Source organism: Ranitomeya variabilis, chromosome 4 (genome assembly GCF_051348905.1).
Source record: "Ranitomeya variabilis isolate aRanVar5 chromosome 4, aRanVar5.hap1, whole genome shotgun sequence".
NCBI classification, from domain to species: Eukaryota; Metazoa; Chordata; class Amphibia; order Anura; family Dendrobatidae; genus Ranitomeya; species Ranitomeya variabilis.
Genome location: NC_135235.1, coordinates 533,680,028 through 533,824,206, shown reverse-complemented (window position 1 = coordinate 533,824,206; position 144,179 = coordinate 533,680,028). Strand labels below are relative to the sequence as shown.

The following is a 144,179-nucleotide window of genomic DNA, read 5'->3' as shown; positions in this document are numbered from 1 at the left end:
CTGCGTGGGCTGTGTTATATACTGCGTGGACTGTGAAATATACTACGTGGCTGTGCTATATACTGCGTGCCTGTGCTATATACTACATAGCTGTGTTATATGCTGCGTGGGCTGTGTTATATACTGCATGGGCTGTGCAATATACTACGTGGGCTGTGCTATATACTACGTGGCTTTGTTATATACTGTGTGGGCTGTGTTATATACTGTGTGAACTGTGCGATATACTACGTGGCTGTGTTATATACTACGTGGTCTGTGCTATATACTACAAGGCTGTGTTATATACTGCGTGGGCTGTGTTATATACTGCGTGGGCTGTGCAATATACTACGTGGCTATGCTATATACTACGTGGGCTGTGTTATCTACTACGTAGCTGTGCATTCTAGAATACCCAATGTGTTAGAATCGGGCCGCCATCTAGTATAGAAATATATTTATTTATTTATTTATTATGGTATTGAAAAAAGGAACATTGCCAGCAGTAATAAATATTTCTAACACATCCTAAGTTTTTAACATTAGGTTATTTTCCGATGATACCTTCCCTTTAAGTTCTTTCAGCAGCCGATCCATTTGTTTTCCCTGGAGATATACCACCACTGTAGGAGCCTGTCAGTGGCTCTATCATATTGAATATACGAGCGCATGGCTATGCCTACCCATCCTGTTTAGGGAGAATCAGCAGAGATAGATTTGAGACCTTTGCTTCAAAAAGTTAATTACCGTAATTCAGAAAATTAAGTTTTTCTCCCCAAAAACATTGCAATTACACATGTTTTGTTATACACATGTTTATTTTCTTTGTGTGTATTGGAGCATCACAAAAAAAACAGGGGAAAAAAAGGCAAATTGGACATATTTTCACCTAAAACTCCAAAAATGGGTCAGACCAAATTGTTGGCATCCTCAACTTAATATTTGCTTTCACACCTTTTGGAATAAATAACTGCAATCAATTGCTACCTATAACCATCAACAAGCTTCTAACACCTTTACAATGGTCATCTTTTGCTATCTGCTCCAGGTCTCTCTTATTTGAAGGGTGCTTTCTCCCAACAGCAGTTTTAAGATCTCTCTACAGGTGTTCAATGGGGTTTAGATCCGGACTCATTGCTGGCCACTTCAAACCTCTCCAGTACTTTGTTCCATCTATTTCTGTGTGCTTATTGAAATATATTTGAGGTCAATGTCCTGCTGGAAGACCCATGATCTGGGACGCAAACTGTTGTGAATTCTGCTCTTGGGCTCCCTCCGGTGGTTATAAGTGGTAGTGCTGCTGTCTTTGGATCACAGCAGTCAATAGGTGTGTCCACTTATTGCAATTCTGACTGGGCTATTTAGTCTTGCTTGACCCTTTGGTTAGTGCCAGTTGTCCATTGTTTCCTGGAGGATTCACTTCCCTGCCTGGTCTCTCTTGCTTGCTGTTCATTTCAACAAGATAAGTGCTGGCTTTGTTTTCTGCAGTCCACATGCTGTGGGCCTCATCGTTCTAGTTATTTTCCATGTTTTGTCTTGTCCAGCTTGGTCTGTATAAGGATTTGTTTAGCCAAGCTGGTATCTCTGGAGATGCAGATATACCCTCCATGCCTTTAGTTAGATGTGGAGTTTTTGTATTTTCTGTGGTGGATATTTTCTAGTGTTTTAATACTGACCGCATAGTACTCTGTCCTATCCTTTCTATTTAGCTAGAAGTGGCCTCCTTTGCTAAATTCTGATTTCAGTCTGCGTATGTTATTTCCCTCTCTTCCCACAGTCAATATTTGTGGGGGGCTGTCTATCCTTTGGGGAATTTTCTCTGAGGCAAGATAGTTTTCCCTTTTCTATCTCTAGGGGTAATTAGTTCTCCGGCTGTGTCGAGATGTCTAGGGAGTGATAGGTAAATTCCACGGCTACTTCTAGTTGCGGTGTTAAGTTCAGGGTCTGCGGTCAGTACAGGTACCACCTTCTCCAGAGTACGTCTCATGCTGCTCCTAGGCCACCAGTTCATAACAGTACAACTGGCCAACAATGAGTTAATTGCATCTCAGAAGAAGGAAAGGAAAGTGCTGAGCCATTTTTTTTCTGTAGTCTGTTGTGCCTTCTCTTTCCTCTTTACCTCTGGGTGGTTCAGGAGTTTGGCGCTGGTATGGACGTTCAGGGATTGGCTTCTCGTGTGGATCAGCTTGCTGCTAGAGTACAGGGTATTTCCGATTATATCGTTCAGACTCCGGTTTTAGAGCCTAGAATTCCAACTCCTGATTTGTTCTTTGGAGACAGGTCCAAATTTTTGAGCTTTAAAAATAACTGTAAACTGTTTTTAGCTCTGAAACCCCGTTCGTCTGGTGATTCCATCCAGCAGGTTAAAATAGTCATTTCTCTGCTGCGCGGTGACCCTCAGGATTGGGCGTTCTCCCTGGAAGCTGGAAATCCTGCTTTGCTTAATGTAGACACCTTTTTTCAAGCGCTAGGGTTATTGTATGATGAACCTAATTCAGTGGATCATGCTGAGAAGACCTTGTTGGCCCTGTCTCAGGGTCAAGAAGCGGCAGAATTATATTGCCAGAAATTTAGAAAATGGTCTGTGCTGACTAAGTGGAATGAGGATGCCTTGGCTGCAATTTTCAGAAAGGGTCTTTCGGAATCTGTTAAAGATGTTATGGTGGGATTTCCCACGCCTGCTGGTCTGAGTGATTCCATGTCTCTGGCCATTCAGATTGATCGGCGCTTACGCGAGCGCAGAGTTGTGCGCGCTGTGGCGTTGTCTTCCGAGCGGAGTCCTGAGCCTATGCAGTGTGATAGGATTGTGTCTAGAGCGGAACGACACGGATTCAGACGTCAGAATGGGTTGTGCTTTTACTGCGGCGATTCTGCTCATGTTATTTCTGATTGCCCTAAGCGTACTAAGAGAATCGCTAGTTCTGTTACCATCAGTACTGTACAACCTAAATTTCTGTTATCTGTGACCCTGATCTGCTCATTATCGTCATTTTCTGTCATGGCATTTGTGGATTCAGGCGCCGCTTTAAACTTAATGGACTTAGAATTTGCCAGACGTTGTTGGTTCCCTTTGCAGCCTTTGCAGAATCCTATTCCTTTGAGGGGCATTGATGCTACACCGCTGGCTAAAAATAAACCTCAGTTTTGGACACAGCTGGCCATGTGTATGGCGCCAGCTCATCAGGAAGATTGTCGTTTTCTGGTGTTGCATAATTTGCATGATGCTATTGTGCTGGGTTTCCCATGGTTACAGGTGCATAATCCGGTATTAGATTGGAAATCTATGTCTGTGACTAGTTGGGGTTGTCAGGGGGTTCATTGTGACGTTCCTTTGATGTCAATTACCTCCTCCCCCTCTTCTGAAATTCCGGAGTTTTTGTCAGATTTCCAGGATGTATTTGATGAGCCCAAGTCCAGTTCCCTTCCACCGCATAGGGACTGTGATTGTGCTATCGACTTGATTCCAGGTTGTAAGTTCCCTTAGGGCCGACTTTTTAACCTGTCTGTGCCAGAACATACCGCCATGCGGAGCTATGTTAAGGAATCTTTGGAGAAGGGACATATTCGGCCATCTTCTTCACCATTGGGAGCAGGGGTTTTTTTTGGTGCCAAGAAGGATGGCTCCTTGAGACCCTGTATTGATTATCGCCTTTTGAATAAGATCATGTTCAAATTCCAATACCCTTTGCCTTTGCTTTCTGATTTGTTTGCTAGGATTAAGGGGGCTACTTGGTTTACTAAGATTGACCTTCGAGGGGCATATAATCTTGTTCGTATAAAGCAGGGTGACGAATGGAAAACTGCGTTTAATACGCCCGAAGGCCATTTTGAATACCTTGTGATGCCATTTGGGCTCTCTAATGCCCCATCTGTGTTTCAGTCCTTCATGCATGATATATTTCAGAATTATCTTGATAAATTCATGATTGTATATTTGGATGATATTTTGATTTTTTCAGATGATTGGGAGTCTCATGTGAAATAGGTCAGGATGGTATTTCAGATCCTTCATGATAATGCTTTGTTCGTGAAGGGGTCTAAGTGCCTTTTTGGAGTACAGAAGGTTTCTTTTTTGGGCTTCATTTTTTCTCCTTCATCTATAGAAATGGATCCGGTTAAGGTTCAAGCCATTCATGATTGGATCCAGCCCACTTCTGTGAAGAGCCTTCAGAAATTTTTGGGCTTTGCTAATTTTTATCGCCGCTTTATTGCCAACTTCTCCAGTGTGGTTAAACCCCTGACAGATTTGACGAAGAAGGGCGCTGATGTGGCGAGTTGGTCCTCTGCGGCTGTTTCTGCCTTTCAAGAGCTTAAACGCCGATTTACTTCTGCCCCTGTGTTGCGTCAGCCGGATGTCTCCCTTCCATTTCAGGTTGAGGTTGACGCTTCTGAGATTGGGGCAGGGGCCGTTTTGTCTCAGAGGAATTCTGATGGTTCCTTGTTGAAACCGTGTGCCTTCTTTTCTCGGAAATTTTCGCCTGCGGAACGCAATTATGATGTCGGCAATCGTGAGTTGTTGGCTATGAAGTGGGCATTTGAGGAGTGGCGTCATTGGCTTGAGGGGGCCAAGCACCGTATTGTGGTCCTGACTGATCATAAGAATCTGATTTACCTCGAGTCTGCCAGACGGCTGAATCCTAGACAGGCCCGTTGGTCTCTGTTTTTCTCCCGTTTTGATTTTGTGGTCTCGTACCTTCCGGGTTCTAAGAATGTTAAGGCGAATGCCCTCTCTAGGAGCTTTTTGCCTGATTCTCTTGGGGTCCTGGAGCCGGTCGGCATTCTGAAGGAAGGGGTCGTTCTTTCTGCCATCTCCCCTGATTTGCGACAGGCTCTTCAGGAGTTTCAGGCCGATAAGCCTGATCGCTGTCCAGTGGGGAAATTGTTTGTTCCTGACAGATGGACTACTAAAGTGATTTCTGAGATTCATTGTTCTGTGTTGTCCGGCCATCCTGGGATTTTTGGTACCAGAGATTTGGTTGGTAGGTCCTTTTGGTGGCCTTCTTTGTCACGGGATGTGTGTTCTTTTGTGCAGTCCTGTGGGACTTGTGCGCGGGCCAAGCCTTGCTGTTCCCACGCTAGTGGGTTGCTTTTGCCTTTGCCGGTCCCTGAGAGGCCTTGGACGCATATTTCTATGGATTTTATTTCGGATCTACCGGTTTCCCAGAGGATGTCGGTTATCTGGGTGGTTTGTGACCGGTTTTCTAAGATGGTTCATTTGGTACCTTTGCCTAAATTGCCTTCCTCTTCTGATTTGGTTCCGTTGTTTTTTCAGCATGTGGTTCGTTTGCATGGCATTACGGAGAATATTGTGTCCGACAGAGGTTCTCAGTTCGTTTCTAGGTTTTGGCGAGCCTTTTGTGCTGGACTGGGAATTGATTTGTCTTTTTCTTCTGCGTTTCATCCTCAGACAAATGGCCAAACCGAGCGAACTAATCAGACTCTGGAAACTTATTTGAGATGCTTTGTGTCTGTTGATCAGGACGATTGGGTGGCTTTCTTGCCATTGGCCGAGTTTGCCCTTAATAATCGGGCTAGTTCTGCTACCTTGGTTTCACCCTTCTTTTGTAATTCTGGTTTTCATCCTCGTTTTTCTTCAGGGCAGGTGGAGTCTTCTGATTGTCCTGGGGTGGACTCTGTAGTTGACAGGTTCCAGCAGATTTGGGCTCATGTTGTGGACAATTTGGTGTTGTCTCAGGAGGAGGCTCAGCGTTTTGCTAACCGTCGTCGGTGTGTTGGTTCCCGGCTTCGGGTTGGGGATTTGGTTTGGTTGTCTTCCCGTCATGTTCCTATGAAGGTTTCTTCCCCTAAGTTTAAACCTCGGTTTATTGGTCCTTATAGGATTTCTGAGATTGTCAATCCGGTGTCTTTTCGTTTGGCCCTTCCGGCCTCTTTTTCCATCCATAATGTTTTTCATAGATCTTTGTTGCGGAAATATGTGGTGCCTGTTGTTCCATCTGTTGATCCTCCTGCCCCGGTGTTGGTTGATGGGGAGTTGGAGTATGTGGTTGAGAAGATTTTGGACTCTAGTTTTTCGAGACAGAAACTTCAGTATCTTGTCAAATGGAAGGGTTACGGCCAGGAGGATAATTCTTGGGTTTTTGCCTCGGATGTCCATGCTACTGATTTGGTTCGGGCCTTTCATCTGGCTCGTCCTGATCGGCCTGGGGGCTCTGGTGAGGGTTCGGTGACCCCTCTTCAAGGGGGGGTTACTGTTGTGAATTCTGCTCTTGGGCTCCCTCCGGTGGTTATAAGTGGTAGTGCTGCTGTCTTTGGATCGCAGCAGTGTCATGATCTCTGCAGGCAGAGATCATAGCAAGCCTATAGAGGGACAAGCTCTCGGAAGATGGAACTATACTGACCATGAACTAAGCCTGCCGCGCAACTAGAAATAGCCAGGTAGCATTTCCTATTTATCGCTAGATGCCCAGCTCTGGCCTAAGACCTAAATAGCTAGCAGAGGGAAATATAAGACCTGGCTCACCTCTAGAGAAATATTCCAAAGAAGACAGTAGCCCCCCACATATAATGACGGTGAGTTCAGATGAAACTACAAACGCAGCAGGAAAATAGTCTTAGCAAATTTGAGGTCCGCTTACTAGATAGCAGAAGACAGATAGTGTTTTTCTGCTGACCATGAAAGTATACTAACAAAACACCATCCAGAGATTACCTTAAACTCTGGCATTAACTCATAACGCCAGAGTAGCAATCCCTGATCAACGAGAGCTTTCCAGACACAGTAACAAAACTTCAGCTGTGAACTGGAACAAATAGGCAAAACAAAACATGGACAAAAGTCCAACTTATCTAGTAGTTGTCTAGAAGCAGGAACAAGCACTGAGAGGCATCAGATAACATTGTTGACCGGCAAGAAACCACCAGAGAAATGAGCTTAAATAGCGACACCCACTACTGATGGAACCAGGTGAAACAGGAAAGAGGATGACAAGTCCAATTCCACAAGCGGCCACCGGGGGAGCCCAGAATCCAAATTCACAACAGTACCCCCCCCTCAAGGAGGGAGCACCGAACCCTCACCAGATCCACCAGGGCGACCAGGATGAGCCCTATGGAAGGCACGAACAAGATCAGAAGCATGAACATCAGATGCATTGACCCAAGAATTATCCTCCTGGCCGTAACCCTTCCAGTTGACCAGATACTGGAGTTTCCGTCTGGAAACACGAGAGTCCAAAATTTTCTCCACAACGTACTCCAACTCACCCTCAACCAACACCGGAGCAGGAGGCTCAACTGAAGGTACAACAGGTACCTCATACCTGCGCAATAACGACCGATGAAAAACGTTATGAATGGAAAAGGACGCAGGGAGGTCCAAACGGAAAGAAACAGGATTAAGAATCTCCAATATTCTATAAGGGCCGATGAACCGAGGTTTAAACTTAGGAGAAGAGACCCTCATAGGGACAAAACGAGAAGACAACCACACTAAATCTCCAACACAAAGCCGAGAACCAACACGACGATGACGGTTGGCAAAACGCTGAGTCTTCTCCTGGGACAACTTCAAATTGTCCATAACCTGCCCCCAGATGTGATGCAATCTCTCCACCACCGCATCCACTCCAGGACAATCCGAGGATTCCACCTGACCGGAGGAAAATCGAGGGTGAAACCCCGAATTACAGAAAAACGGGGACACCAAGGTGGAAGAACTGGCCCGATTATTGAGGGCGAACTCCGCCAATGGCAAAAAAGCAACCCAACCATCCTGGTCAGCAGAGACAAAACACCTCAGATATGTCTCAAGGGTCTGATTAGTCCGCTCGGTCTGGCCATTAGTCTGAGGGTGAAAAGCAGATGAAAAAGACAAATCTATGCCCATCCTAGCACAGAATGCCCGCCAAAATCTAGACACAAATTGGGTACCTCTGTCAGAAACAATATTCTCAGGAATACCGTGCAATCGGACAACATTCTGAAAAAACAGAGGAACCAACTCAGAAGAAGAAGGCAACTTGGGCAGAGGAACCAAATGGACCATTTTAGAGAAACGGTCACAGACCACCCAGATGACAGACATCTTCTGGGAAACAGGCAGATCTGAAATAAAATCCATCGAGATGTGTGTCCAAGGCCTCTTAGGAATAGGCAAGGGCAACAGCAGTCCGCTAGCCCGAGAACTACAAGACTTGGCCCGAGCACAAACGTCACATGACTGCACAAAGACTCGCACATCTCGTGACAGGGAAGGCCACCAGAAGGATCTTGCCACCAAATCCCTGGTACCAAAAATTCCGGGATGACCTGCCAATGCAGAAGAATGTACCTCAGAGATGACTCTGCTGGTCCAATCATCCGGAACAAACAGTCTATCAGGCGGACAACGATCCGGTCTATCCGCCTGAAACTCTTGCAAGGACCGCCGCAGATCAGGAGAAACGGCCGACAAAATTACTCCCTCCCTAAGGATACCTGTGGGTTCAGAATTACCAGGAGAGTCCGGGTCAAAACTCCTAGAAAGGGCATCTGCCTTAACATTCTTAGAACCCGGTAGGTATGACACCACAAAATTAAAGCGAGAAAAAAATAAAGACCAGCGCGCCTGTCTAGGATTCAGGCGTCTGGCAGTCTCAAGATAAATCAAATTTTTGTGGTCAGTCAATACCACCACCTGATGCCTAGCCCCCTCGAGCCAATGGCGCCACTCCTCAAACGCCCACTTCATGGCCAAAAGCTCCCGATTCCCAACATCATAATTCCGCTCTGCGGGCGAAAATTTGCGAGAAAAGAAGGCACAAGGCCTAATGACGGAGCAGTCGGAACCTTTCTGCGACAACACTGCCCCAGCTCCGATCTCCGAAGCGTCAACCTCAACCTGAAAAGGCAGATTCACATCAGGCTGACGCAACACAGGGGCAGAGGCAAAACGGCGCTTAAGCTCCTGAAAGGCCTCTACAGCATGAGGGGACCAATTAGCAACATCAGCGCCTTGTCTGGTCAAATCAGTCAGTGGTTTAACGACATCCGAAAAACCAGCAATAAATCGGCGGTAAAAGTTGGCAAAGCCCAAAAATCTCTGAAGACCCTTAAGAGAGGAGGGCTGAGTCCAGTCACAAATAGCTTGCACCTTGACGGGATCCATCTCAATGGAAGAGGGAGAAAAAATATACCCCAAAAAGGAAATTTTCTGGACCCCAAAAACGCACTTAGACCCCTTCACACATAAAGAATTAGACCGCAGAACCTGAAAAACTCTCCTGACCTGCTGGACATGAGAGTCCCAGTCATCAGAAAAAATCAGAATATCATCCAGATATATTATCATAAATTTATCCAGAAAATCGCGGAAAATATCATGCATAAAAGACTGGAAAACTGAAGGGGCATTAGAAAGACCAAAAGGCATGACCAAATACTCAAAGTGGCCCTCGGGCGTATTAAATGCGGTCTTCCACTCATCCCCCTGCCTGATCCGCACCAAATTATACGCCCCACGAAGATCAATTTTAGAGAACCACTTAGCACCCTCTATACGAGCAAACAAATCAGTAAGCAATGGCAATGGGTATTGATACTTAACAGTGATCTTATTCAGAAGCCGATAATCAATACATGGTCTCAAAGAGCCGTCTTTTTTTGAGACAAAGAAAAACCCAGCTCCCAAGGGAGAAGAAGATGGACGAATATGTCCCTTTTCCAAAGACTCCTTTATATATTCCCGCATAGCAGCATGTTCCGGCACAGACAAATTAAACAAACGACCCTTTGGATATTTACAACCCGGTATCAAATCTATGGCACAATCGCACTCACGGTGCGGAGGTAACGACCCAAGCTTGGGTTCGTCAAAGACGTCTTGATAATCAGAGAGGAACTCAGGGACTTCAGAGGGAATGGACGACGAAATAGAAACCAAAGGTACGTCCCCATGAATACCCTTACATCCCCAGCTCAACACAGACATTGCTCTCCAGTCCAAGACTGGGTTGTGAGACTGCAACCATGGCAATCCCAGTACCAAATCGTCATGTAAATTATACAGCACCAGGAAACGAATAATCTCCTGGTGATCCGGATTGATACGCATGGTTACTTGTGTCCAGTATTGTGGTTTATTATTAGCCAATGGGGTGGAGTCAATCCCCTTCAGAGGAATAAGAGTCTCCAAAGGCTCTAAATTAAAACCACAACGATTGGCAAAGGACCAATCCATAAGACTCAGAGCGGCGCCAGAGTCAACATAGGCGTCCGTGGCAATGGATGACAAAGAGCAAATCAGGGTTACAGACAAAATAAACTTAGACTGAATGGTGCCAATGGAAACAGACTTATCAAGCTTCTTTGTACGCCTAGAGCATGCTGATATAACATGAGTAGAATCCCCACAATAGAAACACAATCCATTCTTCCGTCTAAAATTCTGTCGCTCGCTCCTGGACAGAATTCTATCACACTGCATACTTTCTGGCGTCTTTTCCATAGACACCGCCAGATGGTGCACCGGTTTGCGCTCCCGCAGACGCCTATCAATCTGAATAGCCATTGTCATGGACTCATTCAGACCTGCAGGCAAAGGGAACCCCACCATAACATCCTTAACGGCATCAGAGAGACCTTCTCTGAAAGTTGCCGCCAAGGCGCACTCATTCCACTGAGTAAGCACAGACCATTTACGGAATTTTTGGCAGAAAACTTCAGCTTCGTCTTGCCCCTGAGATAGTGCCATCAAAGTTTTTTCTGCCTGAAGTTCCAAATGAGGTTCCTCATAAAGCAAGCCCAAGGCCAGAAAAAACGCATCCACTCCGCGTAACGCAGGATCCCCTGCTGGCAATGAGAAGGCCCAATCTTGAGGGTCACCCCTGAGCAAGGAAATCACAATCCTAACCTGCTGAGCAGGGTCTCCAGCTGAACGAGACTTCAGGGACAAATAAAGCTTACAATTATTTCGGAAATTCTGGAAGCTAGCTCTATTCCCTGTGAAGAACTCCGGCAAAGGAATTCTCGGCTCAGATACCGGAGCATGTACCACAAAATCTTGTAAATTTTGTACTTTCGTGATGAGATTATTCAAACCCGCAGTTACACTCTGGAGATCCATTATTGTCAGGTGCACACAGAGCATACAGAGATTAGGAGGAGAGAGAGAAAAAAGACTGCAGCAAGGCAGACTGGAGGAAAAAAAAAAAAAAAATTCCAGCAGACTTCTTATAACTCTCCTTTCTCAACCTGGGTCTTTAACACTTTATTGGCCGGTCAAACTGTCATGATCTCTGCAGGCAGAGATCATAGCAAGCCTATAGAGGGACAAGCTCTCGGAAGATGGAACTATACTGACCATGAACTAAGCCTGCCGCGCAACTAGAAATAGCCAGGTAGCATTTCCTATTTATCGCTAGATGCCCAGCTCTGGCCTAAGACCTAAATAGCTAGCAGAGGGAAATATAAGACCTGGCTCACCTCTAGAGAAATATTCCAAAGAAGACAGTAGCCCCCCACATATAATGACGGTGAGTTCAGATGAAACTACAAACGCAGCAGGAAAATAGTCTTAGCAAATTTGAGGTCCGCTTACTAGATAGCAGAAGACAGATAGTATACTTTCATGGTCAGCAGAAAAACACTAACAAAACACCATCCAGAGATTACCTTAAACTCTGGCATTAACTCATAACGCCAGAGTAGCAATCCCTGATCAACGAGAGCTTTCCAGACACAGTAACAAAACTTCAGCTGTGAACTGGAACAAATAGGCAAAACAAAACATGGACAAAAGTCCAACTTATCTAGTAGTTGTCTAGAAGCAGGAACAAGCACTGAGAGGCATCAGATAACATTGTTGACCGGCAAGAAACCACCAGAGAAATGAGCTTAAATAGCGACACCCACTACTGATGGAACCAGGTGAAACAGGAAAGAGGATGACAAGTCCAATTCCACAAGCGGCCACCGGGGGAGCCCAGAATCCAAATTCACAACACAGCAGTCATTAGGTGTGTCCACTTATTGCAATTCTGACTGGGCTATTTAGTCTTGCTTGACCCTTTGGTTAGTGCCAGTTGTCCATTGTTTCCTGGAGGATTCACTTCCCTGCCTGGTCTCTCTTGCTTGCTGTTCATTTCAACAAGATAAGTGCTGGCTTTGTTTTCTGCAGTCCACAGGCCTCATCGTTCTAGTTATTTTCCATGTTTTGTCTTGTCCAGCTTGGTCTGTATAATGATTTGTTTAGCCAAGCTGGTATCTCTGGAGATGCAGATATACCCTCCATGCCTTTAGTTAGATGTGGAGTTTTTGTATTTTCTGTGGTGGATATTTTCTAGTGTTTTAATACTGACCGCATAGTACTCTGTCCTATCCTTTCTATTTAGCTAGAAGTGGCCTCCTTTGCTAAATTCTGATTTCAGTCTGCGTATGTTATTTCCCTCTCTTCTCACAGTCAATATTTGTGGGGGGTTGTCTATCCTTTGGGAAATTTTCTCTGAGGCAAGATAGTTTTCCCTTTTCTATCTCTAGGGGTAATTAGTCCTCCGGCTGTGTCGAGATGTCTAGGGAGTGATAGGTACATTCCACGGCTACTTCTAGTTGCGGTGTTAAGTTCAGGGTCTGCGGTCAGTACAGGTACCACCTTCTCCAGAGTACGTCTCATGCTGCTCCTAGGCCACCAGTTCATAACAGCAAACCCAACTTTCTGACATTGGCAATCTTCAGATTTCATAATGCATTTCACATAGTCAAGGCATCCAGTACCAGAGGCAGCAAACCAACCCCAAAACATCTTTGAAACTTCACAATATTTGACAGTAGGTATTGTGTTCTTCTCTTTGTAGGCCTCATTCTGTTTTCAGTATGGAGTAGAAAAATGTAGAATTATTTACCAAAAAGCTCTATCTTGGTCTCATCTGTCCACAAGACACTTTCCCAGAAGGATTTTAGCTTACTCATGTACATATTTGCAGACTGCAGTCTTGCTTTTTTATGTCTTTGTTTCAGCAATGGGGTCCTCCTGGGCCTCCTGTCAAAACATTTCATTTAATTCAAATGTCGACGGACAGTTTGCGCCGACACTGATGCAACCTGAGCCTGCAAGATTGCTTAAATTTCTTTAGAACTTGATTGGGGCGGCTTATCCATCAGCCGGACTATCCTGATTTGCAACCTTTCAGCAATTTTTCTCTGCTGTCCATGTCCAGGGAGATTAGCTACAGTGCCATAGGTTTTAAACTTCTTGATTATGTTGTGCACCATGGACAAAGAAACATCAAGATTTCTGGAGATGGACTTGAAACTTTGAGATTGATAATAGCTTTCAACAATTTTGGTTCTCAAGTCTTCAGACAGTTCTCTTCTCCTCTTTCTTTTCTCCATGCTTACTGTGGCATACACATACACACAATGAAACAATTGAGTCAACTTCTCCCCTTTTTATCTGGTTTCAGGTGTGATTTTCATATTGGCCACACCTGTTACTTGTCACAAATGAGTTTGAATGAGCATCACATACTTGAAGCAAAGTTGTTTACCAACAATTTTGGAAATGTGCCAACAATTTTGTACTGTCAATTTTGGAGTTTTGAGTGAAATTAAGTCCGATTAGCCTTTTTTTCTCACAGTTTTTTTTTTTTTGCGTTGCTCCAATACACACAAAGGAAATAAAGTGCCAGGGGTAGCCAAGACACACCCCACATATGGGTTATTAGCGTACTCAGGAGAAATTGCACAACAAATTTTGTGGTCCATTTTCTCCTGATACCCTTGTGAAAATAAAAAAAAAATAGTTCCAAATTAATTTTTGGGGAAAAAGTAAAATGTTCATTTTTTGCTTCCACATTGCTTTAGTTCTCGTAAAGCGCCTGAAGGGTTAATAAACTTCTTGAATGTGTTTTTGCACACCTTGAGGGGTGCAGTTTTTAGAATGGTGTCACTTTGGGGTATTTTCTGTTATATTGACCCCCCAAAGTCACTTCAAATGTGAGGTGGTCCTTAAAAAAATGGTTTTGTAAATTTTGTTGGAAAAATGAGAAATTGCTGATCAACTTTTAACCCTTATAACGTCCTAACAAAAAAAAATGTTTCCAAAATTGTGCTGATGTAAAGATGATATGTGGGAAATGTTATTTATTAAGTATTTTGTGTGACACCACTCTCTGATTTAAGGGCATAAAAATAAAAGTTTGAACATTGCTAAATTTTCAAAATTTTCGCAATATTTCAGTTTTTTTCATAAATAAATGCAAGTCATATCAAAGAAATGTTATCACTGACATGAAGTACAATATGTCACGAAAAAACAATCTCAGAATCAGTGGGATCTGTTGAAGCGTTCCAGAGCTATAACCTCATAAAGTTACAGTGGTGAAAAGTGTAAAAATTGGCTTGGTCATTAAAGGGAATCTGTCACCTGAATTTGGCGGGACCGGTTTTCGGTCATATGGGTGGGGTTTTCGGGTGTTTGATTCACCCTTTCCTTACCCGCTGGCTGCATGCTGGCCGCAATATTGGATTGAAGTTCATGCTGTGTCCTCCATAGTACACGCCTGCGCAAGGCAATCTTGCCTTGCGCACACGCAGTATGCTTTGCCCAACTGCGGGCAAAGCCGAAAAGCATTAGTGCGCATGCGCCGGCACACTATGTCCCAGAAGTATTTTGCTGTGTTCTGGGACATAGTGCGCCGGCGCATGCGCACTAATGCTTTTCGGCTTTGCCCGCAGTTGGGCAAAGCATACTGCGCGTGCGCAAGGCAAGATTGCCTTGCGCAGGTGTGTACTATGGAGAACACAGCATGAACTTCAATCCAATATTGCGGCCAGCATGCAGCCAGCGGGTAAGGAAAGGGTGAATCAAACACCCGAAAACCTCGCCCATATGACCGCAAACCTGTCCCGCCAAATTCAGGTGACAGGTTCCCTTTAAGCTGCAAATTGGTTCTGTCACTAAGGAGTTAAATATTTCATTTTCTGGAGCAATTTCAATGGTGCCAACACTTTCGGCCATGACTGTATGTTGTCAGAAAGGAAACCATTTCAGCTATTTTTTTTAAAAGACAGTTTACTGGCAAATATCAGGTTCTGGATTAGGCGAGATTGGCTGGTGAACTGCAGCTAGTGTAATTTTTATTTTAAAGGATGTGGATTTGGCTGAAGCGGGGTTCTGGATTTGAAGTTATTGCAAGTCAAATACCAGTTGCTGTAACTTGTCATTTTGCTCAGAGTTCACGGACTTATAAGTCTCATGTGTTGGTGGAAATTGAGGATTTTTTTCTCAAATGAACAATAAATATTTAGGTTATGGGTTTTTTTCCACACAGATTTTTTTAAATGCATTTTTCCAACTGTAAAATCCACATTCAAACACTGCATCAAGAAATTAACTTTTTGAAGCGTCTTTTCGTGTGTTTTATCACTGTTTTTGTGTATAGGGCATTCTTTCTACATCAGTTGATTTAGGTGTCAAATTTGGAGTGTTTTTTTTTTCTCAAGCAGACACACTTTGACAATTAACATATTCCTTCTCTTCTAGGATATGTTGACACACTGTTTTTGTGGCGCCCCAGGGTCCTGGTCATCACAGTAGCATTGCTTTCCTCACGGGGAGAGTGATGTTACGCTTGAAGGCAAGAAGGGATAACTGCAACCAGGTACCACAAACATGCAACACATTCACACTCCAGGTCACCAGGGGGAACTTTTGATCCTTCTTGCTAGGTGACTCCCCATATATATATAACTGGTAGTCTGTAGGGAAAGTCAGTCAGTTCTTACCAGGAAACAGACTGGATCAGTCTGAGGCAGCAGAAGGGTTTTACGGAGCTGTGCTGGCACAGTGCAGCAGGTCCTGGAAAGAGACATTGAGAAAGTCGAATACATTGCAGAGAGCATGCAGGAGAGCAAAGCACAGGAGAGGATACCAGGGGGAGACCAGCCCCGAGCAGGCTGCCTCCTTCTGAGTGCAGAGACCGGTAGCTGGAACACCGAGGTTGTAAGGACCTCTATGACTTATATCAGAGACCGGCAGGACAGCTGAACTTTACGTTACCTGTTCGACCTAACACCCAGGAGGCACAGTGGCACCCCTCAGAGGCCGGGGCATGCTAGAGTCCCTATAAACAGCCTCAAGCCACCAGTCATACGGGTTATGTCCTATCCTACCGGGGCGACAGAGAGAGAGATAACATCTATGAGGACCTTATGTGGAGCTTTAAGCCATAAGGGATTACACCACCGCAGCGATAGAGGAAGGCTTTTGATTTCCACCTGGGTAAGGGGACTCCTAACTTGCCTTCAAGCCGGCCTGACCCTGCCTGCCCTGTGATCTGGTGCTCTGGACTGCAGATGCTGAAGTCTTCAGTAAACCAAGGTAAAGAGACTGCAAACCTGTGTCCTCATTCTTTACTGCACTCCTCACCATCTACACACCGGGAGCCCTGGGGACATACTTCACTTGTGGGAAGTTATACCATCTAGCTGCCATAACATCACCCCAGAGGACCCCTTAAAGCAGCGTCGGTCCCCACTGACCGAATACCACAGGTGGCGTCACGAACACAAACTTTATTCCCTTTAAAGACCTTCCTCTTTTACATGAGCGCCCAGGGCCACGGACTGGGTCGCAGCCACCGTGACATCCCCCTGTGAACACCGGACCCAGTACCAAGTATCCCACGGCCCTGGCGGGGCGACTCATTTTTACATGGATTTTGGAGTGGTTTTGATTTTTTCATGTATTTTTTCTACATCAATAAAGAAACACTATTGGATAAAAAAAAACAAAAAACCCATACACGAAAACTGCATAAAAAACACTTTAAAAAACTTTTAAAAGTACTTTTTGACAGTCATAAAAATCTATGTAAGAAAACAAAACTCAGTATGAACATACAGTACCCAGGGCCGGCCTGAATGGTGCCATATGCAAAACTACTGTTTGGTGCCCCCACCCTATTCATTTTTACCCAGTTTCCCAAGACACAAACAAGGCATTTTTTTAAGCTGCAGAACCTCATATTAGAAACCTGAGCTGCTGCAGAACCTCATATTAGTCACCTCAGCTGTTGCAGAATCTCATATTAAGAACTCACCTGCTGCAGATACTCAGACACCTCAGCTTCTGCAGAACCTTATTAAACACCTCAGCTACTGCAGAACCTCATACTACATGTACCTCAGCTGCTGCAGAAACTCTTAATACACAGCTCAGCTACTGCAGAACCTCATAATACACCACACATTACCACCACATAGTGACTGAATCATACCACATGCAAGGAACAAATGCCACCACACCATGACCAGACCACATATTACCACCACATAGTGCCTGAATAATACCACATACAAGGAACAAATACCATCACACCATGACCAGACCACATATTACCACCACATAGTGACCGAATAATAAATACAAGGAACAAATACTGCCACACATGACCAGATCACATAGTGACCAAATAATACCACATACAAGGGATAAATACTGTCACACTGTGACCAGATCACATATTACCACCACATAGTGACTGAATTATACCACATACAAGGGTCAAATACCGCCACACCATGACCAAACCATATATTATCACCACATAGTGACCAGTAATACCACATACAAGGAACAAATACCACCACACCATGACCAGACCACATATTACCACCAAATAGTGATGGGAAAATAACAAATACAAACAACAAATACCGCCACACCATGCCCAGATCACATATTACCACCTCATAGTGACCGAATACTACAATACTGATCATTAATAAAAAAACACAACGCTAATATTACCATAAGTGCCATTATACACAGGAGCTCTGTACATAGTATACAGTGCAACAGGAAATACAGAGATCAGTGAATTTATATACAGGAGCTCTATATATAGTGTACAGGTAATACAGTGGTCACCAGTGACATTATACACAGGAGCTCTGTATATAGTGTATAGTGTACAGGTACTGCAGTGATTACCAATGATATTATACACAGGAGTTCTGTATATAGTGTATATTGTACAGGTAATACTGGTAATATTAATACAGTCCCATGATTCTGTCCCAACTGTCCCATGATCCCGCCCCATCTGCACGATGATTCTGTCCCATGATCCTACCACATCTGTCCCATGGTCCTGTCTCATCTTTCTAAATCCTGCCCCATGTGTCATGATCTCAATGGCAAGAGAACATAGCATAAGCATATATAGGAACTAGCTCTTGGAAGATGGGAACTGAGCTGACCATGAACTAAACCTAACGCACAACTAGCAGTGGCCGGGTAGCATGCCTACGTTGATTCTAGATGCCCAGCACCAGCCGGAGGACTAAATAAAGCTAGCAGAGGAAAATATTAGTCCTAGCTCACCTCTAGAGAAATACCCCGAAAGGAGACAGAGGCCCCCCACATGTATTGGCGGTGAGTTGAGATGAAATAACAAACGTAGTATGAAAATAGGTTTAGCAAATTTGAGGTCCACTTACTACATAGCAGAAGACAGAAAGGACACTTTCATGGTCAGCTGAAATCCCTATCAAAAACACCATCCAGAAATTACTTTAAAACTCTGGCATTAACTCATAACACCAGAGTGGCAATTCCTGTTCACAAGAGCTTTCCAGACACAGTAACGAAACTACAGCTGTGAACTGGAACAAAAATGCAAAAACAAACATGGACAAGAGTCCAACTTATCTAGTAGTTGTCTAGGAGCAGGAACAAGCACAGAGAGGCTTCTGATAACATTGTTGACCGGCAAGCAACTAACAGAGCAGCAAGGTTATATAGCGACTCCCACATCTTGATGGGAACAGGTGAACAGAGAAGATGAAGACACCAGTTCAATTCCACCAGTAGCCACCGGGGGAGCCCAGAATCCAAATTCACAACAGTACCCCCCCCTCAAGGAGGGGGCACCGAACCCTCACCAGAACCACCAGGGCGATCAGGATGGGCCCTATGAAAGGCACGAACCAGATCGGAGGCATGAACATCAGATGCATTCACCCAAGAATTATCCTCCTGGCCGTATCCCTTCCACTTGACCAGATACTGGAGTCTCCGTCTGGAAACACGAGAGTCTAAGATTTTCTCCACAACGTACTCCAACTCACCCTCAACCAACACCGGAGCAGGAGGCTCAACGGAAGGCACAACCGGTACCTCATACCTGCGCAATAATGACCGATGAAAAACGTTATGAATAGAAAAGGATGCAGGGAGGTCCAAACGGAAGGAAACAGGGTTAAGAATCTCCAATATCTTATACGGGCCGATAAACCGAGGCTTAAACTTAGGAGAAGAGACCCTCATAGGGACAAAACGAGAAGACAACCACACCAAATCCCCAACAGAAAGCCGAGGACCAACACGACGGTGGCGGTTGGCAAAAAGCTGAGTCTTCTCCTGGGACAACCTCAAATTGTCCACCACCTGCCCCCAGATCTGATGCAATCTCTCCACCACAGCATCCACTCCAGGACAATCCGAAGATTCCACCTGACCAGAGGAAAATCGAGGATGAAACCCCGAATTACAGAAAAACGGGGACACCAAAGTGGCAGAGCTGGCCCGATTATTGAGAGCGAACTCCGCCAATGGCAAAAAAGCAACCCAATCATCCTGGTCAGCAGACACAAAACACCTCAGATATGTCTCCAGGGTCTGATTAATCCGCTCGGTCTGGCCATTCGTCTGAGGATGGAAAGCGGACGAAAAAGATAAATCTATGCCCATCCTAGCACAGAATGCCCGCCAAAATCTAGACACGAATTGGGTCCCTCTGTCAGAAACGATATTCTCAGGAATACCATGCAAACGAACAACATTTTGAAAAAACAGAGGAACCAACTCGGAAGAAGAAGGTAACTTGGGCAGAGGAACCAAATGGACCATCTTAGAAAAACGGTCACACACCACCCAGATGACAGACATCTTCTGAGAAACAGGCAGATCTGAAATAAAATCCATCGAGATGTGCGTCCAAGGCCTCTTAGGAATAGGCAAGGGCAACAATAATCCACTAGCCCGAGAACAACAAGGCTTGGCCCGAGCACAAACGTCACAAGACTGCACAAAGCCTCGCACATCTCGTGACAGGGAAGGCCACCAGAAGGACCTTGCCACCAAATCCCTGGTACCAAAAATGCCAGGATGACCTGCCAACGCAGAAGAATGAACCTCAGAGATGACTCTACTGGTCCAATCATCAGGAACAAACAGTTTATCAGGTGGGCAACGATCAGGTCTATCCGCCTGAAACTCCTGCAAGGCCCGCCGCAGGTCTGGAGAAACGGCTGACAATACCACTCCATCCTTAAGGATACCTGTGGGCTCAGAGTTACCAGGCGAGTCAGGCTCAAAACTCCTAGAAAGGGCATCCGCCTTAACATTCTTAGAACCCGGTAGGTATGACACCACAAAATTAAACCGAGAGAAAAATAATGACCAGCGCGCCTGTCTAGGATTCAGGCGCCTGGCGGTCTCAAGATAAATCAAATTTTTGTGGTCAGTCAATACCACCACCTGATGTCTGGCCCCCTCAAGCCAATGGCGCCACTCCTCAAAAGCCCACTTCATGGCCAAAAGCTCCCGATTCCCAACATCATAATTCCGCTCAGCGGGCGAAAATTTACGGGAAAAGAAGGCACAAGGCCTCATCACGGAGCAGTCAGAACTTTTCTGCGACAACACTGCCCCAGCTCCGATCTCAGAAGCGTCGACCTCAACCTGAAAAGGTAGAGCAACATCAGGCTGACGCAACACAGGGGCAGAGGAAAAACGGCGCTTAAGCTCCCGAAAGGCCTCCACAGCATCAGGGGACCAATCAGCAACACCAGCACCCTTCTTAGTCAAATCGGTCAATGGCTTAGCAATATCCGAAAAACCAGCAACAAATCGACGATAAAAGTTAGCAAAGCCCAAAAATTTCTGAAGACTCTTAAGAGAAGAGGGCTGCGTCCAATCACAAATAGCTTGAACCTTGACAGGATCCATTTCAATGGAAGAGGGGGAAAAAATATATCCCAAAAAGGAAATCCTCTGTACCCCAAAAACACACTTAGAACCCTTCACACACAAAGAATTAGACCGCAAAACCTGAAAAACCCTCCTGACTTGCTGGACATGAGAGTCCCAGTCATCCGAAAAAATCAGAATATCATCCAGATACACAATCATAAATTTATCCAAATAATCGCGAAAAATATCATGCATAAAGGACTGGAAAACTGACGGAGCATTAGAAAGACCAAAAGGCATCACTAAATACTCAAAGTGGCCCTCGGGCGTATTAAATGCGGTTTTCCACTCATCCCCCTGCCTGATTCGCACCAAATTATACGCCCCACGAAGGTCAATCTTAGAGAACCACTTGGCCCCCTTTATGCGAGCAAACAAATCAGTCAGCAACGGCAATGGGTATTGATATTTAACAGTGATTTTATTCAAAAGCCGATAATCAATACATGGTCTCAAAGAGCCGTCTTTTTTTGACACAAAGAAAAAACCGGCTCCTAAGGGAGATGACGATGGACGAATATGTCCCTTTTCCAAGGACTCCTTTATATATTCTCGCATAGCAGCATGTTCAGGCACAGACAGATTAAATAAACGACCCTTTGGGTATTTACTACCCGGGATTAAATCTATGGCACAATCGCACTCTCGGTGCGGAGGTAACGAACCAAGCTTGGATTCTTCAAAGACGTCACGATAGTCAGACAGGAACTCAGGAATTTCAGAGGGAATGGATGATGAAATGGAAACCACAGGTACATCCCCATGAGCCCCCTTACATCCCCAGCTCAACACAGACATAGCTCTCCAGTCGAGGACTGGGTTGTGAGATTGCAGCCAAGGCAATCCTAGCACCAAATCATCATGTAGATTATTCAGCACCAGAAAGCGAATAATCTCCTGGTGATCCGGATTAATACGCATAGTTACTTGTGTCCAGTATTGTGGTTTATTATTAGCCAATGGGGTGGAGTCAATCCCCTTCAGAGGAATAGGAGTCTCCAAAGGCTCTAAATCATACCCACAGCGTTTGGCAAAGGACCAATCCATAAGACTCAAAGCGGCGCCAGAGTCGACATAGGCGTCCGTGGTAATAGATGACAAAGAGCAAATCAGGGTCACAGATAGAATAAATTTAGACGGTAAGGTGCAAATGGAAACAGATTTACCAAGCTTTTTAGTGCGCTTAGAGCATGCTGATATAACATGAGTAGAATCACCACAATAGAAACACAACCCATTTTTCCGTCTAAAATTCTGCCGCTCGCTTCGGGACAGAATTCTATCACACTGCATACTCTCTGGCGACTTCTCAGTGGACACCGCCAGATGGTGCACTGGTTTGCGCTCCCGCAAACGCCTATCGATCTGAATAGCCATTGTCATGGACTCATTCAGACCCGCAGGCACAGGGAACCCCACCATAACATCCTTAATGGCATCAGAGAGACCCTCTCTGAAAGTCGCCGCCAGGGCGCACTCATTCCACTGAGTAAGCACAGACCATTTACGGAATCTTTGGCAGTAAATTTCCGCTTCATCTTGCCCCTGAGATAGGGACATCAAAGTTTTTTCTGCCTGAAGCTCCAAATGAGGTTCGTCATAAAGCAACCCCAAGGCCAGAAAAAACGCATCCACATTGAGCAACGCAGGATCCCCTGGTGTCAATGAAAAAGCCCAGTCTTGAGGGTCGCCCCGGAGCAAGGAAATCACAATCCTGACCTGCTGTGCAGGGTCTCCGGCAGAGCGAGATTTCAGGGACAAAAATAATTTGCAATTATTTCGAAAATTCTGAAACCCGGATCTATTCCCCGAGAAAAATTCCGGCAAAGGAATTCTCGGCTCAGATACAGGTGCATGACAAACAAAATCTTGCAAATTTTGTACCTTCGTGGCGAGATTATTCAAACCTGCAGTTACACTCTGAAGATCCATTACAAACAGGTGGACACAGAGCCATTCAAGGGTTAAGAGGAGGTAAGAAGCAGCTAGACAGCAATTAAGGGCTAGGCAGCAAAACTCTGAGGGGGAAAAAAAAAAAAAAAAAAAAAAAATTTCCCTTCAACACTTCTTTTTCTCCTGCTTCAGCCCAAACAATTAACACTTTGAGGGCCGGTCAAACTGTCATGATCTCAATGGCAAGAGAACATAGCATAAGCATATATAGGAACTAGCTCTTGGAAGATGGGAACTGAGCTGACCATGAACTAAACCTAACGCACAACTAGCAGTGGCCGGGTAGCATGCCTACGTTGATTCTAGATGCCCAGCACCAGCCGGAGGACTAAATAAAGCTAGCAGAGGAAAATATTAGTCCTAGCTCACCTCTAGAGAAATACCCCGAAAGGAGACAGAGGCCCCCCACATGTATTGGCGGTGAGTTGAGATGAAATAACAAACGTAGTATGAAAATAGGTTTAGCAAATTTGAGGTCCACTTACTACATAGCAGAAGACAGAAAGGACACTTTCATGGTCAGCTGAAATCCCTATCAAAAACACCATCCAGAAATTACTTTAAAACTCTGGCATTAACTCATAACACCAGAGTGGCAATTCCTGTTCACAAGAGCTTTCCAGACACAGTAACGAAACTACAGCTGTGAACTGGAACAAAAATGCAAAAACAAACATGGACAAGAGTCCAACTTATCTAGTAGTTGTCTAGGAGCAGGAACAAGCACAGAGAGGCTTCTGATAACATTGTTGACCGGCAAGCAACTAACAGAGCAGCAAGGTTATATAGCGACTCCCACATCTTGATGGGAACAGGTGAACAGAGAAGATGAAGACACCAGTTCAATTCCACCAGTAGCCACCGGGGGAGCCCAGAATCCAAATTCACAACACCCATGTGTCCTATGATCCTGCCCCATGTATCCCATGATCCTGCCCCATTATCCTGCCACATCTGTCCCATGATGCTGCCCCATCTGTCCCATGATTCTGTCCCATGATCCTGCCCCATTTGTCCCCTGATCCTACTCCATCTGTCCCATGATTCTGTCCCATGATCCTGCCCAATCTGTCCCATGATCCCACCCCATCTGTCCGATGATTCTGTCCCATGATCTTGCCACATCTGTCCCATGATGCCGCCCCATCTCCTCCCATGATTCTGCCCCATGCTCCTGCCCTATTTGTCCCATGATTCTGTCCCAACTGTCCCATGATCCCGCCCCATCTGCATAATGATTCTTTTCTATGATCCTACCACATCAGTCCCATGATCCTGTCTCATCTTTCTAAATCCTGCCCCATGTGTCCCATGATCCTGCCCCTTGTGACCCATGATCCGGCCCCATGTGACAAGCCTACAACCTGCAGAACCACCAATCGACCAAACCACTGCAGGACCAGCTCTATCCTTACCTACTGTATCCTCACCCATCCCTTGTAGATTGTGAGCCCTCGCGGGCAGAGTCCTCTCTCCTCCTGTTCCAGTTGTGACTTGTATTGTTCAAGATTATTGTACTTGTTTTTATTATGTATACCCCTCCTCACATGTAAAGCGCCATGGAATAAATGGCGCTATAATAATAATAATAATAATAATAATGTGTCTCCATCCTGCCCCATGTGTCCCATGTGTCTACATCCTGCCTCATGTGTCCCATGATCCTGTCCCATGTGTCTCCATCCTACATCCGCATCTGTCTCGATCCTGCCCCAGCTATCTCTATCCCGCCTTGTGTCCCATGATCCTGCCTAATCTGTCTACATATTGCTACTTGCCGCTTTCAGCAGAAAAAAAAAAAACTTTCTCCTTACCTGGCCGTGATCCAGCGGCATAGTCTCCTCAATCAATTTTATGCGTGGACTCGGCGCATGACAATGGAAAAATACGCCGGGGACATGCCGCCTACGTCAACTACCAGCCTGTGATTCGCTGGTGGCTTATAACTATTGCCAATAGATTGTAACTGAACATGAGTCCGATGATGCATGTTCAGTTACTGAACTGGCAGGATCCTCTTGCTTCTGGAGCTGGTGAGCAGGGGGGTCCAGTGCGCTAGTAAGGGCCATAAAGCCCTGATGGAGGCCCTGGTCCCTGCAGCACCCCATTTCAGGCGGCTGGTGCCTTGTGCCACTGCACCACTTGCATATAGCTAAAGCCGGCCATGAACATACCCTAATTAGAGGGTAAGTGCACAAGGAGGATATTTGCATGAATATTGGAACACATGAAATGCCTATAGTGGACACAATGCTGTTTTTATTCCTTCAAACTATATTTTTCTGAAACACCAGGGTGCCCCTGATTAAAATATACCTGGCTGCAATTGCACAGCCATGTTCTGATTCACACTACCATGGTTTGAGCTGCAGGGATTTAAAGGGAGCCTGGCAGCTGATACATCCTGTGCAGTATCAGGCACTGGCTACATGGTTTCAGCCGAGCTCCCACTAGCGAATCACATCTGATGTAAGAGCATAGGATGCGATATGATAATGACACTCGGCTCCTGCTTCGCTGCGAGCGTGAGTTGAGTGTCAGTGCTCTGATCCTCTCGCATGAGAGAATCATAGCACAGCTGCGAAGGAGGAGGAGAAATTAATTTCTCCATCTCCTCCGCTGGCAGCGGCAGTCGCACTGTACTCGGATGATATCCGAGTGCAGTGCAATGTTTCACACTCACCCATAGACTTATATGGGTGCGTGTGATCCGAATTTGGCATGCAATCGCAACATGCTGCGATTTGTTTCCTATCCGATTAGAGCAGGAAAAGAAAACATTACTGAGAACAGAACGATAGGGTTACATTGGTACGAATGCAATCCCTAACTCTGAAACGCTGAGATGTTCCATGGGAAAATATATTTTCATCAACACCACATAGTAGATTAGTTGGACAGCATGGATTGGGCTGCATGCATCAGCTGTCAGGTTCCCTTTAATTATAAGATCCCTTTAGGCTTGTCCCACACGTCCAGATAATTCCGGTGCCGGAAAAAATCGGTACCAGAGTTATCCGTGTCCGTGTGTCCGTGAGCTCACGTAGGCCATCCGTGTGGCACACGTGCAGCAGCCGTGTGCCGCCTGGGTACCACACGGACCGTGCAGGAGAGACAGCGCTACAGTAAGCGCTGTCCCCCCAGCATGGTGCTGAAGCCGCCATTCATCCGTTCTCTCCAGCGCTCGCTGGGGAGAAGGGATGAAAAACCTTTTTTTTTTGTTGTTTTTATGTGTTTAAAATAAACTTTAGGGCATCCTCCCCCCTCCCACCCCCTGTGCGCCCGGCCGCCGGCATTAAAATACTCACCCGCCTCCCTCGACGCTTGCTCTCCGCCCAGCAGCTTCTCCTGCACTGAGCGGTCACGTGGTGCCGCCCATTACATTTGATGAATATGCGGCTCCACCCCTATGGGAGGTGGAGCCGCATATTCATCAACTGTAATGGGCGGCACCACGTGACCGCTCAGTGCAGGAGAAGCTGCTGGGCGGAGAGCAAGCGTTGAGGGAGGCGGGTGAGTATTTTAATGCAGGCGGTCGGGCGCACAGGGGGTGGGAGGGGGGAGGATGCCCTAAAGTTTATTTTAAACACATAAAAAAAAAGAAAAAGGTTTTTCATCCCTTCTCCCCAGCGAGCGCTGGAGAGAACGGATGAATGGCGGCTTCAGCACCATGCTGGGGGGACAGCGCTTACTGTAGCGCTGTCTCTCCTGCACGGTCCGTGTGGTACCCAGGCGGCACACGGCTGCCGCACGTGTGCCACACGGATGGCCTACGTGAGCTCACGGACACGGATAACTCTGGTACCGATTTTTCCAGTACCGGAATTATCTGGACGTGTGGGACTGCCCTTAGATATATTCTCCAGTAAGGCACAAGAGGATTGAAAGAAAAAAAAAACTCCGCTTGTATTTAATCCAACCATAAAAAAATGCATTGTGATGTTTTGACCTTTAAACCCAAACTGGTGTAAAATAAAACACAGCAGATAAATTAAATGATCATTTCCCTAGAAACGTTTTCAGGACTAACATTTTGCTCTTTACATTTACATTTTTTATTGATGCTTCTATAGATCTCCTTCGATAATCATACAGTCGTAACATACAACAAGAAAACTATGTCAGACAAGATGGGGAAGAACAGAAACAAAAAATAAATCCCTCACAGGTCACCTGTCCCACCACCATAGCTCCATACATCTGGTCTTCACACATTTTTTTGGGCTCTTCAGTTTTCCTCACTTATCACCGAGTAGGCCCCTGTCGCCCAAGGCCTTGTCAGCACCTCAGACGACAGGACGTCATGACGTGCACCACCCGAGGTGCTGACTAGACACTGTCGTGACATCATGACACAAATTGTGGCTTCTGAGGCCTACTTGTTAGAAGATGTTGAAAGCTGAAGCTGACATTGGGGAGCTAAATGGTTGGGACAGGTGAGTGGCGAGGAGAGGTTTCTGTTTTTATAGCCTCCTATAATTCAGCAGAGATGGTGGCCGACTGCCCACCATTTTGCTGAATTCAAACAAAGCGAATCACCAAAAATTGTAATTGGGGTTTTGGTCAAATTCGAGGAGAATTGAATTAAGAGTCTCTCATCTCTAATATATATCATATATGCAGTATATACAGTACATACAGTGGTATATACAATGCAGTTTGTAGTAACAGCCATGATATCTCAAGCCCCCCAGAGGATGGATTCTGATGGCGTCCTGTTATACTGTGTGCATATATATATATATATATATATATATATATATATATATATATATATATATATATATATATATCATGTCCCCTTTAACTGTCATTTTAACACTGCTGTTAATATAGTACATACTGTATATAGGTAGGTCACAGCATGCTGGGAAGTGTAGTGTCACACAGCTGGAGAGCCACAGGTTGGATAGCAATGCAGAAAACAAATATGTAATAGGAATTTTTCATAAGCAGATAAGAATTAATGTGGTTTTATGCAATATCCGGACATAGTTGCCACATGTCAGGCAGTGCTAGAGCATGACAGAACAGATACAGGCAGCATCTGGACTTCAGCAATGGCGTCCCATTTATTAATATCGGCCGGATATTCACATTTCAGTCTGGCATGTTGCGGTGTATTTCTCATTTGTTATATATTGGTTGAGACAGTAATCGCGCTGCATGACTCATATCCTGATCACTGCTGCTCCCTAGTGGATGTTTCTTGAAAAGAGCAGTTCTCTTTTTTTTTATCTATTGCATCTGTTTAAAGCTGTAGAAAATATTAAAGGGGTTGTCCATATTTTTTTTTTTTGACTTAAAGGAATTTTCCAGATTCGGAAAAAACACCTTTTTCGTGGCTGCAAAATAAAAATCTTTACTCACCGTACCCGGGTCCAATAAGTGAGCTCAGCGTCACATCTCGTCAGCTTAGCAAAACCGCTGAGCTCAGTAACGTGACCGCTGCAACCAAGGAACAGAGACTGGGGCAGCGGCTGAGATACTAAGCTGGACCACGGAAGGGTAAGTAAACGACAATTTGTTTTTTTGTTTTCTAACAACGGACTGTACATCTCAGGAGGTTTTCTGAAGGGGGACAACCCTTTTAAGCTGAAGATTTTATGGTGCCTAAAATATACTTACGTTATGCTCTTGGGATGTCCCCAATGTTGCGGTATCGTAGTAAGCGGCAGACATGCCAAAAGTGAACACTGCCCTGGTGGGGGTCTGAACTGGACACTGGACCAGGGCAGTGAAAATCTATTTGGCATTAGTATGGAAGCGTCATGTCTCCCATATATCTCCAGCAATCAGTCCATCTAATATAACTATATAGGTTGTTGGCATGCCATGCAAACCTTTAGGCTATGTGCACACGTTGCGGATTAGCCTTAGGAATTTCTGGTGCGGATTCTGCCTCTCCTGGCAGAAAACGCAGCTGCGGATTTTGTGCGGATCCGCAGCTTTTTTTGTGCGTTTTTTTTTTTGCGGATTTGCTGCGTTTTTTTACCCCTGTGGATTTCTAGAATGGAATGGGTACAAAAACGCTGTAGATTCGCAAAAAAGAAGTGACATGCTACTTCTTTTAAACTGCAGCGTTTCCACAGCAGATTTTCCGCAAAGTGTGCACAGTTTTTTTTTCTCATTGATTTACATTGTACTGTAAATCAATTGCGGATCTGCAGCGTTTCTGCACCTCAAAAAACGCTGCGGATCCGCAGAGAATCCGCAACGTGTGCACATAGCCTTACTCCAGTCAGTGGTGTTAATCAGATTTTTCTAAACATTGTCCTTCTAAACCACTGCAAGCAAGACCATGTTTTTGGCAAATTTAAAGAAAGTCATGACATTTAGGCTGTGTTTACACCAGATTTATTGCCTCCATTTGACATTCATACCGGAAAAGCTTTTTTGGGGGATTCAGACGGAATCTCCGGATTTAGAAACAAGCAGTCTGAAAAACAAAGCATGAACAGGCCCTACCATTGACATCTGCCACGCACATACTTCAATGTAAAAAAAGAAACACAATAAATGAATAAGTTTTACAAGATTTTATCTTTTATTCCATACATTTTTTGCAGTATACTGACATATTACATATCACATAAAAGTATTTCACTCCAAAATGCTTTTTTGCCTTTGATCTGGCAATAGACCCCAATGGATGCGTTTAGCAAGTTCAAATGATCAGGAGCTTTCCCTGCATAACATAGAGGCAAAAACGTTGTGGACATCGCCTGCACTTGTAATAAACCCTCAGGAGGGCATTCCAGATGGAACTCTAGGCTGATTTCTATATAAATACAATTATGCAGAAGTTTTATTACAAATCAGATCTCGCTATAAGCTAGATGTCTCATTGACAGTTGCTATTCCTCTCATTGACAGTTGCTATTCCTCTCATTGACAGTTGCTATTCCTCTCATTGACAGTTGCTATTCCTCTCATTGACAGTTGCTATTCCTCTCATTGACAGTTGCTATTCCTTTGGATGGATTCATGGGGGCAGAATGTTGGATCTCATGATGTCTTAGAAAAACATCAGCAGTCTCGGTCAAAATGTACTCTTTAGCTTCAGACCTGCAGCACGCTTTGCTCCATGCTTGGCCTGTGATTGTGTGGTTGGGTGGCCTTTATGTTGCATCCTATCATGGTGACACTGGACCTCTGGATTATTGTCATTATAGAGGACATTATCGCCTCATCGTTCACTTTCTTTTATCATCTTGCACATTTTCTCCAGAGCCTCATGAACACCTTCTCCGGTGATGCCCGAGCAGCCACACACATCCCATTTCCTTGAAGGCAAATCGTGAAGTTTAAGATGATGCTCAAGTTCAGAAGGACTACAAGCACCAGCCAGGTCCTGCTTATTGGCCAGTACAATGAATGGTAAGTCCTGTGAGTCCATATAGACCGCATAGAAGAGGTCATCGCGGGCATCATAAAATCTCTCGGTGTCCTTACTGTCCACTACAAACATAAAGCCTTGGCACGTTTCCAAAAAATGTCTTTTCAAGGGCCCACCTTTGGCTCCTAGACTAACGTCCCATACTACAAGTGATAGGTCCTGAAAGATGTCCAAGGTCTCTACATTGTAACTAACGGTTGGAATGGTTTCCAAAGCTTCTTTGTGCTTCAATCTGTACAGTATTGTGGTTTTGCCACTTCCATCAGGTCCAATGATTACAATAGTAGCCTTCCTTAGCTGTGCCCTGCCGCACAGCCCCTGTACCCGGCTCACCAAGGTGCCCATATTCCCCACTGCCCCCAAAATGTGACCAGAGAGGATGCACTTCACTATTGAGTCACAGTAGGAAACCCTTCAGACTAATGACACGTGATGATATCTTCTACTCCCACCTCTTCCTGCTTCCTCCTAGTCATCCTTGTTCTATGCCAAACCCTCCATGCTGGAAGCTGCTGTGAACAAGAAAAACCTTGTTAGTTCATACAGACACAAAAGCATTGGACTTTAGACAGGTGCCAGAAGGCTACACAAAGGGCTCTAGATAGGAGACGGAATTTAACTCTTTACTGCATAACCTCAATGATAACCAGAAGAGCTAAAGGTACCGTCACATTAAGCGACGCTGCAGCGATAGCGACAGCGATGCCGATCGCTGCAGCGTCGCTTGTCATGATTCTCAATGGCGAGAGAACATAGCCCAGCATATATGAGAACTAGCTCTTGGAAGATGGAAACTATACTGACCATGAACTAAACCTGCCGCACAACTAGAAGTGGCCGGGTAGCATGCCTACGTTTTTTAACCCTAGATGCCCAGCGCCAGCCGGAGAACTACCTAATCCTAGCAGAGGAAAAGACAGTCCTGGCTCACCTCTAGAGAAATTTTCCCAAAAGGCAGACAGAGGCCCCCACATATATTGGCGGTGATTTTAGATGAAAAGACAAACGTAGTATGAAAATAGGTTTAGCAAAATCGAGGTCCGCTTTCTAGATAGCAGGAAGACAGAAAGGACACTTTCATGGTCAGCAGAAAACCCTATCAAAACACCATCCAGAAATTCCTTTAAGACTCTAGCATTAACTCATAACACCAGAGTGGCAATTTCCGATCACAAGAGCTTTCCAGACACAGTAACGAAACAGCAGCTGTGAACAGGAACAAAATGCAAAAACACACAAGGACAAAAGTCCAACTTAGCTGGGAGTTGTCTAGTAGCAGGAACAAGCACAGAAGGCTTCTGATTACATTGTTGACCGGCAAGAAACTGACAGAGGAGCAAGGTTATATAGCGACTCCCACATCCTGATAGGAGCAGGTGAACAGAGGGGATGATGCACACAAGTTCAATTCCACAAGTGGCCACCGGGGGAGCCCAGAATCCAATTTCACAACAGTACCCCCCCCTCAAGGAGGGGGCACCGAACCCTCACCAGAACCACCAGGGCGATCAGGATGAGCCCTATGAAAGGCACGGACAAGATCGGAGGCATGAACATCAGAGGCAGTGACCCAAGAATTATCCTCCTGACCGTATCCCTTCCATTTGACCAGATACTGGAGTCTCCGTCTGGAAACACGAGAGTCTAAGATCTTTTCCACAACGTACTCCAACTCACCCTCAACCAACACCGGAGCAGGAGGCTCAACGGAAGGCACAACCGGTACCTCATACCTGCGCAACAATGACCGATGAAAAACATTATGAATCGAAAAGGATGCAGGGAGGTCCAAACGGAAGGACACAGGGTTAAGAATCTCCAATATCTTGTACGGGCCGATGAACCGAGGCTTAAACTTAGGAGAAGAAACCCTCATAGGGACAAAACGAGAAGACAACCACACCAAGTCCCCAACACAAAGCCGAGGACCAACACGACGACGGCGGTTGGCAAAAAGCTGAGTCTTCTCCTGGGACAACTTCAAATTGTCCACCACCTGCCCCCAAATCTGATGCAACCTCTCCACCACAGCATCCACTCCAGGACAATCCGAAGATTCCACTTGACCGGAGGAAAATCGAGGATGAAACCCCAAATTACAGAAAAACGGGGACACCAAGGTGGCAGAGCTGGCCCGATTATTGAGGGCGAACTCCGCCAAAGGCAAAAAAGCAACCCAATCATCCTGATCCGCAGACACAAAACACCTCAAATATGTCTCCAAGGTCTGATTAGTCCGCTCGGTCTGGCCATTAGTCTGAGGATGGAAAGCAGACGAAAAAGACAAATCTATGCCCATCCTAGCACAGAATGCCCGCCAAAATCTAGACACGAATTGGGTCCCTCTGTCAGAAACGATATTCTCAGGAATACCATGCAAACGAACAACATTTTGAAAAAACAGAGGAACCAACTCGGAAGAAGAAGGCAACTTAGGCAAGGGAACCAGATGGACCATCTTAGAGAAACGGTCACACATCACCCAGATGACAGACATCTTCTGAGAAACAGGCAGATCCGAAATAAAATCCATCGAGATGTGCGTCCAAGGCCTCTTCGGGATAGGCAAGGGCAACAACAATCCACTAGCCCGAGAACAACAAGGCTTGGCCCGAGCACAAACGTCACAAGACTGCACAAAGCCTCGCACATCTCATGACAGGGAAGGCCACCAGAAGGACCTTGCCACCAAATCCCTGGTACCAAAGATTCCAGGATGACCTGCCAACGCAGAAGAATGAACCTCAGAGATGACTCTACTGGTCCAATCATCAGGAACAAACAGTCTACCAGGTGGGCAACGATCAGGTCTATCCGCCTGAAACTCCTGCAAGGCCCGCCGCAGGTCTGGAGAAACGGCAGACAATATCACTCCATCTTTAAGGATACCTGTGGGCTCAGAATTACCAGGGGAGTCAGGCTCAAAACTCCTAGAAAGGGCATCCGCCTTAACATTCTTAGAACCCGGTAGGTACGACACCACAAAATTAAACTGAGAGAAAAACAACGACCAGCGCGCCTGTCTAGGATTCAGGCGCCTGGCAGACTCAAGGTAAATTAAATTTTTGTGGTCAGTCAATACCACCACCTGATGTCTGGCCCCCTCAAGCCAGTGACGCCACTCCTCAAAAGCCCACTTCATGGCCAAAAGCTCCCGATTCCCAATATCATAATTCCGCTCGGCGGGCGAAAATTTACGGGAAAAAAAAGCACAAGGTCTCATCACGGAGCAGTCGGAACTTCTCTGCGACAACACCGCCCCAGCTCCGATTTCAGAAGCGTCGACCTCAACCTGAAAAGGAAGAGCAACATCAGGCTGACGCAACACTGGGGCGGAAGAAAAGCGGCGCTTGAGCTCCCGAAAGGCCTCCACAGCATCAGGGGACCAATCAGCAACATCAGCACCCTTCTTAGTCAAATCAGTCAATGGTTTTACAACATCAGAAAAACCAGCAATAAATCGACGATAAAAGTTAGCAAAGCCCAAAAATTTCTGAAGACTCTTAAGAGAAGAGGGTTGCGTCCAATCACCAATAGCCTGAACCTTGACAGGATCCATCTCGATGGAAGAGGGGGAAAAAATGTATCCCAAGAAAGAAATCTTTTGAACCCCAAAAACACACTTAGAACCCTTCACACACAAGGAATTAGACCGCAAAACCTGAAAAACCCTCCTGACCTGCTGGACATGAGAGTCCCAGTCATCCGAAAAAATCAGAATATCATCCAGATACACAATCATAAATTTATCCAAATAATCGCGGAAAATGTCATGCATAAAGGACTGGAAGACTGAAGGGGCATTTGAAAGACCAAAAGGCATCACCAAATACTCAAAATGGCCCTCGGGCGTATTAAATGCGGTTTTCCACTCATCCCCCTGCTTGATTCGCACCAAATTATACGCCCCACGGAGATCAATCTTAGAGAACCACTTGGCCCCCTTTATACGAGCAAACAAATCAGTAAGCAGTGGTAACGGATATTGATATTTAACCGTGATTTTATTCAAAAGTCGATAATCAATACACGGCCTCAAAGAGCCGTCTTTCTTAGACACAAAGAAAAAACCGGCTCCTAAGGGAGATGACGAAGGACGAATATGTCCCTTTTCCAAGGACTCCTTTATATATTCTCGCATAGCAGCGTGTTCAGGCACAGACAGATTAAATAAACGACCCTTAGGGTATTTACTACCCGGAATCAAGTCTATGGCACAATCGCACTCCCGGTGCGGAGGTAGTGAACCAACCTTGGGTTCTTCAAAAACGTCACGAAAGTCAGACAAGAATTCAGGAATCTCAGAGGGAATAGATGATGAAATGGAAACCAAAGGTACGTCCCCATGAGTTCCTTTACATCCCCAGCTTAACACAGACATAGCTCTCCAGTCGAGGACTGGGTTATGAGATTGCAGCCATGGCAATCCCAGCACCAAAACATCATGTAGATTATACAGCACCAGAAAGCGAATAACCTCCTGGTGATCCGGATTAACACGCATAGTCACTTGTGTCCAGTATTGTGGTTTATTACTAGCCAATGGGGTGGAGTCAATCCCTTTCAGAGGTATCGGAGTCTCCAGTGGCTCCAAATCATACCCACAGCGTTTGGCAAAGGACCAATCCATAAGACTCAAAGCAGCGCCAGAGTCGACATAGGCGTCCGCGGTAATAGATGACAAAGAACAATTCAGGGTCACAGATAGAATAAACTTAGACTGTAAAGTGCTAATTGAAACAGACTTGTAAGGCTTCTTAGTACGCTTAAAGCATGCTGATATAACATGAGTTGAATCACCACAATAGAAGCACAACCCATTTTTTCGTCTAAAATTCTGCCGCTCGCTTCTGGACAGAATTCTATCACATTGCATATTTTCTGGCGTTTTCTCAGTAGACACCGCCAAATGGTGCACAGGTTTGCGCTCCCGCAGACGCCTATCGATCTGAATAGCCATCGTCATGGACTCATTCAGACTCGCAGGCACAGGGAACCCCACCATAACATCCTTAATGGCATCAGAGAGACCTTCTCTGAAAATCGCCGCCAGGGCGCACTCATTCCACTGAGTAAGCACAGACCATTTGCGGAATTTTTGGCAGTATATTTCAGCTTCATCTTGCCCCTGAGACAAGGACATCAAGGTCTTTTCCGCCTGAAGCTCTAAATGAGGTTCCTCATAAAGCAACCCCAAGGCCAGAAAAAACGCATCCACATTGAGCAACGCAGGATCCCCTGGTGCCAATGCAAAAGCCCAGTCTTGAGGGTCGCCCCGGAGCAAGGAAATTACAATCCTGACCTGCTGTGCAGGGTCTCCGGCAGAGCGAGACTTCAGGGACAAAAACAATTTGCAATTATTTTTAAAATTTTGAAAGTGAGATCTATTCCCCGAGAAGAATTCAGGCAAAGGAATTCTAGGCTCAGACATAGGTGCATGAACAACAAAATCTTGCAAATTTTGTACCTTTGTGGCGAGATTATTCAAACCTGTAGCTACACTCTGAAGATCCATTTGAAACAGGTGAACACAGAGCCATTCAAGGATTAGAAGGAGAGAAAGAGAGGAAGGCTGCAGTATAGGCAGACTAGCAAGTGATTCAATTAAGAGCACACTCAGAACTAGAGGAAAAAAAAAAAAAAAAAAATTGTAGCAGACTTCTTTTTTCTCTCCTTTCTCAGCCAGTAATTTAACCCTTTTTTGGGCCGGTCAAACTGTCATGATTCTCAATGGCGAGAGAACATAGCCCAGCATATATGAGAACTAGCTCTTGGAAGATGGAAACTATACTGACCATGAACTAAACCTGCCGCACAACTAGAAGTGGCCGGGTAGCATGCCTACGTTTTTTAACCCTAGATGCCCAGCGCCAGCCGGAGAACTACCTAATCCTAGCAGAGGAAAAGACAGTCCTGGCTCACCTCTAGAGAAATTTTCCCAAAAGGCAGACAGAGGCCCCCACATATATTGGCGGTGATTTTAGATGAAAAGACAAACGTAGTATGAAAATAGGTTTAGCAAAATCGAGGTCCGCTTTCTAGATAGCAGGAAGACAGAAAGGACACTTTCATGGTCAGCAGAAAACCCTATCAAAACACCATCCAGAAATTCCTTTAAGACTCTAGCATTAACTCATAACACCAGAGTGGCAATTTCCGATCACAAGAGCTTTCCAGACACAGTAACGAAACAGCAGCTGTGAACAGGAACAAAATGCAAAAACACACAAGGACAAAAGTCCAACTTAGCTGGGAGTTGTCTAGTAGCAGGAACAAGCACAGAAGGCTTCTGATTACCTTGTTGACCGGCAAGAAACTGACAGAGGAGCAAGGTTATATAGCGACTCCCACATCCTGATAGGAGCAGGTGAACAGAGGGGATGATGCACACAAGTTCAATTCCACAAGTGGCCACCGGGGGAGCCCAGAATCCAATTTCACAACAGTCGCTGTTTGGTCGCTGGAGAGCTGTCACACAGACCGCTCTCCAGCGACCAACGATGCCGAGGTCCCCGGGTAACCAGGGTAAGCATCGGGTTGCTAAGCGCAGAGCCGCGCTTAGTAACCCGATGTTTACCCTGGTTACCAGCGTAAAAGTTAAAAAAACAAACAGCACATACTCACCAGCGCGTCCCCCAGCCTCTGCTTCCTGACACTGACTGAGCTCCGGCCCTAACAGCACAGCGGTGACGTCACCGCTGTGCTTTCACTTTCAGTTTAGGGCCGGCGCTCAGTCAGTGTCAGGAAGCAGAGGCTGGGGGACGCGCTGGTGAGTATGTGCTGTTTGTTTTTTTAACTTTTACGCTGGTAACCAGGGTAAACATCGGGTTACTAAGCGCGGCCCTGCGCTTAGTAACCCGATGTTTACCCTGGTTACCAGTGTAAAATATCGCTGGTATCCTTGCTTTTGCTGTCAAACACGGCGATACACGGCGACCTAGCGACCAAATAAAGTGCAGACCTTCTAGCAGCGACCAGCAATTTCACAGCGGGATCCAGATCGCTGCTGCGTGTCAAATTCAGCGATATCGCTATCCAGGTCGCTGCAACGTCACGGATCGCTGGCGATATCGCCTAGTGTGACGGTACCTTAAGTCTCTGCAGTTGTCCCCAGAACCCATTACATTTATAGACCCTAATAATGTGTCCTGCCATGGAATTTTATAGGGTAACAGTCAGTGACCTCCACTAAGCTGTGTGCTCTGGAGATGATAGTTAAAAAATACCACACTCCGGCAGGCAGGTATACCTCATTGACCTCATTAGTAGGTTTTTATAACTCTTTACTTTCCAGAGTGTAAAAGCAGGAAAAGCAAAACAGGCGAAACCATGTAAATCTACCAATCATGATGTTACCACCAAATATGGATAGAAGGTAAATAACGCCCGTTTAATGGAATATTACAGGACACACCAAATATTGCCAACGCAAAAACACAAATAAATTGGTGCAAAGAAGTCCAAAAAAGGATATCAAAATCTTTATTGAATATAGATACAACAAAAGAAAAAGTGCAAGGTAAATAGTGGGTTTAAAAACTGCAGACATAGTGCATAGTACGCATGGAGACAGAGCGCATACCCCGCATCAGCAGTCAGGCAAAGTACACAGGAAATGTGCAATAATATTAATAATAACTGTGCACTCCATAGACAATAAAATGGGTCAAGACAACCCTATAACCAAAGTCCGCAATGGTAAGTAAAGGATAGTACACATACATGAAGTGAACACAGGAGGAATAACTTGCCGGGTGACGATGAAGGGGAAGCGTCCGCTCCAGACCCACCCCGACGCGCGTTTCGGAGATGTCCTTCCTCAATCTTGCCTTACGCAGGCGTGTACTGTGGAGGACAGAGAATGAACTTCAATCCAATATCGCAGCCAGCATGCAGCCAGCGGGAAAGGAGTGAATCAAACACCCGAAAACCCCGCCCCTATGGCTGAAAATTGTTCCCTCCAAATTCAGGTGACAGAGTCCCTTTAAAGGGTTGCCTTAGCAATATTTTTGTAAGATGGGCAATCTGGAAAGTAAAGAGTTAACACAACCTTACCAATATCTCATGTTCCACTGATGGTTTATACTTCCTCATACAGCAAAGATGTCCAGTCACATGGGCACATGACCGCTGCAGCCAAACACTGGCTCTAGTGAAGCACTACTGTAGTTATAGATTGGCTAGAGCAGTCACATGTTCCTGTGACTGAACGTCATCACTGGAGCAGGAAATGTGAGCATTTACTCCCTATACAACCCCTTTAAAGGAAGCTGTCGGCACATTTTTTTCCATATGGAAGTAGTAGTGCAGCGCCCCAGAGTCCTGGTCGTTGCAGTACTGACGCTCCGCCACTAAGGGGAGTGATGGTACGTCTGATGGCACTTAAGGAGGTCACCTGACCAGGTATCACAGTCACACTTTACACTTCACATTCTGGCCACCAGGGGGAGCAAAGGGTTCTATGCATTAGGCCACTCCTCACAATCTGGTAAAACTGGGGGTTGGATAGGAAGTTAGTCAGAAGCTGACTGGGTTGGAACCAGGCAACATCCTGTGGCAGAGGTTGTTGCGGGGGGAAGATTCAGGGGGGTCTCTGTCAGGGGTGGGATCCTGACAGTGGCCTAGCGAACAGAACGTTACGGAGCCGCGCCTGCACTCGAATGCGGTGGCATCCTAAGAAAGGAAACAAAGCGAGGTTTATTGTGGAGAAGTGAGAAACGAGATCGCAGCAAAAAGGAGATAAAGCCAGTAGGAGTCGTGCCGTAAGATCGAGGCAACATCCTACTGAGGCGCGTAGACGCTGGCCGGAACGCCGAGGAAGTATTGGGCTCCAAGCATTACTTCAAACAGCGGCAGGACAGTTAATTTTAGGTTGGCTGTCTCACCTAAATCACCTAAGCAGACATAGGGGGCAATTGTGGGAGAGGGGCGACGCTAGGGTCCCGGAAGAACTCCAGGCCTACCCGTCATACGGGTGCGTCCTATCCATATCATCTGGGGGACGGAGAAGAACATCAGAACAGATACGAGTTGTGAGAGAAGAACATCAGAAACAAACACAACAGTTGTGAGGACTATCCCGTGGTGCTCAGCAGGGAAGTACTACAACACACAGGCTCTAGAAGGTAGGCACTGATTTCCACCTGCAAAGGAAACTCTGGATGTGCCTTCGGACCGGCCGGTCTCAGACAGCCCTGTTAGCAGTACTCTGGATTGCGGATCCTGAAGCCTTCAGTAAAGAGGTAAAGAGACTGCAACCCTGTGTCCTCGTTATTCATCGTGCCTTGCACCACGCACCATCATCACATCTTTCATTGGACGCCCCTTAGCAGGGTCACAGACCGGGTCTAGCCACCGTGACAACCCCAGGACCAAGACAGAGAGGCCCGGTACCGAGTGCCCCGCGGCCCTGCGTCTGGGGGTGCTCCAGTAGTATGGCTGTGTAGGCATATCAATGTTATCTTTTCAAGGCATAAATCTGATGTGCTTGTCATGAGAAATCAATAAAGAAGTCAGATGCAAATCAGGCTTGAAGTGCACTGTTGAGGGTGTGTTGGTGCACTAGGTACACACAGCCCAAAATGCACTTTTAGGCTGGATTCACACAATGCCCGGACTGACCGTGAGTTTCCCAAGCTGAATATACAACCTCATACAGTATGTGTCTATGAGGCTGAAATATGTGAAATCTGCCCGTGAGCCCGACCTTAGAATATCAGCAGCATAAAGACCATATTACAAGGCAGTTTTAGGTCACGTTCACACGGTCAGTATTTGGTCAGTATTTTACATCAGAATCTGTAAACCAAAACCAGGAGTGGAACAGTCAGAGGAAAAGTATAATAGAAACACGTCACCACTTCTGTATTTATCACCCACTCCTGGTCTTGGCTTACACATACTGAGGTAAAATACTGACCAAATACTGATGGTGTGAATGTGGCCTTATAGCTAGCAGGTTATGTGACTTGGAATCGGCATATACTCGCTTTTTATGGATCCTATACCAAGGATCCAATGTAATGTGAAAGCAGTGCAAAAATACCATCTACTAGTGAGCAACACACGAGGGATGCTAGGATGTGCAGCATTCTCTGCAGGCGAGATACCTGCTCTTGTTATTTTGTGGCTTCTCCTCTCCGTCCATATCAGTCACCGCCCTGTCCCTGAGATCACTTCCCGTGCTGCACTGTCACAATGGGTTATATAACAAATTCCAACACTACACAAAGTGACAAGGCAATACGGAAGTCTTTCACTACTACCATCATCAGGTCTGACGGATCTGTTTAAACCCCTGGATAACCCCTTCTTAAATGAAACAGTGCGCCATGTAAAATAAAATCAAATACTCACCTACTGGACCCACATGCGAGACTGGGCCGTATTCCTCACATGTGTGATCCTGGCCAAAGGGTGCTGTTCAGGCAGGGCTGCCACTAGGAATTTCAGAGCCCCATACTGGCAAAATTTTCGGGCCCCCTTGAGACTCCGCCCCAGTCCTGCCTCCACCCCTCAAACCTTCCAAGTCCCACCGTCCACTCTTGGAAAAACTCAACTTCTGCACTACATCCTCACCAATCAGATATTAACAGCTCCTATTGAACATCATATCGCATACATAGCCAGCAGCTTTTGTTTTGGCCAAAAGAGTTTTTAACCCCTTCACGCCACAGCTCATTTTTGTTTTTGCATTTCTGTTTTTTGCTCCCTTGCTTCCCAGAGCCATAACTTTTTTATTTTTCCATCAATATGGCCATGTGAGGGCTTGTTTTTTGCGGGACGAGTTGTACTTTGTACCATTGGTTTTACCATGTCATGTAACAGAAAACGGGAAAAAAATTCCAAGTATGATGATGAAATAGCAAAAGAAGTGCAATCCCACACTTGTTTTTTTGTTTGGCTTTTTTGCTAGGTTCACTACATGCTATAACTGACCTGCCATTATGATTCTCCAGGTCATTACGAGTTCATAAAAATAAAATGCCCGTAGCGTCTCCATTTTTCATGCTTTGGGGTGGGGTGAGGGCTTAATTTTTGCATGCCGAGCTGACGTTTTTAATTATACCACTTTTGTGCAGATGTTTTTTTGATTGCCCGTTATTGCATTTTAATGCAATCTCATGGCCACCAAAAGAAACGTAATTTTGGTGTTTTGATTTTTTTTCTCGCTACGCCATTTAGCGATCAGGTTAATACTTTTTTTTTACTGATAGATCGGGCGATTCTGAACACGGCAATGCCAAATATGTGTAGGTTTGATTTTTTTTTATTGTTTTATTTTGATTGGGGCGAAAGGGGGGTGATTTGAACTTTTATATTTTTTTTATTTTTTTTATATTTTTAAACACTTTTTTTTAAAATTTTGCCATGCTTCAATAGCCTCCATGGGGGGCTAGAAGCATGCACTACTCAATCGTCTCTGCTACATAGAGGTGATGCACAGGGTGGCGCTCATAGCAATCTGACATCAATAACCATAGAGGTCTCGAGGAGACCTCTGGTTGTGATGGCAACGTGACTGGGGTCAGCAGTGCGAGTACTTCCGGCCGCGCAGCCGGCAGCGCTTGTTAAATGCCTCTGTCAGAGTTTGACGGCGGCATATAACTAGTTAATGAGCACGGGCGGATCGCGATTCCGCTCGCGCCCATTGCAGGCACATATCTGCTGTTGAAAACAGCTGACATGTCGCGACTTTGAGGTGGTCTCACCGCCGGAACCCACCTCAAAGAGGTGATACTTCCAGCTGACGTACTATTCCGTCAGCTGGCAGAAAGGGGTTAATTTAAAAAACACAATACTAAGTGCCATTATACACAAGAGCTCTGTATATACTGCAGTATACTTCATCATTTGCAGTCCACCTCCCCCACACTTCATAATTTGCCATCTCCTTCCCCCCACTTCATCATGTGCAGTCCCCCACCCCTCACTAACTGCATCATTTGCAGCCCCCAACTCAAATCATCATTTGCTCTCCCCCTCCACACTTCATCATTTGCAGTCCCCCTCCCCCACTTAATTATTTGCAGTCCCCCTCCCCCACTTCATTATTTGCAGTCCCCCACACTTCTTCATTTGCAATCCCCCATCACTTCATCATTTGCAGCCCCCCATCCTGCCTCACTTCATCAATTGCAGTCCCTCATTCTCCCCACTTCATCATTTGCAGTTCCCCTCCCCCCTCACCTATTTAATTAATTTTATACAGAAATTTTTTTTTACTGACGATCCCATGCAGGCGCAGCTCTGCTTTTGGCATCCTCATACAAGACGACACATACGCAATGACATCATTGCATACATGCCGTCACCTGACCAGAAGTCCAGAGAAGGCGGAGTGAGCAGGAGCTTTGCAGCCATCCAGGTTAGACGGCCATGGAGCTCCGAGAAAGTTCCTAGTGACGAGGTGTGCGCCACACACTCAGCACTTTAGTGCACAGTGGGGCCCGGTGAGCAGATGCACAAGAGGGGGGTCCGGGCTCCCCTCTGTACTGCTGCTCACTGGGCCCCATACAGCATTAAGGGCAGTAGTGCCCTGATGGTGGCCCTGTGTTCGGGCAACATATTGTGAGGGAGACACTATGTGGGCAATCTATTGTGCAGAGGGTGTTGTGGAGACATCATACTGCTTGGGGGGAATGCACTGTAGGAGCATCATATTGTGTGGGAAGCAGTGTGAGAGCATCAAACTCAATCTTAGAGAAATAATTGACATATGTTTTAAGAGTTAACTATCAATAGAGAAGCTTGCTTTCACGGAGTGCTGGACTTATGAAATATTTATTGTTTGTATTTTGGAGTGGCAAAATGTCTAGACCATCTGAAATTTGAAGGGAACCTGTCACCCCCAAAATCGAAGGTGAGCTAAGCCCACCGGCATCAGGGGCTTATCTACAGCATTCTGTAATGCTGTAGATAAGCCCCCGATGTATCCTGAAAGATGAGAAAAAGAGGTTAGATTATACTCACCAAGGGGCGGTCCCGCTGCGGTCCGGGTCCGATGGGCGTCGCGGTCCGGTCCGGGGCCTCCCATCTTCTTACGATGACTTCCTCTTCTTGTCTTCATGCTGCGGCTCTGGCGCAGGCTTACTTTGTCTGCCCTCAAAGTACGCCTGCGCCAGAGCAGCAGCATGAAGACAAGAAGAGGACATCATCCTATGAAGATGGGAGGCCCCAGACCGGACCATGACGCCAATCGGACCGGACCGCCCGCCCAGGTGAGTATAATCTAACCTCTTATTCTCATCTTTCAGGTTACATCGGGGGCTTATCTACAGCATTACAGAATGCTGTAGATAAGCCCCTGATGCCGGTGGGCTTTGCTCACCTTCGATTTTGGGGGTGACAGGTTCCCTTTAAGGAGAAACAGATTTACCTTCTGTGGTGAAGTACACAGTGGAGTTTTCTTTTCATATATGTTTATGATATACTAGATGGAGGCCCGATACTATCGTATTGGGTGGGCGGTAATGTCAGCCAGGCATACTGCCCTGTTGTTGCCTAATGGCATCCTGTGATTATCTAATGACTTTTGCATTAGGGGACTCATGTGCTTGATGCCTACACTTATATGCATTGTTTTTGTCCCAGCGATGCTGTTGGTCTTCAAGAGTCTCATTTGCCCTTTGTTGTCTTCGACATTGTGCCTTTGCTGCTTTCCTTTCATTGTCATTGGCGCACTTTTTAGGAGGAGCCATGTTGGGGTTGATATTTGCTTTTTAAAGGGGTTTTCTCACAAACAAAAGTTCATTTTGAAAATAGTCTGTGTCTGACCGTGTACCGAACATACCACAGCTCCTGGACAGGGGATGAAGCAAAAGACAATACAGTAGGAGACCGCAGAGGATACATTTTGTGAGGTAAAATATTTATTAAAAACTGTCAGTGAAACATTTTACCTCACAAAATGAATCCACTGTGATCCCCTGCTGTAATGTTAGTATTGTCTTTTGCATCCTCCCCTGCCCAAGAGATGTGGTATGCTCAGTACACGGTCAGACACAGTCAATTTGTAAAATGAACTTTCGTTCGTGTGAAAACCCCTTTAATGTCACCGGCTTCCTCTGCCTGTAGACATGTTGCGCATTTGCCGCCGGGATCCGCCGAGTGATTCACTGCACCTGTGCGTAATTTGCAAAGGTCCAGTAAATCAGACTGCTGCCATCTTTGTGCAGATAGTGGCAGTCACATTAAAACTGCGCAAGCACTCCTCCTGTACAAAGATGGTGGTGGTCAGTGAATCATTCAGCTGATCCCGGCGGCGCCATGTTTTCGACGGTGTTCCGCTGGTGGTACCACGCAAGAGGCTGCGTGAGTGTGTGAGTGTGAGTGGCGCGTACGGCCTATAGAGAGTGTGTGTGTGTGGTGCGACGGTGTTCCACTGGTGGTACCGCACAATAGGTTGGTACCAGCAGCAGTTTTCATATTGAGACACCCATTACTTGGGTGCATCAATAAGGCGATCGGTGAACTTCCTCCGCTTGGAATTCTGGGATACGGTGACATCTAGACAGAACAGGAAATGAAAACATTACAAGGCAATTATATAAATAGACAAGTCCTCGTACAGCCGTGTCGGAGGAAAAATAGAAGGAGAGAAAAAAATAAAGTGCAAAAGTGGGAAAATAGTCTTATCATAAATGGGTTGTGTGCAGTTTTAATTTAAAAAATTAATTTTTTTTTATTTATTTTTTTATATACCGTATATATATAAAAAATTCAGTAAAAAATAAGCTGTGGTTTACAGTTGGTTCTTTTTTCTTAAACTTAAAGCGATAGCGCCATCTACAGGATGATTTTTCTGTATTTGCTGATTGCAATAAAGTTACATGTGTACAAAAGCAGGTTATTGGAGAGGTCACTTCCTTTGCCGTAGACAACAGTCACTGTCATAATAGGTTGCACTGAAATCTTCCAACACCGCACAGAATGACAGAACAGGCAGGAAATAGGAGATCGCAGCTTGTGCGGTTGCTATGAGCACAGATAATACTGACACGTGAAAGGGTTGTATATAAATAAAGGGGAAAGTCTGAAATAAGAATGCACAAGCACAGGAGCAAACTGCTTTTCGTTCTGGCCGAGACATTCTTCAGCTATGGGTCTTCTGCTGAGCACCCTCCATCAAGCCCTAATGAAGTTCTCAGGATATGAGGCACGGATCTTAATGTTGGGTCTGGACGCTGCTGGGAAGACAACCATCCTGTACAAGCTGAAGCTGAATGAAACAGTCTGTACAATCCCCACCGTCGGTTTCAATGTAGAGACTGTGGAACCCATCCGTAACGTCAAATTCACTGTGTGGGATGTGGGAGGTCAGGACAAGATCAGAGCCCTGTGGAAATATTATTATCAAAACACAGAAGGACTGATATTTGTGGTGGACAGTGCTGACCCTGAGAGGTTTGAGGAGGCCAGGGCAGAGCTCTTCGCCATCCTGGAGACTGATGAAATGAGAGGCGTCCCCTTCGTGGTGTTGGCTAATAAGCAAGATCTACCTCGTGCCAAGCAACCAGGAGAAGTGTGCGAAGAGCTTGGGCTAAGGAAAATAGGAGGACACCAGTGGCATGTCCAAGGATGTTGTGCCACCACTGGGGACGGAATTGTCGAAGGGCTGGAGATACTCACTGACTTGGTGAAACAATTTAAGAAGAAATAATCATTTTGATCATATCAACCTTGTATATCAATATCTGTCATGTGGAGGAAATCTTCTAATTTCACCTTAATGTAACACTGCCTGAATGTTACTTTTACTCCTGATTTCAGATCGTCTTCTGATATAAATGATTGTAACAGTTTAATCTAAAAAACATTACAAGGACTATAACACCCGTGTGCGGTGTGATCCGAGCATCACAGAACAGAGGAACAGATGGACATTTCATCATGACCACTGCAACAGAGGGAGTGGTATTATATAACAGAAATACCGTCTAGCATTTCTGGCATTTCTAGTTCTTGTCTTACTATTTGCATGTCATTTTATAAATAAATCATATAATATAGATGATAATATTATAGATGAAAATTAGTATTGTCTTTTTTTTATCTAACCAAAGATATCCAAAAATAATAGAGTTGTTATACTTATTAATATGTTATAGATAAATGATAGATACATACATTGTGTGCAAAGATACATGCAAACATTTTATATATGAATTTTAAATGGAATTATTTTTACAATAGACTGTAAAATTGGGGTACCTCATGCACGAATTGGCCAATATCATGTGTGCCCACCAGCCATGTCAAGGCGATATATTTTTGCATATATCTTGGTGCACACAGGGTCTGCTGCACTCTTTAGTTTACATTTGCTTCATTCTGTTAGGTCATGTTGCTCAGTTTTTGTTTCTTTGAAGATAGATGGATAGATTTATAGATATGGGATAGATAGATATGGGATGGATAGATAGATAGATAGATAGATAGATAGATAGATAGATAGATAGATAGATAGATAGATAAAATAATAATCTTTATTTTTATATAGCGCTAACATACTCCGCAGCGCTTTACAGTTTGCACACATTATCATCGCTGTCCCCGATGGGGCTCACAATCTACTTCCCTATCAGTATGTCTTTGGAATGTGGGAGGAAACCGGAGTACCCGGAGGAAACCCACGCAAACACGGGGAGAACATACAAACTCCTTGCAGATGTTGTCCTTGGTAGGATTTGATTAGATAGATAGATAGATAGATAACCTGATTGCTAAACGCCGTAGCGAGAAAAAAGTCAGTACGCCAGAGTTACGTTTTTTTGGTCGCTGCGACATTGCATTAAAATGCAATAACGGGCGATCAAAAAATCATATCTGCACCAAAATGGAATCAATGAAAACATCAGCTCGGCACACAAAAAATAAGCCCTCACCCAATCTGAGATCAAGAAATATGAAGATGCTATGGGTCTCGGAAAATGGCACAATTTTTTTTTAAACAAACTTTGGATTTTTTTTTACCTCTTAAAAAATAAAAAAGAACCTACACATGTTTGGTATCTATGAACTTGTAATGACCTGGAGAATCATAATAACAGGTCAGTTTTAGCATTTGCTGTACTTGGTAAAAAAAAAATCCAAACAACCTTTGTGGAATTGCACTTTTTTTGCAATTTCACCGCACTTGTGGTTTTCCCCCCATTTTTGAGTTACACAATATGGTTAAACCAATGGTGTTGTTCAAAATTACAACTTGTCCCGCAAAAAACAAGCCCATGTGAGGGCTTGTTTTTTTTGCGGGACAAGTTGTAATTTTGAACAAAACCATTGGTTTTACCATATTGGCCATGTGAGGCCATATTGACAGAAAAATAAAAATCTTATGGCTCTGGGAAAAAGGGGAGTGAAAGACAGAAACGCAAAAATGAAAAAGGGCAAGGTCTCAAAGGGGTTAAATATATAAAACTGGAAGCAGCACACCATCTCAAGTAGAAAAATGCTATTGAATAGCCCATTTTTTACAAATTAGTGAACATATTTAACACCAATCATTCATACTAGAATGATTGATGTTAAGTGTCGTCATGGCTTTGTATGCCTTAAATACTCTGCACATGTACTTGTATATTGCATGAAAAAGGTTCACACATCTATCCCAGTGCAAGTACAATAATTAAGTGATTACAAATGCAATCCAAACATACTGTTATATTTTTCAGACCATTTTCTATTTGAGGCTATGTGCCCACGTTGCGGAATAGGGTGCGTTTTTTTTGTAAAATCCATTTACCATGGAATTCCTGCGTTTTTTGTGCGGATTCCACCTGCGGTTTTATACCTGCGGATTCCTATTATGGAGCAGGTGTAAACCGCTGCGGAATCTGCACAAAGAATTAACATGCTGCGGAATATATAACGCAGCGTTTCCATGCGGTATTTTCTGCAGCATGTGCACAGCGGATTTGGTTTTCCATAGGTTTACATGGTACTGTAAACCGCATGGAAAACAGCTGCGAATCCGCAGCATAATAATAATAATCTTTATATAGCGCTAACATATTCCGCAGTGCTTTACAGGTTGCACACATTATCATCACTGTCCCTGATGGGGCTCACAATCTAAATTCACTATCAGTATGTCTTTGGAGTGTGGGAGGAAACCGGAGAACCCAGAGGAAACCCACGCAAACACGAGAAGAACATACAAACAAATCCGCAATGTGTGCACATAGCCTAAATGGGTTTTCTGGTCACACAATATTGAAGAGCTATCCACAGACTAGGTCATCAATATGAGATCGGAGTGGGTCTGATACCCCAATAATCCGTTATTTTCTCCATCAATATGGTGTGATCAGACAACCCTTTAAGATTATGGAGAATCTGAATAAATATCCAATAAAGGTAATTTCTCCGTGTGTACAATGACATGCAGTAAACGTGAATTTTTCTTACACATGTAAATCACTCAGGAGGGAGACAGATGCACTGGAGGAGAAGCTGAACATCACAGGTTTACTTAATGTCAGTGGGGTTTGTAGTTCACTGAAGCACAGAGTTAACACCTGACGCTACAGAAATGACTCTCAGATCTCTTAGAAAGTGTCACATGTCTAGAAAAGCCAATAAAGACTAAGCATAGGTTGGTATCATGGCAACTAAGCAGTGCATCACACAGGGAGGGACCACACATGTGCGCTGAGCGAGTCTAGACAGAGTCAGACATATTGACTCAGGGCATCATTCCATTACTCTGATTAATACCTTAACCCCTTAGTCACAGGGCCAATTTGCAGCTTAATGACCAAGCCAATTTTTGCAATTCTGACCACTGTCACTTTATGTGGTTATAACTCTGGAACGCTTCAAAGGATTCCACTGAATCTGAGATTGTTTTTTTTTTTCATGACATATTGTACTTCATGTTATGAGAGAGAAATTAAATGGAGAATCTGACTTTTTTTTTGCAGTCGCCGTTATACCGTTAATAACGGCGATCAAAACACCGGGGTCGGTAAAAACTGACCCGAATCATGTTCTCTGGCGTCTCAGCTACCCCTGGTAGCCAAGACCCAGGAGAAATTCCGACTCTGGGGGGCGCTATACACTTTTTCCACAGTGCTGTTAATTAACGGCGCTGTGGTTTAAGTACCCTTAATTGCCGCCATGAAAAGGCATATTGGCGGTCATTAAGGGGTTAAAGAAGCACTTCCATCAAAATGTTTATCATCTTACTATGTTGCAATCATCATATTATATAGCACTATGTACTTACAAACTCCTCATTTTGTCTTTCTACCCAATTAATTCTTCTATTTTCTATTTGGTCTATGACATCATGTGATTAAAGAAAAAAAGGGGGGAGACAATATCACAGAGTGATATTGAAAGGTACAGCTAAGAAACGAGTTATGAAGTTGCTCACTTGAAAGGGTTGTGATTGTTACAACTTTAATAATGGTCCATGAATATTACGGCTGCTGCAGTCCGGTTGGCAAATGAAGGTAAACCTTATCTTGCATATCAATTAGTAGAAAAAGGAGAGTGACGTTTTAGAGTAGACCGAGCTGCTGTATGAAGGAAGCAGTTCCAGAGTGGAATAGCAATGTCGTAGTTTTTATTTTTACGCGTTTCATACTTGCGCTGAGCTCTTTTTCAAAATCAAACTACCGTACATGTGCTACGAAATTGTTATTCCACTCTGGAACTGCTTCTTTTAAACAGCAGTGTGGTCTACTCTGAAACGTCAATATCTTTTTATACTAATCACGTGATAAAAACTGACTAGCTGAATCCTTCTAAGGGTACCGTCACACAGTGCCATTTTGATCACTACGACGGTACGATTCGTGACGTTCTAGCGATATCGTTACGATATCGCAGTGTCTGACACGCAGCAGCGATCAGGGATCCTGCTGAGAATCGTACGTCGTAGCAGATCGTTTGGAACTTTCTTTCGTCGCTTGATCACCCGCTGACATCGCTGGATCGTTGTGTGTGACAGCGATCCAGCGATGTGTTCGCTTGTAACCAGGGTAAACATCGGGTAACTAAGCGCAGGGCCGCGCTTAGTAACCCGATGTTTACCGTGGTTACCAGCGTAAACGTAAAAAAAACAAACAGTACATACTCACATTCCAGTGTCTGTCCTCCGGCGTCTCAGCTTCTCTGCACTGTGAGCGCCGGCCAGCCAGAAAGCGAGCACAGCGGTGACGTCTGACGTCACCGCTGTGCTTTCCGGCCGCTGTGCTTACACAGTGCAGAGAAGCAGAACGCCGGGGGACAGACACCGGAATGTGAGTATGTACTGTTTTTTTTTTTTTTACGTTTACGCTGGTAACCACGGTAAACATCGGGTTACTAAGCGCGGCCCTGCGCTTAGTAACCCGATGTTTACCCTGGTTACCCGGGGACTTCGGCATCGCTCCAGCGCCGTGATTGCAACGTGTGACCGCAGTCTACGACGCTGGAGCGATAATCATACGATCGCTGCGACGTCACAGATCGTGCCGTCGTAGCGATCAAAATGGCACTGTGTGACAGTACCCTAAGCTCTATGTAGAAACAGGAGGCCAGTTTTCCTTGCAAAAGTCTCTGGCAGTGGAGGAGGCAGCAGCTGGGTCAGGAGCAGAGTGGGATGATAAATACAGGGACAAGAGACTTCCTGTTTCTACTTAGAGCAGGAGAAAAAATAATTAACTGGGTTAAAGAGCAAAATGAGCAATTGTAAATAAATTGTAAAGGCGGAGAAGATTATGTAACACCCCTATGAATACCCCTGTTAAATGTATAAAAATGTACTGTATTGCATGTTTTTATCATCCTGCAGGCTGCAGATCCTGTTAGTCAGAGGTCACAGGGTTAACTATAAGGCTGGCCCATCATTGGGGAGGAGCAAGGGTGTATATAGAAGTCTTGCACTCACCAAAGTCCTCCATATATTATAATGCACAACCAATAGTCCTCCATACAGTATAATGCACCCCCATAGACCTCCATATAGTATAATGCACTCCCCATAGACCTCCATATAGTATAATGCACTCCCCATAGTCCTACATATAGTATAATGCATTCCTCATAATCCTCCATATAGTATAATGCACTCCCCATAGTCCTCCATATAGTATAATGTACTCCCCATAGTCCTCCATATAGTACAATGCACCTAATAGTCCTCCATACTGTATATTAAACCTCATAATAGTCCTCCATATAGTATAATGCTCTCCCCATAGTCCTCCATACAGTATTATGGCCACCATAATGTACTCACTGATCGTCACTCATCATTACTTTCAGTTGTATTGACATCCAGGATGCCAATAGGGCTGAACGTGTGATGACGGGCAGGGGAGATGACAGTGCCAGCTATTTTACCGGGCAACCCTGGCTCACCGGATCAATAGCAGCTACATGGTCTTCTGCCCTACGTAGTAAGCCTCTGGTGAGGAGGGTTAGGGACGTGTATGTTAGTTCCTGGTAAGGAGCTAGCTGTTAGTAAGCAAGAGAAAAGAAAGGTTATCCTCAGAAGGAGGGAGCATGTTTCAGCAAGAGATCTTGAGTGGCTACAAGCAGGCAAGTTTGGGGCACTTAACTACTGGAAAAGCTAAAAGAAGCTGTGGTGTTAGTCATAACTGGAGATCAGCCATGAAGGAAAGCAGGGTCAACCAGGCAGGGGCAAGTCAGTAAGTGATTGATAGTGAGTGCTTCCTTACACTGCCTCACAAGAGTGCAGCTAGGGTGCAGTGGTAAAAGCAAAACACATTGACCCGTGTGGCCCTGTACCAGGAAGATGGAGTTGCCTAATTTGTCTTTTTGTTCTTCTGTAATGTTCACCATAAGTATTGTGCCGTCGTCCAGAACCAATAAGAATGCGCCTCTGTATTGTGCAGAAGAAAACAGCAAGCTTTTTTCCTGCTAACCTCTGTATCCAAGTTTTATTGTCAGTAAAAAGGACTTTATTTTTACAAACTTCTCAGGTTTCCTCATCGTGGGTTTAAAGGGGTCCAGCACCGCACAAATTGTGCCAGTGCTGAACCTGATGGTGTCCACAGCCATAATACAACCACACACACAGCCAGGAGCCCCATTTTCATGTAGCTTTTGGGGCGTGAAACAAGAGTACCTTGCCCACAGCTACCGCCCCAGGCCATGTTACACTTGGCGTAGTCGGTAGGATGAGGTTTCTCTGCAGGAAGAATTTCGGCTAGAGAAGATCAGTGGCGCAGACGATAGGGGGTCTTAGGATTGATGGCTGAAAACAGTGGCGACGGCTTTCATTGGAGTGGATGGCACCTAGGAGCCTGAAAATGTGCTCAGCCCACTTGTGTGTCGACCCAGAAGAGTATATGCCCTGCAGCCAGGCCCCGGCTTAAGATGGGAGGTGTGTGTCAGAGGACGGAACAATGCAAAATTAAGTGCGGTCCTTCGGGTGAAGATCGGCAAGCAGAGTTGCTGAGAGTAAAGCGTGACACATCAGATGCATCAGAAGACCAGCCCCAAAAAGACTGAGTCGAACAAACAGGAAGCTAGCGATGAGAGAGAAACACAGAGACCGGTGCCATTTTACCTCCAGAGCTCAGCGAGAGAGGAGCATGAGGTACACTCTGCTGCCACAAGCAAGAATACGACGGTCTGAAGCTGTTTCAGAGAGTGATGGGGCTGTGGAGGAGCGTGACCTGGGTGGCCTGGCAGTACAGGGGGATGTAGTTGAGGACAGAGCTGACGGTCTCCCACCCGTCATCACCCCTGGAGTGAGAGCCGCAGAAGAGGAAGGCCACAAGTGAGATGGATGGAGAACGGGCCCAACAGACCACGTATTGCTCTAATGGACTGAAGTTCCTATGCCGGACAATGGGAGGCCGGCTGAAGCGGCGGCCCCACCGGCACTCAGGGGTGCTACTGCACCCTGCCACCTGGGGCCATGGGAGACATTGCAGCCCAAACACAAACAGGTTTTGTGCACCAGAACATTCGGTATCGACGATTGTCTCTGAGTGAGGCACAAACATCAATTTAAAGAGCAAGGCAACTGCTATTCAAATATATTTTTATATTGTCCTGTTACCAACATTATTGGTGGCCAACCGTACACAAGGATTTTGTTTCTGCTTGCCCCTCTTGTGCCCAGAACAAGATTCCAAAATAGCTTCAGACCAGTCGGTCAATTCCTCTGCCCGTATGATCTGCTCCCTGGCAGCATTTTGCAATGGATTTCATCATTGATCTTCCAGTATCAGCCCGGTGTACCGTCATTTGGGTGGTTGTGGATCACTTCTCCAAGATGGCTCCTTTCACTTCTCTGTCAGGTCTTCATCCACTCCCTCCAGTGCTAGCAGTGTTTATTTTACATATTTTTCACGTCCATGGTATACCGCTCTATATGGTCTTGGATAAAGGTTTCCAGTTTACCTTTTGTTTCTGGATGACTACCAGCAGTCTACTGGATGTCACTTTGGGTTTCTCTTCGGCCTACCATCCTAAATCCAGTGATCAGGTTGAACTTAGATCCTGACCAAATACCTGCTGCATTTTGGCAATGACCACCATAGTGACTGGGCTGAACTACTGCCTGGGGCAACCATGTGAGTGAATCTTCTGCCAAATCTCAATTTTTTGTTGTCTGTGATTAACACTCCAATATTCTGTTCCCTTTTTCCACTTCCTCTGATATTCCAAGTCCACCTCATTGAAGTTCTCTGAATTGATTTAAAAAAACGCAAGAAACATTTGGATCCGGCTCTGTTTTGTCCTGGGGGAAAGGTCTGGCTGTTGTCTAGATATGATGTCTCAACATACTCTCCAATAAACTAGGTCCTCGCTTCATCGTTCTGTTCAAGGTTCTTAAACAAATTAATCCTATAGCCTACATGCTCAAACTCCCTGCCTCTTTACGGATCCCCAACTCTTTCCACGTTTCTCTCCTCAAGCCTGTTGTCCTTAGTTCATTCTTCAAAGATCCAGGCACAACTCCTGCTCCAGTCAGCTCTGCGGACATTTTCGAGGTGGAGAACATCCTGGCCACCAAGAAGGTAAGAGGAAAAAACATTTTTTCTTGTGGACTGGAAGGGATTCGGTCTTGAAGAAAGACCCCAGGAACAACATCTTTGCACTTTTGGAACCGCGCTCCCAGATCCAACTGACAACTGGCCCCAATGCAGTGCCAGTGTCAGTATTCTCAGAGTGGTGATTGAACCAGCTGCTCCCCATGACTGAAACCAAATGCTACTAGGGATAATAAAGTTAATTTTCTCCCCCCCCCCCCCAAGCATTTGGCTATGGGCAGGCACCGGGCAGATTAGTAACGCTATCAACCTGCAGGTAATAGCATTTTTGCTGGTGACAGGTTCCGTTTAATTTCCATGGTATTTACTAAGGGGGCGTGACTCAAAAAGCAGCCTAAACACCCCCCCTAGAGAATCCGGTGTGTCAGGCCCCCTGATAACACCCTAAAAATTAGCACCAAATAAAAACACCCATATTTCTGGAGCTGTATGGTTGATTTAAACAAGACTAAAATAAGAGCAAAAACTGGACAGTTATTACCTGGTGACCGGAATCCAAACTTCTGATCAAAAAGTTTTGAACAATCAAAAGGTTTTCAAAATAAAAGTGTTTTATTCATACAATGTTTCAGTCCTGAAATTAGATATTTTTCAAGTTTAAAAAGGCTCTTATGTGAGAACTGGGAACATTAGTTCCTTTTGGAGACCGGCACCCAACACCTCCAAACATCCAGCACCCGAGGCATTTGCCACACCATCTACTCCTAAGAGACGCTTCTCATAACTGTATGTGCATTTGTGAACTGGGTAAAATAATTTTGGTAGTGGGGAGTGGAGATTTCAATTTTTTCCCAGGTCACTTTAAATGCAGTCTTAAACTGAAATTATACTATACTATAATGAAAAGAAAGAAAAAATGTTATTCTTTTCAGTTTCTTTTGTATGATATTGGTACAGTTAACGTGATAATTCCATTTACCAGCTGATTTTTATGTATTTACTGATTGTAATAATGTTACATGTGAACAAATGCAGGTTATTCAGGACCAGACGTCACTTCCTTTGCCGTACACAACAGTCACAGTGATAAAAGGTTGTACTGAAATCTTCCAACACGGCACAGAATGACAGAACAAGCAGGAAATCCCTGCACTATGCATCCAGTCTGGCAATTACTGTACATGCACAGCTTGTTTAGGAAAGCATTTGAATTACTCTCTTATGTCTTATCTTGTTTGTACAAGTACCCTCGGAATGGGGAGGGTACTATATAATGTGGGGACATTATACTTTGTATAGAAGAGCATCATACTGTGTAGAAGGGAGCTGTACAGGGGGGGACATTATTAAATGTTAAGTAGGCACTTTTTGTTATGGGGCACTGAGGTTATTATGACTTGTCAAAGGGGCACACAGAGGGCATTATTACTTTGTAGGGGGCAAAATGTCAGCATTGTTTTCTAGGGCACTTGCACAGGGCAGGTTGGGGACAGATGAGGACAGTGCTGGAACTGTGAGAAGTCAAATGTCTCTTTATTGTAATCTCTGCAGATGAGTCTTGGCTGTAAGAAACTGTCATGTTGGTCTGGGACAGAATGAAAAGTGAATGACTCCCCCAGCAGAAAGAACTTCAGCTGTAAGTCACTATCTGTAACTGTACTGTAATCTCTTACAAGTTCAGCAGGACTGATATCTACCACTATATGGCCACAATATGGCAGTAATATCCGTGTTGGTCTTTGCATAGAGATTTTTTTGAGTAACAGCGCGGTCATGTGCTGAGGTTCTCCTACATCCACTATTAGGGTGCATCACCATAGTTGTGATCAGGATTACCTGGTTCGGGGCCAACTCAGAAGTTTCGCCACCCCTGAACCAAATCCTTAGCTATGCCTCTGAGTGGAATATAAAAGAAACTATATGGGTGGCATGGCTTAACCATGGTGGAGTGAGGACCCACACTGCTTGTGCTCTGTGGAAACATGCACCTTACATAATAATAATAATCTTTATTTATATAGCGCCAACATATTCCGCAGCGCTTTACAGTTTTAAACAGAACAGTCATAAGTAACAACGTTAACAATACAATAATTAAAGTGAAATAAGATGACCCTGCTCGTGAGAGCTTACAATCTACAATGAGGTGGGGGAGATACAAAGTACAGGTGTGTATTTACAATGATGCATTTACAATGATGGTGCAGCCATCTTCAGGGGGTGGGGGATAGATGGAGATAGTGAATGGGCCACACACACACACACACACACACACACACAAACAAAATGACTTTGATTAGTGAACGTGGAAGGCCGCTCTGAACAAATGTGTTTTGAGGGAGCGCCTAAAACTATGCAAATTGTGGATGGTCCTAATATCTTGGGGTAGAGCATTCCAGAGGATTGGCGCAGCACGGGCGAAGTCTTGGGGTCGGGAGTGGGAGGTACGGATTAATGCAGAGGTTATTCAAAAGTCATTTGCAGAGCGCAGTGGTCGGTTAGACCAATAGACAGAAATGAGGGAGGAGATGTAAGGGGGTGCCGCACTGTGGAGATCTTTGTGGGTGAGATCAAGTACTTTGAATTGTATCCTGTAATGAATGGGCAGCCAGTGTAACGACTGTCGAAGAGCGGACGCGTCCGAGTAACGATTGGCCAGATGGACAACCCTGGCTGCTGCATTAAGGATGGACTGGAAAGGGGAAAGTTGAGTGAGGGACAGGCCAATTAATAGAGCATTGCAGTAGTCCAGGCGGGAGTGGATCAGGGCGACAGTGAGGGCTTTTGTTGTTTCCATGGTGAGAAATAGGTGGATTCTAGAGATGTTCTTTAGGTGTAAGTGGCAAGAGCAGGCAAAAGATTGTATATGGGAGGTGAAGGAGAGATCGGAGTCAAACATAACACCCAGACACCGCACCTGCTGCCTAGGCGTTATTATGGTGCCACCCACGGAGAGGGAAATGTCAGATTTAGGGAGGTTAGTAGACGGCGGGAGCAGAAGAAGTTCAGTTTTGGAGAGGTTGAGTTTCAGATAGAGAGCGGACATGATGTTGGAGACTGCAGACAGACAGACAGTCAGTGGCGTTCTGTAGTACAGCGGGGGTAAGGTCAGGGGCTGATGTGTATAGTTGTGTGTCATCAGCATAAAGATGGTACTGAAAGCCAAATCTGCTGATGGTCTGTCCAATTGGGGCTGTGTAGAGGGCGAAGAGAAGGGGCCAAGGACTGAGCCCTGAGGTACCCCAACAGTGAGAGGAAGAGGAGATAAAGTGGAGCCAGAGAAAAGAACACTGAAGGAGCGGTCAGAAAGATAGGAGGGGAACCAGGAGAGAGCAGTGTCCTTAATGCCTAGTGACTGGAGCCTAGAGAGTAAGAGAGGGTGGTCAAAAGCTGCATAAAGGTCAAGAAGAATGAGCAGAGAGTGGTCACCGTTACATTTTGCTGTCAGAAGGTCATTTGTCACTATGATGAGTGCAGTTTGTCGAATGTAGGGTGCGGAAACCGGACTGTGAAGGGTCTAGGAGGGAGTGAGTGGAGAGGTAACAGGTAAGGCGGGAGTAGATCAGGCGCTCCAAGAGTTTAGAGATGAAGGGGAGATTGGAGACCGGTCTGTAGTTGTTTGTGCAGGATGGGTCAAGGGTGGGTTTCTTTAGTAATGGAGTAATGATAGAGTATTTGAAGGAGGAGGGGAAATGTCACGGTGAGACTAGGTGGGCAAGAGCTAATAACCCGGGCCCCTGCAATTTCCCTCAGACTAGGGAAATCCTGACTGACCCTCTACCTAGAGTTTACACTGATGGTGTGCATGTCTAGGCCTCGACCCTCGCCCTGTCTCCTGTTTCATCCCTAGGCTGAAACCACCATACACCAATACCCACAGTTAGAACAGACAAGGATAACGGAAAATATACACCACGCCGCAGTCACTCAGGAATACACTATAAATGCGCAGGGCAAAATAAATACAAATATAGGAAGGAGTAAATAAGACAAAGGGAAATACACCACCAGCAACGATACTCCAACTACTAGCTCACCACTCCAGACCGAGATAACAACGCACAAGACAGAAGCTATAATTGGGGACGCCCAATGTTCAGGAGAACTATTTAAAGGCAATGGGCATGGCCCAGCTTCCAATCGGAGCATCAGGTAAATTAACCCCGGACCAGCTAGATAAAATCTAGCCGACGCCAATGAGCACATAGTGGTCAAAAGCGGAATTACCGCTGTCTGTCGAACGACCTGGTCTGAACAGCGTCCGACATGACAGTACCCCGCCTTCTACGAGGGACCCCAGGGCCCTCACGGCTTATAGGACCCGGCTTGAAAAAACCTGACCAGCCGATCCGCATGAATGTCCGAGGCTGGTACCCAGGACCTCTCCTCAGGCCCATAACCACGCCAGTGTACCAGTGTACCAAGTACTGTAAAGTGCGGCGCACTACACGAGAGTCAACCACCTTGGAGACTTCAAATTCCAAATTACCATCCACCAAGACTGGAGGTGGCATAGGCGCCGCGTCCACAGAACCCACCACCTTCTTTAAAAGAGACCTGTGGAACACGTTGTGTATCTTATACACCGTAGGAAGCTCCAATCGGTACGCTACTGGGTTAATGACGGCGGTGACCCTAAATGGACCAATAAACCGTGGACCCAATTTAAGGGATGGTATTTTGAGTCTTATGTTTTTTGTGGATAACCACACCCAGTCATCCACACTCAGGTCCGGACCTGGCACACGCCTACTGTCAGCCACACGTTTGTACCTAGCACCAACACTCAACAGGCGCTGTTTAACTCTCCTCCAGACTGATGACAATTGTGCTCCTAACTGGTCCTCCTCCGGAACGCCGGAAGAGCCCCTCTGATTCAAAGTACAAAATTGAGGATGTAGCCCGTAAACACAAAAAAACGGAGACTCCCCAGATGACTCCTGGCGGTGATTATTGATGGCAAACTCAGCCAAAGGAAGAAAGGTAGACCACTCCTCCTGGTTATCAAGAGACAAAGCAGCGTAAGTACTGTTCCAAATTTTGGTTCATACGCTCAGTCTGACCATTTGACTGAGGATGAAATGCCAAAGAATGAGACAACTTGATCCCCAGCCGTGAGCAAAATGCTTTCCAAAATTTTGCCACAAACTTAGAACCCCTATCAGACACGATGTCAGACAGAACCCCATGAAGTCTGACCACCTCCTGCACAAATACCTGAGCCAGAGTCTTAGCGTTAGGCAACGAAGGCGAAGACACAAAGTGCGACATTTTTGAAAACCGATCAACAATCACCAAGATGACCGTGTTCCCAGTTGAGGAGGGCAAATCAGTGAAGAAATCCATGGAGATTTCCGTCCATGGCTTACTAGGTACCTCAAGAGGAAGTAGTGTGCCAACAGGACGGGAGCGGGGCGTCTTTGCCCTAGCGCACGTGGTACAAGCTGACACGTATGAGACCACGTCCTGTAGGATCTTGGGCCACCAAAACCGACGTGACACCAACTCCAAGGTACCTCTAACCCCTGGGTGGCCAGCAAGGACAGCATCATGATGCTCCGCCAAAACCTTTAGGCGGAGATGAAGCGGTACAAAAGATTTGTTGATGGGAAGCTCAGATGGTACCTCCTCCTGAGCCTCGGCAATCTCAGCCTCAACCTCGGTAGTGAGAGCCGAAACCATAACACCCTTTTGGAGGATGGGTACTGGATCCTCCCGAGGTTGTCCCCCCAGAAAACACCTGGATAGAGCATCCACCTTAGTGTTTTTAGACCCCGGTCTGTAAGTGACAACAAAATTGAACCGCGTGAAAAACAATGCCCAGCGAGCCTGCCTGGGGGACAGACGCTTGGCTGACTCCAAATACAGCAGATTCTTATGATCGGTAATAACAGTAACCCTCCAAGAAGTGTCGCCATTCCTCAAAGGCCAACTTGATTGCCAACAACTCCCTGTTGCCGATATCGTAGTTACGTTCGGCGGACGACAGTTTCTTGGAGAAATAGGTGCATGGACGCAAATCACTCAAAGATGAGCCTTGTGACAGCACCGCCCCCACACCAACCTCAGACGCATCGACCTCCACAACAAAAGGCTTCAACACGTCTGGCTGCACAAGAATGGGGGCTGAAACAAAACTGTTCTTAAGAAATTCAAATGCGCGCACAGCAGCCTCAGGCCAAACGGAAAAATTGGTACCCTTTTTAGTCATGTCAGTTAGCGGTTTAGCAATGATGGAAAAATCCTTGATACATTTCCTATAGTAGTTAGAAAACCCAAGGAACCGCTGAAGTGCTTTCAGGTTAACAGGCCGTTCCCAATGCAGCACCGCTTGCACCTTAGTGGCGTCCATTTTAAAACCAGAAGCAGACACAATATAACCCAAGAAAGGCAACTCTTGAACAGAAAATACACATTTCTCAAGTTTAGCATACAGCTTATTCTCTCTGAGAAGCTGTAACACCTGCCTGACATGATCTAAATGAGTATCACGGTCGCAAGAATATATATGAGAATGTCATCTAGGTACACGATAACGAATTTCCCCAAAACATGCGAAAACACATAATTAACCCCTTCATGACCGTGGGATTTTTCGTTTTTCCGTGTTCGTTTTTCGCTCCCCTCCTTCCCAGAGCCATAACTTTTTTATTTTTCCGTCAATTTGGCCATGTGAGGGCTTATTTTTTGCGGGACGAGTTGTACTTTTGAACAACATCATTGGTTTTACCATATCGTGTACTAGAAAATGGGAAAAAAATTCCAAGTGCAGTGAAATTGCAAAAAAAGTGCAATCCCACACTAGTTTTTTGTTTGGCTTTTTTGCTAGGTTCGCTAAATGCTAAAACTGACCTGCCATTATGATTCTCCAGGTCAGTACGAGTTCATAGACACCTAACATGACTAGGTTATTTTTCACCTAAGTGGTGAAAAAAAATTCCAAACTTTGCAAAAAAAAAAAATAAATTGCGCCATTTTCCGATACTCGTAGCGTCTCCATTTTTCGTGATCTGGGGTCAGGTGAGGCCTTATTTTTTGCATGCCGAGCTGGCGTTTTTAATGATAGCATTTTGGTGCAGATACGTTCTTTTGATCGCCCGTTATTGCATTTTAATGCAATATCGCGGCGACCAAAAAAACGTAATTCTGGTGTTTCGATTTTTTTCTCATTACGCCATTTAGCGATCAGGTTAATGCTTTTTTTTTATTGATAGATCGGGCGATTCTGAACGCGGCGATACCAAATATGTGTAGGTTTGATATTTTTTTTATTGATTTATTTTGATTGGGGCGAAAGGGGGCTGATTTAAACTTTTATGTTTTTTTTTATTTTTTTCACTTTTTTTTTACTTTTTTTTTTTACTTTTGCCATGCTTCAATAGCCTCCATGGGAGGCTAGAAGCAGGCACAACGCGATCGGCTCTCCTACATAACAGCGATCATCAGATCGCTGCTATGTAGCAGAAATACAGGTGTGCTGTGAGCGTCGACCACAGGGTGGCGCTCACAGCTACCGAGGATCAGTAACCATAGAGGTCTCAAGGACCTCTATGGTTACCTTCCTGACACATCGCCGACCCCCGATCATGTGACGGGGGTTGGCGATGACGTCATTTCCGGCCGCCCGGCCAGATGCGGTAGTTAAATGCCGCTGTCTGCGTTTGACAGCGGCATTTAACTAGTTAATAGGCGCGGGCAGATCGCGATTCTGCCCACGCCTATTGCGGGCACATGTCAGCTGTTCAAAACAGCTGACATGTCCCGGCTTTGATGCGGGCTCACCGCGGAGCCCTGCATCAAAGCAGGGGAGCCGACATCGGACGGGATAGTACGTCTGATGTCGGTAAGGGGTTAATCAAATGTTGGATCACTGCAGGTGCGTTAGTCAACCCAAATGACATCACCGAATTTTCAAAATGACCCTCAGGGGTATTAAAAGCCGTCTTCCACTCATCACCTTGATGGACTCTTATGAGGTTGTATGCCCCCTGAGGTCAAGCTTTAATGCTTGTCTCTCCGGACCGGAGATGTTTAACATCCTTGCTTTAGGCAATTTGGCCCCTGGTTTAAATCTGATAGTACAGTCATAGGCCACAGATGTGGCGGCAACTCTGAACAACCCTTCTCAGAGAACACATCCACAAAATCCAGAAGTGACTCAGGAATGCTTGAAGTCACAGCAGACACACATGCAATTCTCCTGGCAGAATTCACTCAACTGAATTATGTCCTGAATTTTCCAGTCAATTACCGGGTTGTGCATAGACAACCATGGAAAACCCAAAACCACCTGAGCAGGAAGATTCCTGAGCACCTTACATGTAACCTGCTCGGAATGTAGAACCCCAATGTGGAGTTTCACCTCAGCCACAAATTCAGTAATCTCCCCCTGTGAGAGAGGAGCAGCATTGATGGTGACCGCGCAGATAGGATGAGGCAGTTTTTCAATCCTAAAACCTGCTGTCAGACAGAGTCAAATGCAGCAGAATCAGATGGCAAAGAAAACGCCCATGCTTGGGGATCCCCGCTTAACAATGACAACACCAGGCCCACACGCTGAGCCTCATTACCTGAGGAGATCGGGCGCATATGGAAATATAGTTTGCAAGCTTCACGAAAAGAAACAAATTTACTGCGTTCCCCAGCAAATTTTTCAGGCAAAGGAAACTTAGGCTCAGCAACTCTACCTGTCGCTCCAGCTTGCACATTAGATACTGCTAGTCCCTGTTGCTGCACTGCCCCCCTCAACTCAGTGACCTGTAGGGACAGCGCCTCCAACTGGCGGGTTATGGAAGTCATGAGATCCATGACAAAACAAAAAAAGGAAACCCATTTTTTTTTTTTTTTTTTTAAAGGCCGATTATAATGTCACGGGGAGACTAGGTGGGCAAGAGCTAATAACCCGGGCCCCTGCAATTTCCCTCAGACTAGGGAAATCCTGACTGACCCTCTACCTAGAGTTTACACTGATGGTGTGCATGTCTAGGCCTCGACCCTCGCCCTGTCTCCTGTTTCAACCCTAGGCTGAAACCACCGCCCACCACCCAGTGAAAAGATCATACACCAATACCCACAGTTAGAACAGACAAGGATAACGGAAAATATACACCACGCCACAGTCACTCAGGAATACACTATAAATGCGCAGGGCAAAATAAATACAAATATAGGAAGGAGTAAATAAGACAAAGGGAAATACACCACCAGCAACGATACTGCAACTACTAGCTCACCACTCCAGACCGAGATAACAACGCACAAGACAGAAGCTATAATCAGCGACGCCCAATGTTCAGGAGAACTATTTAAAGGCAATGGGCATGGCCCAGCTTCCAATCCGAGCATCAGGTAAATTAACCCCGGACCAGCTAGATAAAATCAAGCCGACGCCAATGAGCACATAGTGGTCAAAAGCGGAATTACCGCTGTCTATCGAACCACCTGGTCTGAACAGCGTCCAACATGACAGGAAAATGCCAGAGGAGAGGGAGAGATTAAAGATTGTAGTTAGGTGAGTTGTGACGACTGGAGAGAGAGACTGGAGGAGGTGTGAGGGAATGGGGTCGGTGGTGCATGTAGTCGGAAGAGGAGAGGAGCTTGGAGACTTCTTCTGTGGAGAGTGAGCCAGGGGAGATGCAGGGAGGGATGGGAGTCACTGCACTTGGTGTCTGGGAGCGGATTTCCTGACGGATATTGTATATTTTCTCTATAAAGTGGGAGGCCAGGTCATCAGCACAAATGTCTATGATAGGGGCTTGTGCTTCTGGCCTGAGGAGGGAGTGAAAGGTGTCAAAAAGTTTCTTGGGGTTGTTGGATAGTGAGGAGATCAGGGTGGTGAAGTAGGTCTGTTTGGCGAGGTGAAGGGCAGAGTTATAGGTCCTTAACATAAATTTGAAGTGTATGAAGTCTTCTGGTGTGCGCGTTTTCCTCCATAAGCGTTCAGCACACCTAGAGCATCACTGGAGAAATCAGGTTTGCAATGTGAGCCAGGGCTGTTTCACTCTGTGTTTGGAGGTTCTGAGGGTGAGGGGAGCTACTTGGTCAAGGGTGCTTCTAAGAGTGTCATTGAAGTGATGTACAGCCAGATCAGGACAGGAAAAAGAAGAGATTGGGGACAATGATGAGTGTAGGGAGTCTGAAAGTGCGTGAGGATTAATAGCATGTAGATTTCTGAATGTGTGGTAGGTAGGAGGGTGTTGGGGTGAGTGAGGATTTGTGAGCATGAAGGAGAGAATGTTGTGGTCAGAGAGGGGAAGCGGTGAGTTATCTAGGTAGGAGATTGAACAGAGCCGGACAAAGATCAGGTCAAGGGTGTTACGTGTTATAAGCTGGTGGTTTAGGAGCAACATGGGGCGTGCTCTGGAGGAGGTGGTACCTGTACTGACCGCAGTTCCTGAGCTTAGCACAGCACTAGAAGTAGTCGTGGGATGTTCCTGTCACTCCCTAGACACCTCGTCACAGCCGGAGGACTAACTACCCCTAAAGATAGAAACAGGAAAGCTATCTTGCCTCAGAGAAAATCCCCAAAGGATAGACTGCCCCCCACAAATATTGACTGTGAGTGGAGAGGGAAATGACATACACAGAATGAAACCAGGATGTAGCAAAGGAGGCCCTCTAGCTAGATAGATAGAACAGGACAGAATACTGTGCGGTCAGTATTAAAAACTAGAAAAATCCACCACAGAGTTTACAAAATCTCCACACCTGACTAAAGGTGTGGAGGGTAAATCTGCTTCCCAGAGCTTCCAGCTTAACTGAATAAATCCATACTGACAAGCTGGACTAGAAAAAACATAGAAAGTTCAGAACGATTAAGTCCACAACAAGTGGACTGCAAAAGAACAAGCAAGGACTTATCTTTGCTGAACTGGTCAGAATATCAGGGAAATCCAAGCAGAGATGTGAATCCAACCAGGAACCATTGACAACTGGCACTGGCTGAAGGATAGAACCAGGCTAAATAGCCGAGCCAGAAAGACCATCAGTGGAAGCAGCTGCTGACTACTAAATCCAAGGAGCAGTCGTACCACTTAGAACCACCGGAGGAAGCCCAAGAGCGGAATTCACAACAGTACCCCCCCCTTGAGGAGGGGTCACCGAACCCTCACCAGAGCCCCCAGGCCGATCAGGACGAGCCAAGTGAAAAGCACGAACCAAATCAGCGGCATGGACATCGGAGGCAACAACCCAAGAATTATTCTCCTGGCCATAACCTGTTGTGAATTCCGTTCTTGGGCTCCATTCTGTGGCTATGAATGGTATTTTTGGGAGTTCTGCTCTTGGGCTCCCTCTGGTGGTTTCGAGTGGAACTTAGCAGCTGCTTTCACTAATCGGTTCCCTGGCCTTGTTATTTAACTGGGCTCTAGTCTGTAGTCTATGCCAGCTGTCAATGTTTTCCTGTTGGATTCAGGCCTCTCCTGGAAGTACTCTGTTGGCCAGTCCATTTCAGCTTAAGATAAGTTCTGCTAGTTCTTGGGTGTATCCCTGCTTTTGACCTTCTGTTCAGGTTTAAGTTATGTCTCTTTTGTCCAGCTTGTCATTATGAAATATTCTGGCTAGTTGGAAGCTCTGGGGTGCAGATTTGCCCCTCCACACCGTGAGTCGGTGTGGAGGTTATTTTTGTAAACTCTGCGTGGATTTTAGTTTTTATACTGACCGCACAGTATCCTTTTCTATCTCTGTCTATTTAGATAGTGTTGGCCTCCTTTGCTGAAATCTATTTTCATTTCTGAGTTTGTCATTTCCCTCTCCACTCACCGTTAATATTTGTGGGGGGCTATCTTTCCTTTTGGGGGTTTCTCTGAGGCGAGATAGTTTTCCGTATCCATCTTCAGGGGTAGTTAGTTCTTAGGCTGTGTCGAGGCATCTAGGCAGAGATAGGAATGTCCCACGGCTATTTCTAGTGTTGGTGTTAGGAGTAGGGATTGCGGTCAGTAAAGCTACCACCTCCTCAGAGCTTGTACATTTTACCCACCAGGTCATTTCTGTGCTGCTCCGTAATCACCAGGTCATAACTGTGATTGTTATCGGTGGAGCTGCCACCTCCTCGGAGCGTGTCCATGATTGGTTTTACCCACCAGGTCATCTCAGTACTACTCCGTAACCACCAGGTCATAACAGTACAGCTGGCCCACAATGTGTTAAATGCATCTCAAAAGAGGGAAAAGAAAGTTCTGAGTCATTGCTTTTTTTCCTTGTTGCCTGCTTGGTCCTTTTTTTTTCCCCTTGATCTTTGGATGGTTCAGGAGCTTGGTGCTGATATGGAGGTTCAGGGTCTGTCTGCGCGTGTTGATCATCTCGCTGCAAGGGTACAGAGTATCCAAGATTATGTTATTCAAACGCCTGTTTCTGAGCCTAGAATTCCTATCCCTGATTTGTTTTCTGTTTTTGAACTTTAAAAATAATTGCAGATTGTTTTTTGCTCTGAGACCCCGTTCCTCTGGTGACCCCATTCAGCAGGTGAAGATTGTTATTTCTCTGCTGCACGGAGACCCACAGGACTGGGCATTCTCGCTTGAGCCAGGGAATCCTGCATTGCTCAATGTAGATTCATTTTTTCAAGCGCTTGGACTGCTTTATGACGAACCTAATACTGTGGATCAGGCAGAAAAATTCTTGCTGGCTCTTGGTCAGGGTCAGGAAGCAGTAGAAATATATTGTCAGAAATTTAGAAAGTGGTCTGTGCTTACAAAATGGAATGAGGATGCCCTGGCAGCTATTTTCAGAAAGGGTCTTTCTGAAACCCTGAAAGATGTTATGGTGGGGTTCCCCACGCCTGCTGGTTTGAACGAATCAATGTCTCTGGCCATTCAGATTGATCGACACCTACGTGAACGTAAGGTGGTGCACCATATGGCGGTGTCCTCTGGACAGAGTTCTGAGCCTATGCAATGTGATAGGATTTTGACGAGAGCAGAACGGCAGGAGTTCAGACGTCAGAATGGGCTGTGTTTTTACTGTGGTGACGCTACTCATGCTATCTCTGACTGCCCGAAGCATACTAAGAGGGTTGCTAGGTCGGTTACCATCAGTACTGTACAGCTTAAATTTCTCTTGTCTATTACCCTGATTTGCTCATTGTCGTCCTTTTCTGTAATGGCATTTGTGGATTCTGGCGCTGCCCTGAACTTAATGGACCTAGAATTTGCCAAGCGCTGTGGTTTTTCCTTGGAGCCCTTGCAGAGCCCTATTCCCTTGAGGGGGATTGATGCTACGCCATTGGCCAAGAATAAACCTCAGTACTGGACACAGTTAACCATGAACATGGCTCCAGCACATCAGGAAAATATTCGCTTTTTGGTGTTGCATAATTTGCATGATGTGGTTGTGCTGGGGTTTCCATGGTTACAGGTACATAATCCAGTGCTGGATTGGAAATCTATGTCTGTGACTAGTTGGGGTTGTCAGGGGATACATAGTGACATTCCTCTGATGTCAATTTCCTCGTCCCCTTCTTCTGAAGTTCCTGAGTTTTTGTCGGATTTCCAGGATATACAGTATTTGAGGAACCCAAATCCAGTCCCCTGCCTCCTCATAGGGACTATGATTGCGCTATTAATTTGATTCCTGGCTGTAAGTTCCCTAAGGGCCGACTTTTCAATCTGTCTGTGCCACAGCATGCCGCTATGCGGAGTTATGTAAAGGAGTCCTTGGAGAAGGGGCATATTCGCTCGTCTTCGTCACCGTTGGGAGCGGGGTTCTTTTTTGTTGCCAAGAAGGATGGCTCCTTGAGGCCCTGTATAGATTATCGCCTTCTCAATAAGATCACTGTCAAATTCCAGTACCCTTTGCCTTTGCTCTCTGATTTGTTTGCTCGGATTAAAGGGGCTAGCTGGTTTACCAAGATTGACCTTCGAGGGGCGTATAATCTTGTCCGCATCAAACAGGGTAATGAATGGAAAACAGCATTTAATACGCCCGAAGGCCATTTTGAATATCTTGTGATGCCTTTCGGGCTCTCTAATGCTCCATCTGTGTTTCAGTTTTTTATGCATGATATTTTCCGGGAGTATCTGGATAAATTCATGATTGTATATTTGGATGATATTTTGTTTTTTTCCGATGATTGGGAGTCTCATGTGAAGCAGGTCAGGATGGTGTTTCAGATTCTTCGTGCTAATGCACTGTTTGTGAAGGGGTCTAAGTGCCTTTTTGGAGTTCAGAAGGTTTCTTTTCTGGGGTTCATTTTTTCTCCCTCGGCTATTGAAATGGACCCTGTTAAGGTCCAGGCTATTTATGATTGGACTCAACCCACATCTGTGAAAAGCCTCCAGAAATTTTTGGGCTTTGCTAATTTTTATCGCCGCTTCATTGCTAATTTTTCTACTGTGGTTAAACCTCTGACTGATTTGACCAAGAAAGGTGCTGATGTGGTGAATTGGTCCTCTACGGCTGTGAAGGCCTTTCAGGAGCTTAAGCGTCGTTTTACTTCTGCCCCTGTGTTGCGTCAGCCAGATGTTTCTCTCCCTTTTCAGGTTGAGGTTGATGCTTCGGAGATTAGGGCAGGAGCTGTTCTGTCTCAGAGAAATTCTGATGGCTCTGTGTTGAAACTGTGTGCTTTCTTCTCCAGAAAGTTTTCGCCTGCTGAGCGTAATTATAATGTCGGCAATCGGGAGTTGTTGGTTATGAAGTGGGCATTTGAGGAGTGGCGACATTGGCTTGAGGGAGCTAAGCATCGTGTTGTGGTCTTGACCGATCATAAGAATCTGATTTACCTAGAGTCTGCCAAGAGGTTGAATCCTAGACAGGCTCGGTGGTCTTTGTTTTTCTCCCGTTTTGATTTTGTGGTCTCGTATCTTCCGGGATCTAAGAATGTGAAGGCTGATGCCCTGTCTAGGAGTTTTTTGCCTGATTCTCCGGGAGTCCCTGAGCCGGCTGGTATTCTCAAGGAGGGGGTGATTCTTTCTGCTATCTCCCCTGATTTGCGGTGGGTGCTTCAGGAGTTTCAGGCTGATAGACCCGACCGCTGTCCTGTAGGGAAATTGTTTGTTCCTGATAGATGGACTAGTAAGGTGATTTCTGAGATTCATTGTTCTGTATTGGCTGGTCATCCTGGGATCTTTGGCACCAGAGATTTGGTTGCCAGGTCCTTTTGGTGGTCTTCTTTGTCACGGGATGTGCGTTCCTTCGTGCAGTGCTGTGGGACCTGTGCCCAGGCTAAGCCCTGCTGTTCTCGTGCTAGTGGGTTGCTTTTGCCTTTGCCTATCCCTGAGAGGCCTTGGACGCATATTTCCATGGATTTTATTTCTGATCTTCCTGTTTCTCAGAAGATGTCTGTCATCTGGGTGGTTTGTGACCGATTTTCTAAAATGGTCCACTTGGTACCTTTGCCTAAGTTGCCTTCCTCCTCTGATTTGGTTCCCTTATTTTTTCAGCATGTGGTTCGTTTGCATGGTATTCCGGAGAATATTGTGTCTGATAGAGGTACCCAGTTTGTTTCTAGGTTTTGGCGGTCCTTTTGTGTTAGAATGGGCATTAATTTGTCTTTTTCTTCGGCATTTCACCCTCAGACAAATGGACAGACGGAGCGAACCAATCAGACCTTGGAAACCTATTTGAGATGCTTTGTGTCTGCTGATCAAGATGATTGGGTTACCTTTTTGCCGTTGGCCGAGTTTGCCCTTAATAATCGGGCTAGTTCGGCTACCTTGGTTTCGCCTTTTTTTTGTAACTTCGGTTTTCATCCTCGTTTTTCTTCAGGGCAGGTTGAGCCTTCGGACTGTCCTGGGGTAGATTCTGTGGTGGACAGGTTGCAGCGGATTTGGACTCATGTGGTGGACAATTTAACATTGTCTCAGGAAAAGGCTCAACGTTTTGCTAACCGCCGTCGGTGTGTTGGTCCCCGGCTTCGGGTTGGGGATTTGGTCTGGTTGTCTTCTCGTCATGTTCCTATGAAGGTCTCTTCCCCTAAGTTCAAGCCTCGTTTTATTGGTCCTTATAAGATTTCGGAAATTATCAATCCGGTGTCTTTTCATTTGGCCCTTCCAGCTTCTTTTTCCATTCATAATGTGTTCCATAGATCTTTGTTGCGGAGGTATGTGGTGCCCATGGTCCCCTCTGTTGACCCTCCTGCTCCGGTGTTGGTTGAGGGGGAGTTGGAATATGTGGTGGAGAAGATTTTGGATTCTCGTCTGTCGAGGCGGAAACTTCAGTATCTGGTCAAGTGGAAGGGTTATGGTCAGGAGGATAATTCCTGGGTTGTTGCCTCCGATGTCCATGCTGCCGATTTGGTACGTGCTTTTCATTTGGCTCGTCCCGATCGGCCTGGGGGCTCTGGTGAGGGTTCGGTGACCCCTCCTCAAGGGGGGGTACTGTTGTGAATTCCGTTCTTGGGCTCCATTCTGTGGCTATGAATGGTATTTTTGGGAGTTCTGCTCTTGGGCTCCCTCTGGTGGTTTCGAGTGGAACTTAGCAGCTGCCTTCACTAATCGGTTCCCTGGCCTTGTTATTTAACTGGGCTCTAGTCTGTAGTCTATGCCAGCTGTCAATGTTTTCCTGTTGGATTCAGTCCTCTCCTGGAAGTACTCTGTTGGCCAGTCCATTTCAGCTTAAGATAAGTTCTGCTAGTTCTTGGGTGTATCCCTGCTTTTGACCTTCTGTTCAGGTTTAAGTTATGTCTCTTTTGTCCAGCTTGTCATTATGAAATATTCAGGCTAGTTGGAAGCTCTGGGGTGCAGATTTGCATCTGCGTGGATTTTAGTTTTTATACTGACCGCACAGTATCATTTTCTATCTCTGTCTATTTAGATAGTGTTGGCCTCCTTTGCTGAAATCTATTTTCATTTCTGAGTTTGTCATTTCCCTCTCCACTCACTGTTAATATTTGTGGGGGGCTATCTTTCCTTTTGGGGGTTTCTCTGAGGCGAGATAGTTTTCCGTATCCATCTTCAGGGGTAGTTAGTTCTTAGGCTGTGTCGAGGCGTCTAGGCAGAGATAGGAACGTCCCACGGCTATTTCTAGTGTTGGTGTTAGGATTAGGGATTGCGGTCAGTAAAGCTACCACCTCCTCAGAGCTTGTACATTTTACCCACCAGGACATTTCTGTGCTGCTCCGTAATCACCAGGTCATAACTGTGATTGTTGTCGGTGGAGCTGCCACCTCCTCGGAGCGTGTCCATGATTGGTTTTACCCACCAGGTCATCTCAGTGCTACTCCGTAACCACCAGGTCATAACAATAACCCTTCCACTTGACAAGATACTGAAGCCTCCGCCTCGAAAAACGAGAATCCAAAATTTTCTCCACCACATATTCCAACTCCCCATCAACCAACACTGGGGCAGGAGGATCAACAGAGGGAACAACGGGCACCACATATCTCCGCAACAAAGATCTATGGAAAACATTATGGATGGCAAAAGAGGCTGGAAGGGCCAAACGAAAAGATACCGGATTGATAATCTCAGAAATCTTATAAGGACCAATAAACCGAGGCTTGAACTTAGGGGAAGAAACCTTCATAGGAACATGACGAGAAGATAACCAGACTAAATCCCCCACCCGAAGCCGGGGACCAACACACCGACGGCGGTTAGCAAAACGTTGAGCCTTTTCCTGAGACAACGTCAAATTGTCTACCACATGAGTCCAAATCTGCTGTAACCTGTCCATCACAGAATCCACACCAGGACAATCAGAAGGCTCAACCTGCCCCGAAGAAAGACGAGGATGAAAACCAAAATTATAACCGATTATTAAGGGCAAACTCGGCCAACGGCAAGAAAGCCACCCAATCATCCTGGTTAGCAGACACAAAGCATCTCAAATAGGTTTCCAAGGTCTGATTAGTTCGCTCAGTTTGGCCATTTGTCTGAGGATGAAACGCCGAAGAAAAAGACAAATCAATGCCTATCCTAGCACAAAAGGCCCGCCAAAACCTAGAAACAAACTGGGAACCTCTGTCAGACACAATATTCTCCGGAATGCCATGCAAACGAACCACATGCTGAAAAAACAATGGAACCAAATCAGAGGAGGAAGGCAATTTAGGCAAAGGTACCAAATGGACCATTTTAGAGAACCGGTCACAAACCACCCAGATAACAGACATCTTCTGGGAAACAGGAAGATCCAAAATAAAATCCATGGAAATATGCGTCCAGGGCCTCTCAGGGACCGGCAAAGGCAAAAGCAACCCACTAGCGTGGGAACAGCAAGGCTTGGCCCGGGCACAAGTCCCACAGGACTGCACAAAAGAACGCACATCCCGCAACAAGGAAGGCCAGCAAAAGGACCTAGCAACCAAATCTCTGGTACCAAAAATCCCAGGATGACCAGCAAACACCGAACAATGAACCTCAGAAATTACCTTACTTGTCCATTTATCAGGAACAAACAGCTTCCCCACTGGACAGCGGTCAGGTTTATCAGCCTGAAATTCCTGAAGCACCCGCCGTAAATCAGGGGAGATGGCAGAAAGAATCAGCCCTTCCTTAAGAATGCCAACCGGCTCAAGGACTCCAGGAGAATCAGGCAAAAAACTCCTAGAGAGGGCATCAGCCTTAACATTCTTAGATCCCGGAAGATACGAGACCACAAAATCAAAACGAGAGAAAAACAGGGACCATTGAGCCTGTCTAGGGTTCAGCCGCTTGGCCGACTCGAGGTAAATCAGATTCTTATGATCGGTCAAGACCACAACGCGGTGCTTGGCTCCCTCAAGCCAATGTCGCCACTCCTCAAATTTCCACTTCATAGCCAACAACTCCCGATTGCCGACATCATAATTGCGCTCCGCAGGCGAAAACTTTCTGGAAAAAAAAGCACACGGTTTCATCAAAGAACCATCAGAACTCCTCTGAGATAAAACGGCCCCTGCCCCAATCTCAGAAGCGTCAACCTCAACCTGAAAAGGAAGAGAAACATCCAGCTGACGCAACACAGGGGCAGAAGTAAATCGGCGTTTAAGCTCCTGAAAGGCCTCAACAGCCGCAGAGGACCAGTTCGTCACATCAGCGCCTTTCTTCGTCAAATCGGTCAGGGGCTTAACCACACTGGAAAAGTTGGCAATGAAACGGCGATAAAAATTAGCAAAGCCCAAAAATTTCTGAAGGCTCTTCACAGATGTGGGTTGAATCCAGTCATGAATGGCTTGGACCTTAACAGGATCCATTTCTATAGATGAGGGAGAAAAAATAAAACCCAAAAAAGAGACCTTCTGAACACCAAATAGGCACTTAGACCCCTTCACAAATAAAGCATTATCACGAAGGATCTGGAATACCATCCTGACCTGCTTCACATGAGACTCCCAATCATCGGAAAAAATCAAAATATCATCCAAATACACAATCATGAATTTATCAAGATAATTGCAGAAAATATCATGCATGAAGGACTGAAATACAGAAGGAGCATTAGAGAGCCCGAAAGGCATCACAAGGTATTCAAAATGGCCTTCGGGCATATTAAATGCAGTTTTCCATTCGTCACCCTGTTTAATACGAACAAGATTATATGCCCCTCGAAGGTCAATCTTAGTAAACCAACTAGCCCCCTTAATCCGAGCAAACAAATCAGAAAGCAAAGGTAAAGGGTATTGGAATTTGACCGTGATCTTATTAAGAAGGCGATAATCAATACAGGGTCTCAAGGAGCCATCCTTCTTGGCAACAAAAAAGAATCCCGCTCCCAATGGTGATGAAGACGGCCGAATATGCCCCTTCTCCAAAGACTCCTTAACATAACTCCGCATGGCGGCATGCTCTGGCACAGACAGATTGAAAAGTCGGCCCTTAGGGAACTTACAGCCAGGAATCAAGTTAATAGCACAATCACAGTCCCTATGTGGAGGAAGGGAACTGGACTTGGGCTCATCAAATACATCCTGGAAATCCGACAAAAACTCAGGAACTTCAGAAGAGTGGGAAGAGGAAATTGACATCAAAGGAACGTCACTATGTACCCCTTGACAACCCCAACTAATCACAGACATAGATTTCCAATGCAGCACCGGATTCTGTACCTGTAACCATGGAAAACCCAGTACAACAACATCATGCAAATTATGCAACACCAGAAAACGGCAATCTTCCTGATGTGCTGGAGCCATGCACATGGTCAGCTGAGTCCAATAGTGAGGTTTATCCTTGGCCAACGGCGTAGCATCAATGCCCCTCAAAGGAATAGGGCTCTGCAAAGGCTGCAAGGAAAAACCACAGCGCCTGGCGAATTCCAAGTCCATTAAGTTCAGGGCAGCGCCTGAATCCACAAATGCCATGACAGAAAAGGACGATAATGAGCAAATCAGGGTAAGAGAAATTTAGGCTGTACAGTGCTGATGTTAACAGACCTAGCGACCCTCTTAGTACGCTAAGGGCAATCAGAAATAACATGAGCAGAATCACCACAGTAAAAACACAGCCTATTCTGGCATCTGAATCCCTGCCGTTCAGCTCTAGTCAAAATCCTATCACATTGCATAGGCTCAGGACTCTGCTCAGAGGATACTGCCATATGGTGCACAACTTTGCACTCGTGCAGGCGCCGATCAATCTGAATGGCTAGAGACATAGATTCGCTCAAACCAGCAGGCGTGGGGAACCCCACCATAGCATCTTTAAGGGCTTCAGAAAGACCCTTTCTGAAAATTGCTGCCAGAGCCTCCTCATTCCATTTAGTGAGCACAGGCCATTTTCTAAATTTCTGGCAGTATAATTCTGCCGCTTCCTGACCCTGACACAGGGCCAACAAGGTCTTTTCTGCATGATCCACAGAATTAGGTTCGTCATAAAATAATCCGAGCGCTTGAAAAAATGTGTCTACATTAAGCAATGCCGGATCCCCTGATTCAAGGGAGAATGCCCAGTCCTGAGGGTCACCACGCAGCAGAGAGATGACAATTTTAACCTGCTGAATGGGATCACCAGAGGAACGGGGTTTCAAGGCAAAAAACAATTTGCAGTTATTTTTAAAGTTCAAAAACTTGGATCTGTCCCCAAAAAACAAATCAGGAGTTGGAATTCTAGGCTATAAAGCCGGAGTCTGGACAACATAATCTTGGATACTCTATACTCTTGCAGCAAGTTGATCCACATGAGAAAACAAACCCTGAACATCCATGCCAGTGCCAAAATCCTGAACCACCCAGAGATTAAGAGGGAAAAGAAGACAAAACAGACTGCAGAAAAAAAATGGCTCAGAACTTCTTTTTCCTTCTTTTGAGATGCATTTAATTCATTTTTGGCCAGTTGTATTGTTATGAGCTGGTGGTTTAGGAGCAACATGGGGCGTGCTCTGGAGGAGGTGGTACCTGTACTGACCGCAGTTCCTGAGCTTAACACAACACTAAAAGTAGCCGTGGGATGTTCCTGTCACTCCCTAGACACCTCGTCACAGCCGGAGGACTAACTACCCCTAAAGATAGAAACAGGAAAGCTATCTTGCCTCAGAGAAAATCCCCAAAGGATAGACTGCCCCCCACAAATATTGACTGTGAGTGGAGAGGGAAATGACATACGCAGAATGAAACCAGGATGTAGCAAAGGAGGCCCTCTAGCTAGATAGATAGAACAGGACAGAATACTGTGCGGTCAGTATTAAAAACTAGAAAAATCCACCACAGAGTTTACAAAATCTCCACACCTGACTAAAGGTGTGGAGGGTAAATCTACTTCCCAGAGCTTCCAGCTTAACTGAATAAATCCATACTGACAAGCTGGACTAGAAAAAACATAGAAAGTGCAGAACGATTAAGTCCACAACAAGAGGACTGCAAAAGAACAAGCAAGGACTTATCTTTGCTGAACTGGTCAGAATATCAGGGAAATCCAAACAGAGATGTGAATCCAACCAGGAACCATTGACAACTGGCACTGGCTGAAGGATAGAACCAGGCTAAATAGCCGAGCCAGAAAGACAATCAGTGGAAGCAGCTGCTGACTACTAAATCCAAGGAGCAGCCATACCACTTAAAACCACCGGAGGGAGCCCAAGAGCAGAACTCACAAAAGTGCCACTTACAACCACCGGAGGGAGCCCAAGAGCGGAATTCACAACAGTTACGGTCTTTGTGTGTCAGAGGTTGAGAGCTGTGAGAGGCCTAGAGAAGTGATTAGTGATAGAAACTGGGATGCAGATGTGGAAGTGGGGCTGTTAATGGGGATGTTGAAGTCTCCCAGGATAAGGGTTGGGAGTTCTGAGGACATGAAGTGCGGCAGCCAGGCAGAGAAATGGTCCAGGAAGTGGGTGGGTGAGCCTGGGGGCCAGGATTTGACTGCTACTCTGAGGGAGAGGGGACGAAAGAGCCTGATGGTGTGGACCTCAAAAGAAGGGAATGAGAGTGATGGAACTTGGGGGGATGACCTGGAAAGTGCATTGTGGGGAAATGAGTATGCCGACTCCACCACCATGTCTGTTTGTGGGTCTCTGGGAATGTGAGAATTGTAAGACACCATGGGAAATGGCAGCAGGAGAGACAGTGTCAGAATCCTGAATCCAGGTTTCCGTGAGGGCCAACAGATTCAGAGAGTTTTTCAGAAAGTAATTGTGTATGAAAGGAAGCTTGTTACATACAGACCGTGGATTCCAAATGGCACAATTAAAAGAAGGAGATGAAGGAGTGCAATTAATATTAGTAAGATTATTAAGGTTTCGATGTGAGGTGGGGTTGAGGTTGGTGGATGGTGGACCAGGGTTGGGGGAGATGTCCCCTGAAATCAGTAGGAGTAGGAAGATAAAGAGCAAGTATTTTTTGGAATTGTATGAAGTTTTTTTGTGCAGTGTGTTTGGGCAAGATGGGCTGAGGTTTTTCAGGAAGGTGAGATGCGCATGGGAGCTGTACATGGGAGAGGGAAGGAGTGAGGAGCTGATGTATATGAGTTGTGATGGAGGGGGGATTGGGCAGTGAATGTGTATTGCAAAGGAGCATAGGAGGATAGAAATAAAGCACATGGATAGAAGGGAGTGCAGACTGTTGGTTACCTGACTCCTGCCCTGACTAACTGCCATGGAATAACTGCTTTATCACGACGCTTAGCTTCCTGACGCTTTGCTTCTGGGATGCTTGCATGCACCCCCACATGCGTGCACTCCTAAGTATATTTCTAAATTTATAATCCAGACTGCTGGGAAGAGATGGATTGTGGGAACTGGTTGGAGATAATTTGGCAGCTGGGGCCAGCACACCAGGGTTTGTTTTTAGATGCTCAAAGACACTCAGCCTGGCAGCATCTATTTTAACACCTTCCACCAGATAAGAACTACACTGATCCCAGTCATGGATATGCAACAGTGAGTATTAAGTACAATGCACCAAATAATAATAATCTTTATTTATATAGCACCAACATATTCCGCAGCGCTGTACAGTTTCAAACACAACAGTCATAAGTTGTAACACCAAATGAATTATACCAATGAATTAGCAGGTACATAAAAATATATTTCTAGATGGTAAAGCGGCAGATGACAGACAGCAGACAGCAAGCGGAGGGAAGTTGTACCATTAGAGTCTATTGCAGCAGATGAGACAGCAAGCAGAGGTGGGAAGTTGTACTTGTGTGAAGAGAGAAGATGGATGTTAGTTCTTTGCCATGGAATAACTGGTGAATCACGATGCTTAGCTTCGTGACGCTTTGTTTCTGGGATGCTTGCGTGCACCCCCACATGCGTGGACTTTTCCTACTTAATATACCTCTGGTGATGCCCAGAAAGTGATGAGGCAACAGCCTCGCTATCAATCTCTGGCCCCGAAGGTACACACACCAATTACACCAATTTTATTAGGTGTATTTTTTTCACCCACTCATCCCGACATGGACCAATCTTCTTCAGCTACAATGATGCCAGTGCCCAACCCGCCTGTAGGCAAATTATGAGTCTCCAAGCACCCTCATTAAACAGAGGAAGAAACCTACACTGAGGATGTCAAATCTGCCCCCATTCCTGGGCACTTTACCTTGGTCTAACAATGCCTAAGGGCCCTATACACCACAGCCAGACCAGGTCAGATTGTTGCATCATGCACTTTCACATACCATGAGATGCCTTTTATGCTAGTCACAGAGTGCATTGCATCGCCAGAATAAGCCATATTGATCCAAAGAACCCAAGAGATGTATTATGCAGACTTCACTACTACACAGATAAGGAGGATATTCTTTACAGTCCTTGGTTCACTAACCCATATCTTTGGAGGGTGCAGTGGTTAAATTATGTCTATGGTCACACACTTTATATGAAGTGCCTCTTTCAACGACTTCTGACAAAAATCTGGGAAGTTGGCGCTTCTTACAGATTGGGACACCCCTTTCATTTCATCATAAAGAAAACTCTACTTTTTTCTTAAGGGACACACGCAGTCCCCTGTACTGGAAGTCCGCTGCCTCGGAGTAACCCTTGACTCTGCCCTGTCCTTCAAACAGCACATCCAAGCTCTTTCCAGCTCCTGTCGCCTCCAGCTCAAAAATATCTCCAGAATCCGTCCTTTCCTCAACCGTCAATCTACTAAAATGCTTGCGCATGCCCTTATCTCCTGCCTTGACTACTGCAACATCCTTTTCTGTGGCCTCCCTGCTAACATCCTTGCACCTCTCCAGTCCATCCTTAACTCTGCTGCCCGACTAATTCATCTCTCTCCTCGCTACTCCTCCGCTTCCCCCCTCTGCAAATCTCTTCACTGGCTCCCATTCCCTCAGCGTATCCAGTTCAAATTACTAATACTAACCTACAAAGCCATTCATAACCTGTCTCCTCCATATATCTCTGAACTAATCTCCCGATATCTTCCCTCACGTAATCTCCGGTCCTCGCAAGACCTCCTTCTCTCCTCCACACTTATTCGCTCCTCACCCAACCGCCTCCAAGACTTCTCCCGAATATCCCCCATCCTCTGGAATTCTTTGCCCCAACACGTCTGACTATCAACCACATTCGGATCCTTCAGACGGAACCTGAAAACCCACCTCTTCAGGAAAGCCTACAGCCTGCACTGACCCCACTGCCTCCTCACCACTATTGAAGCTACCGCCTCAACAACACCGGAGCTCCTGCAACCCTCAACCTATTGTCTCCTTCCCCACCATCCTGTAGAATGTAAGCCCGCAAGGGCAGGGTCCTCGCCCCTCTGTATCAGTCTGTAATTGTTAGTTTGCTTACTGTAAGTGATATCTGTAATTTGTATGTAACCCCTTCTCATGTACAGCACCATGGAATCAATGGTGCTATATAAATAAATAATAATAATAATTGAAATGCTCTCTTTGACTTCCTCAGGATGGATTCTATAACTATTCCTAATTCGCTTTCTATGGAAGGATTTCCACCAATGCTGAAGCAAGCAAGAAGGAATAATCGTCCATCTTCTGTCAGCAATAAGAACGGATTCTCCTTCGCTGGCTTAGGATCCCTCGAATGATATTCCTGCTTAACACATTGCTGTCGGACCACCCTTAGGTAGGTCTTGTCAAACAGAACGTTTCATGTATCCCTTTATCACCTAACACTAATGTTCAGTAATGTCGGGATATTGGCAATTCTACATGGAATCAAGTGGAAACTCTGAATTTGATTGAACATGTCTTGAGATGGATGGAGATACAAGGGGCTGTGGATGGCGCTGGGTCAGAGAGGGATGTTTGGGACAGGAGAGAGTTGTTTTGGACCTATTTCGCACCTTGAGAAGTCTCTATAACAATCAATGGCTGTTTGTCCATACTATTTATGATCTTTAAAAAGCTATAAGATTCTATAATACTCAATAATACTCATGTTCCGTGTTTTCAACCTGTATAGAAATGAACACCAATACTTGTAGAATTCTAAGCTGCTCTGCCTCCCCTTGTCGTACTATAAGTAATACCTGTGGTGTATTGGGGGATGTTGTTTCTTCTTCCATGATGCAATGGTGTTCCACGGAGCTTTACCTTTCTGTCTTCTTTACACCCCAGTCTAAAAAAGTTTGAAGTTAGGTCAGGAATAAATCCCAAGCATCTAGCGTTAGCTTAGTCCTTCTTTTCATTTTTTTATTTTCTTTTTTCTATATACCTCCCTGAACCTACTTTGGATTATTGTCATTCCTACGTTACTTCCATTAGCTAGCTTTTTTTTTTTCTGACATCTCACCCTCTTCCCATCTTTTCCTCCTCCCCACTCACTCCTCTATTCCTTTACCCCTCTCTGTGTTTGCCTAATCCTATTAGTACATTGTGAAGGTGTCGGCCAATAATAGTTCTGAACTAATAGTGGGTTCCCTGAATGTCAAAATACTACATAGCCCAGAATAATGGTCCATATTATTAAATTTCCTATGTAAAAGAAAGCTGGATGTAGCCTTTCTTAAGGAAACACATTTTTGTCAGAGCAAACCTTAAAAAATATCTAATTACAGTATACGTTCCCTACAGTATATCACAGTTCTTCAACAGGTTCAAAATCCATAGATTCCTGTATATTAATCTCGCTCTCAATACCATGGATATTTTCAGAGTCTCGCAATGATGGAGAAAGACATTTACTTATGCTCAAATGATCTACTGCTTCTAATAAGGTTACGTTTGCTTCTGTATATCAACTAACTCAAGTCAGGATAGAGCTTTTTGTACTTTTTAGAACAATTGTCATTGATACAGATGGAACGCTGATCTTGGGGGGAGACTTCAGTGCTGTCATGGACGCCTCTATGGACAACTGTAAGGGTGTATCCATGCTTTAACGCCCCATGCAAAAATGAGTACTAAAATAAGTGCAAGAACATCAGTTGGTTGGTACATGGCGCTTACTCCTCCCAGCAAAGACTTGTCTTTCTATTCTAACTTTCATGATGGACACTTGAGGATTGACTATTTTTTATTAAGACACCAAGATATTACTCTCCTTCAAAGGGTTAATATTGACAATATTTTCTTCTCAGATCACACATTTGTCAGTTTCTCCATTGTCCTTCCAAAGTTTAGGTCTAAGCAATGCCACTGGAGCCTGAATGAACACTGCGAATGATAGTTCTGCTTCCCTATGGGATTGAGGGCTGGCTGAGCTGTCAGGATTGTGAGTGACGGCGCTGCTGCCCAATCTGAGGCAGAGGTGTTTGAGTATTGATTGTCAGCTCTGCCATCCTATCTGGCTGGGTCTGTGGGATCTCTTGCAAGTGTCATCTGTTCTGGGTGATTACAGGGATACTGAGCACTCTGACAATAGCCAGACCTTTGCCAATTGTAGCTTTGTACAAATGACATAGTTTTAGTTATTATTAAGGTTGAAGGAAGACTTTAAGTCCATCTAGTTCAACCCATAGCCTAACATGCCCTAACATGTTGATCCAGGGGAAGGCAAAAAAACCCCATGTGGTAAGAGTAAGCTCCACCATGGGGAAAAATATTCCTTCCCGACCCCACATACGGCAATCAGACTAGTTCCCTGGATCAACGCCTTATCAAGGAATCTAATATATATACCCTGTAACATTATACTTTTCCAGAAAGGTATCCAGTCCCCTCTTAAATTTAAGTAATGAATCACCCATTACAACATCATACGGCAGAGAGTTCCATAGTCTCACTGCTCTTACAGTAAAGAATCCGCGTCTGTTATTATGCTTAAACCTTTTTTCCTCCAGACGTAGAGGATGCCCCCTTGTCCCTGTCACCGGTCTATGATTAAAAAGATCATCAGAAAGGTCTTTGTACTGTCCCCTCATATATTTATACATTAACATAAGATCACCCCTTAGTCTTCGTTTTTCCAAACTAAACAGCCCCAAGTGTAATAACCCATCTTGGTATTGCAGACCCCCCAGTCCTCTAATAACCTTGGTCGCTCTTCTCTGCACCCGCTCCAGTTCAGCTATGTCTTTCTTATACACCGGAGACCAGAACTGAGCACAGTATTCTAAGTGTGGTCGAACTAGTGACTTGTATAGAGGTAAAATTAAAGTGTTGGTTCAAAGAACCCTTACCGTATACTGTGACTGATTGCACGTTGACCTCTTCCTAGTGTATATCCAAGGGGGCGTGCGGACTACCGTAAGTGGTTGTGACGGGCACGTGCGCGGAGTAATCCTGCGGGTGGCGGGCGACAGGTGGACACACAGGTACTGATCCTGCGTGACCTGTGTGGGGTGTAGCTGGTAAGTGCAGAGCCAGAGAACGCCCCGGCCGAAGGCGTCCCTGGTTGCACTTAGAAACAAAGATGGCCGGCGCTGCTGGGCAGCGTGTGATGTCACAGGCCAATGGAGCCCTGCTGGGACCAAAAAGCAAACCAACGCGTTTCAAAGGGTAATCGCCCTTCTTCATCAGGGTTGGAGCCTGCAGGAGGGCTCCTCTTCAATATATGCCTTCGCTACCCCTGTGTGCACGCCCTCTGAAACAAAATACCCGCCCCAGTCAGCTCAACTGTCAGTGAGCTGCGATGCCTGCCACTCACACAGTAACCACCCTCCTATAATATACAGAACGTCCCTTGTTTGAGGACATAGATCAATGACCATAATTCAACAAATGACCATATACTGTGTATAGAAAAATTATTCAAAAATATATATATCCTAAACAATAAATAACAATACCTTTTATTGATAAAACATGCTAAAATGTTTTGCGGAATTCAGAAAGTCCGCCAAAATTTGAGAGGGGGCAATTTCCTGAAACAAATGTCCAAAGCTGAGTCAGAATGGATATTCAGGTTAGATTGCCTCACCCCTAAAGGCTTGAACCACGATTTTGAATTATACGCATTTTAATGGCATGAATCTAACACTATACGGTTTTATATTAGTTTTTTAGCACAGGTACATGGGGCAGACAGTTGGTGTGGAACTATTTTTTCTGCCCTGTTCCATCGTACAGTCCCCATGCATCTATATGTAATTTATGTGGAGACATTAGTATACCGGTCTATAAGCGTTTGAATAGGTGTAGCACGCCTTTTTAGGGTATAGAGTCTATCGTTTATACATTTTTATACATTTTTATACATTTTCATTTTTTCCATGTGTGTATTTTAATAATAAAAAATAATTCTTTTAGCACATTTTAGCATGTTTTATCAATAAAAGGTATTGTTATTTATTGTTTAGGATATATATATTTTTGAATAATTTTTCTATACACAGTATATGGTCATTTGTTGAATTATGGTCATTGATCTATGTCCTCAAACAAGGGACATTCTGTATATTATAGGAGGGTGGTTACTGTGTGAGTGGCAGGCATCGCAGCTCACTGACAGTTGAGCTGACTGGGGCGGGTATTTTGTTTCAGAGGGCGTGCACACAGGGGTAGAGAAGGCATATATTGAAGAGGAGCCCTCCTGCAGGCTCCAACCCTGATGAAGAAGGGCGATTACCCTTTGAAACGCGTTGGTTTGCTTTTTGGTCCCAGCAGGGCTCCATTGGCCTGTGACGTCACACGCTGCCCAGCAGCGCCGGCCATCTTTGTTTCTAAGTGCAACCAGGGACGCCTTCGGCCGGGGCGTTCTCTGGCTCTGCACTTACCAGCTACACCCCACACAGGTCACGCAGGATCAGTACCTGTGTGTCCACCTGTTGCCCGCCACCCGCAGGATTACTCCGCGCACGTGCCCGTCACAACCACTTATGGTAGTCCGCACGCCCCCTTGGATATACACTAGGAAGAGGTCAGCGTGCAATCAGTCACAGTATACGGTAAGGGTTCTTTGAACGGACACTTTCATTTTTTGAGGGTACCTTTGTGCACTGATATCCGCAGCATACAGGGCGGCGGACAGGTGTCCTGCTGTTCAGTGCATCCTTGCAATCACCTACAGGCATCTTTGTGGGTATTATTGGGCCCACCATCACTGGATTTTATTATTACACACTCATGTGTTGTATCCTGGTTATTATAGGCAGTGTATTTTAAACACCTAAGCGCGGTATCATTTTTGAGTCTTCCAATTTGGTTTTTCAGAAGTGGCACATATTCTGAAGATACCAGCAGCTGGGTGTTTTTCTAGATCAGCCCCACAGGTATCAGTGGGAAGGAGTGTTGAGCGCCAGTGTATTTGTATTTGTAGAGGTAAAATTATGTTCTCCTCATGAGCATCTATGCCTCTTTTAATGCATCCCATTATTTTATTTGCCTTTGTAGCAGCTGCCTGACACTGGCCACTGAATATGAGTTTGTCATCCACCCATACACCCAGGTCTTTTTCATTGACGGTTTTGCCCAGAGTTTTAGAATTAAGCACATAGTTATACATCTTATTACTTCTACCCAAGTGCATGACCTTACATTTATCCCCATTAAAGCTCATTTGCCATTTATCAGCCCAAGCTTCTAGTTTACATAAATCAGCCTGTAATATAAAATTGTCCTCCTCTGTATTGATTACCCTGCAGAGTTTAGTGTCATCTGCAAATATTGAAATTCTACTCTGAATGCCCCTTACAAGGTCATTAATAAATATGTTAAAAAGAAGAGGGCCCAATACTGACCCCTGTGGTACCCCACTTCTAACCGCGACCCAGTCCGAGTGTGCTCCATTAATAACCACCCTTTGTTTCCTATCCCTGAGCCAGCTCTCAACCCACTTGCACATATTTTCCCCTATCCCCATTATTCTCATTTTATGTATCAACCTTTTCTGTGGCACCGTATCAAAAGCTTTTGAAAAGTCCATATACACTACATCTACTGGGTTCCCTTGGTCCAGTCCGGAACATACGGAAATAGTATGTGTGTGTGTATTTGCTCTGTACTCTAAGTTATATTCTGATCCCGCTGCTAACCTAGGATTTACCTTTTTGACCTTCCATTTGACTTACCCCTTTATCTTGATCTGCTACCTTCCTAACACTCTGATCTCGGTCTATTAGATAGCCTCTTGACTATCCTGCCTCACGGTAAGTCTGGTAAGTGTGTGAGTAGGACTTGCCTCACATTACAATTGGCCAAGGTCTGGCTACTGTCAGAGTGCTAAATAGCCAAGTAATCACCCAGAATAGATGACACCTTCAGGAGATCTGTGGCGCCCCAGGGTCCTGGTCGTCGCAGTGGCATTGCTTTCCCCTTGGGGAGAGGGATGTCACGCTTGGGAGCGATGAAGGATATCTTTCACCAGGTAAATCTCACATACAACACGTTCACACTCCAGGCCAGAAGGGGGAGCTCTAAACCTGGTTTTGGGTGAACTCCCCTATAAATACATTCTGATTGGAGGAAAAGGGGCAGTTCCTGTCAGAGAGACAGAGGGGAAGGAAGTGGAAAGATGTGCTAGGGAGAGATTGATAGAAGGGAGCTTGTCGAGGAACATCAGCTGAGGCAGAGCTGGTACAATAGGAGAGTAGCTGAGCAGACGTGGGGGTCTGCAGCGCCTGGCAGAAAAAGGAAACTTAGAAGGAAAGAACAACTTGTAGAAGGTGTGCAGGAGAGAAAAGGCACAGGAGAGTGACACCAGGGGAGCAGAGCAGTAATTTGGCTACCTCCCTGGCTAGCGCAGATTCCAGTAGCTGGAAGACCGAGGCCATGTCGGACTCTTAAGAGGCACAGCAGAAACTGGCAGGACAGCTGAACTGCAAGTTACCTGTCTGCCCTAAAACCCAGGAGGCACAGTGGCACATAGAGCCCGGGTCATGATAGAGACCCTGTAAAAAGGCCCAGTTCACCTGTCATACGGGTTTGTGTCCTAACCTATATAGAGGACAGAGAAGAACTGTGAGGACCTTATTAGAAGCCATAGGCAGTAAGGGACTACAACACCACCGCGCTTTGACGAAGGCTTTCATCTCCGCCTGGTAAAGGGGACTCTGGATTCGCTTCTAAGCCGTCCGAACCCTGCCTGTCCTGTGATCTGGTGCCCTGGACTGCGGTTGCCTGAAACTACAGTAAACCAGGTAAAGACTGCAAACCTGTGTCCTCGTTCTTTACTGCACCACCCGCCACTCCATCGGTGCCCTACACCTGGGAAGCCCTGGGGACCCTGCTTCACCTGTGGGAAGCGTTTCCATCATTGCTGCAATATCATCACCCCAGAGGACCCCTTTAAGCAGTGTCGGCCCCTACTGACCAAACAACACTGTGCAAGCAGTGGGCCCTCCGCCTGTCATTGCAGTGTCAGCTGCCACTGACCGTGGGTGCGTTGACATCAGCACTCGGTGCCTGCAGTCGGAGAAAAGCGGGAGCAGGGAACAGTGCAGGAACCAGGAGGAAGAGAAGTGAGTATTTAGTTTATGGGGCTACATTACACTACAGAGGGTGGCTATGGGGGTGCATTATACTACAGAGGGGGTGCATTACATTATAAAAGATGCCTATGGGGGTGTATTATACTACAGAGGGTGGCTATGGGGGTACATAAAATTGTAGAGGATTCCTATGGGATGCATTACATTATAGAGGATGGCTATGGGGTGCATTACATTATAGAGGATGCCTATAGGGTGCATTACACTAAAGAGGGTGGCTATGGGGGTGCATTATACTACAAAGGGTGGCTATGGGGGTGCATTACATTATACAGGATGCCTGTGGGGTGCATTACACTACAGAGGGTGGCTATTGGGATGCATTATACTACAGAGGGTGGCTATGGGGGTGCATTACATTATAGAGGATGCATTACATTATAAAAGATGCCTATGGGGGTGCATTATACTACATAGGGTGGCTATGGGGGTGCATTACATTATAGATGATGCCTATGAGGTGCATTACACTACAGTGGGTGGCTATTGGGATGCATTATACTACAGAGGGTGGCTATGGGGGTGCATTACATTATAGATGATGCCTATGGGGTGCATTATACTACAGAGGGCGGCTATGGGGGTGCATTATACTACATAGGGTGGCTATGGGGGTGCATTACATTATAGATGATGCCTATGGGGTGCATTACATTATAGAAGATGCCTATGGGGGTGCATTATACTACAGAGGGTGGCTATGGGGGTGCATTACATTATAGAAGATGCCTATGGGGGTGCATTATACTACAGAGGGTGACTATGGGGGTGCATTACATTATATAAGATGCCTATGGGGGTGCATTATACTACAGAGGGTGGCTATGGGGGTGCATTACATTACAGAGGATGCCTATGAAGGAGCATTGCATTAAAGAGGATGTCTATGGGGTGCATTACACTGCAGATGCTGCCTATGGGGCTGCATTACACTAAAGAGGCTGCCTATGGGGTGCATTACACTACAGAGGCTACCTATAGGGGTGCATTACGCTATAGCGTCTGCCTATGGGGAGTTCAGTATACTATAGAGTCTGCCTACGTGGAGTGCAATATACTATATGGACACCTATGGGGACTGCATTATAATATATGGAACCCTATGGGGAGTGCATTATACTTTATATAGAGCCTGCCTATGGGGAGTGCATTATACAATATAGAGGCCTATGGGGAGTGAATTATACTATGTGGAGACCTTTGGGTAGTGCATTATACTATATTGAGGACTATCTGGTATATTATCCTATATGGAGGCTTTCTAGGGGGACATCATAGTGTGGAGATTACAGTGATGGGGCCATCATACAGCGTTGGAGCCATTAAACAGTTTGGGGGATATTAAGGGGTCAGTATATATACAGTGAGGGGGCATTGTACTGTGTATGAGAGCATCATATTGTGTACAGAAGAGCTGTACAGGGGGGGAGACTCGGGACATTATTAAATGCAAAGTGGGCACTTATTGTTATAGGGGAACTCAGGTTACTGTGACTGTCAATGGCGCATACAGGGCAATATTACTTTTTAGGGGACAAAATGTGGGTACTGTTTTCTAGGGCACTTGCACCTGACATTACTATATTCTAGAGCAGGGGTGGGGAACCTCCGGCCCATGACCGCATGCGGCCCGCAGTGGCTTTTCATGAAGCCCGCAGGAAGGTCCCCGGAGTCCGCAATGTCCTGGCGGCAGCCGCATCCTGAAGGCTGATGGCCCTTTAACTCCAAGTGCATGGCACGCAGCATTCATCACAGAACGCTGCCTGCCCTGCACATGAATGATGTCATTGGGGTGGGTGGGGTTAGCTCTGGGGTGGGGTTTGCGCCTAATGCTCTCCCGTCCTCCTGTCCCAGAAGAGAAGCTACTGCAGCTAGACTTGAGTCCAGAGCGATCTCTGTGCTGGCAGCTCTGTACCTGTAGTTGATCTGTGTCCCTCAGCTATGTGCCCACTGTGATCTCTGCCCCCCCGCTATGCGCCCACTGTGATCTCTGTGCCCCCTGCTATATGCCCCAATATGATCTGTTTGCACTGCCAAATATAGGCCCCCTGTGATCTCTGTGCCTCCCAACTATGTGCCCCCATGTCATCTCTGTCCCCCTCCTGTGATCCCTCTGCCCGTCAGCTATGTGCCCCCCGCTATGTGCCTGCCCCAATATGATCCCTTTGCCCCCCAACTATAAGCCCCCTGTGATCTCTGTGACTCCCAGCTATGTGTCCCATGTCATCTCTGTGCCCCTGTGATCCCTGTGCCCCCTAGCTATGTGCCTTCTAGCTATGTGCCCCCTGTGATCTCTGTGCCCCCAGCTATGTACCCCCTGTGATCTCTGTTCCCCCTGTAATTTCTGTGTCCTCCAGCTATATGCCCCCTGTGATCTCTGTGCCCCCCAGCTATGTGCATCCCTGTGATCACTGTGGCTCCCAGCTTTGTGCCCCCTGTGATCTTTGTGCTCCCTGTGCCCCCCTGCTATGTACCCCCTGCAATATTTGTGCTCCCATGTGATCTGTGCCACCTATGATCTCTGTCCCCTCCAGCTATGTGCCCCCAGCTATGTGCCCCTCGTGATCTCTGTGCCCCCAGCTATGTACCCCCTGTGATCTCTGTTCCCCCCCAGCTATGTGCATCCCTGTGATCACTGTTGCTCCTAGCTTTGAGCCCCCCTGTGATCCCTGTGCTCCCTGCTATGTACCCCCTGCACTATTTGTGCTCCCATGTGATCTGTGCCACCTGTAATCTCTGTCCCCTCCAGCTATGTGCCCCTCCATGATCTCTGTGCCCCCCAGCTATGTGCCCACCTTTTATCTTTGTGCCTCATGTGATTTCTGTGCTCTCCAGCTATATGATCCCCTGCGATTTATGTGCTCTCCAGCTATATGCCCCCTGTGATCTCTGTGCCCCCCAGCTCTGTGCATCCCTGTGATCACTGTGGCTCCCAGCTTTGTGCCCCCTGTGATCTATGTGCTCCCTGTGCCCCCCTGCTATGTACCCCCTGCAATATTTGTGCTCCCATGTGATCTGTGCCACCTATGATCTGTCCCCTCCAGCTGTGTGCCCCCAGCTATGTGCCCCTCCATGATCTCTGTGCCCCCCTGCTATGTACCCCCTGCATATTTGTGCTCCCATGTTATATGTGCCACCTGTAATCTCTGTCCCCTCTAGCTATGTGCCCCTCCATGATCTCTGTGCCACCCAGCTATGTGCCCACCTTTTATCTTTGTGCCCCCTGTGATTTCTGTGCTCTCCAGCTATATGCTCCCGTGATTTATGTGCTCGCCAGCTATATGCCCCCTGTGATTTCTGTGCCCTCCAGCTATATGTCCCCTGTGATCTCTGTGCCCCCCAGCTATGTGCATCCTTGTGATCACTGTGGCTCCCAGCTTTGTGCCCCCTGTGATCTGTGTGCTCCCTGTGCCCCCCTGCTATGCACCCCCTGCAATATTTGTGCTCCCATGTGATCTGTGCCACCTATGATCTCTGTCCCCTCCAGCTATGTGCCCACAGCTATGTGCCCCTCCGTGATCTCTGTGCCCCCCAGCTATGTACCCCCTGTGATCTCTGTTCCCCCAGCTATGTGCATCCCTGTGATCACTGCGGCTCCCAGCTTTGTGCCCCCTGTGATCCCTGTGCCCCCCTGCTATGTACCCCCTGCACTATTTGTGCTCCCATGTGATCTGTGCTACCTGTAATCTCTGTCCCCAAAGGGTTAATATTGACAATATTTTCTTCTCAGATCACACATTTGTCAGTATCTCCATTGTCCTTCCAAAGTTTAGGTCTAAGCAATGCCACTGGAGCCTGAATGAACACTGCGAATGATAGTTCTGCTTCCCTATGGGATTGAGGGCTGGCTGAGCTGTCAGGATTGTGAGTGACGGCGCTGCTGCCCAATCTGAGGCAGAGGTGTTTGAGTATTGATTGACAGCTCTGCCATCCTATCTGGCTGGGTCTGTGGGATCTCTTGCAAGTGTCATCTGTTCTGGGTGATTACAGGGATACTGAGCACTCTGACAATAGCCAGACCTTTGCCAATTGTAGCTTTGTACAAATGACATAGTTAGTTATAGTTATTATTAAGGTTGAAGGAAGACTTTAAGTCCATCTAGTTCAACCCATAGCCTAACAAGCCCTAACATGTTGATCCAGGGGAAGGCAAAAAAAACCCCATGTGGTAAGAGTAAGCTCCACCATGGGGAAAAAAATTCCTTCCCGACCCCACATACGGCAATCAGACTAGTTCCCTGGATCAACGCCTTATCAAGGAATCTAATATATATACCCTGTAACATTATACTTTTCCAGAAAGGTATCCAGTCCCCTCTTAAATTTAAGTAATGAATCACCCATTACAACATCATACGGCAGAGAGTTGCATAGTCTCACTGCTCTTACAGTAAAGAATCCGCGTCTGTTATTATGCTTAAACCTTTTTTCCTCCAGACGTAGAGGATGCCCCCTGTAATCTCTGTCCCCTCTAGCTATGTGCCCCTCCATGATCTCTGTGCCACCCAGCTATGTGCCCACCTTTTATCTTTGTGCCCCCTGTGATTTCTGTGCTCTCCAGCTATATGCTCCCGTGATTTATGTGCTCTCCAGCTATATGCCCCCTGTGATTTCTGTGCCCTCCAGCTATATGCCCCCTGTGATCTCTGTGCCCCCCAGCTATGTGCATCCTTGTGATCACTGTGGCTCCCAGCTTTGTGCCCCCTGTGATCTGTGTGCTCCCTGTGCCCCCCTGCTATGCACCCCCTGCATTATTTGTGCTCCCATGTGATCTGTGCCACCTATGATCTCTGTCCCCTCCAGCTATGTGCCCCTCCGTGATCTCTGTGCCCCCCAGCTATGTACCCCCTGTGATCTCTGTTCCCCCAGCTATGTGCATCCCTGTGATCACTGCGGCTCCCAGCTTTGTGCCCCCCTGTGATCCCTGTGCTCCCCTGCTATGTACCCCCTGCACTATTTGTGCTCCCATGTGATCTGTGCTACCTGTAATCTCTGTCCCCTCCAGCTATGTGCTCCACCATGATCTCTGTGCCCCCCAGCTATATGCCCAACTTTTATCTTTGTGCCCCCTGTGATTTCTGTGCTCTCCAGCTATATGCTCCCCTGTGATATATGTACTCTCCAGCTATATGCCCCCTGTGATTTCTGTACCCTCCAGCTATATGCCCCCTGTGATCTTTGCCCCCCCAGCTATGTGCATCCCTGTGATCTCTGTCACTCCCAGCTTTGTGCCCCCCTGTGATCCCTGTGCCCCCCTGCTATGTACCCCCCTGAGATATTTGTGCTCCCATGTGATCTGTGCCCCCTGTGATCTCTGTCCCCTCCAGCTATGTGCCCCTCCATGATCTCCGTGTCCCCCAGCTATGGGCCCTCCTCTGATCTTTGTGCCCCCCTGTGATTTCTGTGCCCCCCTGTGATCATCGTGCCACCCCTGGAAAAGCAGCTGTGAGAAGCAACATGATCAGCATCACCTAACATCACAGCGGCACCAAAGAGAAGCAGCTCCAGACATCACATTAAGGGTGAGTTACCGTAATTGTTTGACTAAATATACCGGGTTCATTTTCAAGGTGATCATTTTTATGTAGCCCTCGGATGATGGTAGAAATTTCCAAATGGCCCTCGGCTGGAAAAAGGTTCCCCACCCCTGTTCTAGACGGTTGCTTTAGAATTTAGAGGGCACGGAGAACCACACAGCAGGTGCAGTAATAGGGACACATATGGCAGCAGTATTGGGGTACCAGAAGGATGAGGAATTTGTGCAGGTTGGGAATAGATGGTGACATGCTGAAAATGTGAGATGTGAAATGTGTCTTTGTTGCATTCTCTGCAGCCGAGTTCTGGCTGGAGGAGTTGTCATGTTTGTCTGGGCCAGATGGAAAAGATGTGAAAAGTGAACGATTCCATCAGAAAGAACGTCAGATGTAAGTCATTATCTGTAACTGTGCTGTGATCTCGTATATGTTCTGTAGGACTGGTGTCTACCACTGACCATATGGCAATAATATCAATATTGGCCTTTATATAGAGATTATTTTCAGCAACAGTGTGGTCATCTGCTGAGGTTCTCCTCCACTATTAGGGTGTGTCACCCAGTTATAATCAAGGTTACCTGGTTAGGGTCTCACTCAGAAGTTACACCCCCCTGAACCAAAACCCTAGCTACACCTCTAAATCAATACCCAAGCACCTCTGCCTCAGATTGGGCAGCAGAGCCGTCACACATAATCATGACAGCTCAGCCAGCCCTTGATTCCACAGGGCAGCATAGTTGTCATTGGACACCGTGACTGGTGGAATTGTGACACTCGAGGACCCCACTATGAAGGCAGAACTACAGAAGACACTTGACACATGCTTTGTTGTAAACTCTAGAGGAAACAGATCCATGCATTGTGTGTGAGGTTCACAAATGTGTGGTTAGGGAGATTCTAATTAAAGATGTGGCTCATGTTAAAGGGAACCTGTCACCGCTTTTTTGCTCTATCAGCTAAAATATCATTTAATTGTCAGGTATGCATTCCACATCTTCATTTGAAACCCTCTGACACCCCATGCATCACCCATAAAAACCTTTTTTATTTATCCCGCGCTGTATGTTAATCTGTTCAGTCCGTTCTGATGGGCGTTGCCTCTGTTCCCTCACTCCACCCCTCTTCGGCTTGCTGTATGCATGTTTCGCCTTAAATCTCGCAGAGCACATACAGATTTTGCGCGTGCGCATTGCAATGTGACCTCGCACATGCGCAGTATGCTTGCCCAACTGCGGGCAAAGCCGAAAGGCAGTATGGCACAGTACTGGCGCATGCGCCATACTGCTTTTCTGCTTTGCCTGAGGTCACATTGCAATGCGCACGTGCAAAATCTGTACACGCTCTGCGAGATTCATGGCGAAGAATGTGTACAGTAAGCTGAAGAGGGGTGGAGTGAGGGAACAGAGGCAACGCCCATCAGACCGGACTGAACAGATTAACATACAGCGCGGGACAAATAGAAAAGGTTTTTCTGGGTGATGCATGGGGTGTCGGGGGGTTTCAAATGTAGATGTGGAATGCATACCTGACAATCAATTAAATGATATTTTTAGCTGATAGAGCAAAAAAAAAGTGATGACAGGTTCCCTTTAAACAAGAGCGTCCTCATGAGATTATTTGTCTGAAATTAGTGCTTTAGAAAGGTTACACAAGCGATCGCCTACTGAAGCAATAAGGACTACCCTTATATTTAAACAACAGTCTCTTCGTTCTTTACTTCTACATAAAGTTAGTCACCCTATCTAAATGTCAACATCATTACTATGAATATGGAAATAAAAGCTATAAGTCTCTAGACTTAAGATTATAGAGAATGAACACTTATGTTCCAACTATTCTAGACCCTTTACAGTGACGCAAGCACCTTCCAGCAAATATAAAAGATGCATTTAAAGCTTTCTATTCTTCCATATACTCGATGGACTCAACAAATCCTGAAACACAAAGAGCTGACTTTAAATCCTGTATCTAAACTTACAGATTTCAGAGAGTCCTGTATTTCAGCTGATGTTATTTGCTGGTTTTTTCTTGCATCCTGAACAATTTTCCTTTCAGTTGTGGACGACATTTTTGTTTGTCTACCTGACTGTGGTTGTTTTTACAGAGCCCCTGATTTTCCATTTGTTAATCACAGTTTGAACGCTGCTGACTGGCATTATCAGTTCCTTGGATATCTTTTTGTATCCCTTTCCTGTTTTATACCATTGAACTAGCTTTTCCCATAGATCTGTTGACAATTCTTTTCCTTTCCCCATGACTCACAATCTAGAAAAGTCAGTGGCTGGATGAATGATACAAGAGTCTGTCTGGATCCCAGAAACTCACTCAGCTTTTATGCAAACACTGATTACAAGCAAACAGGTCACAGATGAGGATGTTACCTTTAGTAGCCATTCAAGCCCATTAGTGTCAACTTCTGTGCATGTTATCGGACCAAAATCACCAGGGTATGTGAACTTTTGTTAAGGGTCATTTGGATGTTTTGGGTTGTCATTATGATTTAAAAAGAGAAAACACAGTAGTCTGACAATAAATGCCTTCACCCAACCATTAACCTAACCACGAGTGGAGAAAAAGTTTTGGTGTTATCATTCATATTTTCTCAAAAAAGGCCAAAAAAGAAAAAATTCTGCAGGGGTATGTAAATTTTCAGAACAACTGTATATAAAAGAATCAGGAACACCCGCTTTATTGGAGGCCGATGCTGACTCCTTCGAGTTACCCTTTTCTGAAGAGGAACTAGGTGCAGCCATAAAAGAGTCAAAACTGGGGAAAGCCCATGGTTCAAACGGTTTTTCATTACCTTATTACAAATAGTTTAATGATTCACTCACTCCTTATCTTTTAGTTTTTATGTGGTAATGGTTCCTCTTTCCCAGGAGACTTTTATGCGCTCATATATCAGTTATTCATAAGGAGGGAAAAGATCCATCTCAATCCTTAATGCGGATATTAAACTGTTTGCAAAAATGATTGCGTCCACACTATCTCCACTTTTAGTTAATGTTATCCACCCAGGTCAAGCATGGTTGACCCAGTTATCCACCCAGGTCAAGCAAGTGGTAGAGAGGCTAGAAACAACACAACTAAGTCACTTAAACTAATATTTAGAGCCAGACTTGTATAAAAGAATCGGGAATGCCCGGTTTATTAGAGGTCGACGCTGAATACCTCAAGTTACCCTTTTCTGAAGGGAAACTACATGCAGCCATATAGAGGAGTCAAAACCAGGGAAAGTACTTGGTCCAGGTGTCTTTTTCACTGCCATATTACAAACCGTTTACTGATTTGCTCACTCATCTTGTGTCTAGTTTTAGCGCGGTAATAGTTCCTCTTTCCGGGGAGACTTATGAGCTCATAAATCAGTTATTCATGAAGAGAGGAAAGATCCATCTCAATGTGCAAGCTGTAGACCAATCTCACACCATAATGTAGATATAACCCCCTTCCCAACATGTACAGTATATGTACAGCGCTGGGGGAGCTGCGTTCCTGCAAACCGCTGTACATATACTTCTCGATCGTGCAGGCTCAGGCTGAGCGCTGTTGCGATTGAGTGTGGATGTCAGCTTTCTATGCAACGACGCCCACGATCGGTGCTAACACCAATTTCTCCATCGCCACATTGGGGGACACAGGACCGTGGGTGTATGCTGCTGCCAATAGGAGGCTGACACTAAGTAAATACAAAAAGGGTTAGCTCCTCCACTGCAGTTTACACCGCCCACTGGCTCCGGATAATACCAGTTCTTGCTTAGTGTCCGTAGGAGGCACACTGCATCTGTTTTTTCTCCAGACGTTCTTATTTTTTATTTTTACTTTTAATTTTAGTTTTAACTTTGCGCAAGAGGATGATGGGGTGATGGACCCTTTTAAGGGGGCTGATCTCCCCCAAAACATCAACAGGAGAGCATGGTGAGCTCACTCCCTGTACCCTCTCCTGCGACGTGGGATGCTCGGCCTAGAACTAGCCCTGTGAAATCCTAGGGGAGCGAACCCTTAGGATACACAGAGGCCCCCTTCCTTGAACACAGTCCGGCCGCCCTCCCTCTGCACCACCACTGAAGAACAGCAGTGCTGCATGGAGCTCCCCAGTCCCTCTCCACCTCTTCATCAAGAGGGCGGCGGATCGAGGTTGACTACACCTCCCCTCATACCTCGCCTGAAGAGGACCATAAGCGGTGAGTCTGGCAGGAGTGGGGGGCTCCCGAGCGCACCGCGGGCTCGGCCGCATCTTGCGGCTGGGCACCGCTAATTTAGTCCCTGGCTTCGGCCCCAGATAGGCCGCGTCTACGCCCACAGAGCGCATCACGCGTGAGGCCCCGCCCACCGGTTTAGCGCTTCTTGCACACTGCGAGAAGCGCTCCACATACTCTCGGCGGCCATCTTTGATACGAGGAAACCTTCTGGGCGCCGGCGGCACTCCTCTCCTCCCAGTTGGCACAGCGCTGCGACAGGACACAGGACCTGGGTAGGTGCGCTGCACACTAACACAGGCCCGCCTCCTCCTGCACACAGAGTGCTCCGCTTTTTTAGCTGCACATAAGTGCCCCACATCAGCCCTGCACGGAGGTTAGCAATACAACATGTCTCTGCCTAAACCCTCAAAAAAGTATGCAAAAACACATACGGTGTTCTTCACTTCTTGCACCTCCTGTCAGTCTGCGCTACCAAGTGGGCATACTGCTCCGCTCTGTAATGCTTGTGACCCTAAATGCGCTCAGGAGCCCCCCGCCACAAACGAGACCGCGGTGACCAATTCCCCTGAGTGGACTTTGTCACTTTCGCAATCTTTGGCTTCTTTGACTAAAGCTATTGAGTGCCTCCTGGATCCAACCAGGAGCTGGACCACTAATCCGCCTATTCAGGAAACTTCCCCTACGGCTGCGGAATCTTCAGGCTGCAGGGGCCGCTCTCTATCTAAGCACAAGTGGCCATCTAGGAAGCGCGCCCGTAGCTCGTCCCCCAGGCTCTCTGGTGCCTCGGCGTCCATTAGCTCCGCTTCCCACTCTCACTCCCCAGGCACCTCTCCCGACCAGGACTCTGATCCTGAGTCTGATGGGCCTCTAGATCTGGAGTCGGCAGGTTTTCAGAGCTCTATAGATAGTCTTATTGAGGCCGTCAACCAGTCCCTTCAGGTTGATGAGGAAACAGCGACCTCCAGTACGGATAATTCGGTGTCCTTCAAAAGGTCCAAACGCACTCATAGGGTGTTTGCCAATCACCCGGAGTTCCAGGGCATAGTCCAGCGACATAGGGAGCGTCCAGACAAATGCTTTCAAGGCCAGAGATCTCTGGAGTCCAAATATCATTTTTCTCCTGATCTCCGCAAACAATGAACAGAATCTCCTCCTGTGGATCCTCCTGTTTCGCGTTTGTCCTCTAAAACCCTTCTATCCGTGCCGGACGGATCTTCTATCAAAGATCCCACAGATCGCCTAGTTGACAGTCTCGCCCGTTCAGCTTTTGAGGCTTCAGGCTCGGCACGCTTTCCCTCTTTCACGGCTACCTGGGTAGCCAAAGCCGTGACTTGTTGGGCAGACTCTCTGCATAAGGCCTTACAGAACAGTGGTCTTCCTTCTGACATAGCGGAGCTAGCAAATCAAATTTCCTTGGCTGGCGATTACTTAGTAAAAGCTTCCCTGGATGCGGCGAACTGCTCTGCACTTACGGCTTCAAACACTGTGGCGTTTAGGAGAGCGCTATGCTTGAGGAACTGGCAAGTGGACTCCGCATCTTAAAAGTCCCTCACGTCCCTGCCATATCTCAGTGGTTGTCTATTTGGTGAAAAGCTGTACAAGCTGATCTCAGACGCTACTGGGGGAAAAAGTACTTCCCTCCTCCAGCAGAGATTCAGACAACCGTTCCGACGACAGCCGCAGGCTTGTTTTCGGCCCTTTCGTGGAACTTACGCATGGCATTCCTCGGCCAGTTCGCCTGGTTCAGGGCGCCGCGCCAGCAGAGAAAAAAGCCCTCAGGCTTCTTTCAGGCCCAACCATTCCTGGAGGGGCTGCTCCACACAGTCTAGGTCCAGGGGATCCAGACCCCAACCATCTTCTTCTAAATGACTCGCAACCTCGTCCGGACAACACCGACAAAGTAGGCGGACGCCTTCGTTTGTTTCGTCATGCCTGTCTCGCAGTCGTTCACGAAGAGTGGGTCAGGTGTCCTCCGGTTACAAAATCAATTTTTCCTTCCCCCTCCATCCCGGTTTTTCGCTTCCCGCCCTCCCGAAGCAGGAATGCGCCCTCGGGCTTTTTCCCAGGCTATCGAGTCGCTCCGCCAAGACGGAGTGATTGTCCCTGTCCCAGAGGACGAAAGGTTCTGCGGTTTTTATTCAAATCTGTTTATGGTTCCCAAAACGGATGGAACAGTCAGGCCCATCCTGGACCTAAAGCTCTTGAACAGATTTGTCAAAGTCCGTCATTTCAGGATGGAATCCCTCCATTCCGTCATTGCCTCGATGGAACAAGGCGAATTCTTAGCATCCATCGACATCCGGGATGCGTACCTTCACATCCCAATCTTCCCACCTCACCAAAGGTTTCTTCGCTTCGCCGTCGGACAGGAACATTTTCAGTTCATGGCCTTGCCTTTCGGCCTCGCCACCACCCCCAGAGTTTTCACAAAGGTCATGGTGGCGGTCATGGCCATTCTACATTCTCTGGGTCTAGTCGTGCTTCCCTACCTAGATGACTTACTGTTCAAAGGCCCATCTTTCCAAGCCTGCGAGGAGTGCGGCTGCATTTCCTTAGATACTCTTTCTCGGCTGGGCTGGTTGGTCAATTTAGAAAAGTCATCTCCTGTTCTGGCCCAACGGATCTCCTTCCTGGGCATGACCTTGTAAACCTCCCTAGGGTTGGTGCTCCTTCCTCGGGACAAGGTCCTGGCTCTTCAACAAGGGGTCTGGAAGCTTCTCCAGCTGTCTTCCTGTTCCATCCGTTTCATCATGAGGATTCTTGGGAAGATGGTGGCAGCAATGGAGGCGATTCCATTTGCGCAACTACACCTCCGTCCCCTCCAGCATGCTCTGCTGGACGCATGGGACGGGAGTCCGTTTTCCCTCGACCGACTGTGTCCTCTTTCTTCTCGAGTCAAGCAGACACTCCAATGGTGGATGCTCTGATCCTTTCTCCTCCAAGGGAGGTCCTTCCTCCCGGTCCATTGGCTGGTAGTCACTACCGATGCCAGCCTCCTAGGCTGGGGAGCGGTCTTTCACCATCACACTGCGCAGGGAATCTGGACTCATCACGAGTCCCGCCTTCCAATCAATATCCTGGAGATACGTGCGATTTGGCTGTCCCTAAAGCGGTTCCATGTTTGTGACGGGGTGTGCGACAGCAAACAGGGACAGCAGACCGATGAATAATCCAAGAGACCTTTATTGCAACTGAGAGAATATTCCGGCAAACAGTGATCAGGTTCTTCAACTTACAATAAGGCCGCAACAAAATAACAAATCCAGGGCGACACCCGATAATCTGACTCCAGGGAAAACAAAACACTAGTTCATAGACAGGCGCCAGGATCTGGCCGCAGCAGCAGATCCTAGCTCCTCACACCACACAGGTCCCAGAAGAATGATAGTATATCAATGGGTTTATTGTTCCACCCTCTAGGGATCAGCCCCTTGGATGGGTGGAGGGGCTCACACCCACCCTCAAACATTTGTTACTTGGAGTTGAAAGTACAAAAGAGGCTCCAGATATCCAGTCCCAGCCTGTCTGAGAAGCCCCCTGCAGAGAGCAACAAATGAACACAATGCCCCCCACCAGAAGCAGGGTAGAAAATGTTAATGAAGTATGGTCTATGAAATCAGGGCGGGGGTGGTACTCCGTTACAACCCCTTCCCCTCTCAGATTGTGTACAGACTAGTGACTTCAACAGGTCGCTTGTCAAGTACACTTAGACATGGCCAACATGACTCATGACTCCTCCTGCCTGGACAATCCATCAGCATTTTGGTGTTGGCTCCCTCTTCTGTATTCTATGGTGAAATTGTAGGTCTGAAGTGCCAGGCTCCACAGCAGTAAACGTCCATTGTCCCCAGAAACCCTATTCAGCCAAGTGAGGGGATTGTGGTCAGTAACCACAGTAAATTCTCGACCATACAGATATGGCCTCAGTTTTCTACGGGCCCATACTACAGCCAGGCACTCCTTTTTTACAGTTGCATAGGTCACTTCTCGGTCCAGCAGTTTCCTGCTAAGGTAGGCAATGGGGTGCTCCTCCCAAGCTGCATTCACTTGGCTGAGAACAGCTCCCAGTCTATAAGAAGAGGCATCTGTCTGCACAATAAACCTCCTCTTGTAGTCCGGGGCAGCAAGAACAGGATCACAGACGAGGGCGTTCTTCAGCAGGTTAAAAGCCTTGTCACATGCTGGAGTCCAGGTCACCACTCTGGGCATTGCTTTCTTCGTAAGGTCCGTAAGAGGTTTGGCCACAGTACTGAAATGAGAAACAAATTTCCTGTAATAGCTAGCAGTGCCCCAAAAAAACATAACTTGTTTCTTGGTTTGGGGTACAGGCCATTCTCTGATAGCCTGTATTTTGGCAGGTTCAGGACATAGTTTCCCTCCCCTTACCCTATGCCCCAGGTATTGTACTTCACCCATCCCCAACTGGCACTTGTCAGGTTGAATTGTTAGGCCAGCTGCATAAAGTCGGTCAAGAACAACAGCTACTTGACTCAAATGATCCTCCCATGTGTGACTAAATATAGCAATATCGTCCAAGTAGGCACAAGCAAAGTCGCCACATCCCCTCAGTATCTGGTCCACCATTCGCTGAAATGTGGCATACCGAACGGCATGTATAGGAATTCAAACAGACCAAAGGGGGTTATAAAAGCCGATCTTTCTGTTCCTCCCTTCGTTAGAGGGATTTGCCAGTATCCCTTGCTGAGATCCAAGGTGGTGACATATTTTGCCCCAGCTAGCCGGTCTAGAAGTTCATCGATGCGGGGCATTGGGTAGGCATCGCTAATGGTATGGTCATTTAATCGTCTGTAGTCCACGCAAAATCTAGTACTGCCATCTTTCTTGGGTACTAACACCACAGGAGAGGCCCAAGGACTCTGTGAGGCCTGAATTACCCCCAGCTGTAACATCTCCTCCAGCTCATGTTGCATGGTGCTTCTAACAGATTCTGGTACCCGGTAAGGAGCCTGCTGTATAGGGCGGATGCCCTGGGTGTCCACATTATGCTGAGTTACTGTGGTTTGCCCTGGTCAGGATGAGAAAGCAGCCTGTCTTTGGTGAAGCACTTCTAGCATTTGTTTCTGTTGTAAGGAATTCAAGTGGTCCCCCAGAGGAACCTGTTCCACAGTGTATGGGGTTCTCGGAGCTTCAACAAGATCAGGTAACGGGTCCTCATCCTGACTCTCTTCTGAAACTAGCTGACAACTGGCTATCACAGGTAGGGTCTGGTCATGATATTCCTTGATCATATTCACGTGGACAGTCTTTTGCCTTCGACCCTGGTCATCTAAAACAAGGAGGTAATTGGTGTTGTTAAGTTTTCTGAGAACTCGGAAGGGACCTTCCCAAGTGGTCTAAAGTTTATTTTGTGGATAGGGAACAATCATCAAGACCCGTTGTCCTTCTGCAAACTCTCGATAGCGTGCTTTGCGGTCATACCATGTCTTCTGTCTGGTTTGAGCATCCGTACATGATCCTGAGCAAACCTAGCCAGTTGAGCCAGAGTTTCGCGAAGCTTCAGGACATATGGGACAACAGAGATTCCTGTATCTTCCACTTGCCCCTCCAAATATTCTTTTAGCAGGGTTAAGGGTCCTCTGACCTTCCTTCCATAGATCAGCTCAAATGGAGAAAACCCTGTGGACTCCTGGGGAACTTCCCGGTAGGCAAATAGGAGATGGAGTAGATACTTTTCCCAGTCTGAATCTATTTCAGTGAAGGCCTTTAGCATATTCTTCTGGGTGCCATTAAACCTTTCACAAAGTCCATTGGTTTGAGGATGATATGGTGTAGTTCGGATCGCTCGTACTCCACAAGTGCGCCAGAGACACTGTACCAGCTCTGACATGAACTGGGAGCCTTGGTCCGATAGGATCTCACTTGGGAATCCCACTCTAGTGAAAATTGTAACCAGGGCCTCGGCTACTTTGGCGGCAGAAATACTTGACAGGGCCACCGCTTCTGGGTATCTAGTGGCATAGTCCACAACAGTGAGAATGTACTGCTTTCCAGATTTACTGGGTTTAGCCAGGGGTCCAATAATATCAACAGCTACTCTTTGGAAGGGCTCTTCTATTATGGGGAGAGGTTGCAAGGGTGCCTTTGGATGATCTCCTGGTCGCCCTCTACGCTGACATATGTTGCAAGTTCGGCAGAAATGTGCTACCTGAGCCCCCTGCAGAGAGCAACAAATGAACACAATGCCCCCCACCAGAAGCAGGGTAGGAAATGTTAATTAAGTATGGTCTATGAAATCAGGGCGGGGGTGGTACTCCGTTACAATCATCTCCTAGCAGGCCGCCCCATCTGTATCCAGTTGGACAACAAAACGGCTGTGGCTTACTGTATATAAATCATCAGGGGGGCACCCGCAGCAGAGCTGCAATGCGCGAGGTAGAGCACATCCTTCGCTGGGCCAAATACAACCACTCAGTCATATCGGCTATTCACATTCCAGGAGTGGAGAATTGGGCCGCGGATTTCCTCAGCCGGCAAGGTCTTGCCTCAGGAGAGTGGTCTCTCCATCAGGACATATTCCAACAAATCTGCCTTCGTTGGGGTACTCCGGACATAGACTTGATGGCTTCCTGGTTCAATGCCAAGGTACCTCAGTTTGTGGCCCGGTCCCGCGACCCCAGAGCAATTGGGGCGGATGCGCTAGTCCTTCATTGGTGTCAGTTCCACCTTCCTTACCTGTTTCCCCCCTGCCCCTGCTTCCCAGAGTCATCAGGAAGATCGCCCCGGATTGGCCTCGCCGGGCGTGGTATGCAGAGCTGGTCGAACTTATTGCAGACGTTCCTTGGCGTCTACCAGATTGTCCAGATCTACTTTCTCAGGGCCCGATCTACAGCAGGTACAGCTACAGCAGGTTTTTCCCATGAGGTAGTTCCCACCTTTGCCCGAAAGCCAGTGTCATCACGCATCTACCATCGGACCCGGAGGATCTTCTTTGATTGGTGCAGAAGCAGAGGTCGCCCTCTGATGGTTTTCAACATCCCTACCATCCTGGATTTCTGCCAATCCGATCTGGACTCAGGGCTTTCGCCGAGTTCCCTTAAAGGGCAGGTCTCGGCCTTGTCAGTCCTTTTTCAATGAAAAATTGCTTCCAAACCTCAGGTCAGAACGTTCTTTCAGGGAGTCTCTCACGTGGTGCCTCTCTACAAAATGCCTCTAGAGGCTTGGGACCTTAATCTGGACCTAGGTGTCTTGCTGGATTCTCCCTTTGAGCCGTTGCAGGACATCTCTCTACCTCTCCTTTCATGGAAGGTGTCCTTTCTCGTCGCTATTACCTCGATCAGACGAGTCTCGGAATTGGCGGCTCTTTCCTGTCGGACGCCGTTCCTTATGTTCCACCGGGACAAGGTGGTCCTCAGACCGTCCCCTACTTTCCTCCCAAAGGTGGCGTCTTCCTTCCACCTCAACGAGGATATCGTACTTCCGTCATTTTGTCCTGCTCCAACGCACTGCGTGGAGAAGGCTCTTCACTCCCTGGATCTTGTCAGAGCTCTCAGGAAGTACGTGTCTAGGACGGCACCTTTTCGACAGACGGATGCTCTGTTCGTATTCCTGGCGGGACACCGGAAGGGACTGGCCGCTTCTAAGTCGACAATCGCCAGATGGATTCGGTCAACTATTCAAGAGGCTTACCGCATCAGAGGCAAGCCTATACCTGCGGGTCTCAGGGCACACTCCACTAGGTCGGTGGGTGCTTCCTGGGCCATTCGGAATCAAGCGTCTGCAGAGCAGGTTGGCAAAGCTGCGACCTGGTCTAGCCTGCACACCTTTTCAAAGCATTTCAATGTCCTTAATCAGGCATCTTCAGATGCAAGTGCAGCGCCCCAGAGTCCTGGTCATTGCAGTAATTTAATTCTTCCACCAGGGAGGGTGATATTACGTCTGAAGGCAATAAAGGAGCTCTTCTTTCCAGGAATCACAAACCATACACCACACTTCATACTCCAATCCACCAGGGGGAGCTACGCTCCTATCTATTAGGGCACTCCTCACAGAAGGGTAAAACTGGTGGACTGGATAGGAAGTTAGTCAGACGCTGCCTGGGCTTGACCCAGTGAGTTCCTGTCAGGCAGACAGAGGGAAAAGGAGGAACATCGGAGCTGCAGACAGAGGGTCCCTGACAGGGGTGGGATCCTGTCAGTGGCCGAGCAAGATAGAAAGACACGGAGCTGCACCTGCCCAACGTTTGGCAGCATCCTAGGAAAGGACACAAAGAGAATTGCGTTATAGAGGGTGAGAAACTAAGTCATAGCACAAGGAGATAACACCAGAAGGAGTTCTGCCCTGTAATAGGCTGCCTCCTTCTGAGGCGCGAAGCCGGTGGCCGGAACACCGAGGGAGCAATGGTCTCCAAGCCTTGCTCCAGAGACCGGCAGGACAGTCAATTCCAAGTTGGCTGCCCGACCTTAATACCTAAGCAGACACGGTGGCAACTTGTGGGGGTCGGGGTGTCTCTAGGGTCCCTATAAACAAGCCTCAGGCCATCAGTCATACGGGTTTGTCCTATCCATATCATCTGGGGGACAGAGAGGAAGAAATAACGTCTAGAACATCTACAAGAGTTGTGAGGACCTTACCGAGAAGCTCAGCAGGGAGGTACTACAACACACAGGCGCTAGAGGAAGGCTACTGATTTCCACCTGGATAAGGGGACTCTGGATTTGCCTTCAGTGCCTTCTGTCTACCCTGTGGTCTGTACCCTGGACTGTGGATACTGAAGCTTTCAGTAAAGGTAAAGAGACTGCAACTTTGTGTCCTCGTTATTCACTGCGCCTCTCACCATCACCACCTACACCTCTGGGAAGCCCTGGGGATACACTTCACCTGTGGGAAGGTATACCATCTTGCCGCCATAACATCACCCCAGTGGATCCCTAAGCGGCATCGGTCACCCTGACCGAATACCACAGGTGGCGTCATGAACATTATCCCTTTAAAGACCTTTCCCTTTTAATACGGACATCCCTAGGGCCACGGACCAGGTCAGCCACCGTGACATCCCCCTTGAGAACCGAAGTGCCCGGCTCCGAGTACCCCACTGCCCTACTGGGGGTGATCCACAAGCCTGGGTAGGCGTATTCTGCAGGCAGCAGTAGCGCACCTGTAGACAACAGGTGCCATAAGTTTACATTGTTGGGTTTTCCCGCCAAGGGACTGCTTTTGGACGTCCCACGGTCCTGTGTCCCCCAATGTGACGATGGAGAAATAGAGATTTTTGTGTACTCACCGTAAAATCCTTTTCTCCGAGCCACTCATTGGGGGACACAGCACCCACCCCTGTTTTGGCTTGTTGCCTATGATGAGTGTTTTAGTCTCTGACATGTTGTTCCTACGTTAAATCCTGTTAATCTCCTACTGCTTTGCTACGAACTGGTATTATCCAAGCCAGTGGGCGGTGTATACTGCAGAGGAGGAGCTAACCCTTTTTGTATTTACTTAGTGTCCGCCTCCTAGTGGCAGCAGCATACACCCACGGTCCTGTGTCCCCCAATGAGTGGCTAGGAGAAAAGGATTTTACAGTGAGTACACAAAAATCCCTATTTTGGATGTTTAACCCCTCTGATGCCACTGTCAATAGTGACAGTGACATCGAGGACCATCACAGAGGGAGTGAGCTTTCTGTCTGCTCCCATCGGCACAAAATGTGCCAATTTTCTTCATGGTGACCTCTGGCTGCATGATGACTGCAGGTTCCTTCAGTGTGCTTCAGGGAAGGTGGTCTGTGAGCTCCTGCTCTGAGCAGGAGCTGACACGCCTCATCCTTGCCTGTCACATTGTCTGATGCCCTGCAGTGCAGAAGCATTGCAGAGTATTTGATCAGTGATCTGTCAGTGTAAAGATGATGTCCCATAGTGGGACAATGTAAAAAATAAAAAAAGTTATTAAAATTTGTAAAGGTATATTTTTTTTTTTTTTTTTTAAATCCCAAAGTAAACAATACAAAAATGAAAAAATATTAATCCAATAAATACAATTATTTATTTTTGTACAAAAAAAAATAAACAAAAAAAGTACACATATTTGGTATCGCCACGAAGCCGCATCCGGAACGACCCAACCTATAAAACTGTCCCACTAGTTAACCCCTTCAGTGAACACCGTAAAAAAAAAGAATTATAAAATTAGGCAAAAAAAAAATGCTTTATCATCATACAGCCAAACAAAAAAATTCAATAAAACTCGATAAAAAGACAAATGTAAATAAAAATGGTACTGCTGAAAATGTCATCTTTTACTGCAAAAAAAAAGCTACCATAAAGCACCGTTAGCGGAAACATAAAAAAGTTATAGCTCTCAAAATAAAGCCATGCACAAATATTTTTTCTATAAAATAGTTTTAATGTGCAAAAGCGCCAAAATAAATTATATAAATGTGATATCGTTGTAATTGTATTGACCTGAAGAATAAATATGAATTATCAATGCATAAAGAAAAAAAATTCCTGAATTTCTGGTTTTTGTTCATTCTGCTTCCCAAAAATCAGAACAGAAAGCTATCAAAACATGTAATGTGCCCGAAAATGGTACCAATAAAAATGTCAACTAGTCCCGCAAAAAAGGAGCTGTAACATGACTCTGCCGGCCAACATATGGAAAACTTATATCTGTCTAAAGATGGGGATACAAAAACTAGTTTTTGCAATAAAAAGTGTGTTTTAGTGTGTGGCAGCTGCCAAACATAAAAACCTGCTATCGCTGTAATCCCACCGATCGAAGGAAAAAGTCATCTAATTACTTATACCGCATGAATAACGGCGTAAAAAATAAATAAAACCAATTGTTCACCTTCTATTTTTTTGTTCATTCTGCCTCCCAAAGATCACAGTAAGGCTTGGCTCACATTTATCCTGCATTCTACACTCAGCGGTTACACCGAGGTTTCCATGTAATCATCTGAAATACATAATTCAGATGGAATTCCCGACGGAAATTCCCTATAATGAGGCAAATGGAGCCACTGTGGATGCCGAAGGACCTGTGATCCTGCGGTGTCCATCTTTTTAGGCATGCATAAAAGCATGATTGACCATAGTGTGACTGTGAAGAAATGTTTTACTTCAGCCCCTGTGATGGTACAACTCGAACCATCGAGAAATTTTATTGTAGAGGTTGACGCTTTTGAGGTGGGGGTGGGGGCAGTGTTATGCCAGGGCCCTCCCAACCTCACTAACCTCAAACCCTGTGCCTTTTTCTCTAAAAAATTATCTTCGGCTGAGAGAAATTATAACTTCGGCAACAGGGAATTATTGGCGGTTAAACTGGCCTTTGAAGAATGGAGGCATTTTTTGGAGGGGGCCGTTCATCCCATTACGGTCATTACTGATCATAAAAATTTGGCCTATATCGAGTCCGCGGTAAATTGTTTACACCTGAACATTTCCTTCACACACTCCTGCAGGAGTTCCATGATGCTGTGTTAAGTGTACATCCTGGGATTGCAGCTACCGGGGGCAGTGGCTAGGGGTTTTTGGTGGCCCTCTATGGTTGCTGATATCAAAAGTGTGAGTACTTGTGGGGTATGTGCTCACTCTAAATGCTCTCAGGTCCGGCCGGCCGGCGAATTGGTGCCTTTGCCAAATCCGGATAAGCCATGGACACACCTGTCCATGGACTTTATCACTAATCTTCCTTCTTCCATGGGCAACTCAGTGGTATGGGTGGTGGTTGATAGGTTTTCTAAACAAGCCCATTTTGTACCGTTACCCGCGTTACCGGCTGCTGAAACCTTGGTCAACTTATTTATACAGCACATAGTTCGGTTGCATGGGGTACCGGTGAATGTGGTGTCTGACAGGGGTGTGCAATTTGTGGCCAGGTTTTGGAGAGCGTTTTGTAAGAAGCTGGGGGTCACGTTATCATTCTCCTCTGCTTATAACCCGGAATCTAACGGACAGACTGAACGCATGAATCAGTTGTTGGAGCAAATATTGAGATGCCTGGCCTCGTCCAGACAGGAAGACTGGTGTGAGGTATTACTCATGGCAGAATTTGCGTTCAATTGTCGTATTAATCAGTCTACTGGGAAGTCTCCCTTTCAGGTCAAATATGGGTTTATCCCGCAGTTTGGGGAAGCTGCCCGCATGGATTCAGGTTGTCCTGGTGCTGAGGCCATGGTACAACATTTGAGAACCCTTTGGAGGGAGGTCCAGGGGAACACCTCTAAAGCCCAGGATAGGTACAAACGATTTGCGGACAGGAGGAGGGGGGTCAGCTCCGGTGTTGGCAGTGGGGGAGAAGGTGTGGTTGTCCACCTGTAACATCAAACTTAAGATACCCTCTATGAAGCTTGGCCCCAGGTTTATTGGTCCATACAAGATTGTGGAGGTGATCAACCCGGTGGCCTACAGATTACAATTGCCCACCTCCTTCAAAATATCTAATGTTTTCCACAGGTCCCTATTAAAACCTGTGGGGACGGTTAGAGAAGATTCCTCATCCAGTGTTCCGTCACTGTTGGTAGAGGGTCAGCTGGAGTACGAGGTAGGGCGCATCATTGATTCACGGTGGGTGCGCCGAAGGCTTCAGTACCTAATACATTGGAAGGATATTCTCTTGATGATCTGTCATGGGTTGCGGCCAGTTCTGTGCACGCTGATCGACTGGTGCAGGCTTTTCATGCCAGATTCCCTGAGAAGCCTGGGGGTCCAGTGGCCCCCCGTTAAGAGGGGGGTATTTGTTATGACCTGGTGGTAACGGAGCAGCACTGATATGACCTGGTGGGAATGGAGCAGCGCTGATATGACCTGGTGGGTACGGAGCAGCACTGATATGACCTGGTGGGTAAAATAGATCATGGACAAGCTCTGAGGAGGTGGTAGCTTTACTGACCGCAATCCCTAATCCTAACACAAACACTAGAAATAGCCGTGGGACATTCCTGTCACTCCCTAGACGCCTCTTCACAGCCTAAGAACTAACTACCCCTAAAGATGGAAATAGAAAACTATCTCGCCTCAGAGAAATTCCCAAAAGGAAAGATAGCCCCCCACATATATTGACTGTGAGTGGAGAGGGAAATGACAAACGCAGGGATGAAAACAGATTTTAGCAAAGGAGGCCAACTCTGACTAGATAGACAGAAATAGGAAAGGGCACTGTGCGGTCAGTATATAAAACCTAAAAATCCACGCAGAGATTACAAAAATAACCTCCACACCGACTCACGGTGTGGAGGGGCAATTCTGCTTCCCCAGAGCTTCCAGCTAGCCTGAATATTTCATAATGACAAGCTGGACAAAAAGAGACATAACTTTAAACTGAACAGTAAGTACAAGAACTAGCAAGAACTTATCTTATGCTGACATGGACAGGCCATCAGGGAAATCCAAGAAGAGGACTGAGTCTAACCTAGAAAAACATTGACAGCTGGCATGAATTACAGACCAGAGCCCTGTTAAATAGCAAGGTCAAGGGAGCCGATTAGTGAAGTCAGCTGCCAGGCCAAACTCCAGGAGCAGCAGTTCCACTCGAAACCACCAGAGGGAGCCCAAGGGCAGAACTCCCAAAAGTACCATTCATAACCACAGGAGGGAGCCCAAGAATGGAATTCACAACAGGTATTGTCATGGTATAGGACATGGTTCATGTCCTGCTCTCTCAGGGTTAATATTGCTGGCCTCTCTTTGAATCTGGGAGGGGTATTTATACACACTCCAGACTAGGATTCCCTGTCAGCTATACTTTCATTTAGTCTGTGTGTCTGACCCATTGAGTGTGTGCTCGGTTTGTATTTGCTTGCTTTGCTCTCCGTGCTTTACTCTGCTTGTTTGTTCTTCTGGTTTTCGGACCTTTGGCTCCCTTTCTGACTATCCCTCCGCCTCACCCCTTGGTTACCTCGTTATCTCCTGGTTTTGATCTTGGCACGTTTAACTACTCTCCAGTGTATATCGTCTCCTCTGCACCCCGGCGTTTGGCACCGCCCTTGACCACCTCCTTCCCTGTCACGTGGTTCAGGTCCTGTTTGCTACCCGGTAAGTTCTCCGCAGCTCTGCTCTCAGCTCCCTTGCTGCGGTGCACAGCTCTCCCCGCAGCAGTAATACTCCGTAGTCATGACAATGACGCCCGCAGATCATTCCATCAAAGTTTGCATTTCAAAACGTCACTACTTCCCTTCCAACCCCCGACGTGTGCCCAAACAGTAGTATTCTCCCACATATGGGGTATCAACGTACTCAGGAGAAATTGGACAACAACTTTTGGGGTCCAAATTCTCCTGTTACCCTTGTCAAAATACAAAATTGGGAGCTAACAAAATCATTTTTGTGGAAAAAAATGATTTTTATTTTTATGGCTCTACGTTATAAACTTTAGTGAAATGCTTGGGTGTTCAAAGTTCTCACAACACATCTAGATAAGTTCCTTAGGGGGTCTAGTTTCCAAAATGGGTTCACTTGTGGGGGGTTTCTACTGTTTAGGCACATCAGGTGCTCTGCAAACACAACATACCGCCAGCAGACCATTCCATCAAAGTCTATATTCCAAAAGGCGCTCCTTCCTTCCGAGCTCTGCCATGCGCCCAAACAGTGGTTCCTCCCCACATATGAGGTATCAGCGTACTCAGGACAAACTGCACAACAACTTTTGGGGTCCAATTTCTCCTGTTACCCTTGGGAAAATAAAAAATTGGGGGCTGAAATATCATTTTTGTGGGAAAAAAAAATTTTTTTTTATTTTCATGGCTCTACATTATAAACTTTAGTGAAACAATAAGGGGTTCAAAGTGCTCACCACACATCTAGACGACCTTGGGTGGTCTAGTTTCCAAAATGGGGTCACTTGTGGGGGGTTTCCACTGTTTAGGTCCATTAGGGGCTCTCCAAACGTGACATGGCGTCCGATCTCAATTCCAGCCAATTCTACATCGAAAAAGTCAAACGGTGCTCCTTCCCTTCCGAGCTCTGCCATGCGTCCAAACAGTGGTTTAGCCCCACATATTGATGTATTCAGGACAAATTTCACAACAACTTTTAGGGTCTAATTTCTCCTGTTACCCTTGGGAAAATACAAAATTGGTGGTGAAAAGATCATTACTTGTGGAAAAAATATGATTTTTTTTATTTTCACGGCTCTGCGTTATAAACTTCTGTGAAGCACTTGGGGGTTCAAAGTGCTCACCACACATCTAGATAAGTTCCTTGAGTGTCTAGTTTCCAAAATGATGTCACTTGTGGGGGGTTTCCAGTGTTTAGGCACATCAGGGGCTCTCCAAACGCAACATGGCATCCGTTCTCAATTCCAGGCAATTCTGCATTGAAAATGTCAAACAATGCTCCTTCCTGTCCGAGCTCTGCTGTGCGCCCAAACATTGGTTTACACCAACATATGAGGTATCAGCGTATTCAGGAGAAATTGCACAACACATTTTGTGGTTCATTTTCTCTTTTTACATTTGTGAAAATAAAAAAAAAATGGTTCTGAAATAAAATGTTTGTGAAAAAAAAGTTAAATGTTAATTTTTTCCCTTCAAATTGCTTCAGTTCCTGTGAAGCACGTAAAGGGTTAATTCACTTCTTGAATGTGGTTTTGAGCACATTGAGGGGTGCAGTTTTTATAATGGTGTCACTTTTGGGTATTTTCTGTCATGTACACCCCTCAAAGTGACCAAATGTGATGTGGCCCCTAAAAAAATGGTGTTGTAAAAATGAGAAATCGCTGATCAACTTTTAATCCTTATAACTTCCTAACAAAAAAAAATGTGTTTCCAAAATTGTGCTGATCTAAAGCAGACATGTGGGAAATGTTATTTATTAAGGAATTTTTGTGACAAATCTCTCTGATTTAAGGGCATAAAAATTCAAAGTTTGAAAATTGTAATATTTTAAAAATGTTCACCATATTTCCATTTTTTTCATTAATAAACGCAAATGATATCAAAGAAATTTTACAACTAACATGAAGTACAATATGTCACGAAAAAGCATTCTCAGAATCAGCAGGATCCGTTAAAGCGTTCCAGAGTTATAACCTCATAAAGTGACAGTGGTCAGAATTGTAAAAATAGGCCTGGTCATTAAGCTGCAAATTGGCTCCGTCACTAAGGGGTTAAGGCACTACACCTCATATTTACATATTTAATGGAAAAGATTTTTTCACCACCAAGAGCAAAACAGTAACAATGCAGTGACATGAAAATAATCTGCATAACTAATCATATGCTAAATATTTGCATGTAAAATTTATGTATGAGTTAGCCAAGATGTTTGTCTTTAAAATGATGATAGCCTCACATTTGAAGCAGTAGTGAATGGTGAGATATGGAGCCTGAAAGTCAAGTTCAAAACATTGTTACCCTTTTGCTCTTCACTGAAGCTTTAAAATACCTGAGATACTAATTCATATGGTCCGAGAAACCCCCCTCCCCACCAAATTTTGGAGAGCTTTCTTATATACTGCCTACAGTAGGGGCTACTTTTTCCTGTTGCTCTATCCCAGTGGTCCGCTCCCACATTATACTGCAATCCTACTCCATGTATCCTATTTTAGGTAATCCGTTATTCCCTCACTTTTTAGATGATTCAGTTTTTTGTTCTTGGCTAAACAGTGGCTACTTTAGAATATCACACTTTGGGGATGGAACTAACTGGCCTTCAAAAGAACATCTACTTGGCATCTCCAATCTATCTCCTAAGGTAGAATGTAGAGTTGGCCAACTAACTCACTTTTTTAAGTCCTTATCGACCAGATCTGTTTATAATAAGGACAGGACACCTTGTGAAGCTGCTTGTGCAGTTGTGGGATCATTAAGACACTCCTTATCCTTTTTTATTCTCCATACTTACCAATCCCCCAAACCAACCTGCCTCCTAATTTCAGACTGAATGGGAGGTCAACTTTGGGCTCAATCTTTCGAGAAAGCAGTGGAGATTTATCTTTACTCTGATGCACAAATTACACAGGTCAACAAAAAAAATTTTTTTTTTCTGGTGTCCAAAATATTTTAATGAATTTGGGGTATTTTGGGGGTGCTGATTCTGAATATGCTATCAGTTTTGCCAGATTGGCTCAAGTTTTTGAGATTTTTGGTATCTTATTTATAGCACTTGTTGGTAAATGCGACGCATCATCTCATTAATTTCTTTGGATTAGTACTTGAACTGAGCAGTTCTCAATATAGTTTTGTGTTAATTAGTGTTCTAAAAGTTTGTTCATAGCTTGATTTTTGCACTAACTTTATGTTGTTGTCTGTTTTCCAGTGAAAAGCATGAACTCATCAAGAAGAAGTTGTCTTAACGATCCAGACTCATTCTGTTACATTTGTGGTGAATACACACTGCCAAAACATAGAAGAAACATAACAGACTTCGTAAAAAAAGTGTATTTTGCCTATTTTGGGGTTATGCTTGGGGACCAAGACAAGTTTTGGGCACCACACATAGTGTGCAAAGCATGTATCGAATTATTACGAAAATGGAGCAAAGGACAAAGAAAAAGCTTCAAATTTGGTGTTCCAATGGTGTGGAGAGAGCCAAAAAATCATCATGATGACTGTTATTTCTGTGCAGTGCAAGTGCAAGGATTCAATAAGCATAAGAAACGAAAATGGGAGTAACATGGAATCTGCAAGAAGGCCTGTCCCTCATTGTGAAGATGTGCCTGTACCTGTGTTTACCATAAATAACAGTCATCATGATGATTTTTTGGCTCTCTCCACACCATTGGAACACCAAATTTGAAGCTTTTTCTTTGTCCTTTGCTCCATTTTCGTAATAATTCGATACATGCTTTGCACACTATGTGTGGTGCCCAAAACTTGTCTTGGTCCCCAAGCATAACCCCAAAATAGGCAAAATACACTTTTTTTACGAAGTCTGTTATGTTTCTTCTATGTTTTGGCAGTGTGTATTCACCACAAATGTAAAAGAATGAGTCTGGATCGTTAAGACAACTTCTTCTTGATGAGTTCATGCTTTTCACTGGAAAACAGACAACAACATAAAGTTAGTGCAAAAATCAAGCTATGAACAAACTTTTAGAACACTAATTAACACAAAACTATATTGAGAACTGCTCAGTTCAAGTACTAATCCAAAGAAATTAATGAGATGATGCGTCGCATTTACCAACAAGTGCTATAAATAAGATACCAAAAATCTCAAAAACTTGAGCCAATCTGGCAAAACTGATGACATATTCAGAATCAGCACCCCAAAAATACCCTAAATTCGATGAAATATCTTTGGCACCAAAAATGCTGTTGACCAGTGTTATCTATCTGCTCTTGCTTTCAAGAAACTGGCTATAAGCTGCTCTCATGGAGGTATAGCGTCCCAACGCGCTTGCCCTCTATCTTCCTAGACGTTGAGATGTGGAGTTGAAGAGGGTGACTTGCTGCATATTTTTTGGTCATGCAGACTTTTTACTCCTTTTTGGGATCAAGTGAAACAAGTGATACTTAAGATCACTGATCTTACATTTGATCTAAATCCTGCACTTGTTCTTCTCCATCCCCTTAAAATTATGACAGAAACTCTATCCTAAAACATTTAGTCTTGACAAGAGTGTGAATCCCTCTACATTGGCAAAAAGATTATTTTCTGACATTATCTGTCTGGTTTTCAAAAATGAAGTTATGCTAATGGAGGAACTCATCTCCTCAGTCAGCAACTGTTATGAAAGATTCTATAAGACCTGGTCTCATAAGATGGAGTTTAGATCCTGCACTGAAATATTAGACCTGCAGTAGGGAAATTTAGGTTTGCCGTCTCAGACTCTTATATTGTTCGAGTCCTTCCTATGTCCTTCTCTCTTTTTCCTCACTTCTAGTGTTGAGCGATACCTTCCGATATTTGAAAGTATTGGTATCGGATTGTATCGGCCGATATCCGAAAAATATCGGATATCGCCGATACCGATATCCGATACCAATACAAGTCAATGGGACAGAAATATCGGAAGTGATCCTGGATGGTTCCCAGGGTCTGAAGGAGAGGAAACTCTCCTTCAGGCCCTGGGATCCATATTCATGTGTAAAATAAAGAATAAAAATAAAAAATAGGGATATACTCACCCTCTGACGCGCCCTGGTTGTAACCGCTGCAACCGGCAGCCTCCGTTCCCAAGAATGAGCAAGTGAAGGACCTTCGATGACGTCGCGGCTTGTGATTGGTCACGTGAGCGGTCACGTGAGCGGTTACACGACCAATCACAAGACCGCGATGTCATTGCAGGTCCTTCACTCGCTCATTCTTAGGAATGGAGGCTGCCGGTTGCAGCGGTTACAACCAGGGCGCGTCAGAGGGTGAGAATATCCCTATTTTTTATTTTTATTCTTTATTTTACACGTGAATATGCATTCCGATCCCGATTCCCGATATCGCAAAAATATCGGAACTCGGTATCGGAATTCCGATACTGCAAATATCGGCCGATACCCGATACTTGCGGTATCGGAATGCTCAACACTACTCACTTCTTCTCTTTAACCATGCATTCTCTTGTTTTCACAGCATCCTTTCCTCCAAAATTTCATGGATATATAATCTTACCCACGGCGACTGCAAAACGTATCTATTAAAAAGTGAAGAAACAAAAATTATATCTGTCATAAAGGGATCAGACCACAAGTAATCAGACACTTATTAACCTAGTTGTCATTAATGGAACACCCATTTAAACCTCTTTTTTTTGTCACAACACTCCATCAGTAATTCGCACAGAATTTTCCGTGTGTACATACCCTCAAGGGGTTAAGCTATTTGTATTCTAAACATTCATAGCATGGGATTTTTACTATTAGAACACCAGGTTATGTATTATATGAGGAGCAGCCGTATTAGTATTGTGCTAGTACAGTATTATCTGCTGGGACCTTACGAGCCATTCAGTGATGTCACTTCCCGGAATTCTCTCACTGCTGACAGTGTAACTGCTGGTTGTAGTGAAAAGCTCCAACACGGCACAGAGTGACAGAGCAAGCAGGAAATTCCTCAAGAGCACTAATAATTGCTAGGTAACATGGGATTGGCCAGAAGTGTATATATAGCAGGAGATGTTTCAGGAAGCATGCACAGCTACCTACTCAAGACCCAAGAGATCCTTACAGAGAGGAACATTTGCAGCAGATATGGGTGGTCTTCTGAGCAACCTCTACCAAACTCTTCTGAACTTCTCTGGAACCAAAGCCCGGATCCTGCTACTGGGTCTTGATGCTGCCGGAAAGACAACTCTACTATATAAACTGAAGCTGAATGAGACGGTCTGTACAATCCCCACCATTGGATTCAATGTCGAAACTGTGGAACCCATCCGTAACGTCACCTTCACCGTGTGGGACGTGGGAGGTCAGGACAGGATCAGAGCCCTGTGGAAACACTACTTTATGAACACAGACGGTCTGGTTTTTGTGGTGGACAGTGCCGATCCCGAGAGGTTTGGGGAGGCCAGGGAAGAGCTCATCGCCATCCTGGAAAGTGATGAAATGAGAGGCGTCCCCTTCGTGGTGATGGCCAATAAGCAAGATCTACCTGGTGCCCAAAAGCCCATGGAGCTAGCAGAGAAATTGGGACTGATGAAGATGAAAGGACACCAGTGGCACGTCCAAGGTTGCTGTGCTGCCAATGGGGATGGACTTGTGGAGGGGCTGGAGGTCCTCACCAATTTGGTAAAACAGTTTCAAAAGAACAAACAGTTTTGATTAAAAAAAAACTCTAATGACAAGAACTGGCACCATGTGCATTTGGAAAAATGTTCTGTGAGCAACACAAGTTTATTTGCCCACTTCCAAGCCAGGTATCAAGAACAGTTCTTACATTGCATCTCTACTACATACTGATGAAAGCATGCTGTCTGGCCCTTAGCTCGGGGTGCCCCATAACAAAGCTAGATTTGCAATCTCCTGTTGACATGAAATTCTGAATATTGGAAGGTTTCCTATATCTTTGTGTTGCCAGATAATCACTTCCTAATTGCAGTACCTCACCCTTATCAGAAAGTCTTAGTAAGTCCTATATATTGTTTATACTAAGTATAAGAATGTCATTATATTGTACACATTTATGTTTCGGATGTTGTGTATTTATGATGCTTAGAATTTATGTTTGTTAATAAATGTTAATTGTAAGATAAATAAATCATTTCATGCTGCATTAAGATTTAATTCTTATAGTATGCACACATAGTGGGATCATTTGGTTCAATGTGATGATTGTGTGTTGTGTGGGAAAGCATTCAAATGATCACGAGAGATCAATATCACGTAAACCACGGGTGAGGGACCTTATTTCTGCCAAGGGCCAGTTGGATATTTATACCATCCTTCGGGGGCCGCACAAATCGCGATCTAACTCCGGCCTCAACATGCATCCTGATGCTGGCACTGGGGTCGGGATGTAATCTTTCACTGCACGTGCCTCATCATTCCGTAGTGAACACTGCGTGGCCGTGCTCACCGAGCAAGACGAAATTAAAGGGCTGCTGGCTGTCAAAATACACATACAGCTACCAGGAAGCTGCCCTGGAGTCAGATAAAAGGTCATCGAGGGTCGTTGCTGGCCTGAGGTTCCCCACCCTTTACATAGACAATGTCCTTGCAAATAATATTCAAGCAAATAAGTAATATCTTCCCTTTTGCATGTTCAATATTTCATCTTTCCTCCACACAGTTAATAATCCTCTCTGCCTGTAGCCACCACTAGTGGAGCTCACTGCTATGGATTTTTATAGCTACTTAGCTCAATGTGAAGTGTTGAAAATTCTATGCAATGAGGTCCCCCTAGTGGTGGCTGCAGGGAATTGTGAGCAAGGGAAATTCCCTGCCATTCCCTTCATAAAGTCATTTTCAGAATAGTAGTATTTAATCAGTCCAGTTTTCTTACATTCACTGGACTTTTTTTATGTTGCAATCACTGGTCTGACCAAAATAAGGCTAGCAGGGTCTGAGAGTGTAGGCATCGCAAAGTCATCAACATCTCTGCCGAGTGACGACATTTAAAGGGGTTATCCGGTAAAAAGTTATTACTTATTCACCAGATAGGTTATAACTTGCTGATCGGTGTCACTCAGACTGGTCAAACCTGCACTGATAGGCAGAATATGGAAGTCTTATTCAGGTTCATACCCTATGGGGCTGCCGAGTGCTGAACTCAGCTTTTTACAGCAGCACAATGGAGAATAAATGGAAGGCGATTAGACATTTGACTTTCTGCTCTATTTTGTGACAGGGATAAAAGTTCCCCTTTGGGGATAAAAAATCCCCATTCTGCTGAATTCTGTGTGACCTGACCACCTGTCCACATGATAGGTGATGACTTTTTTTCATTGGAAAACCCCTTTAAATGGCAACCTAACATTTCCCTAAAAATTGTCCTGTCCCTTTGGTCCACCGTGAAATCTCTAAGAGTTGGCAACTGTGGCATACTGCCATATAGACAGCCAGGAGCATGTATTACAGTCACTAACACTCACATGGACACTGTCAAGGTTGCATGTACTCACACATACAGCATGTACACTCATATAGACTCACTCACACTGTGCTTACCTGTGGGAACATCAGGATGATTCAGAGAAGCAAACAGATAAGCAATGCATAAGATAACTTAACCTGCCATTACCTAGCCATTTTAAGTCACTTTGGAGGCTACAGTAAGCCATATTTGGCCACCAGTCAACATTATCTGCATCTTCAGGATGCAGGTAGGGGTGAATCCATTGGTGGAACAGGAAGCCATTGACTCCCTGAAGCTTCTCCGGCTCCCTGCGCTGCAATACATGCCGCCGGCCAATCAGAGGCTGGCAGCTGATGTTTTTGTCACATGGCAGAGATGTCATGCATTGCCATAGCAAGCACCCCAATGTCAGCCGTGGGCCTCTGCGCCGGCTACAGAAGAGGACACCAAATGACCAAATACTTATTTTCCACCATAATTTGCAAAATCAGTCTTGGCAAATCAGACAAGGTGATTTTCTGGATTTGTTTTCTCATTTTGACTCTCATAGTTGTGGTCTACCTATGATGTCAATTACAGGCCTCTCTCATCTTTTTAAGTGGGAGAACTTGCACAATTGGTGGCTGACTAAATACTTTTTTTTACCCACTGTATATAACAGGATGGGGAATGTACATACCAGGACAAGAGACATATATACCAGGATGGGGAACATATATACTAGGACAAGGAACATATATACTAGGATGGGAGACATATAAACCAAGAAGGGGAACATATATACCAGGATGGGAAACATATAAGCCACGATGGGTCCCAGGATTGGGGACATACCCAGGAAGGGGTATATATATACCAGAATGAGCCCAGGATGGAGAACATATATACCAGGAAGGGGCCTAGGATTGGGGACATGCAGTGGCTTGCCAGAGTACTCACACCCTTGGATTTTTTCCTATTTTGTTATTTTACAACCTGTGTTTAAATATTTTGCAATCTGACTTGTGTTTGATGCATCAACACTAAATAGTCTAAGTTAGTGGAGTACAGTGAGAAAAATGTAGTCATAAATTAAATTTATGAGATTAAGTAACTAAAAATGATCATGTGCATATGCAGTTTACTGTGAAGCCCCTAAAAATTTCTGGTGCAAGCAATTACCTTCACAAGTCACAGGCTTAGGCTACTTTCACACTTACGTTATTTTGTATCCGTAACAATGCGTCGTTTTGGGAAAAAAACGCATCCTGCAAATTTGCCCGCAGGATGCATTTTTTCCCATAGACTTGTATTGTCGATGGATCGCGACGTATGGCCACACATTGCGTCCGTCGTGCACTGGTTTGCGTCGGGTTTTGGCGGCCCGTCGTCTGGAAAAAACCTTCAAGGGAACGTTTTTCTGTGCGTTGCATCCTGTTTTTCCGTCTGCGCATGCCCGGCAGGAAATCTCACTCTCTGTCTCTTTCCTGCCCGGGACTGCAGACGGAAATGTGAAAGCACACACTTCCATCGGTATGTCGTGCCGACGCTTTGTGACGGGCGACTACCAACGGAAATGGGAAAGTAGCCTTAGTGGAAGGAAGTCCTCCTGTCAATCTGCTGCAGTGCAGTATAACACAACCTCCACCAGAGGAAGCTTGGGAGGGAAGTGAGACTGCGTACACAGAGAAGCACCGCAGGTCAGCAGCACAGGCGCCACCAAGTGGCGAGAGAGTGGTCAGACAAGCCAAGTCAAAATACAATCGGAAGCAGAAGTACAAGAAGGGATAAGAAGTAAACGTGGTCAGACAAGCAGGAGGTTCAGGTACCAGAGAATCAAACAAACAGAGAAACGCTGGGAAAAGGGCAGACAGAGGGAGTTAACAGACACGGGACAAGTCAGGGTTCACAGCAGGACAAATTAAGAGCTACCAGAGTCAGGTTCACACACCGAAGGCAGAACTATAGCTGACACTGCCAGCAGGATTCATGGGAGCTAAATAGCAAACCTGAACCCAGAATGAGGCAGAGCAAAGTTAACCCTTGACATGATCCGCCCGTAAAAAGGTCAGACAGGAATAAACCCTGGAACGGATTATGACACCTCCTGTGTGCAATCTAAGTGTCACATGGTCTGTCAGTATATACACATCTTTTCTGAAAGGCCACAGAGGCTGCAACATCATTAAACAAACATGTCTTTTTGGCATTTAGAATGCTACAAGGGCCCATACATATGTCTGTTAGACGAGAGTGCAATTAAAGATCTGACTGCCTTATCAGGGAGACGTGAACAGCGTATCAGGTCATGTGACCACGCTGCTTACGGCATATTGGTGGTAAGTGCTGAAGAACTGATTTAGTGTAACAGGAGTGGGGAAGATTTGAAGACGCAGTTCAGGAGGCAAGGAAGCAATAGGTGTGGACACAATATGGGGAGCAGGAGAAATTTTAAGGCACAGTAAGAGCAGCAAAGGAGGAGATGGGGCATGTGTTATGATCCTAGTGGCTGAGGATCACAAAACGGACTAGCTAAGTTAATGAATCTAGACACGAGCTCTAGGGAGGTGGTAACTGGACTGACCGCAAACCTGATCCTAACCAAACACACTAAAGGTAGCCGGTGAACGTGCCTAAAATCCTGGACGTCTCGACGCAGCCTGAGAAACTATCTACTCCTAGAGGGAAAGTGAGACCTCGCTTGCCTCAGAGAAATCACCCCAAAGATATAGGAAGCCCCCAACAAATAATAACGGTGAGGTAAGGGGAAAATACAAACGTAGAAATGAAAACAGATTCAGCAAATGAGGCCCACTAATACTAGATAGCAGAAGACAGATAGGGAACTGTGCGGTCAGTAAAAAACCCTATGCAAAATATCCACGCTGAGAATACAAGAACCCCCACACCAACTAATGGTGTGAGGGGAGAAACTCAGCCCCCTAGAGCTACCAGCAAGCAAGGAAATCACATATTAGCAAGCTGGACAAGAAACAAAAATAAACCAAGAAACATATGAACACTGATGATCAAAAAATGACCAAAGAAAAACTTAGCTTCTCTTGAAGAGACTGATAACGAGGGCATGCAGGAGAGCTCCAAAATAGCACTGAAGACATTGACAGCAGGCAACAACTGATAGTCCAGGTGAGCTAAATAGGAAACAGCTAACAGATAACGAGACAGCTGATCCAGCCTCAGACCTGCAGAATGACACAAAGAGCCACCAGAGGGAGCCCAAAGACAGCACTCACACAGTACCACTTGTGACCACAAGAGGGAGCCCAAAAACAGAGTTCACAACAGTACCCCCGCTTGAGGAGGGGTCACCGAACCCTCATCAAAACCCCCAGGGCGATCAGGGTGAGCCACATGGAAGGCATGAACCAAATCGGCCGCATGAACATCAGAGGCGACAACCCAGGAATTATCCTCCTGACCATAGCCCTTCCACTTAACCAAATACTGAAGCCTCCGTCTAGAAATACGAGAATCCAAGATCTTCTCCACCACGTACTCCAATTCGCCCTCAACCAGCACCGGGGCAGGGGGCTCAACAGAAGGAACCACAGGCACCACATACCTCCGCAACAAAGACCTATGGAACACGTTATGAATGGCAAATGACGCTGGGAGGTCCAAACGAAATGACACCGGGTTAAGGATTTCCAAAATCTTATAAGGACCGATGAAGTGAGGCTTGAATTTAGGAGAGGAGACCTTCATAGGAACATACCGAGAAGACAGCCATACCAAATCCCCAACATGAAGTCGAGGACCCACACCGCGACGGCGGTTGGCAAAGCGCTGAGCCTTCTCCTGTGACAACTTCAAATTGTCCACCACATGGTTCCAAATCTGCTGCAACCTATCCACCACAGAATCCACCCCAGGACAGTCAGAAGGCTCAACCTGACCCGAGGAAAAACGAGGATGAAAACCAGAATTGCAGAAAAAAGGCGAAACCAAAGTAGCAGAACTAGCCCGATTATTAAGGGCAAACTCGGCCAATGGCAAAAAAGTCACCCAATCATCCTGATCAGCAGAAACAAAACATCTTAAATAAGTTTCCAAGGTCTGATTAGTTCGCTCGGTTTGGCCATTCGTCTGAGGATGGAAGGCCGACGAAAAAGACAAATCAATGCCCATCTTAGCACAAAAGATCCGCCAAAATCTGGACACAAACTGGGATCCTCTGTCAGACACAATATTTTCAGGGATGCCGTGCAAGCGAACCACATTCTGAAAAAATAGAGGAACCAAATCGGAGGAGGAAGGTAACTTAGGCAAGGGCACCAAATGGACCATTTTGGAAAAACGATCACACACCACCCAGATGACAGACATTCTCTGAGAGACTGGAAGATCCGAAATAAAATCCATGGAAATGTGCGTCCAAGGCCTCTTCGGGACAGGCAAAGGCAAAAGCAAACCGCTGGCACGAGAACAGCAAGGCTTAGCCCGAGCACAAATCCCACAGGACTGCACAAAGGAATGCACATCCCGTGACAAGGAAGGCCACCAGAAGGACCTAGCCACCAAATCTCTGGTACCAAAAATCCCAGGATGGCCTGCCAACACCGAAGAATGAACCTCGGAAATAACTCTGCTGATCCATCTATCTGGGACAAACAGTCTCTCTGGTGGGCAACGGTCAGGTCTATCCACCTGAAATTTCTGCAGCACTCGTCGCAAATCTGGGGAAATGGCAGACAAAATCACTCCCTCTCTGAGTATACCAGCCGGCTCTGAAACTCCCGGAGAGTCAGGCACAAAACTCCTAGAAAGAGCATCAGCCTTCACGTTCTTTGAACCAGGCAGGTACGAGACCACGAAATCGAAACAGGAGAAAAACAACGACCAACGAGCCTGTCTAGGATTCAGCCGCTTGGCAGACTCGAGATAAATCAGATTTTTGTGATCAGTCAAGACCACCACACGATGCTTAGCTCCCTCGAGCCAATGTTGCCACTCCTCAAATGCCCACTTCATAGCCAACAACTCCCAATTACCAACATCATAATTCCGCTCGGCAGGCGAAAACTTTCTTGAAAAGAAAGCACAAGGCTTCATCACAGAGCAATCAGAGCTTCTCTGCGACAAAACAGCCCCTGCTCCAATCTCAGAAGCATCAACCTCGACCTGAAAAGGAAGAGAGACATCAGGCTGACACAAAACTGGAGCCGAAGAAAACCGGCGCTTCAGCTCCCGAAAGGCTTCTACGGCCGCAGGAGACCAATTAGTCACATCAGAACCCTTCTTGGTCAAATCCGTCAAGGGTTTAACCACGCCAGAAAAATTAGCAATGAAGCGAAGGTAAAAATTAGCAAAACCCAAAAACTTCTGAAGACTCTTAACAGATGTAGGCTGAGTCCAGTCATGAATAGCCTGGACCTTGACTGGGTCCATCTCAATAGTAGAAGGAGAAAAAATAAAACCCAAAGAGGAAACCTTCTGTACTCCGAAGAGACATTTTGAGCCCTTCACAAATAAGGCATTAGCACGCAGAACCTGAAATACCATCCTGACCTGCTTCACATGGGACTCCCAGTCCTCAGAAAAGACCAAAATGTCATCCAGATACACAATCATAAATTTATCCAGATATTCTCGGAAGATGTCATGCATGAAGGACTGGAACACAGAAGGAGCATTAGAGAGTCCAAAAGGCATCACCAAGTTCTCAAAATGGACTTCGGGCGTATTAAATGCTGTTTTCCATTCATCCCCCTGCTTAATACGCACAAGGTTATACGCACCACAAAGATCTATCTTGGTGAACCAACTGGACCCCTTAATCCGAGCAAACAGATCAGATAATAATGGCAAAGGATACTGAAATTTGACCGTGATTTTATTTAGAAGACGATAATCTATACAAGGTCTCAGAGAACCATCCTTCTTGGCCACAAAAAAGAATCCTGCACCAAGAGGGGAGGAGGATGGGTGAATATGTCCCTTCTCTAAAGACTCCTTTATATAACTCCGCATCGCGGCATGTTCTGGTACAGACAAATTAAAAAGTCGTCCCTTAGGGAACTTACTACCAGGAATCAAATTTATAGCGCAATCACAATCCCTGTGAGGAGGCAGGGCACCGGATCTGGGCTCATCAAATACATCCTGGTAGTCCGACAAAAACTCAGGGACCTCAGAAGGAGTGGAAGAAGCAATTGACACCAAAGGAGCATCGCCATGAATCCCCTGGCAACCCCAACTTGAAACAGACATAGCTTTCCAATCCAGAACTGGATTATGGGCCTGCAGCCATGGCAGACCCAAAACGACAACATCATGCAAATTATGCAGCACAAGAAAGCGAATCACCTCCTGATGTACAGGAGTCATGCACATGGTCACTTGAGTCCAATATTGAGGCTTATTCTCAGCCAATGGTGTAGCATCAATTCCCCTCAGTGGAATAGGGAATTCCAAAGGCTCCAGGACAAAACCACAGCGCCTGGCAAACGACAAATCCATCAGATTCAGGGCAGCACCTGAATCCACAAAAGCCATAACCGAGTAAGATGACAAAGAACAAATTAAAGTAACAGACAAAATGAATTTAGGCTGTATAGTACCAATGGTGACAGGTTTAGCGATTTTTTTTAAGCGCTTAGAGCATGCTGAGATAACATGAGTAGAATCACCACAGTAAAAGCACAACCCATTTTGACGTCTATGACTTTGCCGCTCAATTCTGGTCAGAATTCTATCACATTGCATAGACTCAAGTCTCTGTTCAGAAAACACCGCCAGAGGATGCGCTGATTTGCGCTCCCGCAAACGCCGATCAATCTGAATGGCCAAAGCCATTGAGTCATTCAGACTTGCAGGCATGGGGAACCCCACCATAACATTCTTAATGGCTTCAGAAAGACCTTCTCTGAAAATTGCAGCCAGGGCACACTCATTCCATTGAGTAAGCACTGACCATTTCCTAAATCTTTGACAATACACCTCTGCTTCATCCTGCCCTTGAGAGAGGGCCAACAAAGCCTTTTCTGCCTGGTTCTCAAGATTAGGTTCCTCATAAAGCAGTCCAAGCGCCAGAAAAAACGCATCCACATTCAGCAATGCAGGATCTCCTGGCACCAGAGAGAAAGCCCAATCTTGAGGGTAGCCACGTAACAAGGAGATAACAATTTTAACTTGCTGAGCGGAATCACCAGAGGAACAAGGTCTCAAAGATAGAAATAATTTACAATTATTCTTAAAATTCAGAAACCTAGATCTATCTCCAGAAAACAACTCAGGAATAGGTATTTTTGGCTCTGACATAGGGCTATGAACAACAAAATCCTGAATGCTTTGCACCCTTGCAGCAAGATGATCCACACTAGAAGTCAGACTCTGAATATCCATGTCTGCAGCTGAACTCAAAACCACCCAAAGATTAAGGGGATGAGAGAAGCTGGACAGACTGCAGCAAAGGTAGAGGGAAAAAAAAAAATTGTACTCAGGACTTCTCTTATCCTACTTCTGCGATGCATTAAACACTTTTTGGCCTGCTGTACTGTTATGATCCTAGTGGCTGAGGATCGCAAAACGGACTAGCTAAGTTAATGAATCTAGACACGAGCTCTAGGGAGGTGGTAACTGGACTGACCGCAAACCTGATCCTAACCAAATACACTAAAGGTAGCCGGTGAACGTGCCTAAAATCCTGGACGTCTCGACGCAGCCTGAGAAACTATCTACTCCTAGAGGGAAAGTAAGACCTCGCTTGCCTCAGAGAAATCACCCCAAAGATATAGGAAGCCCCCAACAAATAATAACGGTGAGGTAAGGGGAAAATACAAACGTAGAAATGAAAACAGATTCAGCAAATGAGGCCCACTAATACTAGATAGCAGAAGACAGATAGGGAACTGTGCGGTCAGTAAAAAACCCTATGCAAAATATCCACGCTGAGAATACAAGAACCCCCACACCAACTAACGGTGTGAGGGGAGAAACTCAGCCCCCTAGAGCTACCAGCAAGCAAGGAAATCACATATTAGCAAGCTGGACAAGAAACAAAAATAAACCAAGAAACATATGAACACTGATGATCAAAAAAATGACCAAAGAAAAACTTAGCTTCTCTTGAAGAGACTGATAACGAAGGCATGCAGGAGAGCTCCAAAATAGCACTGAAGACATTGACAGCAGGCAACAACTGATAGTCCAGGTGAGCTAAATAGGAAACAGCTAACAGATAACGAGACAGCTGATCCAGCCTCAGACCTGCAGAATGACACAAAGAGCCACCAGAGGGAGCCCAAAGACAGCACTCACACAGTACCACTTGTGACCACAAGAGGGAGCCCAAAAACAGAGTTCACAACAGGCATGTATAAGGAAACAGTATGAGGGGGGTGATGGGTTCAGACTCAGTATGGTGAGTGGGGGATGGGTGCGAATACAGAATGGGGAGCAAGGGACGAATGTATGAGGAAACAGTATGAGGGGTTCGGTGCAGACACAGTATGGGAAGTGGGGGATTGGTGTGGACACAGAATGAGTAGGTTGGGTGCCAATACAGTATGAGGAACAAAGGGGGTAAATGTCTGCGGACTCAGTATGGGGAGCAAGGGAGAAGTTGGGTGCAGACACAGTATGGCAGTATGGGGGGAGAAAAGTGTGAATGGGCACAGAATAGAGACTGAGTAGTGTGGCGAGAGTAGCATGGGAGGACAGTGTAAATGCACAGCCAGGAGGTGATAGTATGCCACAGAGGGGGAGTGTGATGAGCGAGCACAGTATAGAGACTGGGCATATAGGGGGGACACAGTGTAAGAGGACAGTGTGAAAAGGTGACCCTGTATGGAAAAGGAGAGGGCAGTGGGGAGGATATGTGCCATAAGCGGAACAGTGTGTGGGTCATATTTTGTGCAGGGAATATAGCGAGGAGCGGTTAGTTATTCAAGGACTCATCATAGGACAGATATTTTTTATTCAGTAGCATTATAATGCCACTGCTATTTTAAGGCTATCATGTGGGAATGTGCTGCACAAGACCGAAGATGGAAGCCTGCAGAAGACGAGCTGTGGCTCTGAAAAGTCATCATAGCGGATAAGATGAAGAAAAGAAAGAGAATGACTCCAATCAGAGACAACGTCATCTATAAGGTACCTGGATGTAATTTTGTTTGTGATACTGACTCATTTTCATCAGTACTGTGGTTCTTGTATGGGCCATAGCCTGATTATGGCTGATAGCAACAACTCTCAGTATCTTCTTACCTTTGGTAAAGGGAAGAGGTCGTGATTTTTAAGTCAACATGTCTAAAAAAAACAACTGGTGATGGCAGCAAATAATGTTTCTGGGGATATCGTGGAGTTAGCAGTGACCATACAGGGGTATATACAGTTGTGCTCAAAAGTTTACATACCCCAGCAGAATTTTTGCTTTCTTGGCCTTTTTCAGAGAATATGACTGATAACACAAAAACTTTTTCAAACTTTAAAAAAAAAAATTTGCAATCATCGGCCCAGAAGCTGCGCATGGGATGTACTTGGATGTTCCAGCATAACAACGATCCAACGGCCAAGTCGACCTGTCTTTGGCTACAGCAGAATAAAGTGAAGGTTCTGGAGTGGCCATCTCAGTCTCCTGACCTCAATATCATTAAGCCACTCTGGGGAGATCTCAAGCGGCAGTTCATGATAGACAGCCCAGGAATTTACAGGAACTGGAGGCTTTTTGCCAAGAGGGCAGCTTTACCATCTGAGAAAATAAAGAACCTCATCCACAACTACCACAAAAGACTTCAAGCTGTCATTGGTGTTAGAGGGGGCAATACACGGTATTAAGAAATGGGGTATGTAAACTTTTGATCAGGGTCCTTTGGATATTTCAGGTTGTCATTATGATTTAAAAAGAGAAAACACAGTAGTTTGACAATAAATGGCTTCATCCAACCTCTAACCGTTAGTGGGGGAAAAGTTTTGGTGTTTTCATTCATATTCTCTGAAAAAAGCTAAGAAAGCAATAATTCTGCCAGGGTATGTCAACTTTTGAGCACAACTGTACATATATTCAATGTTTTGGAATCCAGAGGTGTACATACCATATGCTCACTGTTAGTTTCCTGATAACCAGCCTAGTAGTGGTGACAGCCTGTGGCCTCCTCCGTTAGTCGTTAGCCAATCGTGTATTTGTCTGGATGATAGGGGGCAGCAGAGAGCTGTTCAAGAAGAAAATCACAGCAGGTGATTCTGTATCACCTTCCCGGCAACCAGTATGGAGGCCAGGATGGGAGCCATATACCTGGATGGGAGCCATATACTAGGATGGGGCCATATACCAGGATGTGGGCCATATACCAGGATGGGGTCATGTAGCAGGATGAGGGCCATATTCCAGGATGAGATCAGTATACCAGGATGAGTGCCATATACCAGGATGGATGCCTTATACAAGCATGGAGGCTATTACCAGGATGGGGGAGCATATACCAGGATGTGGGCTATATACCAGGATGGGGTCATATAGCAGGATGAGGGCCATATTCCAGGATGAGATCCGTATACCAGGATGAGATCCATATACCAGGATGAGTGCCATATACCAGAATGAATGCCTTATATCAGCATGGAGGCCATTACCAGGATGAGGGCCATATACCAAGATAAAGGGCCATACACCAGGATGGAGGGCATATATCACTATGGGGACATATACCAGGATGGGGGCCATATACCAGGATGAGGACATATACCAGGACAAAGGCCATATACCAGCATGGTGACCGTATACCAGGATGGGGGCATATACCAAGATGGGGGCGAAATACCAGGATGGGTGCCATATACCAGGAAGGATGCTATGTACCAAAATGGAGGCCATATACCAGGATGGGAGCCATATACCAGGATAAAGTGCCAGATACCAGGATGGAGGGCCATATACCAGGATGAGGACAATTGCCAGGACGGAAGCTATATACCAGGATTGGGACCATATACCAGGATGAGGACATATACCAGGATGAGGACATATACCAGGATGGCTATCATATACCAGGATGGGGGCCAAATACCAGTATGGGAAGATAAGGACATATACCAGGATGGCGAACATATACCAAGATCAGGGCCATATACCAGGGTGGGGGCCATATAAAAGGATGGGAGGTCATATATAAGGGTGCACTATATGGGGCTATTATACTGCAGGGTACTATATGGGGCCATTATATTGTGGAGCACTATATGAGTTTATTAAACTGTGGGGCACTATATGGGGCCATTATACTGGGAGGCACTATATGGGGGCATTATACTGTAGAGCATTATATGGGGCCATTATACTGTGGAGCAATAGGTGGGACACATTATAGTATGATGCACTATATGGGTTCATTATACTGTGGGTCACTATATGGGGCCAATAAACTGTGGGGCACTATATGACACAAGTATACTGTGGTGCATTATATGGGACCATTATACAGAGGGCTCAGCAATTCTGATAAGTGGTGTAGTTACTGATGTCACTGCTCATCACAGCTGCCAGGTCTCATGGACAGGGCTGCCATCAGGGCAGTAATGCCCTGACTGGCATATGGGTCCCATCTCTTCTGCTGATCGGGCCCCAGCGTCAGGATTCTGCCGGTGCAGTAACTGAACCTGCATCCGAGATGCAGGTTCAGTTACTCTATTGCCATGTGGGCCCGCACGGCAATAGTTAAAGCCGCTAGCCAATTGGAGGCTGGCAGCTGACGTCAGCGTGCACGTTGTCAGCGTATGACGTCATTGTCATTCGCCGGCAAGTGCGCGCTTGAAACGCCTGGAGGGAACTTCACCACAGGAGCACGGACAGGTAAGAAGAAAGTTTTTTTTATTTTTATTGAAAGCGGCATGGAGACAGGATTGAGACAGGGGGGCAGGATCAGAGACACGGGGTAGGATGGGAGACACCGGGGCAGGATGGGAGACAAGGAGCAGAATGGAGACAAGGGGCAGAACAGAGACAGTGGGCAGCATTGGAGACACTGGGGCAGGATGGGTAACACGGGGGCAGAATGGAGACAGGGGGCAGAATGAAGACACGGGGCAGGATGGAGACACGGGGCAGGATTGGAGACACGAGGGCAGAATGGAGACAAGGGGCAGAATGGAGACAAGGGGCAGGATTGGAGACACAGGGGCAGGATTGGAGACATGGGGTCAGGATGGAGAGACAGAGGGCAGGATTGGAGATACGGGGGGCAGGATTGGAGTCATGGGGGCAGAATTGAGACATGGGGGCATGATTGGAGACAACACGGGGGGCAGGATTGGAGACACGGGACATAATAGAGACATGGGGCAGGATGGAGACACGGGGGGCAGGATTGGAGACATGGGAGGCAGAAGTGGAGAAACGGACAGAATGGAGACATGGGGGCAGGATTGGAGACACGAAGCAGGATGGAGACACGGGGCAGAATTGAGACATGGGGGCATGATTGGAGACAACACGGGGGGCAGGATTAAAGACACGGGACAGAATGGAGACATGGGGCAGGATGGAGATATGATGGGCAGGATTGGAGACATGAGAGGCAGAAGTGGAGACACGGGGCAGAATGGAGACACGGTGGCAGGATGGAGACACAGAGGCAGGATGGAGACATGGGGGAAGGATTGGAGATACAGGGCAGGATTGGAAACACGGGGCAGGATGGAGGCAAGGAGGCAGGCTGGGGACACGGGGGCAGGATTGGAGGCACAGGGGCAGGATTGGAGACAAGGGGGCAGAATGGATACATGAGGGGTAGGATTGGAGACATGGGGCAGGATTGGAGACAAGGGGGCAGAATGGAGACATGAGGGGCAGGATTGGAGACACGGTGGGCAGGATTAGAGACACAGGGCAGGATTGGAGACACAGGGCAAAATGGAGACTTGGGGCAGAATGGAGACATGGGGCAGGATGGGAGACATGGGGGCAGAATGGGAGACACGGGGGGCAGGATTGGAGTCATGGGGGCAGAATTGAGACATGGGGGCATGATTGGAGACAACACGGGGGCAGGATTGGAGACACGGGACATAATGGAGACATGGGGCAGGATGGAGACACGGGGGCAGGATTGGAGACATGGGAGGCAGAAGTGGAGACACGGGCAGAATGGAGACATGGGGGCAAGATTGGAGACATGAAGCAGGATGGAGACACGGGGCAGAATTGAGACATGGGGGGCATGATTGGAGACAACAAGGGGGCAGGATTGGAGACATGGGGCAGAATGGAGACATTGGGCAGGATGGAGACACGGGGGCAGGATTGGAGACATGGGAGGCAGAAGTAGAGACACGGGCAGAATGGAGACATGGGGGCAGGATTGGAGACATGAAGCAGGATGGAGACACGGGGCAGAATGGAGACATGGGGCAGGATGGAGACACGGTGGCAGGATGGAGACACGGGGGCAGGATTGGAGATACGGGGCAGGATTGGAGACACAGGGCAGGATTGGAGACACGGGGCAGGATGGAGACAAGGAGGCAGGCTGGGGACACGGGGGCAGGATTGGAGACACGGGCAGGATTGGAGACAAGGGGGCAGAATGGAGACATGAGGGGTAGGATTGGAGACACGGGGCAGGATTGGAGACAAGGGGGCAGAATGGAGACATGAGGGGCAGGATTGGAGACACGGTGGGCAGGATTAGAGACACGGCAGGATTGGAGACACAGGGCAAAATGGAGACACGGGGGCAGAATGGAGACATGGGGCAGGATGGGAGACATAGGGGCAGGATGGGAGACACGGGGGCAGAATGTAGACATGGGGCAGAATGTAGATGTAAGGGGAAGGACTGCATCGTGGGTACCTGCTTGCTGGGGCTGGAACTGTCGAGGCGGGTCCCCTGTTGCCTGGGGGAAACATTAGCAAGCCAGACCTTCCTCCTGACAGAGGGGACGGGGTATATAAAGAAAAAGTGCGCGCAGCAGTGCAGTTTGGTGCCAACCCAGGGCAGCGCACAGGAAGGAGGGCGGCGCGCTCTGCTCCCCCTCCCCACCGAGAATCGGCACTGCAACAGGCCTCACCGTCTGCAGATGGACCGCTGCCAGGAGAGGAGCCGTGTGTCCTGCAGCAGTCCAGAGAGAGGAGCTGTGTGTCCTGCAGCAGTCCAGAGAGAGGAGTGCTCCACCCTGGGAGCACCAGAATCACGCAGGCCAGCGTCCGTCATCTCTCGCCACCAGCAGCGGGGACCAGAGAGAGAGATGTGCAGTGTGTGTCCGGCGACTACCAAAGAACAAGGTGCAGTAAGCTCCATCTCCGTGAATACAGTGCACGTGCCACATAAGAGTGACCGGGTATGGGACAGACACTTGTGCCCTGTCTTTGCCAGTGTTTATTTGCCCAGCCACGTTGGGCTCGTACAGGACTGTGGCATGCACCCTGGTCAGCCACTGCAGCAAATGGACTAGGGGCAGCAGAAGGTACTGGACACCAACCGCTGCCGCCAGAAGACATTGTTGTCTACAGGAGTCCACTACAGTAGAAAAGACCCCAACACTGCTGTTGTCAGCGCTATTGACTTCATCGTCTGAGTGACTACTGACTTGTTAGCCGTATTCACTGGTACCGCCATTACCTGATTCTTTATTCTTGAACTCTGCATATCCTTTTGCAATCGGACTGTTTATTCCCCTGTTTAACCCATTACCTCCCTGCATGGAGTATTCCCTGTTCATTAAATATTGTTAACCCTTGCCTCCTGTCTGTCACTGCATCCGGCAACCTGCTCACATGGGGCAGATGGAGACAGATGGTGTAGAATCATGGGGCAGGAGGGAGACAGATGGGGCAGGATCATGGGCAGGATGGAGACACATGGTGCAGGATCATGGGGCAGGATGGAGACACGTGGTGCAGAATCATGGGGCAGGATCATGGGGCAAGATCATGGGACAGATGGGGCAGGATGGGAAGATCATATGGGGCAGGATGGGACATCAAATGGAGGCAGTTTGGGAGATATTATTACTGCAGTGATGTAGTTATTTATGGCTGGAACCAGGAATGAAACACACCGGGGCCAGGATGTGGGATATTATTACTGCAGTGATGTAGTTATTTTATTTTTTAAGCATACTGTTTTAAATGGGGGAGGTGGTCCTGTTACTTTGCAGAGCAACACTGTGGCCTTTTTTTCTTCATCTGGTGTAGTTTAGATTTTGGGAAAAATAAATAATGTGTTCTGCAAGCGGTGGTCTAGATAACTGTTATTTCCTGCGGAGACAAGCCCTGGCTGGAAGAAGTGATGGCAGTCTGTGCTGGATGAAGATGAAAAGTGAAGATGAAGGACTTCATCTAGAGACGTCACTGGTGAGTCAGTGTGTAACCTGTACACTGACACTATACACTGTATACTATATACAGCAGTCTTGTGTACATTGTCACCAGTGATCACTGTATTACTTGTACACAGACACTGCATACTAAGTACAGATCTTCTGTGTATAATGGCATTTATGGTGATATTAGTATCGTGGGTTTTTTTATTACTGATCAGTATTTCAGTATTCAGTCACTATGTGGTGGTAATATGTGGTCTGGGCATGGTGCAGTGGTATTTGTCCCTTGTATGTGATATTATTTGGTCACTGTGGTGGTAATATGTGGTCTGGACATGGTGTGGCTGTATCTGTTCCTTGTATGTGGTATTATAGGTCACTATGTGGTGGTAATATGGTGTCTGGTCACGGTTCGGTGGTATTTGTCCCCTGTATGTGATATTATTGGTCATTTTATAAATTGAAAAATAAATTAAAATAAAACTAAATACCTAGCGGGCGCTCCTGCAGCGCCCCCACTGCCGCAGGGCCGAGGGGTACCCGGTACCGGGCCTCTGAGTCTCTGCTCCGGGGTTATCACGGTGGCTAGGCCCCGGTCCGTGACCCTGCCGAGGGGCGCACAGTGAATGATAGATGTGGATGGTGGTGGTGGTGCGGTGCAGTAAATAACGAGGACACCAGGTTGCAGTCTCTTTACCTCTTTACTGAAGATCTCTGGGTCCTCAGTCCGGAATACGGTTCTCCAGGCTACGCAAGTCCGGCCGGCCCAATGGCACCTCCAGAGTTCTCTTTGCAGGTGGAAATCTGTGCCTTCCCGCTAGCGCTATGTGTTGTGGTCCTCCCCTGCTGTGCTTACGGGATAGTACCCCACAACTGTTGTGTCTGTTTCTGATGTTCCCTCACAACTCGTTCGGATGATGTTCTTCTCCCCCGTCCTTCCCTGATGTTCTGGTTAGGACGGCACCCGTATGACGAGTAGGCTCGGAGCTCTTCCGGGACCCTAGAGTCGCCCCTCTCCTAGTGCGCCCCCCATGTCTTCATAGGTGATGTATGTGAGACAGCCCGCCTGAGACTGACTGTCCTGCCGTTGGTTTGAAGTATTGCTTGGAGCTAGATATATAAATACTTCCTCGGCGTTCCGGCCGCCGGTTGTGCGCCTCAGTAGGATGTTGCCTCGGTCTTACAGCACGACTCCTACTGGTATTTCTCCTCTTGCTTTGATCTCGTTTCTCACTCAGCACAATATATCTCGCTTCTAATCCTTTCTTAGGGCACCGCCGCTATGCTGAGCAGGCACGGTCCCGTGACGTTCTTGCTTGTTGCCAGGCCTCTGTCAGGGTCCCAAACCTGACAGGGACCCTACCGAATCTTCCCCCACAACACCCTCTGCCACAAGGTGTTGCCTGGTCCAACCCAGTCAGCTTTCTGACTAACTTCCTGCCTGACCCCCAGTTTACCCACTGTGGTGAGGAGTGGCCTAATAAATAGCACCCTTAGCTCCCCCTGGAGGCCCGACTGTGAAATGTATTGGTGTATGTGATACCTGGTCAGATGAACTCCTTCAGTGCCATCAGACGTACCATAGCTCCCCTTAGTGGCGGAGCCACAGTACTGCAACGACCAGGACTCTGGGGCGCTGCACTCCCCCCCGGTTAAATCCAGTACTCCGGGACTGGGAAGAAAACAACAATACAGGTTAGCAAAAAGACATACAATTTTTGTGAGTGCAATAACAGTAAGCATATTTAAACAGGCTTCCCTTTATGGGAGGTGAGGACACTTGAACGTTACAAAACATGGTTAAATATTATAGCAACATGCTATAACTAACTTTCTTTTACCCAACCGGGTATTCTACTAAGTGCAAAATTGTTGAACAATAATTTAACATTGCCTTTAAGGATGTACACTCTAAATCCACTAAAGACCTTCTTATAACACATTATAAGGCAATTAACTTCATACTCCTTCTTTAAATCTGCAGGACCGCCTGTCCTAGATGCTCCAGACCTACTGCCTCTCCTTTCTTTACAGGACCGCCCCTTTCAGCCCGGGCCTACTGCCTTTTCAACTACTATACACATTATAGAACATAACATTTACTTTCAGTTTGAAATCACTGAGCCATCTCTATTTGGCTCCTAAGAGGACTCACCACTAACCCCTACGGGTTCACTTCCTGTCCTCATCCTTCTATCAACATTATTGAATCTTTCTTACAATTAACTAGTTAGTTACATTTAACTCTTACATATCAGCATTATTACTTTCTCTTTTTCAGACATTATTGCCATCCAACTGTCTTTAGGCAATACGGTTCATCAGCGCAATACGTGGACATCCCCTTTAAGAGGGGATCAAGTCTCTATGAGGTAGCACATCTTCTCAAGCTACCAGTCCGTACTCAGCAAAGGCTCCGGTGTGGTATCTTCGCAAAGAGTCCTTCTTTAAGTAAAACCAGTAGGGAGCACCTTTAAGAAGGTGCAAACTATTTACAAGCAGTTTGTATCATGCACTGTTCATGATTGCGGCAGTTCTTGATAATGGAACGAAAAGGTAGAAAAACAAAACCAAACAACAAAAACAATAGGGATCCCGGGTCAACAAAGGGATCCCTTTAAGAGTTAACCCTGGACGGGTTTAGCAGCAAAACAGTAGAACAGTAACTATTTACATTTTCAGAGTTTCAAGATCTTACTCTTTTGATGCCGAAGGTGGTTTTTGATCCCCGGCCGATGCAGCACCTGTGCTGGTAGTTGGTCTCTCAGATGCCATCAGATCAGCCGGTGTCTGGATTTGAAGGCTAATCCTGCTTGCAAGTTCAGTAGCCGCTACAAGGCGTACGGTGGTGATAACAAGATCTGGCAAATCAGGATCAGTCATGATCGGGGCAACAGGGGGCGCTCTCTCAGGCTCACACCGTCGAACGTTCCGGGCGCACCATCCTTGTGCATTCCGATGACGGGTGTAGGTCACCTGATCCCCCCTTTGTAATGGGTCACCATCACGACTGCAGCAGGGGGTTTTCACGTTGTAACTAGTAACAAAGACATCAGTTGGTAGTCCCGGTTCCTGTATGGAGCCCCATCCCCTCTTCGGGTGGTAGGCCAGCACAGTTCCCCGCTTTACCACGTCTTTCCTGCCGTGCGCAGACTTTCTACGTTGTGTATCATGTTGTTCGGCCTCGTCTCGATCCTTCCAGTGGTGGATTAGACATTGCTTATATTGCTCCCAAGTGAGCACGGCAAGGGTGAGGCCGTCCTCCCGGGCTCCATCCGGCCTGGTCCAGGGGGTGTCCCACCGGAGGATCACCCCGTCTGGGCCCACATCTATGGGTTCTCCCATCTTGGTTGGTAGCGGAGGCACTAGCTTCCCCATCGCGTTAGAAGTGAGGATCACCCGCTCCACCGAGAAGAAGCGATTATTGCTGGGGTGAGGAGCGGTCACAGGAGCGGGATCAGTCAGGGGAGCCGGATCTGTCGGGGGAGCAGAATCGGCCGGGGGAGTAGGGGTGCCGTCCATACCTGCGCCTGATGTGATTCCACCGATGTCGATCTGTTCCGTTGACAAGGACACTGGAATCGGCTGCAGCCCGGACCGCGGCTCTTCCGGAGTCACCTCTTGATGTGGCTCCGCCCTCCATGGTTCCGTGGCTGGGATAGGTAGGCTCGGCTCCTCCACTGGCGGCTCCAAGGAGTTCAGATCCTTCACCGGCGGTGGACGCGAGTCCGCCTCTGATGGGTGAGGGCAAGCCGGGATCACCTTGCCGTTGCTCGGGCACTTGCTGCTCATCGTCGCTGTCTGGCATTCGGCGGCAACGCATGCACCTGGCTCCGCCATTTCTCCGAGGTCAGGCTCCTCCTTCACCTCGTTCCCGCCGTTGCAAATCAGGGGGCGGTTCTCCTCTGCTGCTAGGTAGGTCGTCCTCTCGCAGCAGAAGTCGGAGGGGGCGGTCGCTACTTCTGGCGCCGCTTCGGTAGTCTCCTCCCATGGCACGCCCCTCTTCTTCCTCTGCGCTCCCTGTGGCGCTGCAATGGCGGCGACTTTTGGCGGGAACTTTTGGCGGCAAGTGACAACACAGTGGACTCCCCCAGCCAGCGGGATGGGAACCAAGACCAGCTGCCTATCATGGACCCGGAGTTCCTTGGAGCGGAGGTGGAGGAGCTGAGCCGCCAGCCCCTGCAGGCGCAGATCACCGCGGTGTCGGCGTGGAAGGAGGCCTTATTGGAGAAGATGTGCGAGCAGCGGGCCGCCTCGCTACCCGACCCCAGTAGAGGAGCAAAAGAAGGTTGGCACCAGAGAACCAATGGATGCAGGCACTGTGACCGGTGACCGAGGAGACCCTGATAGGCCCACTGAAGCCCCCGTCAGCTCTTAAACCCAGCCAGGCATGCGAAAATAGCCTGGGACCGGACATCAGACATCAGGGAAGAACTGGCGGTGCCGCTGCAACCTAACCGTATGCCCTGGGAGAAGGACAGAGGATGGGTGCCGTTGCACTGGGAACGCATGGAAACTGATTTAATGGGGTTCCCTGGGGAGGCAAAGACAGAGGAGGTAGTGTAGAGATCATTAGCTGGGAAGAATATCGCCATACACAGGCACTCAGTTGGAGCAGGAGTAAGAACACAAAACCCAGCGGAGGGCCATGGAGGACAGAAACAGGAAGGCCAAGGCCCAGGCCCGCAAAGCTAGATACGCTGACCGGGGTCCGCTGAGGCAGGGCACCGTGGTTTAGTTTAAGCTAAAGAAAGGCTTTAAGTCCTTATCGATCTGATCTGTTTATAAGGGTATGTGCACACGTTGCGGATTTGCCTGTAGAATTTTCTGCACAGAATCTGCATCTCTTGCCAGAAAACGCAGGAAAAAAAATCTGAGCGGATTAGATGCTTTTTTTGATGTGGATTTGATGCAGATTTTGATGAGGATTTGTATGCGTTTTTGAAGGCTTATTAAAGATCTATTATTGAACAACAACAAAAAAAATGTGATGTCACTTCTTGTCCAACCTCTTCATTTACATACTCCATTGAAGAATAATGTTTACACACACAGAAAGCTAGATAGGTAGATAATAGATAGATAATAGATAGATAGATAGATAGATCTATATATAGATAGATAATAGATAGATCTATAGATATATCTGTCTATCTGTTATCTATGTACAGTATCTATCCATCTAGCTATAGATAGATATATCTATAGATAGATAGATAATACCAAGCCCGATGTTTAGTAATAAACATAATAAAATGGTAAAGAGTTAAATAAAGACACACACACGCACACAAAATCTGCGTTAGGCTGGGGTCACACTTGTGAGAAACTCGCTCTGGTCTCGCACCTCAGTACCCGGCACTGCCGCCGACACTCGGGGCCTGAGCGTTCAGCTACATAGAAATACATGCAGCCGCACACTGTGGTCCCGAGTGCCGGCGGTAGTGCCGGGTATTGATGCGAGAGACTCGTGGAAGTTTCTTGCAAGTGCGACGCCAGCCTGTTTAGTTTCTTGTTTAGTGCGACGCAATATCTGTTTAATTTATAAAAATAATTGAAAAAAATGGCGTGGGTTCCCGCGCAACTTTCTGCGCCAGAGAGCGAAAGCCAACATCAGCTCACAGCCGCCCCAGAAATGGACACATTGCGTAAGCATGCATTCCCATAGACAGTAATGCATTTTTTAACTCACTCATCCGCATGCTTGCGCATATTTGACGGATTTTTTACGCTTCCAAAAATGCAACATGTTGCGTTCGCCGCGCCCAGCCGCACACCGCGAAACAACGCATGCTTATGCAAAAGCATGCGAATGCATACAAACGCATGTCCATGCGTACACCATGTTAAATATATGTACGCATGCGGATGTATGCGGATCAAGCGCTGCACGTGTAATAGAGTAAAACCAGAACACATGAGCTTCTTCTGCCTTTCTTCTTTCACATACTGCCAAACTAAATGGTCTAGGAGTTGTTCATCGGTCAGGTTGAGATATGCCTTCTCCGCTTCATCGACAACTGCTGGCCTCTTCTTCTTTTTCTTCTTCTTCTTAGCTTTGCCGCTAGCAGATGTCTGCGTAGATGATTCATCCTCTTCCTTGTCGTTATCGGAAACTTTAGGGACTTCTTGCTCAGGCTCCTCAGTTTGGGGGCTTAGTACAAGCAATTCTTCTCCATAGCTCCCTCTCTCTTTGACAGGAGCATTCTCATCGAAGCTTGAGTCAGATGAATTAAGACCATGCAGGCCGGATTCTTTGTCATCTGCACCGGGCTCTGCGGGCATCACTTCTCAGGGCTTCTCAGCCACACGCCCTGTCTCACACAGCTGTTCCATTTCCCCTGTCCGATCAGGAACTGGTGAGCTGACAGCCAGCACATTCTTCACCTCAGGGGACGACATCAGTGGTTCCTCCTTCTCATCGGCTCGGACCTTGAAAATGAGTGTCGCAGGAACACTTTGCACTTTCTCTCCTTCTTCGGGAACTCGTGCTGGGCAAGGTAGTAAAGCACTTTGGTGGTCTTCTCGAGTGAACGTCCCTTTCTTTCCTCCGGGCTGAATCTCACCAACAAAACCTTCAGACCCAGACTGGAGATCCACTAGGCTTGCCTTTACGCATCGGGACAGCGCAGTCATTCCACCAGAGATGCTTGACACTTTCTCCACCTCTCCTTGGCGTCCGACATTGTGGTACTGTCTTGCCTTAGGTGGAACTCTTCTCTTCCTGCCGTACCATTTTCTCCAGGGGTGACGTTCCCTCCAGTTAGCAGGACCCTCAGAGGGGTGAGCGGATCTCTGCCACTGCTCTTCTTGGGTAGGGCAATTTCTGGACATGTGTCCCACCTTTCTGCATGACCAGCACTCACGTCTGCGTCTGTCTGGAGGGCGCTTCAGTCTGGATCGTCGACCTCGGCGAGGGACATCTCTCATCTGCGGTTGCTCTTCACCCCAGGATAAGGAGTTACACTCTGGGGCCACCACCGAAGCCTTCTTCATGTTGTGCACCTCTCCTCTATCTCTTTCTGGCGGCTTCCGCACGTTACCTCGGGGTATGCCGCTGGTCCCCAAAACGGCAGTAAGGGCTTTCCCCAGACTCTCAAGCTCCTCCCAGATTCTTCTTATCTTCAGCTGGGAATCTCGGGTCCACATCGCCTCCTCTTCATTTTGACTGGGTGCTCCGCAGTTGTAGCATCTAGGCAGTCTTCTTTTTCGCTGAGCGGCACTAGTATCACTTTGGGGGCTGGTCTCTCTTTCTCGCACCAGAGGGCTGCACTCTGCAGCAGGGGTCTTCTTATATTCAGCTACTTCCTCACGGACTCGCTTAACCTCCTTCTTCAAGTCTTCTACCCATTGAGGGGCTGTTACCTCCCCCCTCCATACCTTTCCCACTGGCACTACCACCCCTTGCTCTTGCTCGTGCATGCGTGCCTCATTCCCGACCTCAGAGAAAGTCATATCTAGCTTTACTCGAATGCACTCTCACAGGGCCTGTTTCACCAACACATCTCGCAAGCCTGTCACCAGTTGGTCCTGCAGCACAACATCAATTAACCCCACACCTACGCCATCCTCCAGTATAATGGCAGTATGAAGCTCCTGCAGTGCGTTCATATATTGCGTCATGCAGCGCCCCAGAGTCCTGGTCGTTGCAGTACTGTGGCTCCGCCACTATGGGGAGCTATGGTACGTCTGATGGCACTGAAGGAGTTCATCTGATCAGGTATCACAGACACCAATACATTTCACAGTCGGGCCTCCGGGGGGAGCTAAGGGTTCTATTCACTAGGCCACTCCCCACCATAGTGGGTAAACTGGGGGTCAGGCAGGAAGTTAGATCAGAAAGCTGACTGGGTTGGAACCAGGCAACACCTTGTGGCAGAGGGTGTTGTGGGGGAAGATACAGTAGGGTCTCTGTCAGGGGTGGGATCCTGACAGAGGCTTGGCAACTTGAGCGAACGTAACGGGACCGTGCCTGCTCAGGATAGCGGCGGTGCCCAAGGAAGGACCAGAAGCGAGATAGATTGTGCTGAGTGAGAAACGAGATCAAGGCAATAAGGAGAATACCAGTGGGGGTCGTGCTGTAAGACCGAGGCAACACCCTACTGAGGCGCACTACCGGTGGCCGGAACGCCGAGGGAGTATTACAACATTCAGCTCCAAGCGATACTCTAAACAGCGGCAGGACAGTCAGTCTAAGGCGGGCTGTCTCACTTAAATCACCTATGCAGTCTTGGGGGGCAACTTGTGGAGAGGGGCGACTCTAGGGTCCCGGAAGAGCTCCGAGCCTACCCGTCAAACGGGTGCTGTCCCAACCGTAACATCAGGGAGGGACGGAGGATTAGCAGAACATCATCTAATCGAGTTGTGAGGGAACTTAAGAAACAGACACAACAGTTGTGGGGACTTTCCGTAAGCATAGCAGGGAAGGACCGCAACACATAGCGCTAGAAGGAAGGCACAGATTTCCACCTGCTAAGAGAACTCTGGAGGTGCCATTGGACCGGCCGGACTTGCGCAGCCTGGTTATCCAGATTCTGGACTGAGGACCCAGAGATCTTCAGTAAAGAGGTAAAGAGACTGCAACCTGGTGTCCTCGTTATTTACTGCACCGCACCACTACAACCTCACCACCATCATCCGTCATACTTATTTACTGTACGCCCCTCGGCAGGGTCACGGACCGGGCCTAGCCACCGTGACCACCCCAGAGCAGAGACTCAGAGGCCCGGTACCGGGTACCCCTCGGCCCTGCGGCAGTGGGGGCGCTACAATTTGGCGTCACGAACAGGATCTACTTAAGCCTGAAGAATCAGGTCATGTGTGCCTTGGAACTGTGATTTATTATACTTGGACTGTACTTTGTTGCAAAGACTGTGCTGCGCCATTTACCGCCAAAATCCGCCGCCATTACAGCGCTGAGGAGAGCGCAGGAAGAGAAGAGGGGCGTGGAATAGGCGTAGACAAGCTGAAGAGCGCGAAGGACAATGGCCGCCCAGTCTAAATATTTCTGCACCGTGAGGACGTGTCCGTCAGCGGCAGAGATCCGCCTCCTGATCCTCAATGGAGGGCGGAGACCGAGAAAACGACACCGCCCACGAAGGAGAGAGCGGGAACAGGACCAGGAAGTGACCCACGTGGAGGACGCCATGGCCAGCAGCTCCGAACCCGAAAGTGGGGTTGAAGCGGGAGTCTCCCCCAACTACCCGGATGAGCGCAGCAGCCAGTTCTCCACGGACAACACCGGTTTCTTACAGGCTGAGATGGAGGACTTGATCGACCAGCTCCTTCAGATGAACATGAAGGCCCAGGCTCCGCACCAGGTAGCGCCGGAAGAAGGTCCTCAGGCGTCGGATCCTGCACCGTTACCGGAGCAACCGCTGAGATCCTCGCCGACACCGCCAGAGGAACCCGCAGCGGAGGAGGAGCCTGCAGTGGCTGGTGAGTCCGCCGACCCCGTCCCGCCGGCCGAGGGCTTGCTAGTAGGCCCCGTTGCGGCACCCCCTCTCCCTGGAACCCATAGACTCCAGCGCCTGTTGCCATGGGAGGAGCCCACGGGTCTGGAACACCGCCTGAAAGCCCCGATTCCACCCACTGCCTTGTTATGTGAGGTCCGTGCAAAGCGCACAGTGTGCCGCTGGGTGAACCCAGGAACCAACCTTATGGGGTTCCCCGGGGTGAAGACCCAGGAGGGAGAGATGGTACAGGCCCTAAGCTGGGAGGAATACCAGGTCCAGCTAGAGCAGCAATGGGAGGAGAAACAGAAAGAATACCGGGCCGGGCTGGAGGCCTACCATCAGAAAGATCTGGCGGTCAAGGACCGGGCCCGCAAGGACCCCACCGCTCACCAGGCCCCGCGCAGGCAGGGCATCATCGTCACCTTCAAGCTCCGCGGAGGCTGGGGCTTCATTAAAGAGCCGGGCCTGTATGCTGAGGTGTTTGTAAACCGAAGAGATGTCGAGTCGCACCTCAGAGAGGGCCACCCAGGCCGGGATCTCTACCCGGGGGATGAAGTCTCATACACCAGGCACTTTGGGGAAAAAGGGTGGTTTGCCCTGAATGTCCGCAAGGGGCCGAACCCTGTGATGCCTCCTGATTGGTTCGAATAAATGTCTTAGTATTCTGAACATGTACATAGTTACTGTTTGTTTCCTGATTTTGCTGCTAAAACCCGTCTAGGGTTAACTCTTAAAGGGATCCCTTTGTTGACCCGGGATCCCTATTGCTTTTTGGTTATTTTCCATTTTCCTCTTCGTTATCAAGAACTGCCGCAATCATGAACAGTGCATGATACAAACTGCTTGTAAATAGTTTGCACCTTCTTAAAGGTGCTCCCTATTGTTTTGATAAAGAGAACGTGACGATAATGTTTATGTGAGAAAG

The 144,179-nt window shown here is 46.5% G+C and overlaps 1 protein-coding gene and 2 pseudogenes across 7 annotated transcripts; 2 read left to right on the top strand and 1 right to left on the bottom strand.

Annotated features, from left to right (window-relative positions):
• Positions 1–29,456: 29,456 nt before the first annotated feature.
• On the bottom strand, positions 29,457–82,393 carry LOC143765582 (uncharacterized; annotated as a pseudogene). Of its 5 annotated transcripts, XR_013213421.1 has the most exons (3): positions 82,161–82,393; positions 80,070–80,158; positions 29,457–30,820 (listed from the first exon to the last, which is right to left on the bottom strand). The product of XR_013213421.1 is annotated as an uncharacterized LOC143765582, transcript variant X1 (transcript). The 5 variants fall into 5 exon arrangements; XR_013213422.1 differs by lacking the exon at positions 82,161–82,393 and having other exon boundaries at positions 80,070–80,582; XR_013213425.1 differs by lacking the exons at positions 80,070–80,158; positions 82,161–82,393 and adding an exon at positions 40,665–40,776 and having other exon boundaries at positions 29,457–30,817.
• Positions 45,182–46,156, top strand: LOC143765581 (uncharacterized). The gene has a single exon (XM_077252414.1). The coding sequence runs from the start codon at positions 45,409–45,411 to the stop codon at positions 45,967–45,969; it is 561 nt and encodes a 186-aa protein (XP_077108529.1). The 5' UTR covers positions 45,182–45,408; the 3' UTR covers positions 45,970–46,156.
• Positions 82,394–116,031: 33,638 nt separating the features above from the next.
• LOC143765579 (ADP-ribosylation factor 1 pseudogene) lies at positions 116,032–117,239 on the top strand (annotated as a pseudogene). The gene has a single exon (XR_013213420.1). The product of XR_013213420.1 is annotated as an ADP-ribosylation factor 1 pseudogene (transcript).
• The last annotated feature ends 26,940 nt before the right edge of the window (positions 117,240–144,179 follow it).

Coding starts and splice junctions, on each gene's coding strand:
- LOC143765581 (XM_077252414.1), top strand. CDS start 45,409: ATGGGTCTTCTGCTGAGCACCCTCCATCAAGCCCTAATGAAGTTCTCA.